Here is a 144,179-nt window from a genome sequence, read left to right on the forward strand (position 1 = left end):
AACTGCTAAAATTCCACAGCAAGCTTTGCACAACGGAATAGGAATTTCCGCCATGTAAACATAGCCTTAAAATATCTATGGATCTATTAATGAAATCTAATGTGAGAGTCAACAGAATAGCTGAACATGATGTGAACGTGCCCGAATTCTGTGAAATATTTACTAGTATTTATTGTTGCATTTGCATTGCGTACATAGCCTCCTAGAGTCCTCATGAAGCAGGGTGCCTCTGGCTGCTGCAAAACTACAGCTCCCAGCATGCAGTTCATCCCTGCATTTACACTTAGCTCCGGTGACCTTTCCTTCCTTCTTCAGTCATGCAGCACTAACCCTTCCTCGCCAGTCGGGAGGCTTATTTCAATAACACGGAATTCCAAGACTCCAATCGGGATCCTTCTTACATCCTTACACCAGGAGGCTTCTTACATGCTGCTTCCTCTGAATCAGAGTAGGATCTCCTAACCATACTGCTCTGAGGTCTGTCTGTCTTGTAGGCTACTGTTTACCCAACCGGCTTCAATGGCTGCACATATTGCATCAAGCTTGGGGAGATGCACACACATCATCACGCGGGCAATTCCGAATTCTTTGTGCCAGGAAGCTTTGAGGACGGACAATGACGGGAAGGTTGACCTCGCCAAGGCTAGGCACCAACACGAGTTGTATATCCAGGTCTTCCGGGACCGATTGGGTTTGAACGTGGTGGAACTTCCTGCAGATGAAAGTCTTCCGGATGCCCCATTTGTGGAAGACACAGCGATTGTGTGCGAAGGAACAGCCCTGATCACTAGACCTGGAGCGCTGAGCAGACGGAAGGAGGTACTGTGTCCCCCAAATCTACACATTGAAAACTTAGGGATAGCAGCTGGCTAACGAGTAACCGCACTAACAGAATGGCGACGAATGGGTGCGTGTTCTCTGTACAGCGTTGTGGACTATGTTGGCGCTATATACGTACCTGTACATAGCACACGTGATGTGTATTTACGTATAAATCAGTCGTCTACAAGTTCTTGTGTCTCCTCTCTTTGAAGGTCCGTTCACGCGGACGGGTTTTCCAAAGCGTATTTGCTGCAGAAAATCCGCGGCGGGTATTGTTTTCATTGACTTCAATGGGTGGGAAAAAAAATATGCAATGGTGAGAGATTTGAAGATTTCCTGCTGATTCATTGCAGTAAATGGTAGCAAAATCTGCAAAGAAATCTGCCCATGTGAACGGATTCTGAAGGTGAGCGACTATTATTATGCAAATGTATTTCTTTCTACGGCTATGTTCACACGTGTCGACATTCTACAAATAGCAGGTGCCAGCAGAACATGCCAGCGCTACGACCGCTCCATAGATATCATTGCTTTTCTGAGCGGATTCTGGCAAAATAATTGACGTATAAATTATTTTGGCGCAGGCCAGAATCAGGACTTTCGCCGCTGAAATTCTGTCATGTGCACGGTGCAGCAGAATACCATTGAATACGATGGGACTCTTAGGGCTGGGCGGTATGACCAAATATGTGTATCACGGTATTTTTTTAACTTACGGCGGTTCCACAGTATATAACGGTATTTTCTCACCCCCCTCCCCAAATCATGTGACCTGCCAGCGCTGTTCTGTCCACCCAACCACCCCCCCCCCGCCCGCCTCAATAATGTGACCAGCACGCGGTGTTCGGCTCCCCCCCCCTCCAAAATCATGTGACCCGCCAGCACTGTTCTGCTCCCCCCAATTAATGATCAGCCCAGCGGGGTACTACTCACATATGTCAAGCACTGCCCTCCTCCTCTTTGTTGGGGGCCGCCGGCGATGGAACTCACTGTACGCTAGTGGTCTCCAACCTGCAGACCTCCAGTTGTTGCAAAACTACAACTCCGGGCATGCTGGGAATTGTAGTTTTGCAACAGCTGGAGGTCCGCAGGTTTGAGACCACTGCTATACGCTGTACACCTATGCCCGGGCTGCAAAAGATACAGAAACTTTTAACTCACCCACCTCGGCCGCACGCAGGGGACTGGAACGTGGACAGCCGTCAGCCTATCACCGGCCGGAGCGATGCCCCGCCCCGGCCAGTGATAGGCTGAGCCCACTGTCATGTAAGAAGCCGGCTTACTCCATGCTGGGAGTTGAAGTTTTGCAACATCTGGAGGTCTGCAGGTTGGAGACCACTGGCGTACATTATAGAGTTCAAGCGCCCGGCGGCCGTCAACAAGGAGGAGGGCGGCAGTGCTTGACATCTGTGAGTAGTACCCCGCTGGGCTGATCCTTAATTGGGGGGGAGCAGAACAGTGCTGGCGGGTAAACATAGGATTAGTTCCCCAATGTGGGGACAGCGCTGCACTGATAATACATTCCCGAGGGGGAGGGGCCCAACCGGTATTAATGTATGGGGGAAAATTCATATCGTGCAGCCCAAAAAATTCGGTATTCGGTATGAACCGGTATACCGCCCAGCCCTAGGGACTCTGATGCAACAGAATTTTTTAGATTCATTTTTCTGCCGGATTCCGCTCGAAAATCCCGTTGTGTGTACATGTATGGGGAGAAAAAAAAGAGACCAGAGAGGGCACCTCGTGTGATAACGTTGGGTGGTTGAGGGAAAAGGAAGGGAAGTAGGTGCGGGGCTTGCAGGCCCCTTAGGTAGTAACTGCTCACCTTAGAGCAAGTATTAAACTTGCATATGAACCCAATGCACGGGTTACAAAATAGCCAGAACCGTTGCTGAGCCTGAGGTAACAGGTGAGGGAAAAAAACGTCTCCTGGAGAGAGTAGGTGATCATAAAAGAGCAAAAATGACCTCGCAAATGGCGCTGCTGGTGCCGTGGAGATGTAACAATAAACCAAAATCCAAGGTGGAATATTGTAAAAGCTTGTGGATTTTATTGCAAATGAATAAAATCAATAAAAGCAATAAAAAAGCAATACAAGTTGAGATTACGCATTTCGGGGGAGCCACCTCCTTCTTCAGATCCAGGGGTGGCTCCGCCGAAACGCGTAATCTCAACTTGTATCGCTTTTTTTTTTCTTTTATTGATTTTATTCATTTGCAATAAAATCCACAAGCTTTTACAATATTCCACCTTGGATTTTGGTTTATTGTTACATCTCCACGGAACCAGCAGCGCCATTTGCGAGGTCATTGTTGTGTGTACATGGCCTCTCTCTTTTTCCAAAACTCCCCTTCATTTCATTGGACTGTGGCGGCACGTACCCAGAGACCTCTGCACAAAAAGCAGTATGTGACAATATTCCGAACTATGGAAGTCCTACCAGTCAGACCACCGATCTATTCTTCACTAAGGGTGGGCTCACCTTGCATTTTTGCTTCCATTTAATGCTTCTTGTACCCTGCTGTTGTGACACGGCAGTGCGATGGACGTCAGGGAACACGGAGAGAATAGAGGGAGAAAAAATACATCATGCAATGTCTTTTTCTCCTGCTACTTCTGTCAAACAACAACGCCGCCGGATGGACCCCATAATAGTAAATGGGATCTGTCGGGACCCATTGTTGCCTGTTGTGCCCTGTCCGGATAACAGACGTTAAAGCGTACCTGTCATATCACCCCAAAAAAAACGAAACTGTTATATGTTGCTCAGTATCTCGTCCTGATCATGTACATTTCGTTTTTATGTGTCTATAACCTATATTTCTCTCAGAATTAGCTTTATTTCTAAATTACCTTAATGTTGTCAACCTGAAGCAGGGGGCGGGTCCCTTTCTTCTCCTCAAGTGATACCCACTCCTCCCCCTCCCTCACTCTCCTCACTGGTCTGGGGAGTGAGCCGTCACGCCCCCTCCCATAGACTTGTATCGAGGGGGCGGGCCATGACATCACGAGGGGCGGAGCCGTGACATCACGCTGCTCCGTCCCCTGTATCGCCCATCATTCTGTGCAGAGCGAACTCGCTCTGTGCAGTAATGATAGCGCGGTTCCGCAGCGGCGATCCCGGGGGTCCCCAGCAGCGGGACTGCGGTGATCTGACATCTTATCCCCTATCCTTTGGCTAGGGGATAAGATGTCTAGGGGCAGAGTACCCCTTTAAGCATTTTATGATTGTCTCGATAAATGTACCATCTAGTATAGCCTGGTGACTTTGGCCACAATATGGGTCATGCGGCCAGAGATTGCCACGTTGCGGATGATGAATGGGGCTGCATTGCTGCCGATGTAATATAATAGGTTAGCATTGCAAACCATCCAGGATTAGCCACTTGTGGGTTCCATCGTGTTGAGGCCAAAGTCCCTGTGTAGCCCTAGCGCTATGGTAAAATAGGGCAAAATGCACAGTTGGCTTGACACCCCTTTCATGGCTCTTTCACACGCGCAAATGAGTGTTCATTGGTACGCTTGTTCCCGACAATTAACTGAGCTTTCCAGTCTGAACATAGTGCTCTCTGCTGACACCTCTGTCTATATCAGGAACTGCCAAGAGCAGGAGAGGTTTTCTATGGGGATTTTCTCCTTCTCTGGACAGTTCCTGACATGGACAGAGGTGTCAGCAGAGAGCACCGTGGTCAGACTGGAAAGAACTACACAACTTCCTCTGGAGCATACAGCAGCTGATAAGTACTGGAAGGATTAAGATTTTTAAAAAGAGATAATTTATAAATCTGCATAACTTTTCTGGCACCAGTTAATTTGAATTTTTTTTTTCCACCGGAGTACCCCTTTAATCTTACTAACTATCACAAATCTATTTTCTATCTGTCCTCGATCTATTATCTATCTCATATCTATTTATCTATCTCATATCTATATCTATCTACACTTCTCACAAAAATAAAGGGAACATTTAAACAACACAATGTAACTCCAAGTCAATCACACTTCTGGGAAATCCCACTGTCCACTCAGGAAGAACACTGATTGACAATCAATTTCATACGCTATTGTGCAAATGGAACAGACAACAGGTGGAAATTATAGGCAATTAGCAAGACACCCCCAATAAAGGAGTGGTTCTGCAGGTGGTGATCACAGACCACTTCTCAATTCCTATGCTTCCTGGCTGATGCTTTGGTCACTTTTGAATGCTGGTGGTGCTTTCACTCAAGTGGTAGCATGAGGCGGAGTCTACAACCCACACAAGTGGCTCAGGTAGTGCAGCTCATCCAGGATGGCACATCAATGCAAGCTGTGGCAAGAAGGTTTGCTGTGTCTGTCAGTGTAGTGTCCAGAGCATGACAGAGTCTGGAGATGCCGTGGAGAATGTTCTGCTGCCTGCAACATCCTCCAGCATGACTGGTTTGGCGGTGGGTCAGTAATGGTGTGGGGTGGCATTTCTTTGGGGGGTTGCACAGCCCTCCATGTACTTGCCAGAGGTAGCCTGACTGCCATTAGGTACCGAGATGAGATCCTCAGACCCCTTGTGAGACCATATGCTGGTGCGGTTGGCCCTGGGTTCCTCCTAATGCAAGACAATGCTAGACCTCATGTGGCGGAGTGTGTCAGCAGTTCCTACAAGAGGAAGGTATTGATGCTATGGACTGGCCGCCCGTTTCCCAGACCTGAATCCGATTGAGCACATCTGGGACATCATGTCTCACTCCATCCACCAACGCCACGTTGCACCACAGACTGTCCAGGAGTTGGCGGATGCTTTAGTCCAGGTCTGGGAGGACATCCCTCAGGAGACCATCCTCCACCTCATCAGGATCATGCCCAGGCATTGTAGGGAGGTCATACGGGCACGTGGAGGCCACACACACAACTGAGCCTCATTGGGACTTTACATAACGTTGGATCAGCCTGTAGTTTGGTTTTCCACTGTGATGTTGAGTGTGACTCCATATCCAGACCTCCATGGGTTGATAAATTTGATTTCCATTGATCATTTTTGTGTGATTTTGTTGTCAGCACATTCAGCTATGTAAAGACGAAAGTATTTCATACGATTCCTTCATTCATTCAGATCTTAGTGTTCCCTTTATTTTTTTGAGCAGTGTATCTTTCTATCTATCTCATATCTTTCTATCTATCTATCTATCTATCTTAATAGAATCCCCACAGATTTCAACACAGAACAGGTGGGATTGTGTCCTGAGATCAGCGCAGCAGACCCATGTAAACACGCCCTTAGATGATCGGCTGCTAGGTGCATACGATTTCCTTATGATGCTGCTGCCAGGGGACCATCCCCACATCACTATGAATGGGAGCAGACGCTCAGCACCAGACAGGGATGCAGCTGACATCCAGGATTGCGCAGCACCCAATCAACTGGCAGAGATAAGTGACCAATTACAAGCAGCATTACATCTTTGTTCTAGGGACCGCTTTACATTCAGGCAGAGGATGTAGCTTTTTCCTCTCAGCAGGGCTTTTCTTTTCTTTTTTTCTTTTCTTTTTTTTTTACACGGTTGGTCATTGAAGTGGGCACAGTTCAGTCTCAGCTGTTATTATCGCCATGTCTGTGCCGGCTATGTCAAGCCTAGGCATATGCACGCACGCCATAGTGCGGAGCATTCCAGACTCCTTCAGCCTGCAGGCTCTCCGGATGAAGGAGAGCGGAGGGGTGGACATAGCCAGGGCAAGGAGGGAGCTGGAGCTCTACACCCGAGTCTTAAAGGACAAGCTTGGGCTGCAAGTCATCGAGTTAGATGCAGATAACACTATACCCGATGCCCCCTTTGTGGAAGACATCGCTGTTGTCCTCGATGAGACCGCCCTGGTGACCAGACCTGGGGCCCCCAGCAGGAGGAAAGAGGTAAATGACCAGCGACCTGTTGTTGTTAATACGTAAAATCAGTGGTCTCTAAACTGTGGACCTCCAGCTGTTGCAGAACTACAACTCCCAGCATGCACAGACAGACAACGGCTATCTCTATCTATCCCATCTCTTTCTACCTCTGCTATTAAAAATCTCTCAATCCCAAATCTATCTTTCCTATCTCATGTGTCAATTATAAATGTATCGGTCTAATCTCTAATCTATCTCATATGTATCTATCTATCTATCTATCACCTATCTATCTCATATCTATCTATCTATCTCATATCTATCTATCTATCTATCACCTATCTATCTCATATCTATCTATCTATCTCATATCTATCTCATATCTATCTATCTCCTATCTATCTATCTATCACCTATCTATCTCATATCTATCTATCTCATATCTATCTATCTATCTATCTATCTCCTATCTATCTATCTCATATCTATCTATCTATCTCATATCTATCTCATATCTATCTATCTCCTATCTATCTATCTATCTATCACCTATCTATCTCATATCTATCTATCTCATATCTATCTATCTCATATCTATCTATCTATCTATCTATCTCCTATCTATCTATCTCCTATCTATCTATCTCATATCTATCTCATATCTATCTATCTCCTATCTATCTATCTATCTATCACCTATCTATCTCATATCTATCTATCTCATATCTATCTATCTCATATCTATCTATCTATCTAATATCTATCTATCTACCTCATATCTATCTCATATCTATCTATCTATCTATCTATCTCATATCTATCTCATATCTATCTATCTCATATCTATCTATTTTGTATCTATTTATCTATCTTATATCTACCTGTTATAAATGTATCGCTCTAATCTATCTATTATGTTTTTATCTCATATATATATATATATATATATATATATATATATCTGTCTAATATTTCCAGCTGTTGCAGAACTACCTCTCCCAGCATACGCTGACAGCCATTGGCTGTCCGGGCATGCTGAGAGATGTAGTTCTGCAACAGCTGGAGATCCACAGTTTGGAGGCCACTACATTCGATACATTACCTATCAGTGCAGTCTATGACTTTTTAGCCATGCTGTATAGGGGATGTACATTGAAGACTATATATATGCATATAAAAATATATAAGTTTATGGATGTAATGAAAATAAATAGCCATTTCCATACAAGGTGTGGCACCTGTAAAATCTGCCAGTCTTCCAGGGCCTGGCTGTGCCCACAGGACCATCTGCTCCGCTGCTGCAAGCTGCAGATTAAGAATTTGAGGCTCTTATCAGCAGATTTAGCAAATGCAATTTACCCGACCGCCAGAAAATGCGATTTTTATTTTATTTCCTTTTTTTTTATTTTTTTTTTTAACTTAATTTCTGTAATTGTAGGAAATAATCGGCGGTGGTATCCGAGCCGTGCCCATGGTAATGCAGGATCACTGGAGGCTCTGGCATGAGAAAGGTGCCTGGGTGTGTGTGTTTATAAATATAATGGAGATATTTCTATAGCGTATGAACCTTAGGCTTGTGGCTAATGTTGGTCATCCGGTATCTTTAGTGCAGCGTTTCCCATCCCGTGAGCCCCCAGCTGTTGCAAGACTAAAACTCCCAGCATGCCAGGATCCTTTTAAATGTCATTGTCAGTACAGTGTAAAATCAATGTATGGGCTGCAGCCAGACGGCCATGTGTAATGGGGGGAAACACAGACTGGAGAATGAGTCCTTATGGAATACACAGAATAGATCATGTGGAGGAGACATGGCAGGTGCAAGGGGAGAAATCACCGCCATATAGTGCTCCAGCCAGCAAGGGTGTGTCCTGGCATCTGAAAGAAATCCACATGTATAATATGGAGAGAGGGAGCAAAGTAATTGTGTAATAATGAATGGAGTGATCATCAATAATATAGAAAAATAACTAGATTAAGTAATGTCCATTATTGGTGTCACTACATATATATAGCTGTACAGTGGTTTCTATCCGATGATCTATCTAAAGTCTATTGCTGTCAATTCATGTCTGTCTTCTATGTATTTATGTACTTGTTTTGTCTATCTATCTATCTCATATCTCATCTATCTATCTATCTATCATCTATTTATCTATCTCATATCTATCTATATATCTATCTATCTCATATCTATCTATCTCATATCTATCTATCTCATATCTATCTATCTCATATCTATCTATCATCTATTCATCTATCTCATATCTATATATCTATCTATCTCATCTATTTATCTATCTCATAACGGTCAATTTATCTATCTCATATCTATATTATATTTATATCTAGCTATCTCGTCTCTTTATCATATATCTAATTATCTCATATGTATCCGTCTATTACCTCTATCTATCTATCTTACATCGATCTATCTTATATCTATTTCATATCGCCAGCTGTTGCAGAACTACATCTCCTAGCATGCCCGGATAGCCATTGGCTGTCCGGGCATGCTGGGAGATGTAGTTCTGCAACAGCTGGCGGTCCACAGTTCCCCATCTCTATCTATCTATCTATCTCATATCTATCTATCTCAAATCTATCTATCTTTCTCATATCTATCTATCTATCCATCTCATATCTTTCTATCTATCCAGCTCATATCTATCTATCTATCTATCTATCTATCATCTATTTATCTATCTATCATCTATCTCATATCTATCTATTTATCTATCTATCTATCTCATATCTATCTATCTATCTCATATCTATCTCATATCTATCTATCTCATATCTATTTATCTCATATCTATCTCATATCTATCTATCTATATATCTATCTATCTCATATCTATCTATCTCATATCTATCTCTCATATCTATCTCGTATCTATCTAATCTATTTTCTGTCTATGTATCTAGATAGATCTTCTTTTTCAATCTCTTCTTCTTTCCCATATCTACTATATCTTTTCATCTATAACAAATCTTTCTAATATCTTTCTTCCTATACCCATCTCTCTTTTGACAATTGAACTCATCCTCTTCCTCATGTGTTGGAGCTTCGAGCCGTCCATTATGTAGTTATTATACACTATTGGTTAGTTAATGTATGGCGGCGCCAATGACAGTGTAGACCAATGAGTTATGTGGACTGTTGTGGCAGTAAATGAGTGTGATGGATGATAGCAGTGGTGTAGTCGCTGCTGTGTATTCGCAGGGCGGCCATGTAGCGGTGGTATGAAGCCTGTCCTGTGCTCTGTCGGCTGGCACCACACCCTTGGTCCATCTTTGTTGCACTGTTCATGGTATGCACAAAGCTTGGAAGGACTGTCTGCTAGATAATGGCCAGCGAAAGGGGCAGCCAGCCGGAAAATGAGTCTCCGAGTGACAGGGAGGGATGTGGAGTTGGAAGCCTTCCTGAGAAAAAGAACAGCAAGAACAATGCCATTCTAATAAATACCAGGGCGACTGCAGGAGATGCCATCTATTTCATAGGAATGTGCAGCACTTTCTATACAAACCTTCTATTTAATGATGTGTTTTTAGTTCAGATCCTGCCCAGGACTTTTAATAGATCATTCTTTGGTAAATGATGGAAAGTTCTGCTGCTAAATAAAAATATTTCATTTTCCCATAATACAAAAATAGAAAACCTGTAGCTTAGTAAATAATAGAATAAAGACTCTTTATAGGATTTCTCCGCCCACAATGGCAGAAACACTTCCTCTATGATGATCACAATAGTCACCGGTCCAATAGCTTTGAGTTGGCGACGTCTTTTGGGTGGAGTTGCTCTTTAATTCTACGAACATATATGTTGGAAAAGATTAGGACTTGAACCCCTGAGAAATGCTTAAAATCAGAAACCTCATCGCTTATGTCCATCGATTAGGTCTGATGCTGCAGCTTACATAGTCCGTGTGATTGGAGCAAACTTTGTATGAATTAATAGTACAAGCAAATATATGAAACTTTGGAATATATCTTATTAGACAAAAATGCTTCTTTCTCCTGTTATCAAGCTTCTTCCCTCTCTCCTGTTAGACTGTGTATTATACTTAAAAAATAAGCTCAGCTTTTTCCTGTGTTTGCAAGACAAGCAATAGAAGTCTATGGGGGGGGGGGGGGGGAGAGGAGCTCCAGATAAGCAATACAAGAGAGGAAGGGAAGGAGGGAGCTCCGCCCACCAGCTCTGGGAGAACTGCAAATTATATATCAAGCTTGCAGAGCACTATTCTGCTGAAAATACCATATACAAGTTATATAATGGCCAGAAATAGTGCTCCTCCTCATGTACACACACATCTTCATGTACACAGGGCTGCTTATCCTGAAGAGTCATTGAAAATGAAAGGTACACTTTGAAAATCAGCTCAGCTTTGTCCTGTCTGCAAGACAAGCAATACAAGTCTATAGGGGGGGGGGCATTGTATCTCGAGATCATAGCCATGGAAAACTGGTAATTAAAACTGAAGCCCCAAAATGTCATCCAAAAATATGAAAACGTGAGGATTAAAGAAACTAATACAGATGAAGCAGGTCCTTATACATAAAAGTCAAAAAGTTCTGCTGGAAGCTGTAAATCACTGTCTATGTAGAGGACAGGATCTTCTTTAGGCTGTGTTCACACCACGGAATGTCCGTGCGGACATTCTGCAGACTGCGGGCTCCGGCACAATATGCTGGTGATAGGACCGCACAAGTATGCGCTGTCTCATAGCCTTTAATGCATTCCGTGCGGAGTGTTCATTCTTTCTGCGGACCCGGAAATCGCAATTTTTTTTGTGCCAGAAAAATCTGACGCGGAGATTCCGCCATGTACAGCGCAGCAGGGTCCCATTGAACATAGCCTCAGGTTCCTATACAGAACACACCTACCAGTGGATGCCCATTCTGATTGGTCAGTTCTTCCAGTCAGCAACGCGTTTCACAGATCAGAACTGTCCGTAGCATTGTATGGTGAGTTTGGTTTCGAGCTACAATAGTCCAGAAAAGACCATTGTATGATGGAAATATTGTAACTGGAGGGATCACTGTAAATAGTATAGAGCCCGTGTGATGGTTTTGTTATGTGAAAAGTTGCTTGAAAAGCCATATAGTCCCATGAATCAATTCTGTAAACATACAGTATACAAGGCATTGTTGTATCATGGACCATTTACTGTACATCTTATACACCTAACATTCCTGACATTGTTGTGTTGAGTTAATGACTATTACAATTTCCGAATTTCAGCGGAATTTCTTTACAATATAATGTTTATCTAGGCCGCACCTTGATTTGAAATGTATTGACTGTAAAGATTGGAATGCATGCGATACAGTTTGTGTCATTTCTGTAGCCAATTCTTGGCCAATGAATATTGATGGAAACTCAATATGAGCCCCAGACTGGATGGGGATAACAACGTCCTAAAATGTTATAATTGCTAGAAGGAAAGGCTACCACATCCAAAGGATAGGGGATAAGATGTCCTGCCGCTGGGGACCCCCGAGATCTCCCTGCTGCACCTGGCATTCGTTTAGAGAATTGGGGGCAGCACCAGAGGCTCGTGATGTCAGCGCCGCCCTGCACTCATGATGTCACCGCCACCCTCCCTCAATGCAAGTCTGGCATGGCCGTGATGTTACGAGCAGTCTGGGGTGTTGCAGCTGAGATCGTGGGGGTCCCCAGCGGCGGGACCACTGTGATCAGACATCTTTTCCCCTATCCTTTGGATAGGGGAAAAGATGTCTAGGGACGGAGTACCCCTTTAATTTTCTTGTAACAGTCACGCTCCATGAAAGTTTTCCAAGAAGTATGCACATAGATGGGATGCTGAGGTGTCCACAGAGTAATGTATTGTACATGTAGATATTAGCAGCCCTACTTATATGAGCTGTTGCCTTTAAAAGGGGATGTCCAGCGAAAAAAAAATCAACTTGTTTATGGTGTCAAAAACGTATAATTAAAGGGGTATTCCAGGAAAAAAAAATATATATATATATATATATATATATATATATATATATATCAATTGGCTCCAGAAAGTTAAACGGATCTTAATCATTTCAGTACTTATGAATTTCTGAAGTTAAGGTTGTTCTTTTCTGTCTAAATCCTCTCTGATGACACGGTGTCTCGGGAAACGCCCAGTTTAGAAGAGGTTTGCTATGGGGATTTGCTTCTAAACTGGGCGTTTCCCGAGACACGTGTCATCAGAGAGGATTTAGACAGAAAAGAACAACCTTAACTTCAGAAGCTCATATGTACTGAACGGATTAAGATTTTTTAATAGAAGTAATTTACAAATCTGTTTAACTTTCTGGAGCCAGTTGACATATAAAAAAAAAAGTTTTTTCCTGCATAACCCCTTTAAGCAATGGAGTAGTATAATGTGATTACCATAGTGCACAGATCCCTCCATATCAGCTGAGCTCTTCTCTTTTTTTTTTTTCTCACTGGACAACCACGTTAAAGGGGTACTCCGCCCCTAGACATCTTATCCCCTATCCAAAGGATAGGGGATAAGATGTCTGATCACGGGGTCCCGCCACTGTGGACCCCCGCCATCTCCGTGCTGCACCCAGTGTTTGTTTAGATCATCGGGTTCAGCGCCTGAGGCTCGTGACCTCACAGTGACGCCCTCTCAATGCAAGTCTATCCCTCCCATAGAAGTCACGCCCCCTCCCATAGACTTGCATTGAGGGGGCATGGCCGTGATGTCACAAGCGTGCCGTGACCGTGACGGCACGAGTCTCCGCCCGGCTTGCCAGTCATCCAGCACAAAGCAAAGTTTACTCCGCTGGGGACCCCCACGATCAGACATCTTATCCCCTATCGTTTGAATAGGGGATAAGATGTTTAGGGGCGGAGTACCCCTTCAAGGTTCATTGTCCGTTAAAAAAAAAGAGTTGGAGAGCCAGCCGTGAGTCAGCCATAGCAATAGATAGGAGTCAGCCATAGCAATAGATAGGAGTCAGCCATAGCAATAGATAGGAGTCAGCCATAGCAATAGATAGGAGTCAGCCATAGCAATAGATAGGAGTCAGCCATAGCAATAGATAGGAGTCAGCCATAGCAATAGATAGGAGTCAGCCATAGAAATAGATAGGAGTCAGCCATAGCAATAGATAGGAGTCAGCCATAGCAATAGATAGGAGTCAGCCATAGAAATAGATAGGAGTCAGCCATAGCAATAGGACTTCAATATATCTCTGCAATGTGGGTGAACAAAAAAAAAAGTCTTTGAGCCCAAGGGTGTCCATCACCGCATTCATCTTCTCATCGCCCACTTCAACCTTATGTATCATCACAAGCAATTTAGCCGATTTGCATAGAAGCACGATGCTCCTTATCCCTTCTTTAGATAATTGCAGACTCCTCCTTTAATTTCGGAAGACAGATAATCGTTCCAGCTGGGAGGGTTAATGCATTCTCTATCAGCTCTCCCACCTGGATGATCCCCTGACCGGAGAGATTCTAGACATTCTTTTGACAGAAAGATGTAGAAGAAAATGAGACATATTTTGTGACCTGGCGCCATATTGTGAAAATAACAGAATATTGTGAAATGGAAGAGGAAGCAATTAAAGTTCACTTTTGGTGAATGCAGTTTGTGAGCGGCGGGCAGGCTGGTAGAGCTGGGATAGGTTTCTTGGCCAATATTTAATCAGTCGTCATTATGCCGAGCTACAGATGCACTTTAATTACTTGGTGTGGGTGCGAGCGCCGTACATGGATCTGGAAGTATCGCTGAGGGGAGACTTTGGGCACATATGTGGTGTCCCGGTACCGTATTTTATACATTACCTTTATAGAGGTCCCCATAGTCAGAGTCCCAAGGACGTCGGGGTCCCTCTTCTGTAGTTATCCCCTTGTCACCCCTCAGTTAGTCAGTGACTGTATGGAAGTTCTAGTAAATATAAGTATATAAATATGTATAGATTTAATTGCCTACCTGTTCGAGCGTAGCAGGACCTGCGGGTCACGTGATTAGGTTAGAACTCTATGGTTTTGCTACAGGACCTTTGGAGGTTCTCATGACGTGTTCACCCACAATGCACTGTAACGGTGAGTGACAGTTGTTACGGACCAATCCAAAACGGCCGTCCCCTGCCCATATAAGGGACCTGCGCCATCTTGATTCCTCTCTTGGGTTGCTGACTCTGGATGAGGTAGGACCTCCGCAGCTTACAAGACGATTTACTAGGCCAAAGCCTTGCGGCCTCGGCCTCTAACATAGCGGATAGACTAAGAAATTCCCCGCTACTCACCGCAAGATCACTGGACCCAAACGCACCCCTAAATCCAGCGGATCTCTGCCATACAATCCTTAAGAAGCTAAATTGAGCTTATCAGATCCCAACCGACTGTCAATCGCTGCTCAGCTATATCTATAGAGACTCTGTTATCTGGACTGTTACTATTGCTGCATGTACAGAAATTCTTCAGTAAAAGTTCCTGCAAGTTTTCAGTTAACAGTGGTTGTGGACAATCCTTTATTTCTGCATCACCTATTGCTCTTGGGAAGGGTGGCAATAGGCCTATCAAGTATACAGCATTTAACCCTCACCCTGGCATCACGAGTGACAAGGGTTAAAGGGGTATTCCAGGCAAAAACTTCTTTTTATATATCAACTGGCTCCGGAAAGTTAAACAGATTTGTAAATTACTTCTATTAAAAAATCTTAATCCTTCCAATAGTTATTAGATTCTGAAGTTGAGTTGCTGTTTTCTGTCTAACTGCTCTCTGATGACTCACGTCCCGGGAGCTGTGCAGCTCCTATGGGGATATTTTACCATCATGCACAGCTCCCGGGACGTGACATCATCATTGAGCAGTTAGACAGAAAACTTCAGAAGCTAATAACTATTGGAAGGATTAAGATTTTTTAATAGAAGTAATTTACAAATCTGTTTAACTTTCCGGAGCCAGTTGATTTATAAAAAAAAAAAAAGTTTTTGCCTGGAATACCCCTTTAACAGCGCTCTTAACTATCCTGAACAGCAACACCCTAACTACCCTACACCCCCACAAGGCTTTATCCCAATTCCGCCACCACACATATACTCAATACAACCTCCGAGCTGTAATGCAGAACCCGTAGACCCTGACTGGTCCCTACTGTACATCCGTAGTCAGATTTGAGATGTGCTCCATCAGATACCATATTATTGGGCTATACTTGGTAATATGGTGCCATATGGAGCATTATATGGTGCCACATATAGTGGGGTATTTATCAATTTATCAAGTTTCTTTTTACCCTTTTTTTTTCACTTTGGTTTTCGTGGACATGCACCAAATTTATTATTTTGTGCAAGTTGTTAGTAATTTTGGTGCAAATGTTGAAATCCGCTGTTCGCAGCGCCTTTTACACAGAACTTACCGCCACAGAGGACGCGTATTTTACCCTGTAGAGCAGCCATTTCGGAGTCCCTCCTGCAGTATATCAGCAAGCGACATGAGTTATTTTCTTTTGTGGGGTTTATATATATATATATATATATATATATATATAATCATGTGAAATGGATTTTATTTTTAACTTGAGTGTTTTTTTTTTTGTTACTTTAGTGCAGTGGTCTTCAAACCGTGGCCCTCCAGATGTTGCAAAACTACAATTCCCAGCATGCCCGGACAGCCGTTGGCTGTCCGGGCATGCTGGGAGTTGTAGTTTTATCAACATCTGGAGGGCCACATGTTGAAGACCGCTGCTTCAGTGCTTACCTTTCCTGAACCTGTATGGCCATGTCCAATGCTGGCTCAACGGAGGGTAAAGGTCCCTCAGAGACAACTATGTCGCAGGATAGTAGTGCGCAGCCCCGGTGGTGTCGATGCTTTCACAAAAAAAATTTTGTAATGTATTTTGACACCTTTTACATTTTCTGACATTCCTATGTGTGTTTTCCATGTACAAAATTTCTTGGCGGTGGATTGCGCCAAAAAAAATAAACCCTAAAGGCGCAAAATTGCGCCAAAGATTGATTGGGGCAAATGATGAATTTACTGACCAAAGTAAAAAATCACACACAGGACCGTGTGATTTTGAGAAAGTTGTAAAAAATGACAGTGGAGAAAATGCGCCAAACTTTGGTGCAAAAAGACACTGCGCCAAAGTATTGCACCAAAGTTACGGGAGAAAAAAGACACTTAAATCCCTTGATAATCACCCCCCATAGGGCCTATATTAGAGCATTGTAGGGACATTTCTCTGTATAGCCTCCTCTACATGGCTCGTGCTTGAAGTCTAAGGCATTAGGAGCTGGAGAACATACCCTTACTGGTCACAAGAGACCTTATTTACCCCTGTTATCGCCATTCTCGTACATTGTGTAAGACTCGTTCAGCAGGTGTCAGCCGCGCTAATTATTTAATGATATTATGTAACCAGAAAATAATGAAGAATGAGCCCTGGGTCTTGTTCTGCTCTGATAATAATTGCCGTCTGTTGTTCCAAACATTAATAATAATTTAATTGCACGCCTGCTAAAATGTATTAAAGGAGTACTGCAGCCAAAGAAAACATATCCCATAGGGGATAAGTGTTTGATCGCGGGGGGTCCGATCACTGGGACCCCCACGATCGCCCTTACAGGGACCTGGCAATGGTGCGGCTTTGCGCAGCTAATGATTGTGTTGTCAACCTCACTAAGAGGTCGACAGACACGCCCCCTCCATTCAGCTTTATGGGAGAGGCAGGGATGCCTCTCCCATAGAGATACATGGAGGGGGCATGTTGACCATGGCGTTATGCTGCGGCTGACGCGCCTCCTGCACCGGGAGAGCTGCAGCAGAGCTGGCGCCCTGTACAGGAGCCGTCCCCCCGTCCCCCCGTCCCCCCCCTGCAGATAGAGGACTGTCTTAGGCTAGAGCTACATATTACTGAAATGTCTAGGGCTAGGGCTATATACTCTAGGGCTGTATTGGGCTAGGGCTACAGATTTAAACACAGTCCTTGAGTATGTAGCACTAGTTATAAACAGTCCTTAAAGGGGTATTCCAGGCAAAAACTTTTTTTTATATATCAACTGGCTCCGGAAAGTTAAACAGATTTGTAAATTACTTCTATTAAAAAATCTTAATCCTTCCAATAGTTATTAGCTTCTGAAGTTTTCTGTCTAACTGCTCAATGATGATGTCACGTCCCGGGAGCTGTGCATGATGGGAGAATATCCCTTGCATGATGGGAGAATATCCCCATAGGAGCTGGACAGCTCTTGGGACGTGAGTCATCAGAAAGCAGTTAGACAGAAAACAGCAACTCAACTTCAGAAACTAATAACTATTGGAAAGATTAAGATTTTTTAATAGAAGTAATTTACAAATCTGTTTAACTTTCCGGAGCCAGTTGATATATAAAAAAAAGTTTTTGCCTGGAATACCCCTTTAAGGACTGTTTATAACTAGTGCTACATACTCAAGGACTGTGTTAGGCTTGGATCTTGGGCTTTGGAGAGATTTAGCAATTTGCCAAATTCATTTAGTCATGAGTCAAAAAAATGGTGCTAAATGCGGCAAATTGATCAAAATTGTGAAGTTGGCATAATACATTTGCCACAACTTACTAGACAAGCTGCATTTCTCAATCGGCATGCAAGAAGTGGCACACGTATTTTATAAAATTGGCACCATTTACCACCACCCCAATTAGGTTATACAGTATATGACTTTTAATGATCAATTTTTGTGGCATGCATCAGGGATTGGTTTACAGCATGAGGAGATAAAGATAAGCAGTCTCAAGTATTATCATTACATCCATAGGTTCCTTGGCCTGTATAAGGGTATGTTCATCTCTGCGGGGTTTGTGGTGCCAGTAACTGGAGCTACATATAATTCAGTGGGGATTCTTGATATTTTATACACCATTGCCCATACTTAGGGGTTAAATGTCAGTGGAGTTGACATGTAATATGGGGAGCAGCAGGTGGTCAGAGGTGCACACAACATATCTGAAAACAAAGACGTCTTGTGTGTGGGACATTGGGGGCATTGTTCTGTCGCTCAGTTTTAGCATTCCATTGTCGGTCCTATAACAAACTGTTAGTTCTGAGATACTGAGTTAAGAACAATTCATCACTTTCTGTCCAACAGCCAACAAAAATGTCTACATTGGGCACGTGCCACAAAAGTAGCAGTAGAGTTAGTTCATTTTGTCCCGATGCTTCTGTCCTGGGCACCTAGTACACTGTACGTCATTGAACGTAGTGCTGTGGGGTGTCTCTCAGTGCCAGATTCAACTGGATGACTTTATTCTCTGTTGACATTTTATCCCTTAGAGACTTTACTGAGCGTTTCAAAAAACGTCTCTTGTATTGGAGGACTGAGCATGCCCATACATTACAACAAAATCGCATTGTTTAAAAACCCTTAAGGAAATTCTATCCAGTAAAAAAAAAACTGTTCTAGAACTGTCTGTTTGGTCAACACAATATTGATCAGTGTACATCCAAAAGATAGGAAATGGCGAAGCACTCACCATGTGTTGTCTTGAAAAAATGTATTAACAACTTATTTAATCTCAGGAACAGTGAAGGAGAGACAGACAGGTGTAGGGGGTGTTCTCAGGCAACGGACCATGACGCGCACAGAGCGCTATGTGCTTGACACGGTCCTTTACCTGAGAACACCCCCTACACCTGTCTGTCTCCCCTTCGCTGTACCTGAGATGAAATCAAGAAGTTGTTTCAAGACAACGCATGGTGAGTGCTCCATCATTTCCTGTCTTCTGGATCTACATCTTAGATTTGCCATATGCCTATAATGTTGTTGAGGCACCCTTAGCATTTATTCATGGATAAGGATTGCATGGAAAGTGTTAACTGGGCTTGATGGTGCCAAGCTTAAGAATCAGTGCCGAGCATTCTCTCTGTGAAGACTGGTAAAATATTGGTCAGTTGTGTCCGAGCACCGTCCTGCTACTTTGTCTCCCCAACAAGTATCTTGTCCTCCAACATAGCTTAACCAACGGCTACAATGGACTTCTGTTGTGCTGGTCCAACCTTCTCACTTCAGTTTCTCTAGATCCTTCCAACCATTATCTGCTTTTATTCCAAACCCTTACATTAAATTGGTCAAATAGGGTTTGGGAAGCATAGCAGCATTTTTTATGTGTTCCTCAGCAATAAGAGTCTTTCAGCCAAGTTTTTCGATATTCTATACATATCTTCTGCCTTGTGCATTGTTAATTAGATAAAATGGACTGTCTGAGACCTCATAGACTATGATGGTTGATAAAGCCCCTGTCATGTACAGACCCCCTAGCTCTATGAACACCATTCTTCCTCCATATGGCATTCTTGGCATGATCTTTACATGGACAATTAGTGTATGGTCAATATGGTTAGAGGAACATAAGAAGCACTTGACTTTTTGTTGATTTCGAAACATATTGGTCTTCTTAGCCATATTCCTATTCACCTCCCAGGGATGGATTTGCCAGTAGTTAAAGTATGTGGCTATTGCAAGAGGCCTGATGCCACCTAGTTATATTGGCTTTATAGCCACTACTTATTGTGCTCACAGCATTGTATATGAAAGCAATGAGGCATCAGGGTTGTCGTACGTGCCGGAATTGGTGTGTGCATAGATGTACTGTATCAGTACCGGGTGGAGTGTTCCTGGAATTTTATTGCATCATTTTGGCAAATATTCTATTGTTTAATGCATACTGTTATGCACTTACTAAACTATAAACCATTAATATACTAATCCCTGAGTCAGCTCGGCTTCTCCTATGTACTTCCATTGATCCTTTGAGTTACTCTACTTTAGTGTTCAAAGTACAAAGTGCTAGAAAAAAACACATTTTAGAAGGCAAAACTCTGCAGCTTTTGGATGAGCACAGGTAGGGAGATGTGCTGACTTAGCATTGTACGCAGGGTCATGTTGCTTGATACGAAATGCAGATGTTCGGAAATGAAGGCTTGCTCTTGGAGCTCTCAGTTCCTGCTATGTCTGGTACAGACTGAATGTCTACTGATTACTCTGATAAAATGGTATCAGCGCCGGAGCTGGATCTCGGTTATGTAACTGTTCTAGGCTGATGAGGTCAGGTAGGTATCAGCAAAAAACCACATCTCGGCACAGCCCAGATGTACGTCAAGACAGCTCTACTATGAAATCTAAATGGAGAGATCGGACTATAGGTTGTACAGTGTTTCAGTGAGATCATCATGAGTCCCTCCATATTGTCCGTGTAATATATAATAAAGATTTTTAGATTTCTTCAAGGAACCTCCATGTCCATTGATTAAAAACTCTAATAAGATGACAACGCTCAATTCATCCTGTACCTGCAACTATGAATGTCCTGGTTATATTAAATGGTCTCCAACAGTAAAGGAATGATCAAGCACCACTCTTGTCCATTGCCTCTCTGGTATTGCACCTCGCCCCCATACCCCAAAGAAAACGAATGAAGCACTGGCCACATGTGTTCACTATAGAGGATAGCTAAGCACTCTTTAAGTCAATAGGGCTGAGTTCAATATGAAACACAGTCCATTGACAAGGTTGGCCTATTCTTGAAGCATGGACAACCCCTTTTATGGGGTTTTTCAATCTCCTAAAGTGGTAGCATATCACTAGGAGATGCCATCATTTTTCTAACCAGTGGGGGTTCGACCGTCAGTGTACTGCTGCATACTTTTCCTCTGCACAGCTGTTCTTGGCCACATGGCTTAGCAGGGAACTTCAACCAGTCCCATTTCCCTGACTAGGACCATACTCCAGTTTCTATTCCAGCAGAGTGGCAAGCATAACCTAGCAACATGCTTCATCACGTTAGGAGATGAATATAACCCATTAGGATAAATTTAGGAACTGCCTATCATCTAAGATGTAACATAGTAACATAGTTCATAAGGTTGAAAAAAGACCAGAGTCCATCAAGTTCAACCTATAATCCTAATGAGTCCCTACTGAGTTGATCCAGAGGAAGGAAAAAACCCTCATACTAGAGGTAAAAATTCCTTCCCGACTCCAAATATGGCATCAGAATAAATCCCTGGATCAACCTTCATTCCCTATAAATCTAGTATACATAACCTGTAATGTTATTATTCTCCAAAAATGCATCCAGACCCCTTTTAAATTCTTTTACAGCGTTCACCATGACCACCTCCTCAGGCAGAGAATTCCACAGTCTCACTGCTCTTACAGTAAAGAATCCCCATCTGTGCTGGTGTAGAAACCTTCTTTCCTCTAGACGTAGAGGATGCCCCCTTGTTATAGATACAGTCCTTGGTTTAAATAGATCATGGAGAGATCTCTGTACTGTCCCCTGATATATTTATACATAGTTATTAGGTCTCCCCTAAGCCTTCTTTTTTTCTAAACTAAATAACCCTAATTCTGATAATCTTTCTGGGTACTGTAGTCCTCCCATTCCCCGTATTACCCTGGTTGCCCGTCTTTGAACCCTCTCCACCTCTACTATATCTTTCTTGTACACCGGTGCCCAGTACTGTACACAGTATTATTATGTGTGGTCTGACCAGTACTGTACACAGTATTCTATATGTGGTCTGACCAGTACTGCACATAGTATTCTATATGTGGTCTGACTAGTGATTTATACAGCGGTAGAATTATTTCCTGGTCGAGGGGCATCTATGCCCCTATTGATGCCCCCCATGATTTTATTTGCCTTGGCAGCAGCTGCCTGACACTGGTCACTACAGCTAAATTTACTATTAACTAAGACTCTTAAGTCCTTTTCCACATCAGTTGTCCCAAGTGTTCTCCCATTTAATACATAATCCCAGCCCGGATTTTTCCTCCCCATGTGCATTATCTTACATTTATCAGTGTTAAACCTCATCTTCCACTTCTCAGCCAAAAACCTCCAACCTCTCCAGATCCATTGGTAACAGTGCACTGTCCCCTACACACATTCTCCCCCAGTCCCATCCTTCTCATTTTATGCACCAACCTTTTATGTGGCACCGTATCAAATACTTTGGAAAATCCAGATATACGACATCCAGCGATTCCCCCTGGTCCAGTCTGGAGCTCACCTCCTCATAGAAGCTGATCAGGTTAGTTTGACAGGACCGATCCCTCATAAATCCATGCTGATATGGGGTCATACATTTATTTTTATCAAGATATTCCAAAATAGCATCTCTTAGAAAACTCTCAAACAATTTACATACAACGGAGGTTAAACTAACAGTTTATAATTCCCGGGTCACGTTTTGACCCCTTTTTAAATATTGGCACCACATTTGTCATGCACCAGTCCTGGGGAACAGTATCGGTTACTATAGAGTCCCTGAATATTAAAAATAGGGGACAGATTACTACATTACTTAATTCCTTTAGAACACGGGGGGTGAATGCCATCTGGACCTGGCAATTTGTCTATTTTGATTTTTTTGTAGGGGGCACTGTACTTCTTCCTGGGTTAGACAGGTGACCTGTACTGGGGAGTTTACCTTATCTTGTTGTATTTCACCTGGTATTTAATTTTCCTCGGTGAATACAGTTTAGTCAGATAGGGGGAGATTTGTCAAAACCTGTGTAGAGGAAGAGGGATGCCATTGCCCATAGCAACCAATCAGATTGTTTCTTTCATTTTTCAGAGGCTTTTTTTTTTTTTAGAAATTAAAGAAGCCATCTGTTTGGTTGCTATGGGCAACTGCACCACTCTTCCTCTGCAAGGGTTTTGATAAATCTTCCCCCATAATCTTCACTAGGCCCAATGGTTCATACAAACTCTGCATGACACACACCCATAACATGCTGCCTGTAGAAATGTGTGGATTGTACATGAAATGTTTATCCCCATAGATTCAGATAGAATTTAAAGAGAAAAAAACATTGCATACCATATTACTGATGTATTTTCTCCTAGATGCACTGATTCCTCCATAATAAGGTGCCATAGCCAGTCACCATAGCCAGTCACCATAGCCAGTCACCATAGCCGTGAGAGGCATGAGCTAAAAAGTACCTCATGGCATATGATGTCAATAAAAGCTCATGGCTGTTGTTGATGTCCTGTGAAGTGAAGATTTAGGTACATGCGGGAACTGTCCCCCATGCCAAAGGGGTCATGGGGGCGATTCATCAAAACTTGCACAGAGGAAAAGTTGCCCATAGCAACCAATCAGAAGCAATTTGATTGGTTGCTATGGGCAACTCAGCAACTTTTCCTCTGCACAAGTTTTGATGAATCTCCCCCATGACCCCTATTCAATATAACGGCTTTCAAGATGGCGGAGGGGAGAGTACTTGTTGAATTTTGTGAAGCTAATTTCATACATGGCGGTTATATTCTACCATGTATTTTCTTGTAAATCCGTAAGGTATCCATGGAAAAACCTGCATGAATTATTTGGAGAATTTGTTGCCCCTTTGCCATGGATTTCCCTCTATGCATTGCAATGGGTAAAATCTATGATGTAAATATGTTACATTATATTTCCATAGATTTTTTTTTATTTTTATTATAATTATTCCACAAGATGGAGTTTTTAAAAACCCATCTACATCTATTGTACAGTAAGTTGTCTGAGATGCAAACCCCCAACAAGTCTAAATGTGGCCTGTTATATAGCTATTTATATATATGGGTGACTTTAAGCTCCAAATCCTGGCCGCAATTTTGCTCTCCCTGGCAGACCCACTACTACTGTATATTGAATTTTGCAGGGGCGTAACTAGCAAAATGAGATGGCCACCTATTGTCAGCAAACTGAAATAGTAACGTAAGGGTGCGTTCCCACGGTCATCTGTCCCCGCTCTTTTCCCCCGTTTAGGTTCCGTTGTTGCTGCTTGTAAACGGATTACAGACGGTTGTAAAATAATCCCATGGGATTTTTTTTTACAATCCTTTCACATCCGTTTGCACCCGTCTGCGCTCATTTCCGTTTTTTGTTTTTGTTTTTTTTTTACAGGAGAAAAGACGGTGCATGCAGTATTTTTTCTCCTGTCGAAAAAACGGATACTGTAAATTTAACATTGAAGTCTATGGAAAACGGATGAGCCTTCAATGTTATCCATTTGCATCCGTTTTTTAATCAGTTTTTTGATCCGTTTTTACTCCTGAACAATAATGGATCCAAAGGGATAACATTTATTTGCATCCGTTATTGTCTGTTTTTTTTTTTTAACCCCTTAAGGACGCAGCCCTTTTTCACCTTAAGGACTGAGCCCTTTTTCGCAATTCTGACCACCGTCACTTTACAAATTAATAACGCGAAAACGCTTTTACCGAATATTCTGATTCTGAAATTGTTTTTTCGTGACATATTCTACTTTATTTTGGTGGTAAATTTTCGGCGTTAATTGCATCCTTTTTTGTTTTTTTCTAACTTTGAAGCTCTCTAATTGTAAGGAAAATGGATATTCCAAATAAATTTTATTTTTCTTCACAAACACAATGAGGGACATTTATCAATGTTTGCTTATGTATTCTTTTTTTTAGTAATTTTTCCCTTACTTTTTTTTTGCTTATGTGCGACGTATTTATCAACTGGATTCAGCCTGTTGATAATTTTCTTTCACGTAACCAATTTTTCCTTTTTTACTTTGGTAGTAGCTTTTTCTGCTCCATGTTTGAGCTGGAGTAAATTTAGTCAATTTTTAACGCTGTTGCGACTTTTTTTTGCGCAGTTGCGACTGTCGCAGTTAATAAATACCTGACTACCCGTAGTCCATTTTAAAATTATTACTACATAGTAAATTTTAGGAAAACTTGCTTTTCTCGCTTTCCAGTCAAAATGTCGCACGAAAAATCGAGTAGTCGCAGTTGCGACAATTATAGTAAAGAAAACCTGACTAAACCCGTTGATAAATGTCCATAAATATGTCCACTTTATGTTGGCATCATAAAATGGACATATTTTTGCTTTTTGAAAAAATTAGAGGGCTTCAAAGTAGAGCAGCAATTTTCAAAAATTCATGAAAATTGCTAAACCTGAAGGGACAGATGGCACAGAACTACAACTCCCAGCATGCCTGGGCAGTCGAGGCATGCTGAGAGTTGTAGTTTGGCAACATCTGGAGGGCTACTGTTTGGGCACCACTGTAACAGTGGTCTCCAAACTGTGACCCTCCAGATGTTGCAAAACTACAACTCCCAGCATGCCCAGACAGCCTTTGGCTCTCTGGGCATGCTGGGAGTTGCAGTTTGGCCCCCCTAGTGGTTGCCACAGTAAAGATCGATTTACTTTCACTTTCAATTCCCCCCCCCCCCACTGTCGATTCCCTACCTGATCAGAATCCTGCAGGCTCAAGCAAAGATCCCAGGTCCCCAGGCATCTGGAGGGGCAAGCTGTGCATAACTAGCTTGCCCCCTGACTGGTGAGCAGTAAGGGGTTAAGAAATATACAGGCAATGTTTTAGCCCCCTCCCCCACCTGTAAAACTTGCCAGTGGCTATAGTGGTATGTCCCATGGGTGGGGGGAAGGAGTGCACCAATCAGGGGTTCAATAGTTTCCCGGGCTTTCAGGGGCCCTCCCCTGGGTATTTATAGCTGTGGTGCCTCCCTTCCCCCCTCAATCTGCCCAGGACCCGGAGTTTTGTCTGCTGGTTGGTATGTTACTGCCCCTTATTTATGGCCCGGATGGAGCAGGTGGGTGAGGGACGGCATGCTCGCTTGTGGCTGAGCTGGCCTCCCCTCCTGTTGCGCCGGTGTTGGGTTCGGGAGGCTGGCGGACCTCTCCTCAGTCCCGCTCTCCTTTCCCCTGTAGTCCCTGTGCGGCCTGTCCCACCCGCTCCTTTTGCCCTCTTCCCTGCCCCGAGCCCTCTCCCCTGCCTGGACCTTCATCCCTCTCCCCAGGCATGCTCCTTATGAGCATGCTCTGGTTTCCTTCTTGTCCCCCCCCTGTTGTCCCCCTCCCCTGTTGTCCCCTCCGTCTCTGGAGGTGGCGGCCCCTGGGTGACTGCTGCTGGCTTAACCCCCCTTTTTCCTGCGCAAATGGACGTTTATTAACGTCCATTTGCGCGTCCCCAGCTGTAATGCGCGCTCCTAAGGCGAGCGCGCATCATAGCTGTGAGTCCCGGTTGCTATTAGCAACCAGGACTCATGCTATGCCGGACATCACCGATCGGGCAGATGTCCGGCATTGCGTCTTTAGACGTGGCGATCAAGGTTGATCGCCGCGTCTGAAAGTGACATTGCATGCATCCCGGCTGCTCAGTCGGGCTGATCGGGACCATCGCGATAAAATCGCGATGTCCCGATCAGCTGGGACGCAGCAGGAGGGTCACTCACCTGCCTCCTGCGCGTCCGCTCATGATTGATTGCTACAAGCCTGTAATTCAGGCTTGAGCAATCGATCGTTGTTAGCACTGATCGTTGCCATGTTAATACATGGCAAGTGATCAGTGTCAGGTTCAGTGAGTGCAGTGTTATAGCCCCCTGTGGGAGCTATGTCAGTGCAAAAAAAAAAAAAAAAAAATAGAAAAAAAATAAATAAAAAGATTTCAACAGTTAAGTTTAACCCTTTCAATAAAAGTTTGTATGTATATATGTGTATATATGTATGTATATTTGTGCAAGTATATATATATATATATATATATATATATGTGTGTGTGTGCGCACATAAATTAAGTACTGTATATTGTAACAAACACACACATATGTGGTATCGCCACGTGCGTACATGTCCGAAATATAACAATATATCATCAATTGAAGCGCTCCGTCTATGGCGTATGTGCAAAAAAAAAAATAAATAAATAAAAATAAAGTTAAAAAAATATATAAATAAAAAAATAAATAAAAAAAAAAAAAGATAATTCAATACATAAAAAAAAATAATAATAAATAAAAAAAATAAAATAAAATAAAATAAATAAAAAAATTATTAAATAAATACAATACATAAATAGCTACAAATATAAATAATTGAATAAATATTTCACAGTCCTAATTAGCGTGTTTTTTATCGCTTTTTGTACTGTAAATATGTATAAACAGTGATCTCATCATCTGATCAAAATGACGCTGGTATCACGTACGACTTCAGATCACGGCGCAAACTGTATGAGCCCTCATATCGTCCCCACTAATTTACCCAGCTCCTTACCCCCGCCACACTAGCGCCCCCCCCCCCCCTTATCTCCCCCTGCTTTTCTGGTGCTCCCCATATCCTTGCAGCCACGGCCCCCCCCCCCCCCCGCCTCCCCATCACCTCCCCGTCCCAAGTTCCCAACCCCCCCTTCCCCTTCCCCCCTGCTGCCGCTGCTGTCCTTCTTCCTCCTGCCTCTCCAGTGCCCCCCGTGGAGGGGTAGGGAGTGCTCCCCTGATTTCATGTTGCTCTTCCCCCTCTGGGGCCGGATGGGAGCATAGACTTATTCGTCGCCGCTCTCGCTCTGGCCCTGGGAGGCGGCGTTTTTATTTATTTATTTATTTTGGACCTTCTGCTCACCTGCAGGGAGTAGGTGTTTCGGTTCTTCCCGCAGTGGTTCTCCCTCATCCTCCTCTGCCTCATACAGTGCCTCGGAGTCCTCTACTGTTGGTTTCCCGGCATGGTTTCCAGCACCGTTTCGGGCGGCGGCCAAGTGCCTGCTACCCGGCGGTCTCCAGCGTGCCTTGTCCCATGCCTGCGGCAGTGGTGTAGTGGTCCCTCCAGCTGTTGTGCTTCTCCATCTTCTGGAATTGGTGAGTGTTCTGCTGTGGGGCTTGGCCCCTTCCCCGGTTTGTGTGCTTATGGCTACGTTCTGTTTAGTGTTCGTCCTTTTGTTCCCGTGTGTTTGTTGTGTTTGGGTCTCGGATATGGATGTATGTCTGTTTTGATCTCTGGTAGGGTTGCCACCTTTCCCTCAGAAAAATACCGGTCATGGGTGTGGCTATGTGGGGGTGGAGCTACAAAAGGGGAGGGGCCAGATTGCACAGGGGCTGAGGGATCAGGGGTTTAAGAAATGGCATGGGGGATGGGAGGGGTGTTTAAGAAATGGCATGGGGGATGGGAGGGGGGTTTAAGAAATGGCATGGGGGATGGGATGGATACAATATATATGCGGGGGGAGTTTTCCTATATCGCACAAAAAAATTTACATTTAGAGAATACCTACCAAAACCCTATTTATGCCGGCGGCGGCGGTAGTGGTGGTGCGCGACAGCAACGCTGGCTCTCTCTGATGACGAGTGACGTCCCCCTGCGCAACGTCAGATAAACAGGCTAATCAGACAGTATCACACATGACCGATTTAGATGCACAGGCTCAGCAGACAGTATCACACATAACAGGATTAGATACACAGGCTCAGCAGACAGTATCACACAGGACAGATTTAGATGCACAGGCTCAGCAGACAGTATCGCACATGACAGATTTGGATATACAGGCTCAGCTCACAGTATCACACATGACAGGATTAGATACAGAGCGCAGCAGACAGTATCGCACATGACAGGATTAGATACAGAGCGCAGCAGATAGTTTCACACATTAAATCAGTGTTTCCCAACCAGGGTGCCTCCAGCTATTGCAAAACTACAACTCCCAGCATGCCCGGACAGCCAAAGGCTGTCTGGGCATGCTGGGAGTAATAGTTTTGCAACAGCTGGAGGCACCCTGGTTGGGAAACACTGCATTAAATACACAATTTTGCAGAGAGGTCTCACCAGTCTCTTGTCTTCACTTTCTCCTTTCCCCGGGCGGCTCCAGGTTAAGGAATGTCCAGGGGTTGAGGAGGAATGGGGTGGGCAATTATTTATCCCATGGGGCCACATGAGAAACTAAAAATATTGTGGAGGGTCGGGTAGTTTTTCCCCAGATTAGGCAGCATAGTTGTCCCCCAGATTAGACAGCATAGTTGTCCCCCAGATCAGGCAGCATAGTTGTCCCCCAGATTAGGAGCATAGTTGTCCCCCAGATTAGGAGCATAGTTGTCCCCCAGATCAGGCAGCATAGTTGTCCCCCAGATTAGGAGCATAGTTGTCCCCCAGATTAGGAGCATAGTTGTACCCCAGTTGTCCCCCAGATTAGGAGCATAGTTGTACCCCAGTTGTCCCCCAGATTAGGAGCATAGTTGTACCCCAGTTGTACCCCAGATTAGGAGCATAGTTGTACCCCAGTTGTCCCCCAGATTAGGAGCATAGTTGTACCCCAGTTGTCCCCCAGATTAGGAGCATAGTTGTACCCCAGTTGTCCCCCAGATAAGGAGCATAGTTGTACCCCAGTTGTCCCCCAGATTAGGAGCATAGTTGTACCCCAGTTGTCCCCCAGATTAGGAGCATAGTTGTACCCCAGATTAGGCAGCATAGTTGTCCCCCAGATTAGGCAGCATAGTTGTCCCCCAGATTAGGCAGCATAGTTGTCCCCCAGATTAGGCAGCATAGTTGTCCCCCAGATTAGGCAGCATAGTTGTCCCCCAGATTAGGAGCATAGTTGTCCCCCAGATTAGGAGCATAGTTGTTCCCCAGATTAGGAGCATAGTTGTCCCCCAGATTAGGCAGCATAGTTGTCCCCCAGATTAGGCAGCATAGTTGTCCCCCAGATTAGGCAGCATAGTTGTCCCCCAGATTAGGCAGCATAGTTGTCCCCCAGATCAGGCAGCATAGTTGTCCCCCAGATTAGGCAGCATAGTTGTCCCCCAGATTAGGCAGTTTACCCCCCCCCCCCCCTACACACACACACACACACACACACACACACACACACACATATATACACAGACACATAGAGACACAGACACATATAAACACAGACACATATATACACACAGACACATATATACACACAGACACACACACAGACACATATATACACACAGACACACACACAGACACATATATACACACAGACACATACACAGACACATATATACACACACACACATATATACACAGACACATATATACACACAGACACACACACAGACACATATATACACACAGACACATATATACACACAGACACACACACAGACACATATATACACACAGACACACACACAGACACATATATACAGACACATATATACACAGACACATATATACACACAGACACATATATACACACAGACACATACACACACACATATATACAGACACATATATACACACACACACATATATACACACAGACACTCACCCGCCCTGCGCAGCAGATGGAGACAGAATACACGGCCTCTCCCCTCCCTGCTCTGCCTATGGAGGGTTGTAAGACTGCACGGGGCAGAGAGAAGGAGGGGGAGGGGGAGACAGGAGACAGGAGGTCACGCCCCCTCCCCAGCACTGTACAATCTCTTCCTGTCATTGCACGGAGCTCTCCCTGTCACAGGCTGCTGGTGTCAGACCTGGGCATTGTACGGTCGGTCATGAAAGAAGTGCTCTTCTGGGGATGCTGCTCCGTCCGCCCCTGTCAGTGAATGAAAAATACCGGCCATTGCATGGCCGGTATTTTTCATCCAAACTTACCGGCACAGCCCGGAATGTAGATGAAAATACCGGCTGTGCCGGTAAAATACCGGCAGGGTGGCAACCCTAGTCTCTGGTGGTGAGTTGGGTAAGTCTCTTCTTGACGGGGTGCTTTGGTAGGGTTTCATCTTGCGCGGTGTGCACTTGGGTGAGTGGTCTTTTGGCCTTAGACTCTGGGTGGCCGGGGTTTGGCGGACTTCGCTCCCGAGGCTTGTTCCTTCTCCTGGATCAATGGTTGCCACCGAGTTACGGTTTTGTTTCTTTTGGTTTTCTCCCCCTTTGTTTGGTTTATCTCTCCATCTTGGTTGTAGTCTCTCTCCGCTGCGACTCCTGTATGATGTGCTGGGTGCTTTAGCTGATGTGGCGGTGGGTAGATTTTGCTTGAGTCTTCAGTGGGTAGGTTTCGCTTGAGTAGCCGTTTGTCCACCCTTGTGAGTTCTTTTCGTGGTGGTGTTCCGGAGGGTGATTCTCCAGTGCTCTACGCTTGTTGGGGTGTGGTTTATTGCTGCAAGGCTGACATGCAACTTTGTGAAGTGTTCCATATTTTGTGCTCGCTTCGGCAGCACGTATGTTATAATTGGAACGATACAGTAAAGATTGGCCTGGCTTCCGCATGCTGCATTGGTGTTGGTCTGCTGCTTTCCTGTGGTTAGGGAGTGATTGCGTTCAAAAGTTTAAAAAATAAATAAATTAATAAATAAAAAAAATAAAAAAATAAAAAAATTCTCTGTTTTTGGTTTCCTCTGGACTTGTAGGTGCCCTGGTTCCGGTCCTTGCTAATTTACTGAATGTTACACGGGGACTATGGTTCTGGGCGGAGTTTTTTCCTGCAGGTTGTCTCTGGCTGCCGAGGGTGTGTGGTGTCTGTGCCCCTGCATATGTGCCCCGGGTGCGCTAAGGGCTGACGTTTCAGTTGCTTGGGGTTTTTCGTGAGTTGTGCAGTGGACAGGCCTGCTTTCAGTCCCCGGTTGCGGCTCACGGGGAGCTCGCTCTGTTCTCAGATGTGGCTGGTTTGGTTGGTTGTTGGTGTGGTGTTTGGTTTTCCCAGTGGTGCTGCGGGGTGGTTTACCCCTGGGTCTTAGTAGTCGGGGGGTTTCTGCCATGCTTGGGTTTTGTATGCGCTTTTCCCTTGGTATTGGTTGTGGGACTTTGGGTGCTTGCTTCGGCAGCTCATGTTCTAGAATTGTAACGGTACTGTGTGGGTTGGCGTGGCCCCTAAAACATGGCCGAGCGGTCTAAGGCGCCAGACTCATGTGGACTCTTTTGCGCTTGGTTGCGCTCTAATTTGGTGATACTTTTCTTCTTTTCTAGGGTGTGATTTGAGTGATCGTGGTGTGTTGTCGGTCTGACATTCGGGGCGTTGTCTCTGCTATTATCTCTTTTTCGGCTTTCTTCCTGTGCTCGGTTTGTTGCACCCAGTTCTTCGCTGTTTGGAGTTACGAGTTATTTTGGGGCTATGCTCCTTGGGGTCGGTACTGGATGTTGATGCTTTGTCCCGTTTTCTCTGGCAGTGGTTCCGGAGGTTGCTCCCTTGGGTGGAGTTGGAAGGTTTGCTTGTGTGGCTGGCCCATGTGTCATTGTGCAGAGTGGTGTATTTCTTGGTCCGCTTTGGTGGGTCCTGCGACTCACGGTAAGGCGCTTGCGAGTGGTTGGTGTTGGTGTGGAGGCCGGGATGTCTACAGCCGAGGAGGGTCCCGGAGGTTCCAAATGGTCTGTGGATAGGGGATTTGTTTTTCATACCTGGAATGCCCCTTGTGGTAACCTTACGAGGCTCTGATGTTTGATTTCCTATTTCGTTTTAATAGGTTGTGTTAACGGACGTTAACTGCTGTGTCACCTCTCTAAGGAGGTTCGAGATTTGGACTGTGTTCTCCGTGAATCCAAATAACATTCTTAGTATGTGACGCTGGGTATCTTCTCCTGTTCATGTGAATCACCTGCTAATTAAAAAAAAAAAAAAAAAAAAAAAAAATTATAATTGGGTGGCTTTCCCGCTGTGCTGCGATCCAGTGGGGTGCGGTTGCCGCATGGCACATGGCAGGGGGTGTTTTCTTTTCTGCTTTGCGGTTGGTGTATACCTAGGGGCTGGGCCCGTGAATGGGTGGCCTTGCTGTCGGCGACCGGTTTTTCCTATCAGTTTTTGGGTCGCTTGGCGGCGGCTGCGGGTTGGGTTTTTTGGTTGTCGCTTTTTGCGTCGTTTTCTCTGATCCGAGGTTTTGCGCTAGCTTTTTTCGGGGCTATGTGGATGGGGCACTTCCTTTCTCCTCGTCCCCTTCCATGGGACTTGGGTGTCTGTGTTTTTGGGTGCTTATCTTGTGGTTTCACGGAAAAAGTAAAAAAAAATAAAAAATAAAAAATAAAAAAATATATAAATAAATAAATACAAAATAAAATAAAAAAAAAAGGCCCGTCGGTCCGAGACTGCTTAGGCGATTGGGGTCACGCAGCTTGTGCTGCATGAGGGTCCGCGGATGACTGTTTTTTCCATTGTCCTCCTATTGTTGACTGGGCGGTGGTGGGGCCCCTCGCCTTTTTTCTTTTGCTCCCCGCCCCCGATTATTCAGTTCCAGGTTTTTTGTCTATTTTGGGTTTTGGCTTTTCTTTGATAGGATGGGGTTTTTGTGAGTTCGGGATTTGCTCTCTTTTTGTATCGGGGCCGGCGGAGGTGGCTGGGTTTCCGGAGAGGGTAGCGCTGTGCATGGGGCGCGGGAGATCTGCATGTTGTGTTGCTATTTTTGCCCAGTTTGATGTTTCCCATATGTGTTTTTGTTTTGAGAGCGGCTTTCCACAAGGTGGTACGAGCTGTGTGGGCGAGTCTGAGAGTGGAGTTCACACGAGTTATTTAATTTAAAAAAAAAAAAAATGGTCCTGGCGGCAGGTACCTCTGATTTCCTGGAGAGGAAAAGTGTTGGGCGGATTTCCTGGAGAGGAAATGTGTTGGGCGGATTTCCTGGAGAGGAAATGTTTTGGGTGTGTCCGGGGGGCTGAGGTGGCCCCAGGTGTTGGCTATCCAGTATCTCTTGGGTGGGGGTCGGAGCCCAGTGTAGGGCTAACTGGTCTCCTCCGTGGCGGTAAGAAGACGGTGAAAGCGGGGTCAACCCGGGGTAGACCTCCACACAGGACGGTGTGGCAGCACCTCTCGGGTTGGTAAGAAGCCAATCGGTGTCTTTGTTACAGTTAAATTGTTATTTATATAAGTAATTTTTATAAATAAAGCTGTGGCCGATCCCCACCCACGGAAAAGTTAAATTGTTGTTGTGTCAGTTATTATTTAATTAATTATTGTAGTAAGGGGGAGGGGTAGTTATAGCCTGCTAGGAGCTAATTGGGTCTCAACAGTCTGGAGGGGCAAGCTGTGCATAACTAGCTTGCCCCCTGACTGGTGAGCAGTAAGGGGTTAAGAAATATACAGGCAATGTTTTAGCCCCCTCCCCCACCTGTAAAACTTGCCAGTGGCTATAGTGGTATGTCCCATGGGTGGGGGGAAGGAGTGCACCAATCAGGGGTTCAATAGTTTCCCGGGCTTTCAGGGGCCCTCCCCTGGGTATTTATAGCTGTGGTGCCTCCCTTCCCCCCTCAATCTGCCCAGGACCCGGAGTTTTGCCCTCCCTCCCTCCCTTTTTTGTATCTCTGTTTATTGTAAGTCACAGCTTGGCGGTAAGAAGACGGTGAAAGCGGGGTCAACCCGGGGTAGACCTCCACACAGGACGGTGTGGCAGCACCTCTCGGGTTGGTAAGAAGCCAATCGGTGTCTTTGTTACAGTTAAATTGTTATTTATATAAGTAATTTTATAAATAAAGCTGTGGCCGATCCCCACCCACGGAAAAGTTAAATTGTTGTTGTGTCAGTTATTATTTAATTAATTATTGTAGTAAGGGGGAGGGGTAGTTATAGCCTGCTAGGAGCTAATTGGGTCTCAACAGTCTTCTCCTGCAGGTACGGCCTCCATCTTCTTCCCAGAGCCCCTCGACATCCAGGGGCGGGTAGAACGGGGGGTTGCCATGACAACCCCCTGTCCTGCGCTGCCATTGGTCAGAACTCCGTTCTGAGTAATGGCAGGGGATAGGAGTAGATTGCAGCTTTGCGATCTCACTCCAATCCTTTTGGCTGATCGGGGCTGTTGCTGACAACTCCGATCAGCCCTATTTTCCGGGTGATCGGGTCACCAGAGACCCGATCAGCCCGGAATTGGAGAAAATCGCATGTCTGAATTGACATGCGATTTTCTCCGATCGCCGACATGGGGGGGTCTCAGGACCCCCCTGGGCGATGTGCCAGGGTGCCTGCTGAATGATTTCAGCAGGCATCCGGCTCCGGTCCCCAACCGGCTAGCGGTGGGAACTGGATTTCACAAGGGCGTATGGATACGCCCTCGGTCCTTAAGGTCTCGGAATGCAGGGCGTATCCATACGCCCTGTGTCCTGAAGAGGTTAAAGTCTATTTTTATTTTTGATGGGAGAAGAACGGGACGGGTCTGGACGGCCGTGTGAATGCAGCCTAAGTAGGGATGGATAATAGCGCCATCATTTTATAGGACCTACATCCAAACTGTTACGCCGAGCGCTCCGGGTCCCCGCTCCTCCCCGGAGCGCTCGCTTCTCTCTCGCTACCGCAGCGCTCCGGGCAGCTCCACTGACCCGGTGCGCTGCGATACCGTCTCCAGCCGGGATGCGATTCGCGATGCGGGTAGCGCCCGCTCGCGATGCGCATCCCGGCTCCCGTACCTGACTCGCTCTCCGTCTGTCCTGTCCCGGCGCGCGCGGCCCCGCTCCCTAGGGCGCGCGCGCGCCGGGTCTCTGCGATTTAGAGGGCCACTGCGCCGCTGATTGGCGCAGTGGTTCCAATTAGTGTGTTCACCTGTGCACTCCTTATTTATACCTCGCTTCCCCTTCACTCCCTCGCCGGATCTTGTTGCCATTGTGCCAGTGAAAGCGTTTCCTTGTGTGTTCCTAGCCTGTGTTCCAGACCTCCTGCCGTTGCCCCCGACTACGATCCTTGCTGCCTGCCCCGACCTTCTGCTACGTCCGACCTTGCTTCTGTCTACTCCCTTGTACCGCGCCTATCTTCAGCAGTCAGAGAGGTTGAGCCGTTGCTAGTGGATACGACCTGGTCACTACCGCCGCAGCAAGACCATCCCGCTTTGCGGCGGGCTCTGGTGAAAACCAGTAGTGACTTAGAACCGATCCACTAGCACGGTCCACGCCAATCCCTCTCTGGCACAGAGGATCCACTACCTGCCAGCCGGCATCGTGACACAAACAGTATGTCTCCAGCTGTTGCAAAACTACAACTCCCAGCATGCTGGGAGTTGTAGTTTTGCAATAGCAGGAGAAACAATTTTGGGAAAACCCTGACCTACATAGTAGTGCTAGAAAACAAAAAGCCACCAATTACAATAAGATGCAATGTTTTTGCATTTGAGTGCACCCTCAATCTTTGCACAACCATAACAGCTGCTATGGCTATACAGACGTGGATAAATAGTCTTGGTTCCCTTTTGCCAAAGGAGAACTGTGGTAGAACATTTTTCATTTCCCCTGTGCCCGGGCTGCAAAAACTAAAAAAAATAAAACTTTAACTCACCTTCCTTCGTTCCCCCATTGCGCCGATACCGGCATCCCGATTCTCCAGTGCTGTTCTTCTTCCTGCTTTCTGGGCTCGGTGACTCATACTGCGCTCTGCGTATAGACGGCTGCAGGGGTGCCCCGCCTGGGCCGGTGATAGGCTGAGCGCACTGTCATGTAAGGAGCCTGGGCCCCACCTTCTCCCTGCTGCCTGGGCTCCTTACATGACAGTGCTCTCAACCTATCACCGGCCGAGGTGGGACATCGCTGTGGCGGGCGATACGCTGAGCGCAGTATGGGTCACCAAGCCCAGGAAGAAGACCAGCAACGGAGGACCGGGATGCCGATATCGGCGCAATGAGGGAAGGTAAGTTAAAGTTGTTTTCTTTATTTTTTGCAGCCCGGGCACAGGGGAAATGAAAATTGTTTCACCACAGTTCTCCTTTAAAAAAAAAATACAGAAAATCACAAATTGGACATTGCTTCTGAATTATGGATTAACAGAATAATAAGATTAAAAAAAAACTAAATACTGAAACTGGCCTGGACAAAAATGATTGTAGCCTAATAAGTAGTCACTGTGCTGTTTGGTATCATGTTGTGTTCCACATTGGACATGGACCATGGAAAGCTGAGGAGAGAGTTGTCTCAGGAGACAAGGTGAAGGCTATAACACCTCTTCAAGAATGTTCCTGTGACTACAGTGTCACATATTATTGAGAAGTTTAAGGTCCACGGGACTGTAGTCAACCTCTCTGGATGTGGCCGCAAGAGTAAAATTGATGACAAATTCAAAGAGACAGATAATATGAATGGAAACCAAAGTGCCCAGAACATTTTCTAAAGACATTAAAGGTGAACTCCAAGGTCAAGGCACATCAGTGTCAGATCGCACCATCCGTTGCTAGTTGAGCCAAAGTTGACTTAATGGAAGACGCCACTGTTGAACGCAAATGATAAAAAGGCGAGACAGAAATTTGCCAAAAGGCATTTGACAAGCCAAAAGGCTTCTGGGAGAACATCCTTTGGACAGATGAGACAGAACTAGAGCTTTTTGGAAAGTCTCATCAGCTCTATATTCACAAATACAAAAAAGAAACATACAAAGAAAAGAACCCTGTACCTACTGTGAAGCATGAAGGAGGCTCGGTTATGTTTTGGGGCTTCTTTGCTGCATCTGGCACAGGGTGTCTTCAATGTGTACAGGGTGCAATGAAATCTCAAGATACTGGAGGAAAATGTGATGCCCAGTGTCAGGAAGTTGGTCTCAGTCGCAGGTCATGGGTGCACCAACAGGATAATGCCCTAAAACACAGCTAAGAACACTCAAGATTGGCCTAGAGCTAAAATTTGGACTATTGCGAAGTTGTTTCTATGAGCCCTGATCTGTATCCTATTGAACATCTGTGGAAGGAGCTGAATCCTGCAGTCTGGAGAAGACATCTTCACACCTGAGACAGCTGGTGCAGGATCTTATGAGGAGTGGGCCAAGATACCTGTAGTCTAGAGAAGACATCTTCACACCGGAGACAGCTGGAACAGGATCTTATGAGGGGTGGGCCAAGATACCTGTAGTCTAGAGAAGACATCTTCACACCTGAGACAGCTGGAACAGGATCTTATGAGGGGTGGGCCAAGATACCTGTAGTCTAGAGAAGACATCTTCACACCTGAGACAGCTGGAACAGGATCTTATGAGGGGTGGGCCAAGATACCTGTAGTCTAGAGAAGACATCTTCACACCTGAGACAGCTGGTGCAGGATCTTATGAGGGGTGGGCCAAGATACCTGCAGCCTGGAGAAGACACCTTTACACCTGAGACAGCTGGAACAGGATCTTATGAGGGGTGGGCCAAGATACCTGCAGCCTGGAGTAAACACCTTCACACCCGAGACCTCTGGAGTAGGATCTTATGAGGAATGGGCCAAGATACCTGTAGTCTGGAGAAGACACCTTTACACCTGAGACAGCTGGAGCAGGATCTTATGAGGAGTGGGCCAAGATACCTGCAGTTTAGAGAAGGCACCTTTACACCTGAGACAGCTGGCAGAAGTCTTACTGAGAGTTACAGAAATTGCTGGATTGCAGTGACTGCCCCCAAAAAGGTTGTGCAACTAAATATTAACTTCAGGGACCATCATTTTGTCCAGGACAGTTTCATTACTTTTGGTATTTTTTTATGATTCTGTTGAACCACAATTCAGAAGCAATGTCTGATTTTCATCAGGTAATTTTCTGTAAATTTTTATTCATTTTTATCAGTTTCAAGTTATTTCAGGGAGCATTGTGGGGTTTTTCTGTCTTTAACAGAAGGGCACCATCAATTTTGTCCACGCCTGTGGTTGCTTCCATGATTTTTGGGATATTTTATAATTTGTTACGCATTTCTCTACTTGCTGTATATTGTGCATATAAGAAACAGGACGGAGGATTTTCTTTTTTCCAAAACACATTCCTTCTCCGTGACTCTCTAAACCCCCTTCCCTGTCACCACCTAGTGTACGCTCTAGAAACTGCACTTAGAATGCAGCTACATGAAGCTGTTATGTCATTTCTAGGTACTCCAGGAAGGTTAGAGGCATTAAAGTCCATCAAAGAAACGTTCTCAGGGTTTCATCGGGATTACAGCGTCCGCTCCACGTAACTTGCCATTGTCCCTGTCATGCTAATCTCTGTATAATCGCTTTGAGTGGCTGAACATCGCCTGCCAACCATTCTACATTCATGTTCTTTGTGGCTTGGTATGTGGCATTTCAGGTTCCCCAGAGTAATCCTGTGACTTTAGGCAGTGGCAGCATGTGAATTTTTTATGTTGCAAACAAGAATTTAGTGTTATCTATAAACATACTATAAAGGTTTGCAAAAACCTGAGTGCTTTTCTGAAGAAACAGCGCCACACATGTCTATAGGTGGTGTCTGGAATTGCAATTCAGCTGCCTTTTTAAAGGAGTAGTCCAGTGGTGAACCCAGTGGTGAACAACTTATCCCCTATCCTAAGAATAGGGGATAAGTTTGAGATCGCGGGGGGTCCGACCGCTGGGGCCCCCCACCATCTCCTGTACGGAGCCCCGACACCCCGGGGAAGGGGGTGTATTGACCTCCGCACGAAGCGGCGGCCGACACGCCCCCTCAATACAACTCTATGGCAGAGCCGAAGCGCTGCCTTCGGCAATCTCCGGCTCTGCCATAGAGATGTATTGAGGGGGCGTGTCGGCCGCCGCTTCGTGCGGGGGTCGACACCCGCTATCTGGCCGGAGAGCCTGGCTCCCGTACAGAGAGATCGCAGGGGGCCCCAGCGGTCGGACCCCCCGCGATCTCAAACTTATCCCCTAACCTTAGGATAGGGGATAAGTTTTTCACCACTGGACTACCCCTTTAAGTAAATACTGATGAGCTGCAATACCACGGACGAACTGTGGACAGGGATGGTGCTGTTTTTGGGAGGAAACCACCTTTTAAGCAATTTATTTAGTCTTTTTTTCCCCATAATGTCATATTTAAAGCAATCCAGGTAATAGGCAGGATCGGTGATATGGAAGTTCCTTGATCTAGCCTTTCATATATCGAATACAAGCTATGAAGGAAAAGGAACGGTTATGTGATCCAATATCCATAGAGTCCGCGCCAACAAATCTGACTAGTTATGCTGGTGTTTCCCTACCAGGGTGCTTCCAGCTGTTGCAAAACTACAAATCCCAGCATGCCCGGGCCAAAGGCTGTGGTCACACTACGTAATTCCTGTCCCATTGCTGTCAATGGGGTTCCACTGCAAGGGTGCAAACTATGGAAATCCATCCGCCGAAAGAATGATCTGTGATTCTTTCAGCTGAATATGCGCGGGATACATTGCCGTCCATGGGGATGGCAATGTTTGCACGGCCCTGGCATTAACTAATTAATTCAGTACTGGCCGCCCTCTGAATTTACGGCAGGAGATTCCATAGTCCGAATATACTCTGAGTACATTCACATGGAGCAGAATACTGCAGATTTTCCGCAGCAGAAAATCTGCAGATTATTCACAAATAAATCTTCAGTGGCAAATCTGCTCTAAATCGTTTAGATATTGGTGCATGTCAAGTGTCAGTCAGAAGGCGGAGCCAAATTGCTCAGGTGCCACAGTCTGGCACACCGCCTTACTTGCTTTCACTTCCCAGCCCGCCCCTCCTTTATTGTAAGCCAAGCCCTGTACATCCGTCAAGGAAGGACTGGGAGGTAAGGGAGAGCGAAGAGGCATGCCAGTCTAAGGCACTTGAGCAGCTCTGCTCCGCCTTCTTGACACTTTGCTGAGAACTCCAGGAAAAGTAGAATGTCCACTTATATCCTAACACAGTGTTTCCCAACCAGGGTGCCTCCTGCGGTTGCAAAACTACAACTTCCAGCATGCCCTGACAGCCTTCGGCTGTCCGGGCATGCTGGGAGTTGTAGTTTTGCAAAAGCTGGAGGCTCCAGGATTGGGAAACACTGACCTAATACAGCAAATCCATCTAACAAATTCCCTTTATAAATCTCAATCAAAGGGGAATAGATGCAAACCATTGCAGAAAATCTGCAGCATATCTGTCCAACGTGATAGCACCCTAAAAATGTTTGACGCTTCTCATTGGGAATCACTAATTTCATAAACTTGTTACATAAGTAACATCCTGCAAGTAAAAGTACAGTAACATACACATGAACTCTGTACACAGTTATTCCGGTACTACGAGTCCAAGTCACTCGGTGGAGATGCTTGGAATACCACAGGTCATCTAACCCTGACTATGTTGTATGTTTAAGAATTTTTATTTATTTATTTTCTCCTTAATTCCGGTCCAAAACGAACGTCTCTTGAAAGGGCTCCAAAATCAGCCGACCAAGGTATTTTTGGCCTTTTCCGCTTACTGGAAGCGCATTCCTGCAGCGGCACAACCTATACTGTGAGGCTGCACTTGTCCGCTAATAAGCAATGGAGGACAAGCAATGGTCTTTCAACCCCCCCACGGTCTTCGCTTTTCAAGGCTCAGTCACACAGTTTAAATCCAAAATAAATATTGGGAAGACAAATTACCATTCATTCGCCCTCCTACACCCTCCCTTTCATCCACTCCCCTTCTTCTCAAGCCAAAATCCCTTCTATTACTGGGTCTGAGTGTGCGGGTTGTTCTCAGGCCCTCACGAGTAGTCAAGTTGGTGTTTTATAAGCTGAATTCCTTGGCCGGGGATGAGGACAGCGCACTGTTTGTGCGTACGTGTAGGCTTCCGTGCTCCCAGGTAGGCCGGAGCTCTGGTATGTAGTCCGGTCGTCCTCATCTATAGCCCTTTCATGGCCTCATGTTTGTAAATCGCCGACGGATGATTGAGCACAACGTGTGGGCTGGAGATAGCAATCCTTACAGGTGGGATCGGGATGGTGTTTCAGGGGGGACTCGATTTACAATGTGCCCTTTTGTGTAGGTGAATTCTTTTCATAGTAACACATAGCCCATTTGTTCAGGTAACACTAGATTCCGTCCATGCCATGTTACATAAAGTGGCGCTTTTGTTGAAGTGTGTAGATATCCCGTAGACCTATTTTGCTTAATATAAGTCTATTAAATGCTGGACCTCCAAGCTCCGTGACCCCCGAATACTTTCCCTTCCATTTACCCTCTTAGGAGCCTGAACTTATGTTGCACGGCCCAGTGAGCATGGGGCCTGTTCATATTAAAGGGGTTATATGGGATTACAAAAACATGGCTGCTTTCTTTCAGAAACCGAGCAACACCTGTCCATTGGTTGTGTTTCATTGAAGTGAATGGAGATGAACTGCAATATCACACACCAACTGTGGATAGGATTGAAATAGTTTTTTGCAAGAAGGCAGCCATGTTTTTCTAATTTTATTTATCATTATACTAACAGAGTAACCTGCGTTGCCTGGACTTCCTACTTAAACCTCGTCTTCCTAGTGCGATCTCATATCCTGACCTCCTATCCCATCCTCATACCCCGTATATCCCAACCTCATATGTCGTCCTCATATGCCGACCTCATATCCCGTCCATACATACCTATATACATACATATATATATATATATATATATATATATAGATAGATAGATAGAGATATTATATATATATATATATATATATATATATATATATATACACACACGCACTCACACTCAGGCCTTTCCCACGTTGCAATGCGGCCCGAGACAATGCATCACTAGTCAAGTGTTGAAAGGGAACGTGTCTGTGCTTCAGAGGGTGAAGCGACCACTGGGTGGGAGGGAGATCATTCTCTACAGGGCTGCAGGGAATTGTAGTTTCAAGCACAGCACAGTATGGAAGGGAGCTCATGTGTGCCGCAATGGGTGGGGTGGCTGATGTGTGGGAGTAAGATAAGTCGCCTCCAACCTAGAAACAAGGGATCCTGGGCATTGTAGTTGGATGGAGGACACAGAAACAGGAAATAGCCAGTTCACTCAACCAAGCCAGCAGCGTGATGGGGAACACAGGACATGGCCATTTACCACCAACACAAGCCTGGATTCTTGGTTTGCATGTCCATTACTGGTGGACAGGTAATTAGTAAAGTAACATTTATGTTGGATAACCCCTTTAGAAGGCTGTCCGTGGCGAGTGTGCCCTATGTCCCCCACCACCCACGTAAGATGTTGGGATAACATAGGTCTAATATGTTGAATATTTTTCCTGTCTGATTCTTGCATTTCCTAAGGAAATGTGACTCCAGAAGTATCTGGCAGCCGCCTGTCCTTCTGCACTATTGAAATAGCCTACACATGTGTGACCCATTTACAATCTTGCATCCAAAATTAGATGTTGGATTCAGTATTGGACTGGCTCTTAAGGTGTCCACATGGCAGTGTTTCCAAACCAAGGTGCCTCCAGCTGTTGCAATACTACCAGAGTTGTAGCTGGTTTGCAAACTCTGCCAGAGGATCATCTAGTTGGCCACCAAAAAAAGAAATTCAGTTCAGAACTTGTCCAGAAAAAAATACTTTCTGCTTAGGTCCACCACATTTTGAGCAGTTAATTTAGCACTCACCTAGTAATCCTCCAATATTGATGATAAATGAGGACATTTACCTTTTGTATATCTAACTTAGTTTGGCCCCAGTTGGATAACTTTTGGGGTTAATGTTTTTTATGACATCTGGCAGACACCTTAGAGGAGGTTAAATGGCCGCAAATGTAATAGAATTTTACACTATAAATCTATAGTGGATTTGAATACAAGAAAATGAATAATATATCTTACAAGAGAATAAGAGTATTTCTTACCTTCTGGTAGTCAGTAATTACCAGTTACTTGTCTGTAGACTTTCTAGAAATGTCCAGAAATCTCAGTCACCATAAATCAATCTAGAGCAGTATAGGAAATTGTGGGGCATGGTGGCTTATTTCAGCAGGGTTCCCTGACTGCGGAGCCCCAGTTCCACCCCCTCTAAAATGCTCTACACTTCTTACCACTAGGGGTCTCTTCACTGTCTAGAACGCTGTCTTGTCTAGCAGCTTTTGCCTGTGTGTCTCTGCACCAAGACAAAATACAGAACGTGTGGGAAGGACAAGCAGGGCTCTGTGCAGGCTCCCAGCAGGGCTTGTCAATCAGCCTGCTGTGCGAGCCGGGGGCATGTCATAGAGTCTATGGGTAAAGAGAAGCAAGTTGTCAGCTCAAGAGTGAGGGAGGAAGGAAGGCAAGCAAGGAATGCCCCCTCCTCCTTAGTGAACTGCATGCAGTGTGAGCAACATAAACAAGAAAATTAGGAGACATAAATGGATAAAAACCTGGGTTTAAGAGTAAGGCTGGAGCATTTTTTATTATCTTATGACAAGTGCACTTTACTGTGTTGATTTCGTCAGGACTGAATGATGTAATGGGGGCTTCCGACTCTCCCCTGGTTGCAGCAGATGTCAGGGTAGATAAGGATCGGGCATGTTGGATTTCAACATGCCGATCCTTGTGTTCTAATGGGAGAGAAGTCACCATCAGAGGAGTCTGGCAGTGTCTTTCTCCCTAATTCAGACTACATGAACACTTGGCACGGGGATTTTGGGAGAGATAGCTGTCGTCCGAGAGCTCAATTTAACATGTATTGCCAGCCTTAGCCCTGCCACCCGCAGACATGGCACACGAGCCCTCGTAGCAATCGCGAGCGCTATTACTTCCGAATTCTCCCTGCCTGCTCTTATTTATTCTGTTCCGTTGTCTCTCTTATTTGCAGAAAATATTTGCAGAATATCTGGAACATTCTGTTCCCTGACAGTTTGCAGCTCAAATTAAAGTTTATGATTTAACCGTACCGCAGCCGAAGTATTTAAGCACCAGGAATGTACCGCACTGCCCAGATAGCATAGGAAGGAGCCTTTCTTTGCAATGAATTCTATAAAATAAAATACACATCTAGCCCACAGCATTCTTCTTGTATGATTAATCTAAACAGAATTATCTCGACCCCCGGAGGAGACTATCTATATAAACCAAACATTTGCACGATTCCGAGATAGCGTCGGGGGGGGGGGCTGGGGTTGACGGGTGTGGTTCGCTTTGGTGATAGAAGCAGAAGAGTTTCTTAAAACCACCCACCATTTTCCCATTTGTGTCCGCCTTGTGAACATATACAGAGATAACATGTATATAGGGTTGAGGTTTTTTTGTGTGTTTTAATAGGTCAAAGCTGTAGGAAGAGTTTCGTCTCCATTCGGGCCATCATGACCTTCTCTTATCATGACCTTCTCTTATCACCTCCGCCGGTCCAGGAGACAATACCCCCGACCATGAATTGTATTGATGGTTGCCTTAGAAACAGTCCTTTTTATAATTTTAGAAAAATGTATTTACACAAATAATTTCAATCTAATCTTACGCAAGATATGAATGAAAAGCATATGGAGTTCCAGCCAAAGAAAAGAAAAAAAAATGTAAATTTTTATTTCTTTTCTTTTTTTTTTTTCAATTTTTGTATTATTATTTTTTTTTCATATAAAGGTCACGAAAACTTCATCAAGTAGGCCAAGGGGAAATTTTTTATTTCAGTGTGGTCGGAGATAAGGTTTCTGGGAAAGTGACATTATGTAATGCTTTTCCGTGTATCTGCCAAGTTAGCTAAATATACTTTGTTTTGCAGCCGCACAAGGCATTTCTCTACCAAGGAGCTGGTGAATTCTGTTTCTGCTGATAAGTCACTTAAAATTTAGTTTTTATTTATTTATTTATTTATTTATTTTATTAGTTTTTCTTTTTTTGTCATAGAACAACGAGTTCTTGCTGAACCTCCTCCTGACTGATCACTTGGCTGAGCTACGACTTCTTCTTGCCAGTTTATACAGTTGTGTGATTTTCAATATAAAATACAAACATTTTTTTTTATTTTTTTATTTTTTTTTATTTGCAGAATGTAACAAGTTATGGGATGGGACACATGAAGGCAAAAAATAAAATAAAATAAATACTCTACTCTTCTTATCGTCTTTTCTGACAGATAACCAATTTTGACAATAGCAGTACTATGGAAATCTCTTCTCCTTGGTCACAAGACAGTGTTTCCCAACCAGGGTACCTTTCGCTGTTGCGAAACTACAACTCCCAGCATGCCCGGACAGCCAAAGGCTGTCCGGGCATGCTAGGAGTTGTAGTTTTGCAACAGCTGGAGGAACCCTGGTTAGGAAACAGTGCCTTAGCCAATTGTCTGCAGTGACGCCCCTCATGGCTGCTCAAAAAAAATCACCCCACTTTCGCCGCTCCTGCGCTCGTAGTTATGCATAAAATATTCAATTTATACCGGTAATTTTTTATTATCGCTTGCATATCTTTTTTTATTTTTTATTATGAGTGTCAGTGAGGGCCTCATGCTTGAGTTTCGCCTATAGCCTCACAAAATCTAAAGCCACCTCTGTATCCAGCATTTATTTGTTTGGCTAGAGCAGTGTTTCCCAACCAGGTTGGCGCCAGCTGTTGCCAAACTACAACTCCCAGCATGCCTGGACAGCCATAGGCTATTGGGAAACACTGTGTGAAGATATGGCCTGTGTATGTTATGTATCATTGGAACAGTAGTGTAAACCAATGGCTCTTAATGTTTTTAAACCTAGTTCCTGTCTACTCAAATTATACTGAAATACCTCTAAGCTTGTGGTCATACCCTGTGCTGCCTACCATAGCACAATATGGGGAAAGCCCAAATAACCCCTCCATACAAGTTCAAGTTACCCCTCAGTACAAATACCCTCCATTGAGAACCTGGGGTCTACTCAAGCCTTACTATAGCTCCACTTGGAATTGGATCAGTTACACAATTCTGGGCCTACTTTGGAACCTTCCCCTTGGATTTTGCCCAAAGTGTTTATGGACCATAGTGAGAAGGATTTGTTACGTAAATATCTATTGGTGTCCCCTCATCTCTGTGTGTCACAGTCATTAGTGTCCCCTCATCTCTCCCTGTGTCATAGTCATTAGTGACCCCTCATCTCCTCCTGCGTGTCACAGTTGTGGTGAGACATGGGGTGTGAAGGGTGTCGGTGGATGGGGCAGATGGTATTAACCCAAGGGGCAAGATGCTATTAACCCCTAATGTTCGTGACGCCAGAGTGGTTTTTGGGGATCGGTAACCACCCAAACAGTATCTCCGTTATCCCAAGGGTAGGCAGGGCAAGAAGAGTCCATGACCAGGTTATGGTTAACGGAGGCTTTACTGAGGTCAGACAGTTGTTAAAGTCTTTACAGCTAGGCCAGAATCCCAGAGAGTCGACCAGTAACACGGAAAGGGCCTTGCAGCTTGCTGGGACTTGCAGTACTTTTGGGTCAGACTTCAATACAGCCACTCTGACTATAATTGACTTGACTAGTGATTTGACTTTGGTAGAGACAGCAGACATGGATGAGTTGACTTACTGACAATGTGGCTGGTGTGCAGGCTTTATGGCCTCTAGGTTTACTGGACACAGGATCTATGATGTCTGTGCTTTGCTGTTCCTCAGCAGGAGTGATGGTGTAAGAGAGAGATTGTAATAGCTGCCCCTCTTATAAAGGGGCTGAGCCAGAAGCCCATAGGTCAAGCTGCAGTTCAGGTGGTCAACTGGTGCTCTCTGGGTAGCATAACCACCACCGCCGCAACACCAGTGCCCACAGGGGGAATGACCCACTGGCAGAGCAGCGCCAATGCCATTCGAACCAGTCTCTGGGACGTGCCTCCCCACAGACTCAGTGCCGTGTCTGTGGGGAGGTGCGGCCCAGGGACCGGGGTTGCTCTGCCAGTGGGCCATTCCCCCTGTGAGCACTAGTGTTGTGGCGGTGGTGGTCGCCGCTCAGTGCTGTGCCATTTTATGCTAGGGACCCGCAACATACAGGTGGCCGTGACGTGGCTAATGGGCTTGCACTTCATGATCATAAAGTACACTAATGACCTGTTAGTTTAATAAATGTGCTGAGAAACATTAGATCAAGGTGCATGTTGTAGATGTGCGACCATGTCTGTTTTTTTTCTCTACTTGAACCCTTCAAGTAGGCCCCATCGCTGTAGTTCCAAGCCAATGAGGTAGGGGTAATGTTCTAGGAATGTACCTATGATATAAGAATAATGTGTATGTTCTTCGTGACCATTGGGGGTAAGATTATGAAGGCATCCAGTTTGTTTCCCTCATTCCACCCACACTGTTGTCTCACTTAGTTCTGAGGAAAAGACAAATTTTCTGTTCTACTTTATAAAAGAATAAGGATCGGTGTTCTCCCCAGGCTCTCCATCGCCTATGCATATTTTATTTCCAGATGTTGAACTGTTGTTTTTTCGGAAGCCTTGTTGGACTGCCAACAGAGTAGATTATTGAAGGATTTTCCAAACCCAGCTGATTATCACAACACACAGGAATCTGAAATTTCAAAGCCACTTTCTGGCGGCAGATCATCGGAACAGCTGCACGAAATCTGTGCAGAGAAGCCTTTTCCGATGAGTATTTCCTTATAAGGTAAAATAATGAGCGCATTCTTCTCACCCTTGTGTCATTGAGACACTCAAGTCATCTAGCCTCACACGTACAAAGGCCGCTGTATCATTGGTGGCTCTGCAAGCCAAATATGTGGGCTTTTGTGCACTTAAATGGGTTGTTTTTTGGGTTTCCCTGGATGTTACTGTTAATTTCCAAAACTTTTAAGGAAACGAATGATAACTACATCATCCCTCCACCCACACACAGCATCATAACCATTGGGTGGTGTTCTTAAAACCACATGGACTCCTTAAACAAGTGCATTTGTGGTGAGAAGATTACATAATACCTCTAGGTGCCTGAACGCATTCTGATGAAGTTATTACAGTCATAGACTTGTTATATTAGGAGTTTCTCATATTTAGTGGTTTATGAAGAATCTTCATTTCTAGTAAACTTTTCCAAAGGCGATACAGTCATAATTTAAATATCATGCTATGGGAATCCCATCACGTAGGGTAGAGAACAGTGCAGCCCTGTGTACATCAATGTAAGAATCCGAGTCCAGAGAGAAAACCGGAAGTCAGAATCAAGTCAGAATCCAAACAGTACAAGAAACAAGATGGGTCATAACAGGAGTCAAGGTCAAAATCTAAGGGCAAAAGTTTGGGAGCATGCAGAGGTCACCATAGATCCAGGCATCAAACAATAATACACAGAGTGCTAGTGATGGCTCAGACTCCAGTCATGGACGGTTGTGGCCAGCAGCCACCCATTTAAATATGGCGCCATCAGAAAAAGTGGGACGCCGGCACTGTGCCTAATTGGCCTGGCATCACCGCTCTCTGATTGGCTGAACAACCCTGCTGTCATCAGGGCTGGTCACCAGAAAAAGCTCCCATCTGCAGCACACAAAGGACAGACCCACCACTCAATGTTGTATTGCAACTTATTTTTAAGGCAATTCTCCATGGAAAAATAATATGTAAATTAGCTCTCCTCCAGAAAGAAGAGAGTTATCTAATTCTTGATAAAGCAAAGTCTCTTACAGGAGGAAGAGTCACCCATCTGTAGACAGTAGTGTTGCTCGCGAATATTCGCAATTCGAATTTTATTCGTGAATATCGCATATTTGCGAATTCGCGAATATTCGCGAATATAGCGCTATATATTCGTAATTACGAATATTCGTATTTTTTTTTTCACAGTACACATCACAGTGATCATCCCTCTCTGCTTCCAGCTTATATGGTGTAAGAAGGCTCTAATACTACTGTGTGAGACCGGTGTGCGAATTTTCGCACATGCGAAAATAAAACGAGACTATTACGAACATGCGAATATTCGCGAATATGACGAATATTCGTACATATATTCGCGAATTCGAATATGGCCTATGCCGCTCAACACTAGTAGACAGCTGTTTGTGGTTTTTGCCCTTCTTCATTACAGAGCAGGGAACTGGTTGGTTACAGAGATTACCTAGATGAAGTTAATTGAGGAGACCAATTGGTATATGCAGATGTATTTTCAGGCAATGCTCCATGGGGAAAAAAAAAAAAAAGTATGCAAATTAGCTCTTCCAGAGGGGGGGAAAAAAATCTCATCCTAGCTAAACCACAGACTCCTGCAAAGGGAAAAGTCACCTATGTGTAGACAGCTGTTTAAGGGTTCTTGCCCCACAGCTGATCCACTTTGTTCCAGCCTCGACTTTGTTCCACAATCTTTTATCAGATGATGTTACGTCCAGCTATAGATTTTCTATTATGGGAATCACTGACCGGATCCAGCCACGTAGTTGTTGTTACTCTACATGTCTTCATCTGTTTGAGGGTGCATTCACACCAAGATAGTCAGATAGGGACTACGGTCAGCTCCTTTTTGCCCCATATCCCATTTTGTGACCGGACTGAAAACCGTAGTATACCACAGTTTTCAGTCTGGACACAAAACCGGATACGGGGCAAAGATGAGCTGACCGGAGTCACTATCTGACTCTGGCCGGCTCATTCAGATGAACGAGATGCGGGAGTGCCCGGTTTTCCCATCCCCCAGCTGGATCCGGTCACCGTATTGAACAATCTTGGTGTGAATGCACCCTTATGTGTGAAACTCCTTTTATGATGGCAATATACCCTGATAGAACAATCTCTCCAGGAAGAAATACAATATCACTTTAAAGGGTTTGTCTAGGGATAAAAGAAATAAAAGAAAAACAATGTCCACAGCTGCTGCTTCCTTGTTCCGTAAAGGAACTTTCCCACTCACTGGAAGAGGTGGGACATTGCTGCTACCAGTGATTGGCTGAGTGGGGAAGATTATATAAGGACGAAGTGTCACAAGATCAAAAAAGTGGCAGTGACAGAAGGGGACCGGAAGACATCCAAGCGGTAGCTGTGGCGGATCTGGGAAGGTAAGTATTTTTTATTTATTTTTTTCATAGTGCCCCTCCCAGCCATAAACATTTTCTTATCCCTTGTAAATGGGAACAATATAACATGAATATATATACACAAAGCCTGAATAAAAGTTATAAGGTTGCAGGATCATGCAGCTGGGGAAGTTACAATGTAGAAGGAGGTACTTGGGGTCATCAAGACTTGGTGGAGTCAGCGGTGGCGGCCATGTCTATGGTAGATATTCCTCCTATGTGGAATCTGGTGGCGTTACTGAGGTTCTAAGCACAAGGTAACACATAAGACATTGGCATATATAGTGGTGCAGTGTTGTTCCTGTACTGGACCTTGTTCTGCTGGTCATTGTTGCATTTACTACCCAGTCCTAGAATTTGTCAAGCTTTGCTATTGGGAATCTTGGCCAGACACTGATCACAAGCAGCACGTGTGTGGTCATCTATACCAACTTGTCCTGTGAAACCATAATGACCTAAGCCTGAATTTCATCTGGATTGTCTATGACCACAGGCTCATGTTGACGATGTTGTTGTCTACGGCTTTGTCTGCTATTACAATTTAGCCTGGCCATCTGGTTTGAACCTTGGATTTCTGCATTCCTCATCTTCAAATATTTCCATTCTCTCAGTCCTGTGGCCTCAGTGGTCCCAGTCCTTGTGAGGCCTTATAGCGGAGAGCTATTTATGTTGCGGGATGAGGTACGTACCCTTCTCCGTAGTTTTTTCTCAAAAGACTAGACATCTTTACTGCATAGCAAGCAGAGGACATGGTTTAGGCATTACAGAATGGAAAAGCGATTAGAAAGAAGGGGACGACTCAACATGGAAGATCGTGATAGCATCGTGTAACGTTTTCTGCATTCCCCAGTGAGTCTGGTAATGTTCTCATGCCTTCTGTCTGGTTTTCCTATCAACCTCATATTATTTGAACCAATGCAAAGAAATATGTTTGAGACAAATTCAGCCAGGTGGACCTTTTTTTTTTTCCTGGAAAGTCACTGGAAAGGAATGATGAGGAAATGTTTGTATGTAACACTGATGACCTCTGGGGATATAGACATGCGTGGAAAGACCATCTATAGCAGTGGTCTCATACTGTGGCCTTCCAGATATGGCAAAACTTCAACTCCCAGCATGCCCGGACAGCCTTTGGCTGATCTATAGGCTTCTCACCATTATGAAAAACAATATACAGAACTGTAGACCTTAAAAGGGTACTCCCCTGGAAAACTTTTTATTTATTTATTTTTTGTGTGGGTGCTCAGAGACGAACAACCGTCAGTTTTCGCGCAAACTAGCGCTTCTTCCGGTCTAACGGGACACCGGACTGCAGAGATGTGGGCGCTCAGAGGCGAACAACCAGCAGTTTTTGCGCAAATTAGCGGTTCTTCCGGCCTAAAGGGACACCGGACTGCAGAAATGTGGGCGCTCAGAGGCAAACAACCGGCAGTTTTCGCGCAAACTAGCGCTTCCGGCCTAAAGGGACACCAGACTGCAGAATGTGGGTACTCAGAGACGAACAACCAGCAGTTTTTGCGCAAACTAGCGGTTCTTCCGGCCTAAAGGGACACCGGACTGCAGAAATGTGGGCGCTCAGAGGCAAACAACCGGCAGTTTTCGCGCAAAGTAGCGCTTCCGGCCTAAAGGGACACCAGACTGCAGAAATGTGGGCACTCAGAGGCGAACGACCGGCAGTTTTTGCTTCTTCCGACCTAAAGGGACACTGGACTGCAGAAATGTGGGCACTCAATGTGGGCACCCTGAAGGCCGGAAGAAGCGCTAGATTGCGCGAAAACTGCCGGTTGTTCGCCTCTGAGCTCCCACATTTCTGCAGTCCAGTGTCCCCGGTGTCTCCCGTTGGAGGAGCTTCGAGTTGTGAACTGAGTGGTGAGTGCAGGAGTTTTCTATATTCTTGTGTCTGGAATATATATATATATATATATATATATATATATAATATATATATATATATATATATATATATATATATATATATTAGACTTATTTAGTTTTCTTCTGGAACTCTCCCAACTTTGAGATCCCAACAACTTGACATTGCAGGATTGCAGTAATTCTCCTTCATATGATAACAAATTGATGAAATGTACCATGTAGACCTTATAACAAAAACCTTTATGTTGCATTTCATAGAATCCCTTAATTAGAATAGAGGAATTCTAGATGAATGCACAAATTGCACGAATCTGTCGTGACTAGTATTTCAGTTCGGGTCGCGTCCCAATATAGCAGAACTGGTTAAAGCTGGAATTTGCTCAGCCATGAAAGTTCCTCCTTGATCATTCGGGAGGCTGCGTTCTATTATACGTTGTTATTGCATAAGGACATCTGGACTAATAGCTTATAATTTTCCAGTATAACCCTATAATACACATTAGATGGAGCGGTGAAGCCTAAGTGTCCATCCATCTAAATCCAGCCATTTACATATAATACTGGGTTGTCCTGAAAAAGCACGGACGAGCTGTCCGAATTAGCCTTCTGCTGCAGGACTTTTCATTTCAGACACAAATGATCGTCGTCAGATGTTAACCTGGAAGGAGCTCGCACCATGGCGTAATGAACGGAGATTGTTAGGAAGTCTCATTATGTTGGCAGGTGAAGCGAGACAGGTCCAGACGGGAGAATATGTGGAATCGCAGTGGTGGTGAGGACAGTGGGTTGGGATTAATCTCCATGATTCCTGTTATGTTTCACAGTAATATGGGAAGTAATCCACAATGACTAAGGGTTCATCAGGCTGCCAAGTCTGTTTTCTAGCAAAGTGTTTTCATAACTGTGCGGTAACTCTACCAAATCTCTAGGCAAGACCAAGTTCAGCTGTATGTCTACGCCAAAGCCTGCAATTCGAGGGCAAAGGCAAGTCTGCACCTAATAATATTGAGAGTAATCATCCATATCTGGACAACCCCATTATAGTCCCTGTGGGTGAGTACATAACATATAGGCAGAACATGCAACATGCTATCTCCTTAGCTACTAGGTAAGAATAAGTGAGAAATTGACCCGAAGGGCATGGAAGGCAAGCCAGCCAGCCAGACCATTTTCAATTTGAAAACCGTACGGAACCGTATTGAAAAATGTATGCATTCACTCTCATTTAAATGGGCACTGTCACCAACTTTATTTTTTGATATGTTGTAGTACTTATGTACTACAACATATCTGTAATATATTTTCATTATTTATTTTTTCTTTATCAGGGTGATTTTTACGTTTGATAACCGGCCACTAGGGGTCTCCCTCCTAGTGGCCGACTGCAGCACGGCGTGTCGTCACGCCTGAATTCGGACCGATTGCAGCCGGGCAATCGGTCCTAATTCATTTACACTGCGCTCGCTGTGTGCATTGGCTCCCTGGCCACTGGCTGAGAGGCCACTCCTCCCACACGTTGAGCGCATTGGCTCCCCGGCCACTGGCTGGGAGGCCACTCCTCGCACATGTCGTCGCTGCCGCTGCCCCTGCGGTGTAACGGAGGGAATGGGGTAGCACCGCATGGCACTAACTTATAGTTCATCTACACAGGGTGCCTCCAGCCATTTCACTACTACAACTCCCAGCATGCCCTGACAGCCAATAGATGTCAGGGCAAGCTGGGAGTTGTAGTGGTGAAACAGCTGGAGGCACCCTGTGTAGATGAACTAAGGGCGGAAGTCGGCCCCAGCAGGCATCAGTGATGTGGTGCCTGCTGGCGAAGTCTGCCTGGTAGTGAGCACACTGCCAGGCAGACAAAAAGTTATTTTTAATATAGTTAAAAAAAATTCAAGCAGGGAGGGGGTTAGGGATAGATGTGCAATAGGCAGGGACAGAAAAAAAATATAGGATGGTGGGAGCTACCCTTTAAAAAACGTATCCCAAATGATGCATCCGGTTGTGTACGTTTTGTGTCCTATACAGTTTTATCTGGTTTTTTTTTTCTGTACCCAAAACCGTAGCCTACCATGGTTTTTGGTTCCGGTTAAAAACCATATTTAAACCGTGTACGATTATTTTAACATGGTAGTCAGTGGGAACCGTATAGAACCGTATGTGCGTACGGTCCCAACCGGTTTGCGCAATACGGTTTTTGTCTTTTTCTTAAATATGGATGCAACAGGACATCAGTTTTCATTCTGTATACGTTTTTTTGTACACACGTTCTGATGCGGTTTATATTGATATATATATATATATATATATATATATATATTATTATTATTTTTTTTATTTTTTGGTACGTTCCTCCTTGAAGTAAACTGTACTCTTTTTCTGTACAATCTTTTAGCGGCCAACATAAACATCTTGTCAGTCTTTTGTGAAGAGGCCTGTTTGTGGAAGGAATCTCCTAATTGATAAATAATCACGGCTGACTCGAAGGCACGCAGGAACGGCGCTATCCAAATAACGAACCTGCCGAATAAATCCGACATTATTCTTTATTAAACAGACCCCGCATTATCCCGGGAAGAGTTGTGTCGCTTAGTCTGCTGTAGTTTATGGAAACTTGTGCATCTTTTTTCCCCCCCTTTTCAGAATTGTCATTTTGCCAATTCTTTCGCAAAACAGCTGGAGGAACACTGAATGTTTTGTTTGCGAGGACACGATCCTGCCAAGATTTCCACTCCACAGGAGAAATGTTAAACTTCATTCAGAGAGTGCTGGGCTTTTCTTCCTCTGCAGGGTCCTCGGATCAGACCTCATCACTCTTCTGAGAACACCATTCTTTCCACTACATTATTCTAGGATTTGGTCATCCAGGAAATTGAGGCCTTGTCCATGTTTGGCCCTTATATCCTGTTGCTCAGCCTCCCCCCCCCCCCAACTCCCTTGTTGCCATGTAAAGGCATCTAAAGAAAATTTGCGTAAGTCATCTCGTTCTGCACGAAAGAGGCCTGGGGAGTAAGATCAAATAAGGGTCTGCTGAGATCATGCATGTTTTATGAGTCAGTGACTTTTCAATGTTACAAAAAACATGTGTGCGAGAGAATAGATGTCCATTATGACATGCAGATTCTTTCCATTTCGAGCTAAAGAAAGAATTCTGAATTCGCGGACCAAGGGTGCATTCACTAAGCTGTATTTTTGGTCCTGGTATGGTCCGTAAATTTCTTTCCTAAAACAGTAGTATTTGGTCAGGGAAGGCTGAGAGAGGTCTAGGCTACCCAACGATATGGGTCATGGTTAGGGTCGCCACCTGGTCGGTATTTTACTGGCACAGCCGGTATTTTGGCCACCCTGACGGTATTTTTATATTAAAAATACCGGCAGTGCAATGGACGGTATTTATCCAACCAATCTTCAAACTCCCGGAATGTTGCACCATATACTATACCAGTGTTTTCCCAACCAGAGTGCCTCCAGCTGTTACAAAACTACAACTCCCAGCATGCCCGGACAGCCAACGGCTGTCCGGGCATGCGGGGAGTTGTAGTTTTGAAACAGCTGGAGGCACTCTGGTTGGGAAACACTGACCTATACTATATACTACTATATAGTCCAACATGCTGGGAGTTGTAGTTTTGCATCAGCTGGAGACACACCTGGTTGGGAAAGACTGACCTATACTATATACTACTATATAGTCCAACATGCTGGGAGTTGTAGTTTTGGTTTGGGGCAGCTGCTGAGCCACAGGCTGTATCAGAGCATGCTGGGAGTTGTAGTTCTACATCAGCTGGAGGCACCGCCGGTTGGGAAACACTGATCAATATTATATACTACTATATAGTCCAACATGCTGGGAGTTGTAGTTCTGCAACAGTTGGAGGCACCCCGGTTGGGAAACGCTGACCTATCCTATATACTACTATATAGTCCAACATGCTGGGAGTTGTAGTCCTGCATCAGCTGGAGGCAACGCTGGTTGGGAAACACTGACCAATACTATATACTACTATATAGAACAACATGCTAGGAGTTGTAGTTCTGCAACAGCTGGAGGCACTCCTGGTTGGGAAAGACTGACCCATACTATATACTACTATATAGTCCAATATGCTGGGAGTTGTAGTTCTGCATCAGCTGGAGGCATCCTTGGTTGGGAAAGACTGACCAATACTATATACTACTATACAGTCCAACATGCTGGGAGTTGTAGTTTTTGTTTGGGGCAGCTGCTGAGCCACAGGCTGTATCAGGGCATTCTGAGAGTTGTAGTTAGTAACTAACTGCAACTCCCGAATTTAATAAAAAAAAAAAAAAAAAAAAAGTGATCAAAAAGTCACATCAAAACAAAAATGGAACCGTTAAAAACTACAGATCGGGACGCAAAAAAATAAGCCCTCATACAGGCCCCGTATAAGGAGGAATAAAAAAGTTATAGGGGTCAAAATAGGACAAAATTTCCTCTGCATATGTGTATCCTGTGATGTCACGCATATATAAATTATGCAAATTAGCATTTCCGGTATGTTTTGGGCAAGAAAGGTTGTGACCTAGGTCATGGTACCCCTTTCACTAGTCGGAGACATGATACAGCTGGGGTCAAGTGATGAAGAGTAGGTAGGTGTCAAATTTCTTTCCAAAAATAGTACTTTCTGGTTGAGAAAGACTGGGAGAAGTCTAGACCCATGGATGGTCTGGATCATGGAACCCTTATCACTTGACTGAGACATAATACACCTGGTGTCCAATTGTGAGGGGTAAGTAGGTATCACCTGCCCAGTGACACATCATTTCTAACACATACAATTTCATACATTTTGGTTTCAAAACTGGTAGTATCTAGTTAAGGGAGGGTGAGACAGATCTAGCTCCCTGAACGATATGTGTCATGGTACCCTTTCTACTTGATATAATACGCCTGGTGTCCAATGGTGAGGGCTAGGTATGTGTCATTTGTCCACTAACGCATTGTTTATAACTTGTAATGTATCTGGTCAAGGTAGAGTAGTAGAGGTCTAGTTTCCTGGATGATATAGGTCACGGTACCCTTCGTAATTGTCTAAGACATAATGCACCATTGTACCGTTCCCACGTGTCTAATTTTCGGGCAGCCTGGTCTAGTGATGAGAAATAAGTAGGTGTCACACGTCCCATCTTTCTAATGTTCTTGCTGGATCTGTACTTGCACACGTTTTAGTCTTGGGATCACTCTAGCTACACCTTGTGACTAAATAGGCCATGCCTTCAAAACGTCCATTGTTATCACATAAATATATACGTTAATATATTATCAAGGAAAAAAATAACACCACTTTACAGTTCTCAAATATTGCCATATAGTGACAATATAATACTGCCATACAGTACCAACATGAGTAAAACCAATACCATGAGTATACACATACATACAACATATACTGAACAAAACTCCCTTCGCCAATGTCCCTGAGGTCGCCATCCCTGAGGGTGGGTGGTTACTCTACTGTCTGGGTGATGGGGCACTCCTGGTCTGATGTCTGGAGGGGAGGGGTGGGGAAGTGTCTTGGATGTAGAACATTCTTTATCTTTCTTCCCACAGTTTCCATATTTGATGACGTTTTACAACTCAATGGTGGAGCACCAAAGCGATGGTGTCATGTAAAGAATGTTGAGCAGCCGGCCAGACTTGCTACTTAGTCGCTTCACTGCCAACTATAGAGGGAGGCCCACAGCTTATGAATTTCCCTGGCTACTTCTATAAGTCCCCAAATGGACAGTCTGCCTCTGCCTATACACCAAGTGCACTTTTCCTAGTTGAGCATCGACCCACAAACATAAGCTTGGCACCTTGCTCCTGTTGAATGCAGTTTATAAATGTAGTGCAACCATGCCCAAGCCACATAGGTTGAAGAAGATGAAGACACTTGGGGGAAGCCACAATGACCCAGTAAATTGCTTATGTAGCATATTAGATATCTAGATGTCCATCCCCCTTCCTTGAAGATTCTTGGTACCAGATAAATCCCCTTTTACCCTGTTTGCCAATTGGCTTACATTTTTCACACTTATCTCTGAAATTTATAAGACCTTCTTTATACAATCCCGGCCATCCAAGGTCATGGTTTCTTGGCCTCTCCATGAATCCGACCTTGGTCGTCACCCTATTCTTCCCAGTTGCTAAAATTCTGGTATTGTCCCTCAGACGTTGCTATGGTTTTTCGGGCATTGTACCAAGTGTACCATGGGTCTTTACCATTGTTTAAAAACAAAGCCCGTCTTCAGTTCTGCCGTAGGTTGTTTTTTGTTTCTTAATTCTTTCAATTTATTTCAAGCGTGACATTTTACTTTATTTATTTTTTTACTTTACAACTTTTAAATGGTGGCGTCTAATTTAACTTTACCTCTTTCACAGGCTTTTTTTTTTAGGCTTCTTCTTTTTTTTTCTTCTTAACACAAACAACGCAGCTGGAAGAGAGCCCCGGTGGTGAAACCTAGCCCAGGAATTCCTGGTGATTGATACCGACTTTATCTCCAAGTGGCTTTATTTGCAATTTAATGACATATCTCGTATTCAGGAGTAATAATGGCCTAGGTTGAAGCTTCTATTTTCCCCCCACTTTCCCATACACTGTGGAATGAGGAGAATGTGACAGCCGAGCTTTCAACGAGACTCATGAATTTTAAATACTTTTCAGCTAGAAAATAGGACACATGGCGTGTGGTCAGGGGTGGACGGGGAGCTTGGCAGGTGCTCGGGGGTAGTTTGGGATACAGTTGGTGCCTAAAAAAGATAATGAATTCTTGGCATGGCCAGGCGCATACTTTGCCCAACGAGCATGTCCAGACAGAGCGGAGAATGTTTCTTTTGCCCAATATTTAACAATTGATCATTTTGTAGAAGGTAGAGGGGAAAGTATTCAGCGAGGCACTTTCTCAGCATGCTTGTACAGATCCCCATTTCATGTCCTTGTCCTTATCAGACAGAATCTGCACTGGTATTTCTAAGCCGGGTTCTCGGTGCCAGTAAAACGGTTATATAACTTTATTTTTTATCCTTTTTTTTTTTTTTTTAACCAACCTGAATAACTTCTTGTGTTTTTCATAACAAAATCAGCTCAACCACAGTTGTATTGACTCATCGGCAGCTTTGAGGGTGATGAAATCCATGCATTTTTGCATAAAAAAATATACAAAATATGTAATAAGATCTATTGATTGAAATTTGGTTGAGGTTCGTGCTAAGGTGTCACGTGAAGCTGTATCGGGTCCACCCTATCTGCCAGGTGCCATTTCTAATATGAGCCCCCTCAGACTCCAGGATGAGGGTGCACTGCTACATCTTTATCCTCTATTACAGTGATCTTCAATGATGTTACAAAACTACAACTCGCAGGCGGCCGGCGCCAAGGGAATCGGTTGGCACTAGGACAACACGGACCTTGTTGGTCCCTATAGACAGCAATGTATTCCGCCGAAAGAATAAAGACTGGTTTCACACCTCGGAATTACACTTTGAAATTACGCTTGGAAATTCCAGAGTCTCATTGCTGTCAATTGGATTCCGGTGCACATGGCACATTATGGAATTCCAGCAGCAGAGCGTTCCGCCACTTAAATTTCTTCTGCCAAAAGAATATACATGTTAATTTTCTGGTGGAATACACTGGAGACCGGCAATGTCCACGCGGACCAGCCGCCCTTGGAATTTCTGCCTAAAAATATCTCCGGCAGAGATTCCGTAGTGGGAACCCAAGCGAACAAGTTCATTCCTGTGGCGGAGAGCTCTGCTGCTAAAATTCCGTCGTGTGTACTGTGCAGCGGATTCTTATTGACAACAATGGGACTCTGCTTCAAAGTAGAATTCTGTGTGGAAATTACATAGTGTAAACCCAGCCCAAGAATAAAGTTGGGTGTCCCCATGTAGCCATGACAGGCACTCACAGTATAAATCTCACACAGTGTACAATGGAAGAAAAAACTGCAGTGAAATAGATATAAAAAGTGTGTCAGTGTGTTTTTATTTTTTTTATTCTTTATTTATTTATTTAATAACTTGTTAATAATAACCTAGTTATTAAAAACTATTGAAAAGCAGCTGTCAATGCACACATTGTATTTAAAAATAAATAAATAACTGAAATCACAGCATGTTTTTTTATGCAATGTGTGGATGGACAAATACCCACTATTTCCCCACCAGGACAGCCTGGACAGCTTTTGACAACAGCTGGAGGCACCCTGGATGGAAAACACTGCCCTAGCCTAGCAAGTAAAGGGGTACTCCAGTGGAAAACAATTTTTTTCAAATCCACTGGTGCCAGAAAGTTAAACAGATTTGTAAATTACTTCTATTAAAAAATATCCATCCTTCCAGTACTTATTAGCTGCTGTATGCTCCGCAGGAAGTTGAGTTGTTTTTTTCTATCTGACCACAGTGCTCTCTGCTGACACCTCTGTCCATGTCAGGAACTGTCCAGAGTAGGAGAGGTTTGCTATGGGGATTTGCTCCTACTCTGGACAGTTCCTGACATGGACAGAGGTGTCAGCAGAGAGCACTGTGGTCAGACAGAAAAACAACAACTCAACTTCCTGTGGAGCATACAGCAGCTGATAAATACTGAAAGAATTAAGATTTTTTTATTGAAGTAATTTACAAATCTGTTTAACTTTTTGGTACCAGTTGTTGATTTGAAAAAAAATGTTTTACACCGGAGTACCCCTTTAAATGTTGGCTATTATAGAAGGAACACACAGGGCATCTCATCTTGCTGTGTAGTAGGAGTAGCCATAGACCAGTCAGTGCACAGCAAGACACTTGCCCACCATGGAAAGGGCCTACAATCTGTACATGGGAATCAAAACTGAGGTATGGAATAATGGATGATGGCGGCCTAGGCTGATGAATTATTTTCTATTAATGTTCTTTTTTTTTTTTTTTTAAACATGTGAATGGTTGAGTGTGTGTGAGTCCCTAACCTGGGGAACAGATTGCACCAGGATCCACTAAAGAACATGGGGGAAATTTATCAAAACTTGTGTAGAGGAAGAGCGGTGCAGTTACCCATGGCAACCAATCAGATTGCTTCTTTTATTTTTCACAGGTCTCTTCAAAAATGAAAGAAGCAATCTGATTGGTTGCCATGGGCAACTGCACCGCTCTTCCTCTGCACAGGTTTTGATAAATCTCCCCCCATGTTTTTAGATGCTGCTTTTTACCTATTTTACTACAGTCCTTGTGTTTTCCTTTTACATTGTGCGGACTCAGCCTTATACATACAATGCAACACGATTACCCAGAAAATGACTCCGGTTCACCTCACAGGCTGCATTTCTAGTATTTGCAGCTCAGCAAGAGCTACATATCCATCATCAGACGTCCCTTATTATGGGTAATTATCTTCCGAAAGATCCATGTAATTGAAAGAATTTGCAAAATGCTAAAATCGGTACATTCTGAAGGAAGTGTACTCCTGTAATAATAATCTTTATGATCGGAGTACAAGAATGCTGTATGCATATGTTGATCTAATGATGAAATCGCACATTAGTTATATGCATTTCCCGACTGCTCCTCTTCCAAATGCAAATGTGAACTGCATTGGACCTTGATTCTTGCTAGCAAATTTACCTGGTTATTTGGCAGCACTGGAGCAAGGGGCATATTACTTTGGTATTATCCTGTTAAGAAAAAAGGGCACTGTCATTAGGAAATACCTTTGCCCTAAAGGAGGAGGGGCTTAGTCTGTACAATGTTTGGGTCAGTGGTGAGTATTAAAGTAACATCCACATAATGCCTGGGCCTAAGGTTTCCAGTAGAACATTGGCCATCACATTTCCTTGGCCAGCTTGTCTTATTCCCCATAGTGGATCCTGGTTTCCGTCTCTTCCCCAGGTAAGTGACTCACACACAGTAATTCATCCAACTAGGCCACATCTTCTATTGTTCCATACTCCAGTTTTGATACATAAGTGCCCATTGTAGGCCCTTTCCATGGTGGACAAGGGTCAGCCTGGGTGATCAGACTGGTCTGTGGCTACTCAAAAGCCCAATACATAGCATGCTGAGATTGCCAGCCAGAGGCGGCTCTCTAATAAGGCTAGTTAGGTAGCCACCTTGGGCCTCGCTCTTACCCCTTAAATAACATCGCCTATAAGTGGTTTTAATGCTATGGTTGATCGATGTATGTTTTTTTTCCCCGGGGATGCTTCTCCCTTTCGTGCAATGCCCAGGGACAGTCATAACAGATGTATTTCTAGTCCTAAGGGTCAGTGGTTAGGACTAAACAATCAGGGACATATACTTTTAGGAACGGTACATTGTGATCTATGTATGGCACTAAACAATGGGGTGTTTGAGTTAGACGCATGCATTATAGCCGAGCGTCGCGCTGAGTGACAGCTCCTGTTTTCGTTTCGACCAAGGTTATGTCTACAGCATGGAAACTATTCGCCTGGGGGTTAGAGCTTCTGATGTCAAAAATGTAAAGCCCTGTTGACTGATGCTTCATAATTGTAACAGTTGTACGGGCGCAGTTTACTCATGTGGATGGTCCAACCCTGAGCGCGCTGTCCTCCGCTCACCCCTTGAGTTTAGACAAGCGGCAGACCGTGCGTGCAGTCCTCTCGCCTAATGACAGGATCATGCCAGCGGGATAGAGGCTCCGGCCCGAGCTGTCATCAGGTCACCGTCCTCTCTGCATAATCAACCGTGAGGGGAACAGGACGACAGATCTGCGAATGTAATCTCCAATATCAATCCCTCAAGTGCCGGCCAGGCTGATCTGACACTCATCTCATGGCTTAGGAAGTATTATTATTGAGCATTTCAACATAACTTTTTTATTACATTTTTTACTGAAATCTTATCCTTTCATTCCTGTCTTCATCTCATTTTTTGCTGACGCAGTCTTTTTTGGATCTCCATAAATAATAGGTTAAAGAGTAAAATTAATTTTCTTTTTTTACCAGTACCATTTAGTTAAAGGGGTTATCCGGCCACAGACATCTTAGGATAGGGGATAAGATGTCTGATCGTGGGGGGGGCCTCCGCTGTGCACCCCCCCCCCCCCCCCCCAATCTCTGTGTAGCACATGCATCTACGGGGCTGCGTCTCCAATCTAGGAAAGCTCTTTGTTTTCGGGACTGGGGACGTGACGTACGTCACGTCCCCAGTCCCGGAAACAAAGAGCTTTCCGAGACTGGAGATGCAGCCTCGCATAGAATTCGGGTGCTGCTCTTTGACTGGATTACCCCTTTAAAGCGGTACTCCGGTGGAAACCTTTTTTTATTGTATTTTTTTTAATCAACTGGTGACAGAAAGTTTAACAGATTTGTAAATTACTTCTATAAAAAAAAATCTTAATCCTTCCAGTACTTATTAGCTGCTGAATACTACAGAGGAAATTCTTTTCTTTTTGGAACACAGAGCTCTTTGCTGACATCTTGAGCACAGTGCTCTCTGCTGAGACCTCTGTCCATTTTAAGAACTGTCCAAAGTAGGAGAAAAATCCCCATAGCAAATATATGCTGCTCTGAACAGTTCCTAAAATGGACAGAGATGTCAGCAGAGAGCACTGTGCTAGTGAGGGCAGCAGATAGCGCTGTGTTCCAAAAAGAAAAGAATTTCCACTGTAGTATTCAGCAGCTAATAAGTACTGGAAGGATTAAGATTTTTTTTATAGAGGTAATTTACAAATCTGTTTAAAGTAGTAGTCCAGTGGTGAACCCAGTGGTGAACAACTTATCCCCTATCCTAAGGAAAGGGGATAAGTTTGAGATCGCGGGGGGTCTGATCGCTGGGGCCCCCTGCGATCTTCTGTACGGAGCCCCGACAGCCCGCGGGAAGGGGGCGTGTTGACCTCCAAACGAAGCGGTGGCCGACACGCCCCCTCAATACAACTCTATGGCAGAGCCGAAGCGCTGCCTTCGGCAATCTCCGGCTCTGCCATAGAGATGTATTGAGGGGGCGTATCGGCCACCGCTTCGTGCGGTGGTCTACACCCGTTATCTGGCCGGAGAGCCTGGCCCCCGTACAGAGAGATTGCAGGGGGCCCCAGTGGTCGGACCCCCCGCAAATCCTTAGGATAGGGGATAAGTTTTTCACCACTGGACTACCCCTTTAACTTTCTGGCACCAGTTGATTTGAAAAAATATATATATAGTTTTCCACTGGAGAACCCCTTTAAGTAAGTAATTAATGAGAAAGCTGTCTCTCTAGTGCAGTGTTTCCCAATCAGGGCGCCGCCAGCTGTTGCAAAAGGCTGTCCGGTCATGCTGGGAGTTGTAGTTTTGCAACAGCTGGTGGCACCCTGGTTGGGGTTTCATGACGCCCACGGTTTTGGCAGCATAAAACCGGAGACAGATTCCATTTTAAAAGCCTCTCTATAAAGAGGTGTATGGAGACTTACAGGGTCGTTACCTACAGGAGGCAGTAGAGGAACAGTTTACTTTTGGAGAACTAATTTGTTTACTCCTTTTCTACCGAAACCCTAACCAGTAGTCAAGCCAAGTCCATATTTACAGCTTGTGCGGCCCCAAGCAGCAGGTACACCAAAAGTATCATGTTATGTACTCACTGAAGTGCTGCCCCCCTCAACACTGCCGCCCTAGGCAAAGGCCTATGGGTGCCTAAAGGCCAACACAGCCCCAGTCAGAGTCCCATTTTTTTCTTTGTACTAGTTTTTTTTTATAAGTAAGTGTTGGTATTGGCAAGGTGACACCAATAATAGGCCATGTGCCATTCCTGTATCACTTTCCCCCATCCTGATGGATATCTCAGCTTTGTTTTCAAACAGCACATGAAGGAGTAGTCTCCGGTCTGGTGGCCTGACCCGCTGGATACATGTGTAATGTCACGTGTTTCATGTGCGACAGACTGGATTTTTACTGTGGAGTTGGACAACAGGAAATTCTTAGAAATGTCATTAACGCACATTTATTGCTTATTTCCCAGAAATAGAGGAGCACTGGCAGATCCTCCGTGCCTCTCATCTACCTTCATAGACATTTTATAACTCAGGAATGTGTCTGCTTCGAAACTTCACAATGTTTCTATATTACTCATATTAGTTTTTGGCGCCGTAAAGTGAAATAAGCCTCAAACCCGTCCAGATTAATCAGAATAAAGCCGCCGCTTGTCCCGTATGTAAGAATATACGCCGTACTCATATTTTGGAGACTGGGCACCGGGAAGTAATAGCATAACCAAGTTGTCTGATTTTTCACAGGAGACAACATAGCCTTAACAAAATTCCTGTATACTGTAAGATGCATACTTCTAAGGCAGTGCTTCCCAACCAATGTGCCTCCAGCTGTTGCAAAACTGCAACTTTCAGCATGTCTGGACAGTCAAAAACCTCCAGATGTTGCAAAACTACCATTTGCAACATGCATGGACAGCCAACAGCTGTCTTAGTGATCTCCAAATTGTGAACCTCTAGATGTTCCAAAACTACAACTCCCAGCTGTAGCGTGCATGCCTTCTCGCTCCCCCACCCCTCCCTCCACCACATAATTCATATACAAAGCTCATTGATGGAAGCCTAACCCTTAACTGCAGAGGTCTCTAAACTGTGGACCTCCAGATATGGCAAAACTACATTTCCAGATGTAGCATGCATGCCCTTTCCCTCCCCACCCCTCTCTGCCTTGCATAATTGATATAGAAAGTTTAGTGCTGGAAGCCTAATTCTGTTGACTTCCAAATGTTGCAAAACTACAACTCTCAGCATGCTTAGACAGCCAACTGGATAGCCATTATATAACTCAATGGCTATTCTTGGGGATTTGGACCTCCTGTATCAGTAAGATGAAGCTCAGACTTGACAGAGAGATGCTACATAGCAGAGACTGGTTGTCTGGCCCCTTCATTTCGGAGGTATGCCAAAAATGATAGACATGCAGTCTTCAGGTAAACCCCATAAAGCCTCGCACCTTGACCGTTCTCAGTGAAGGTCACCTGTCAAATATTCTTTTCAGAACTTGGATTTCCTTACCTGATGCCTGGTTTTTTTTTTTTTTTTGCATTCTGTGAAACCTTCAGGGCTCAGATTATACCGGGTGACATAACATTCATCCATTGTTGAGTTCACTTTTAGCCAAGATTCTTTTAGCAGGTTTTTCTCAGAAGTCCCACCAGGTCTCCCTCAAATGTCACCCTCGTCTTCGATGTCAACCTTGAGGGACGTTACGGGAGATATATGGCCGTGTTTACAGCGCTGCATATTTCGTTGTCCTGTTTTGACATATGCCACGGACAGCCCGGGGCGCTCGGAGCAGACATTACAGAGAAGATTCATCTTTTCTTTTCTAGAAGACTTGGATGGCTGCTGCAATAATTGTCAGCATAAATAAACAAGCACTTACGTCATTCAGTAGCTTCTTACCGGTATTAATTGTAAAGGTATGAGGAACTGAACCACTGCCGGCTCCGGGTTCCAGAGTTCAGATGCATTGTGTAATGACAATTAAGAGTCCTCAAACATTTTGCTATTAATCCTATTAAGTACAAACTATTCCATCATGTGAGTGAACATTCCATCTAGGTAAATACCTTCTCTAAATATTGCATCAGGAAAAACACATGCAACTTAAATGCCTAGAATCATCTGCCTAGAATTACATCATCTATCTCAGTGGTTTCCAAACTGAGGACCTCCAGATGTTGCAAAACTACAACTCCCAGCATGCTCGGACAGCCAACGGCTTGGAGTTGTAGTTCTGCAACATATGGAGGACCACAGTTTGGAGACCACTGCTATACAAGGTTCAGCTTCCAACACTGACCTTTGTATGTCAATCATGCAAGACAGGGAGGGATGGGGGAGGGAGGAGGCAAGCATTTAACAGCTGGGAATTGTAGTTTTGCAAGATCTGAAGCTCTACAGTTTGGAGACCACTGCTGTGCAGGGTTAGGCTCCCCGCACTGAGCTTTGTATATCAATCATGCAGGGTAGGAAGGGGTGGGGGAGGGAGAAGGCATGCATGCTACAGCTGGGAATTGTAGTCTTGCAACATCTTGAGGTCCCCAGTTTGGAGACCACTTCTGAACAGGGTTAGGCTTCCAGCACTTAGCTTTGTATATCAATCATGCAGGGCAGGGAGCAGTGGGCGGGTGGAGGAGTCATGCATATTACAGCTGGTAGAAGAGCTGTATGCCACAGCTGGGAATTGTAGTTTTGCTACATCTGGAGGTCCATGGTTTGGAGACCACTGCTGTACAGGGAGCAGACTTCCAGCAGCGAGCTCTTTATATCAATCATTCAAGGAGGGGTGGGGGAGGGAGGAGGCATGCATGCTACTTCTGGGAATAGTAGTTTTGCAACATCTGGAGGTCCACAGTTTGAAGACCTTTGATCTATCTTCTAAATGCGTAATGAATCCCACCAAACTGGCATGGAAAAAGAAACTATGTAGTAGTTCTCCTCCAGCACGAAGAGCTTTGTACTCTTCCTTTTGGAGAAGATTCTGCTGTGGTTGATCCTTTCTTGTCATTTCTAAAGACTCTTTACAGAATGGAGCATTGACTTACAGGGAAGTTACCACTAGAGGTCAAACTCTTGTGCCAGAGGAGTGCTTCTTTGCATATTTTCTATCTATTTTCTATTGCTATGCGGCCCTGGGCAAATAATCACTAGAAGGATTTTCTTGCTTACTAAATGCTGTAATATTTTTTAGGTAAGGCTAAGTGCACACATTGGTAAAACAAAAACAAAAATACTGCAGTGTTTTTTTGTTCTTTTTGTTTATCTTCTTTTTGTATTCTATAAATGTCTATGGCGGCGTTTCCTAACTGGGATGCCTCCAGCTGTTGCAAAACTACAACTCCCAGCATGCCCGGACAGCCTTTGGCTGTCCGGGCATGCTGGGAGTTGTAGTTTTGCAACAGCTGGAGGCACCCAGGTTGAGAAATCGTGGTCTATGGAAAAGTGTCCATCAGTGCACACATTGCATAAAAAGAACTGCAGTAATTTCAACAAGTTCTTTAAAACAATGGTCCTTATTTACTAAGAGTGTTGTGTAGGTTTCTTTGTGGGTTTTAATTCCCTACAATTTATTTTCCACGGTATTTACTAAGGTTTCCCTACATTTTCCCCTTTCCCTGCACTTTGCTTTTTTTTTTACACATGTTCTGATCTGTGGGGTTTTTCTCAGCTCAAATCCATCACATTTTATGTGGAAACCTTAGTAAATATGTTGGGTTTTTGTGAAAATGTCGGGAACACGCCCCTTTTTGGAGAACACGCCCCCTTTTCCCATCGGCCTAGCCCCTTTTTCGGGTTTTCTAAGCAAAATGGAGAGTTAGTCCGGGTTTTTTCAATTCAAATTTTGGCGCATTGCGACAGAATCTGGCGCACAACCCAACAAAACATGTCGGGTTTGCAATAGTAAATGAGGGCCAATGTGTGTACTAATGTCCACTTTTTTTTTTATAAGGACTTTAATGGAACCCACCAGTTCCAGACTCACCAGTAGCATTTAAAGGGAATGTGACAGCTCTTTATTAGGCCGGGCACAATGCCCCATAATTTCAACGCTCCAGTTATTCAGGGATTGAAAACCCTCAGGTTGTGTGTTTGCTCTATTTACTTCAATGGACTTAAAGGGGTATTCCAGGAATATTTTTATGTGACTATGCTACAGGGGCTGTAAAGTTAGTGTAATTCATAATATAGTGTCTGTACCTGTGTGTGACGGTTTTCTCACAATTCTTATGTGATTTTCAACCTCACTACTTATTTTTATCAGCATACAAAATGACTGTTGTCTCGGATTTTTCCCAGCTTGCAATGTGGCCAAGACCTGACATCACTAGTCACCTGATGACAGGGAGCCTGTCTGCTTCAATGGGTGGAGGGATCAATCTTCAACTAATGCAACAGCTGTAGGCACCCTGATTGAAAACCACAGGTCTTTTGTTTCAATGGGTGGGGTGGCTGTGTGGGAGGGAGGAAAATGGAATTTTGGGATTTGTAGTCAAAAAAAGAAAAGTCAAACAGGAAATACCAGTTCACAAAAAGCTAGCCACAGTGTTATGGTAATCTCACAACATAGTCATTCAGCCCCAAGACAAGCCCAGATCCTTCCTAAGCATGTCCATTACTGTCTGCCACGTACGTACTAAAATCACCTTATGCTGGAGAACCCCTTTATGTTGCAGTACCCCACACAACCTGAGAGGAGGTGGTGGCGCTGTTTCAGAAAAAAAAAATATTTCTGTTTTCTTTTTTTTTCTAAGTCTGGGTATCCCCTTTTAAATAACATGTAGTAGCGAGAATGATGACAAAAAGCTAAGGCCTCCACAGCAGTAGATCGCACATTTGTATCACACATTAGTAATCCTAATAAGAAAAATGGTGTTGTGTTTTGCAGGTGGAGGCTGTGAAGAAGGCTCTGCAGGATTTGCAGATGAACGTGGTTGAGATGACTGATGAAAGCGCCACTTTAGACGGCGGAGACGTGCTGTTTACAGGTAATAGATCCGGATACATTTTTTCATTCAGGGGGTGTCTAGTGTGGACAATGCCTTCCCTTTCACTAGGTCGTCCAAAATCGTGCTGATTGGTGGAAAGAACCTGATGCTAGATGCAGTACTTCCAGTACTTATCAGCTGCTGTATGATCCACAGGAATTTCCTTTCTGTCTGACCACAGTGCTCTCTGCTGACACTTCTTTCCATTTAAGGAACTGTCCAGAGTAGGAGAAAATCCCCATATAAAACCTATCCTGCTGTGGACAGTTCCTGACTAGTGTTGCTCGCGAATATTCGCAATTCGAATTTTATTTGCGAATATCGCATATTCGCGAATATTCGCGAATATAGCGCTATATATTCGTAATTACGAATATTCGTTTTTTTTTTTTGTTTTTTTTTTTCACAGTACACATCACAGTGATCATCCCTCTCTGCTTCCAGCTTATGTGGTGTAAGAAGGCTCTAATACTACTGTGTGAGACCAGTGTGCGAATGTTCGCATATGCGAAACTTTGAATACGTATATTTTCGCATATACGAATTTTAGTTAATACTAATTTTCGCGCACACGAATATTCGCATATACGAAAATAAAACGGGAATATTGCGAATATGACGAATTCGTCCATATATTCGCGAATATTCGCGAATTCGAATATGGCCTATGCCGCTCAATGCTTTTCCTGACTAGTGTTGAGCGGCATAGGCCATATTTGAATTCGCGATATTTTGCGAATATATGGACGAATATTTGACATATATTCGCTAAATTCGCATATACGTAATATTCGTGGTTTATTTTCGCATATACACAAATTCGCATATGCGAAGATTTGCATAAACCATAAGTAACATAGACAAAACTTCGCATATACGAAACATTGCAAATTCGGAAATCAACATACACCAATGTTTGCATATGCAAAAATTAGCAATTACGAAAATTACAGAAACAAACATTCGTATATGCGAAAATAAACATAAACTTTAACATAAGCATATAAATCGCATATACGAAAATTTAAACGAAATTCGCATATACGAAAAATCTGCATGGTCCGTAATTGTCATAAACAAACATTCGCATATACGAAAATTAGCAAACACGAAAATCAGTATAAACTAAAATTCGCATATGCGAATGTTTGTAAGTGCGAAAATTAACATAAACCAAAATCAGCAAATTCGAAAATCAACATACACCAATATTCGCATATGCGGAAATTAGCAAATGCGAAAATTACAGAAATATAGCACTATTTATTCATAATTACGAATATTATTTATTCCATATTTTCGCATATGCGAAAATTCGCACGCCAGTCTCACACAGTAGTATTAGAGCCTTCTTACACCACACAAGCTGGAAGCAGAGAGGGATGATCACTGTGATGTGTACTGTGAAAAAAAATAACGAATATTCGTAATTACAAATATATATCGCTGTATTCGCGAATTCGCGAATATATAGCGCTGTATTCGCGAATATGCGATATTCGCGAATAAAATTCGAATTGCGAATGTTTGCGAGCAACACTAGTAGTCACTGGTATGTCACGTGACTAAGTGGTGTTACCCAAATTTCCTTTGATAAAGCTGTGTTCCCTTACACAAAGCCCAGGAATGAGATCTCTGTAGCCAGAGCATTGGTGAACAACTTTATAGTGTTGAGCGGCATAGGCCATCGTCATCATATATTCTCAAATATTGGCATATTCTTAATATTCGCGTTTATTTTCGCATATGTGAAAATTCGCCTATACGAAAATTAACATATGCGTAAATTATTACATAAAAATCCGCATATGCGAAGATTCACATATACGAAAAATTTATATATGCTAATTTTAGTATATGCGAAAATTCGCACGACAGTCTCACACAGTAGTATTACAGCCTTCTTTACACCACACAAGCTGGAAGCAGAGAGGGATGATCACTGTGATGTGTACTGTGAAAAAAATAAAAAATAAAAAAATTAAAAAAAAGAATATTCGTAATTACGAATATATAGTGCTATATTCGCGAATATGCGATATTCGCGAATAAAATTCGCATTGCGAATATTCGCGAGCAACACTACAACTGTAGACCTTACCTTCTCCTGATGCAGATCATCACAATGCATATACTTGAATGTTGCTTGAATTGGTAAAGTTTAAAGGGGTACTCTGCCCCTAGACATTTTATCCCCTATCCAAAGGACCGGAATCCCCCCCCCCCCCCAGCCCCCTCCATTCAGGTCTATGGGAGGGGGCTTGACGGCTAGTGTACAGCCTCTTCCCATAGACATAAATGGAGGGGGCGTGGCAGCTGTGGGTTCACTCTGTGCACCGGATGACTGGGGTGGTGCGGCTAAGATTGCAGGGGTCCCCACATCTGGAACCCTGCGATCAGACATGTTATCCCTTATCGATAGGGGATAACATGTCTAGTGGTGGAGTACCGCTTCATGGGGTTTAGATTTGCAACTAGAGGTATAACCTGATAGTTATCATTTGTTTAATCTCCCTGTCTCTTAGCTGATGGCTGTTGGAAAAGTTATAAAATCCAGTTTTCCTTCCAAGCTTAAAGGGGTTATTCAGGAAAAAAAAACTTTTTTTTAGATATCAACTGGCTCCAGAAAGTTAAACAGATTTGTAAATTACTTATATTAAAAATTTTTTAATCCTTTCAGTACTTATGAGCTTCTGAAGTTAAGGTTGTTCTTTTCTGTCTAAGTGCTCTCTGATGACACGTGTCTCGGGAAACGCCCAGTTTAGAAGAGGTTTGCTATGGGGATTTACTTCTAAACTGGGCGATGACAGGGGTCATCAGAGAGCACTTAGACAGAAAAGAACAACCTTAACTTCAGAAGCTCATAAGTACTGAAAGGATTAAAAAAAATTTAATATAAGTAATTTACAAATCTGTTTAACTTTCTGGAGCCAGTTTATATATATATTATATATAATATTATATATTTCCTGGATAACCCATTTAAAGGTCTTAGTGGCCAGATTTAGCTGCAGCATGCATGCCTCCTTGCTCCCCCACCCTTCCCTGCTCTGCATGATTAATATACAGGGTTTGGCTTCCAGCATAACCTGAAGCTTTTGGGTCCAAATGTAACATCTGTAACTCGTCCTTACTAACAGGTACCATTTTTAATACTGGCGTCACCGTATGTGGATATGTATCCGAAAAACCAAAACTGAAGCATCGGTGGTAGATTGATTCTGCCTAGTACAGTAGTCTCCAAACTGTGGACCTCGTGCTGTTGCAAAACTACAACTCCCAGCATGCCCGGACAGCCGTTGGCTGTCCGGGCATGCTGAGAGTTCTAGTTTTGCAACAGCTGGGGACCCAAAATTTTTTAGACCTTGGGTCTACAAAAAGAAGTCCTGCTTAGTTTTGACTGGCGGCCGCCAAAAGTCACCACATCAAGTAAAAGTTGTCCTTTTAGGTTTTTTGGTTTTTTTTGTCGGTGGATTTAAATCATTCTTTTATTATTTATTTTATATTAAATACATAATGTTTATGATGAACACAGCAAAGAAAAAAAAAACGAATTTCTGAGCCGCAAACCCCAGAACGTACACTAGGTGGCAGTGCTGAGTAATGAGCCATTTCCTATATGCTTCATATGCTTCAATGCACAAAATTGTTCTTTTCTCTTTCCAGGACGAGAATTCTTTGTGGGTTTATCCAAAAGAACCAACCAACGAGGAGCAGAAATCCTGGCCGACACGTTTAAGGTAGGAATATGATTGTGTGCGCACCTCACGATTTATTGTCTTCATATACGTTATAGAAGGAAAGAATTTGGTTTTATATGGAGGTGCATATAACTAGACATTGTATACTTAAAGGGGTACTCCGGTGAAAAACTTTTTTTTTTTTTTTAAATCAACTGGTGCCAGAAAGTTAAACAGATTTGTAAATTACTTCTATTAAAAAAATCGTAATCCTTCCTGTACTTATTAGCTGCTGAATACTACAGCAGAAATTCCTTTCTTTTTGAAACACAGAGCTCTCTGCTGACATCATGAGCACAGTATTCTCTGCTGACATCTCTGTCCATTTTAGGAACTGTCCAGAGCAGCATTTGTTTGCTATGGGGATTTTCTCCTATTCTAGACAGTTCCTAAAATGGACAAAGATGTCAACAGAGAGCACTGTGCTCATGATGTCAGCAGAGAGCTCTGTGTTTTAAACGGAAAAGAATTTCCACTGTAGTATTCAGCAGCTAATAAGTATAGGAAGGATTAAGATTTTTTAATCGAAATAATTTACAAATCTGTTTAACTTTCTGGCACCAGTTGATTTAAAAAAAAAAAAAAAACGTTTTTCACCGGAGTACCCCTTTAAGGGAAAACACTTGAGCCATAACTACTGATAAAAGAGTAATTTTTATTTAATATATTTTAAAATCACAACTGTGACTAATGAATATATATATTGCATAGAAACCAAAATCAATGAATGTAAACAGATGAACGTACATTGGGCGCGGTGGTGGCAGGACTCCATTATGGGTAAGTGAGAGGCAACATTGTTAGATATCTTATCCCCTATCATTTGGATAGGGGATAAGATGTCTAGTAGCCAAGTACCCCTTTAAAGGGGTACTCCGGCGCTAAGACAACTTGTCCCCTATCGAAAGGATAGAGGATAAGATATGCACCTGCGGTGTCTATCCCAGCGATCCATGGTGGGTAGCTGGATACTATCGTAGTAGAGGTTACACACCCTTACCTTGTTGGTCGTAGTGACATTATTGCTAGACACCCACTATTGCTGCTGCAGCTCTCATTTATTATATTTTTTTTATATATTATGCACTAGCATTGTCCTATAACTTGCACCTGTTCCACCATCTTTTTTTCGGATTTGTTCATCTCTTTACATTCATTGATTTTGGTTTCTATGCAATATATATATTCATTAGTCACAGTTGTGATTTTAAAATAGATTAATAAAAATGACTCTTTTATCAGTAGTTTTGGCTCAAGTGTTTTCCCTTAAGTATACAATGTCTATTTATAGAGCTATACTGTAGTATTAGTCTATAGACCCGCAGCACCATTTAGATAGGGTTAAGATGTCAGTTATCCCCATGAAAGTAAGATTACAGTGCTGCTATTTTTTGTTGTAAATATAACTAGACATGTATCAGAGGTAAAGGATGGGCCCTTAGTAAGTGACAAAGACAACATTTATGTCGGTGTATGGTGTATGTCAGTGTATGGTATGTCGGTGTATGGTGTATGTCGGTGTATGGTGTATGTCGGTGTATGGTACATCGGTGTATGGTGTATGTCGGTGTATGGTATGTCGGTGTATGGTGTATGTCGGTGTATGGTACATCGGTGTATGGTGTATGTCGGTGTATGGTATGTCGGTGTATGGTATGTCGGTGTATGGTACGTCGGTGTATGGTACGTCGGTGTATGCTACATCGGTGTATGGTACGTCGGTGTATGGTACGTCGGTGTATGGTACGTCGGTGTATGGTACGTCGGTGTATGGTACGTCGGTGTACGGTGTATGTCGGTGTATGGTATGTCGGTGTATGGTACATAAGTGTATGGTATGTCGGTGTATGGTACATCGGTGTATGGTGTATGTCGGTGTATGGTATGTCGGTGTATGGTACATCAGTGTATGGTATGTGGGTGTATGGTACATCGGTGTAAGGTGTATGTCGATGTATGGTACATCGGTGTATGGTGTATGTCGGTGTATGGTACATCGGTGTATGGTGTATGTCGGTGTATGGTACATCGGTGTATGGTGTATGTCGGTGCATGGTATGTCGGTGTATGGTATGTCAGTGTATGGTACATCGGTGTATGGTGTATGTCAGTGTATGGTATGTCGGTGTAAGGTATGTTGGTGTATGGTACATCGGTGTATGGTGTATGTCAGTGTATGGTATGTCGGTGTAGGGTACATGTCGGTGTATGGTATGTCGGTGTATGGTGTATGTCGGTGTATAGAATGGCAGTGTATGGTATGTTGATGTATGGTGTATGTCGGTGTATGGTGTATGTCGGTGTATGGTACATGCCGGTGTATGGTACATGTCGGTGTATGGTACATGTCGGTGTATGGTGTATGTCGGTGTATGGTATGTCGGTGTATGGTATGTCGGTGTATGGTGTATGTCGGTGTATGGAATGTCTGTGTATGGTGTATAGAATGGCAGTGTATGGTATGTCGATGTATGGTATGTCGGTGTATGGTATGTCGGTGTATGGTATGTCGGTGTATGGTATGTCGGTGTATGGTACATCGGTGTATGGTGTATGTCGGTGTATGGAATGTCAGTGTATGGTGTATAGAATGGCAGTGTATGGTATGTCGATGTTTGGTATGTCGGTGTATAGTATGTCGGTGTATGGTGTGTCAATGTATGTAGATGTGTGGTGTGTGACAGGGAGGAGAATGTGACAGGGGAGGAGAGTGTGACAAGGGGAGATGTGAAATAGGCGGTGGCCATAAAATGGGTAGGTAGATGTGAAATGGTGGCGATTGAACATGAAATGGGGGTATTTCACAATTTTTTAAATTATATCGCATCACATATCGAAATCACAATATTTAGGCCCAAAACATTTTCCCCATATCGTGTAGCCCTAGTGTATGGTATGTCGGTGTACGGTGTGTCGGTGTATGGTGTGTCGGTGTATGGTGTGTCCGTATAAGGAGAGACCTGTCCCATTGTGCTGGCAGGACAGAGAGCCCCAATGACATTTTACCTATAAGTCCTGGTGGCTTTTTTAAACTATGGTTTCCCTGAAGAAACGCCTGTTTCGGATTGCGCTCCCTGCACCTGACAGCATTAGGGTACGTTCACATGTACACAGATTTGATGCACAGGATTTTCTACTGCAAATTGCAATGTAAACTAAATGAGTGAGCACAACTTCTACAAATCCTGCGCATCAAATCTGTGCAGGATCCTGTACGTGTTGGCTGTCCGGGCATGCTGACAGTTGTAGTTTTGCAATATCTGGAGGGCTGCAGTTTGGAGACCACTGCTTTCTATCATTAGGACAGTACAGCCCACTGTATATATTGACCTGCACTTCCATATAATGATACCAGTAATAATCCGAATCTCCTATTCCTGCAGGATTACGCAGTGTCCACGGTCCCCGTGTGCGATTACTTACATCTGAAGAGTTTTTGCAGCATGGCCGGACCCAACCTCATTGTCATCGGCTCCAGCGAGGCTGCTCAGAAAGCACTAAAGGTATTCAATAGTGTTGAGCGGCATAGGCCATATTCAAATTTGCGTATTTCGCGAATATATTGGGCGAATATTCGCCATATATTCGCATATGCGTAATATACGCGTACATTTTCGCATATGCGCAAATTACCACTAGCGAAAATGCGCATACAAAATATTCGTGTATGTGGAAATGCGTATATACGAAAAAAATTCACCAGACAATTCGCATATAAGAAAATTATTATATGTGATAATGCGCATACACGAAAAATTTTATGTCTGCAAATTCGCATATAGGAAAATAAAAATGCGTAAATTTGCCATTGTGCATTTTCGCATATGAGAATTTTTCTTTTGGACGAATTTTTTTGTGGCATTTTTCGTATATGCGCATTTTGTCCATATACTAACTTTCTTATATGCGAATATTCTGATTACTATTTTTCGTATATGCATATTTTCACATATGCTAATTCATAGGAGAAAATTCGCGTGTAAGAACATTAGTGCATGGTCAAATTCGCATATGCATAACATAGAACATTCGCATATAAGAAAATGAGCATATGCTAACATTTGCATAAGCGACAAAAAAAACGAATATTCGTAATTGCGAATATATAGTGCTATATTCGCGAATATTTGCGAATGTGCGATATTCGCAAATAAAGTTCTAATTGCGAATATTAGCGAGCAACACTAGTATTCAATGAGTTTATTAAGATGTTTGAAAGTCTCCGGGGACACAATGTAGTGGATTTATACTGTATCTATTTCCCAATTCTACATCTACAGCCAATTCTTGGGCTGAGCAGATACTTTTCTATTAATTCTTTATTAATATTAACTAAAGAGCCACAATATACTTTACTGACTTCAAGTTCCCATATGGCTGCATTAAAGGGGTACTCCGGTGGAAAAGCTATTTTATTTTTTTTTTGTTATTTTTTTTATCAACTGGTGCCAAAAAGTGAAACAGATGTGTAAATTGTTATTTTTTTAATTAATTTAATTTAAAAAAATCTATTAGAATTTTTTAATTATTTGTTTTTTAAAATCTTAATCCTTCCAGTACTTATCAGCTGCTGTATGCTCCAGAGGAAGTTGTGTAGTTATTTCCAGTCTGACCACAGTGCTCTCTACTGACACCTCTGTCCATGTCCGGAACTGTCCAGAGCAGGAGAGGTTTGCTATGGGGATTGACAGAGGTGTCAGCAGAGAGCACTGTGGTCAGACTGAAAAGAACTACACAACTTCCTCTGGAGCATACAGCAGCTGATAAGTAATGGAAGGATTGATATTTTTAAATAGAAGTAATTTACTAATCTGTTAACCTTTTTGGCACTAGTTGATTTAAAAAAAAAAAATATTCTACCAGAGTATCCCTTTAAAGGGGTACCCCAGCGTTCTGGACATTTTGTGCAGAATGCTCGGAGGTAGTGATCGTGACGTCACAGCCACGCCCCTCATGATGTCACGTCATGCCCCGTCCATTCAGGTCTATGGTAGGGGGTGTGTCGACCGACATGCCCCTCCCATAGACATGAATGGAGGGGGTGTGGCGTGACACCATGAGGAGGCGTGGCCGTGTCCCCACGACCACTGCCGCAGGAACCCGGCATTTATTTAGAACGCCAGGTGCTGCAGGAGATCAGGGGGGCCCCAGCGGCGGGATCCCCGCGATCAGATATCTTATCCCCTATCATTTCGATAGGGGATAAGATGTCTAGCAGCCAAGTACCCCTTTAAAGGGGTACTCCGGCGCTAAGACAACTTATCCCCTATCGAAAGGACCACGCTATCATCAGCCTCTGGAGCGAACATCGCTCCGGGTCTGATGACTCACGATCATGGGGCCGGAGTATCATGACGTCACGGCTCCGCCCTCATGTGACGTCACGCTCCGCCCCCTCAAAGCAAGCCTATGGGAGGAGGCATGGTGGGATAAGATGTGTTAGTGCCTGAGTACGCCTTTAAGTTTTTTTCTCCCATTGCAGTAGTTCCGGTTAAAGCTAATCTGTCAGCTCCGCAAGTAAACAGAGAGGCGGTGCTGTGCAGCAAGAGCATGCTGAATTCAGCAGTGGGATTAACTAGAACACTTACTATACTGTATATTACTGCAGCATCTGTATGTTTTCTCTGCCTCCGCCTCCCCTCTCCATAGACTTCTATGGTCATCTGTATCCTGATCTTGAGATGAATTTGAGCAGCTCTTTCAGATTGAGAGATGAGTTAGGGGGAGGTGGGCTAGCAGGAATGTAGGACAGAGACAGTTTTACCACAAAGTTTTTTATATTCATGTGTATGATTAAGTTATACAAATGGTTGTAAGTGTAATTACTATTAAACCCCTTAAGGACATTTAAAGTGTACCTGTTGTTACAAAAACTTTTGATATAATACAGAAATACAGGAAGTGGGGGCAGGACAAGCAGGGCTCTGTGCAGGCTCCTTGCTTGTCAATCACCCTGCTGTGTGAGCCGGAAGCATGTCATAGAGCCTCAGTGTACAGAGCCCTGCTTGTCCTCAGTGAACAGAGCCCTGCTTGTCCTCAGTGTACAGATCCCTGCTTGTCCTCAGTGTACAGATCCCTGCTTGTCCTCAGTGTACAGAGCCCTGCTTGTCCTCAGTTTACAGAGCCCTGCTTATCCTCAGTGTAGTACAGAGCCCTGCTTGTCCTCAGTGTACAGATCCCTGCTTGTCCTCAGTGTACAGATCCCTGCTTGTCCTCAGTGTACAGGGCCCCGCTTGTCCTCAGTGTACAGATCCCTGCTTGTCCTCAGTGTACAGAGCCCTGCTTGTCCTCAGTGTACAGAGCCCTGCTTGTCCTCAGTGTACAGAGCCTTGCTTGTCCTCAGTGTACAGATCCCTGCTGGTCCTCAGTGTACAGATCCCTGCTGGTCCTCAGTGTACAGAGCCCTGCTTGTCCTCAGTGTACAGAGCCCTGCTTGTCCTCAGTGTACAGAGCCCTGCTTGTCCTCAGTGTACAGAGCCCTGCTTGTCCTCAGTGTACAGAGCCCTGCTTGTCCTCAGTGTACAGAGCCCTGCTTGTCCTCAGTGTACAGAGCCCTGCTTGTTCACCCTCAATACCTGTATTTGGACTCCTCATAGAGACACACAGACAATAGCTGTAGAGACAAAAAATATACACATTTTTAACCAATGTATATTACAAATATACATATAATGGTGTTATCTACATTATATAAAAATATTTTGTTAACAGGTACACTTTAAGGACACAGAAACACCAACATAGACATACCCAACCCTGACCCCATTGACAAGAATAGGAGCGGTTTCAAGGCATTCTCTGTGACCTGTTCAGAGATGATTCTATGGGAGGGAGAGGCTAAACTGTGAACTAAAGCTACTGTGAATGTAATCTTATCTATAGACTGGTGTACTCCTTTCTATGATGATAAGGAGGAGACTGCTGGGAAGTGATCTTTACAGAACAAGAAGTCTCACCTTAAGAGTAGGCAGAGTGGCCATAGTGAAAGCTCCAAGATTGTAGGATTGCGGGGATTCAGGAGAGGCCCGCCATTTCTCATATAGTGACATAAAGCATAAGTGGGGTCCTATTATATTTAAAGTATATGCTAACCAACATTTCTTTATGTTGTGCTTGTTCATGAGACCTCTGTACTGTACATTGTTTGCAACTTCAGCCAACAAAGCCACCCCCCCCCCCTTATTACATCACCATACATAAAAATGGGCGCTAGCACTACAAATTCACAATGCATCACTGAAGGAACATATCTGGAAATATCTGAATACCGTAATTGTAGTCTTTGTTGTGAGGTTTTCCACTTCTTATGCCAGACCTCTAATGACTATGTTGGTCTATGGTTTGTACACAAATACCTAGATGGGTCCACAGCATAATGCAGAGGCCAAACCATGAAATAAAACATATGGCGTCATTGTATTCCTATGAAGCCAAAGTAAGTATTATCTCACAGTTTAGGTTCCTGCGACTCCCAATTGTGGGTGTGATGAAAAATAGAACTGAACCAGTTTAACAAGTACAATATAAAGAATGGAGGTGAACAAAGACATTCAGAAGTAATCCATTTTTTCAGAATTTCTCCCAAATTTTTGATTTTGGCAAATCCAAAACATTTGTCATTCAATTTAGTGATCAGAAGAATGGTCAGGTTAGGGCTACACTATCCTTAAAGTGTACCTGTTGTTAAAAAAAACTTTTTATATAATATTGATAATACCATTATATGTATATTTGTAATATACATTGATTAAACTATTTGTATATTTTTGGGTGAAAAAATATTGTCCCTGCCGCTATTGCCTGTGTGTCTCTATGAGGAGTCCAAATACAGGAAGTGAGGGCGGGACAAGCAGGGCTCTTTGCAGGCTCCTGGCTTGTCAATCATCCTGACGTATGAGCTGGAAGCATGTCACAGAGCCTCAGTGTACAGAACCCTGCTTGTCCTCAGTGCACAAAACCCTGCTTGTCCTCAGTGCACAGAGCCCTGCTTGTCCTCAGTGTACAGAGCCCTGCTTGTCCTCAGTGTACAGAGCCCTGCTTGTCCTCAGTGCAAAGAGCCCTGCTTGTCCTCAGTGCACAGAGCCCCGCTTGTCCTCAGTGCACAGAGCCGCGCTTGTCCTCAGTGTACAGAGCCCTGCTTGTCCTCAGTGTACAGAGCCCTGCTTGTCCTCACTGCAAAGAGCCCTGCTTGTCCTCAGTGCACAGAGCCCTGCTTGTCCTCAGTGTACAGAGCCCTGCTTGTCCTCAGTGTACAGAGCCCCGCTTGTCCTCAGTGTACAGAGCCCTGCTTGTCCTCATTGTACAGAGCCCTGCTTGTCCTCAATGTACAGAGCCCTGCTTGTCCTCAGTGTACAGAGCCCTGTTTGTACTTGTTTAATGAATCAACCATTACAACATCATATGGCAGAGAGCTCCATAGTCTCACTGCCCTTACAGTAAAGAATCCCCATCTGTGATGATGGTAAACCATCTTTCCTATAAATGTAGAGCAGTGGTTTCAAACTGTGGCCCTCCAGATGTAGCAAAACCTCAACTCCCTGGGAGTTGAGGTTTTGCCACATCTGGAGGGCCACAGTTTGAGACCACTAATGTAGAGGATGCCTCCTTGTCATGGTTACAGATCTAGGTACAGAACATTGTCATGCCAAAAGGGAAATGGTTTTCCTAGAACCCAATATTCGTCATGTTGCCAGATGGTGCAGGATCATCAATCATTCCAGAAGACATGTTGCTAGTGCTCCAGACGCCAGTGGTGGCTTTATATATCTTCAACCAATGCTTGGTATTGTGCATGGTGGTCACAGGCTTGTGTCTTCCAGGAACATCGTAGATACGTTAAAGGGGTACTTCAGCTAAAAACATCTTATCCCCAATCCAAAGACGCGGCACCCCGGTCATGCGCGCAGAGTGAACTCTGCTCCGTGCCAAATCACTGGCGACTACAGCTTCAGCCTGCCCAGAGATTGCAGGGGTCCCCAGCGGTGGGACCCCCGTGATCAGACATCTTATCCCCTATTCTTTGGAAAGGTGGATAAGATGTTTTCACCAGAGTACCCCTTTAAAGGGGTACTCCAGTGGCAAACTTTTTTTTTTTTAATCAACTGGTGCCAGAAAGTTAAACAGATTTGTAAATTACTTCTATTAAAAAATATTAATCCTTCCAGTACTTATTAGCTGCTGAATACTACAGAGGAAATGATTTTCTTTTTGGAACACAGAGCTCTCTGCTGACATCATGAGCACAGTGCTCTCTGCTGACATCTCTGTCCAGAGTAGGAGAAAATCCCCATAGCAAATATAGGCTGCTCTGGACAGTTCCTAAAATGGACAGAGATGGCAGCAGAGAGCACTGTGCTCGTGATGTCAGCAGAGAGCACGGTGTTCCAAAAGGAAAATAATTTAATAGACATAATTTACAAATCTGTTTAACTTTCTGGCACCAGTTGATTTAAAAGAAAAACGTTTTCCACCGGAGTACCCCTATAAGTTCCCAATGAACAGATCTAATGCCAACAATGCTCTTGATCAGTTTGGAACTCTCCATTGTATGTTGCGCATGTTGTTTACTTCACGATCTTGTTCTGTGAGCTGGTCTGGCTGAACCCATGGAGATACTGTGTGTGGTAGCCCTTGGGGGGTATAGTGTAGTTGGGGTGTTGCTGTGTTGGAATATGAGGGGTTAATTTAACCCTTGTCACTCGTGACGCCAGGGTGAGGGTTAATACGCTGAATTAGTTGCAAGGCCTATCGCCACCCTTCCCAGAAATGATAGGTGCGTGCAGAAATAAACGATTGTCCACGGCAGTGCTGAACTTGAACTTGCAGGAACTTTGCTGATGAATTGCGGTACATTCAGTAATGGTAACAGTCTTAGCAACAGAGTCTATTATCAGCTCGGCAGTGACTGACAGTTGCTTAGGACCGATAAGTTATCCTGAGATAAGTAGAATTAGGTTTTGCAGAGATCCGCTGGATTTAGGGATCTGTTTAGGGGTCCGTTGCCGCAAGGCTTTCGCCTAGTGGTTGCCGATGACAGCTGCGCAGATCCGTCCTCATCAGCAGCCCACGAGGAAAGAGAGAGATTAATGGCCGCCGCTCCCTTAGGAGGGGCAGGGCCGTTTTGGATTGGTCCATGTCAGCTGTCAATCACCGTTACAAAGCATGGTGGGTGATCACCTGACTACCTCCAAAGGTCCTTGAGTAAAAACCATAGAGTCCTGGAACGCATCACATGACCCGCAGGTCCTGCGACACTACAACAAGGTAAGTACACTTTATATACATATAGACAATATGAATTTGAATAATTTTAATTCTTAAAGTGGTGACTAGGGGCTAACTATAGATGAGGATCCCACTGGTACCTAGAAACTCTGACTTTGGGGACCTCACCACAAGGTAACGGATGCAATCCGGTACCGGGACACCACACTGTGGCTGAAACATGGATAAAAATGTTGATGTTTGAAATTGGAGAGTCCAATGAAATAAAAATAAAATACTGCCATATATTAATAATTCCAATTTATTATGATTTATGGAGTGACTTTTCTGAGCTCTTTCATGGGGAAAACAACTTAATTTCTCAATTTCCAGACCTGTTGACGCATCAGACGACCTATTGGTTCGCTGCAGGTCTGCACAGTGTTCACTATATGACGGTAACATTTTACAGGTGATGGAAATTCATCGTCTGCACTTCCCTTAACCAGAGGGAGTGCGATGAACCAGTCAGATCTCTTTAATATTCAGAACCAGACATGGAAAATATTAAGCAGAAAGATTTATCTCTACTGGGACAGTGTAGAAATGAAAGAAGGTCAAAGGGAACCAATGATGACCAGTACGTGCTCCGCCAAATGATATTCATATAGAGCAGGGCTCTCCAACATGTGGCTCTCCTGCCGTTGCACAACTGGCAAGCTGAGAGTTGTGGTTTTTGTAACTGCATTAGGTTGGCACCACGTTTTTGCAATACAGTTCCCGTATCAGGTTTTTGATTAAAAAAAACTGATTCCTCAAAACCTGACTAAACTGTATCAAAACGTGTGTACAAATTTTAATCTGTATATGGTTTGAAAAATGATGTCCGGTTCATCTGTATACGTTTTTAACTTTTCATTCCATTATGAATAAAGTTTCACTTGTTTGATTGAAATTCCAAGAAAAAAACTGTGCAAAGTAAAAAACCGTATGGTGAAAACCGGATGGAACCATACACGCATATGGTTCTGTACAGTTCCCATTGACTTCCACGTAAAAAAAAAAAACATATACGTTTTAATACGGTTTTTCACCCGGACCAAAAACCGTGGTAGGCTACGGTTTTGGGTACAAAAACTGACAAAACCGTACAGGATGCAAAACTGACTCAGCCTGATGCATCCTTTTGGCATACGGTTTTCAATGGAGAGTCAATGCATACGGTTTTCAATACGGTTCCGTAGGGTTTTCAAGCCTAAGAGACAATGTATAGGGTTTAAGTTGATCCATACTCATGTGTATTCTGATGGCCATTGACTTACATCTGATGTATGACCCAAAACTCATGTGAACAGAACCTAAGAATTGTGTCTGCAATAGAGACATATCATGAAGTATTTGCTATTTTGTAGACCATGCAGCAGATGAGTGATCACCGCTATGACAAGCTGACGGTACCGGATGATGCGGCTGCCAACTGCGTCTATTTAAGCATCCCAGGGAAAGGTCACGTTCTCCTGCACCGAGCACCTGAGGAATTCCCTGAGAGTGGCAAAGTAAGTTATAGTCATCTGGAATATTTATTTTATTATAAAAATTATTATAATTTTTTTATTATTATTTTTTATGCACATAACAGTAAAAATATATCCACAAAAAGGAAATGTGATGTCCTAGTACGGGATCTGCATCTCACAGTCCTATCAGCTTCAGTCCCTGCACGTCCCCAGGGCTCACCTGCATTGTACCCCTATAATCTGTATACTTGTATATTATGTGTAAATGACCTTTGATATGGTCACATGGTTGTTGATCACATGATTATAGTTGTCACATGTTAAAGTCACATGTTTTGTTACCCAGAGAGCACCAGGTAACCAGATGACCCACAGCTAGCCTATGGGCTGCTTGCTCAACCCCCCCTTTATAAGGAAGGGAGGAGCTACAATCTCTCTCTTTTGATCTCACTTTCTGCTGAGATCAAGTCAAGTCCAGATGTCTCAGAACCAGTGTCCAGCACATCTGGAGGCCTCAAGCCTAAATTACAGCCACAAGTCAGTAAGTCATCTCTGTCTGCTGTCACTATCTTCAGTAGTGTTGAGCGGCATAGGCCATATTCGAATTCGCGAATATTCGCGAATATATGGACGAATATTCGTCATATATTCGCGAATATTCGCATATTCGTTATATCCTCGTTTTATTTTCGCGTATGCGAAAATACGCGCATGCGAAAATTAACATATGTGGAAATTCGCATATGCGAAAATTAACATATGCTAATTTTCGTATATGCGAATTTTCGCACGCCAGTCTCACACAGTAGTATTACAGCCTTCTTTACACCACACAAGCTGGAAGCAGAGAGGGATGATCACTGTGATGTGTACTGTGAAGAAAAGAAAAAAAAAAAAAAAAAAAAACGAATATTCGTAATTACGAATATATAGCGCTATATTCGCGAAATTCGCGAATTCGCGAATATGCGATATTCGCGAATAATATTCGAATTGCGAATATTCGCGAGCAACACTAATCTTCAGTCAAGTCAAGTCTATTACAGTCAGCGTGGCTGTCCTAAAGTCTGTCAAAGTCACTGCAAGCCCCAGCAAGCTGCGAGGTCCCCTGTGTTACTGGTCACCTCTCTGGGATGCTGGCCCAGTTGTAAAGACTGTGCCATCTGTCTACCTCAGTAAGGCTACCGTTAACCCTAACCTGGCCTTGGACTCTTATTTGCCCTGCCTAACTAGGACTAGCGGTGCTACCGTTCGGCTGGTTCCCGGTAAAACCACGCCCTGGCGTCACAAACATTTAGAAGTTTACAAAATCTGCCCCCATACACCTCACATCGCACCCCCGTGGCTCACCACATAAACATACAAGACCGCACAATACAACACATCAAAACAACCCCCCCTTCCCCAGAGAAAAAATATAGTTGTCATTATTAGGGCCCATGTAAACAACAAAGCTGCTGGCACATCCACAAGGGGCTCTGCTGGCACTTCCATAAGGGGCTCTGCTGGCACATCCATAAGGGGCTCTGCTGGCACATCCATAAGGGGCTCTGCTGGCACATCCACAAGGGGCTCTTCTGGCACATCCATAAGGGGCTCTGCTGGCACATCCATAAGGGGCTCTGCTGGCACATCCATAAGGGGCTCTGCTGGCACATCCATAAGGGGCTCTGCTGGCACATCCACAAGGGGCTCTGCTGGCACATCCATAAGGGGCTCTGCTGGCACATCCACAAGGGGCTCTGCTGGCACATCCACAAGGGGCTCTGCTGGCACATCCATAAGGGGCTCTGCTGGCACATCCATAAGGGGCTCTGCTGGCACATCCATAAGGGGCTCTGCTGGCACATCCATAAGGGGCTCTGCTGGCACATCCATAAGGGGCTCTGCTGGCACATCCATAAGGGGCTCTGCTGGCACATCCACAAGGGGCTCTGCTGGCACTTCCATAAGGGGCTCTGCTGGCACATCCATAAGGGGCTCTGCTGGCACATCCACAAGGGGCTCTGCTGGCACATCCACAAGGGGCTCTGCTGGCACATCCACAAGGGGCTCTGCTGGCACATCCACAAGGGGCTCTGCTGGCACTTCCATAAGGGGCTCTGCTGGCACTTCCATAAGGGGCTCTGCTGGCACTTCCATAAGGGGCTCTGCTGACACTTCCATAAGGGACTCTGCTGGCACATCCATAAGGGGCTCTGCTGGCACTTCTATAAGGGGCTCTGCTGGCACTTCCATAAGGGGCTCTGCTGGCACATCCATAAGGGGCTCTGCTGACACATCCATAAGGGGCTCTGCTGGCACTTCTATAAAGGGCTCTGCTGGCTCATCCATAAGGGGCTCTGCTGGCACATCCACAAGGGGCTCTGCTGGCACATCCATAAGGGGCTCTGCTGGCACTTCTATAAGGGGCTCTGCTGGCTCATCCATAAGGGGCTCTGCTGGCACATCCATAAGGGGCTCTGCAGACTTTGATCCATTGTGTGACCATAGCCCATTGGTTTTCAGCTACAAAGTCTAAAATAGAAAGCATAGATTTTAAGAAACGGAGAATTTGATACATTATAGTGAACGATACAAAGTATCTGATGTGATCCTTATACAAGGATTAAGCTGTATTTATATCTATGGACTGAAAAACTATGGACTGAAAAAGAATAATATATGCATGAACTTTGACCTTTTTTTTTTTCTAGGTGTTCGAGAAGCTGAAGGACCACATGCTGATTCCTGTGGCCAATTCTGAGTTGTCCAAAGTGGACGGATGCCTGACCTGCTGTTCACTACTGATAAACAAGTCCCCAAGCCTCTGAGAACATGGACTCGGCCCTGTGTCCTCAGCAATGAGCGCACACTGCGGTCACTTCTCTCCAATGTTCGTTATCCTGACAATCCGACACTGAGCTAATACTACGTGAAATCCACTTCTAAAATTGAGGGCTAAAGTTACTCACCAAAAGTCAAATCATCACGTTAAACCATATGAGTCATCCAAGAAAAGCCTTAAATTCTCACACACAGCCTGATCTATCACACCAAATCCCATTTATGAATATTCCACAAAATCATGTGAATTTGCTAAGATTTTTACACTGAGGGTCCATTTACATAATGAGGTGAGATCGACCTACATAATTGTTACCACCTAATGTCTCTAGAGTGAGGGGCATTACTTTCTACTTGGCCAATGAGAGACCAAAACTGTTCAGTTGCAATTCAGTAGCATCTTCAATATTCTCCAGTAGTCATGAGGCTTGGTGGGGTCTATGGCACGTGCAAATTTCTACTGGGTACCTAAAGGTGGTCCTCCAGTCATGGCTGACTCCCCCAAAATGGGCGTTGTGTATAAACCGCTTAAACTCCACCTTAAAGGGGTACTCTGATGGAAAACTTATTTTTTTTATATGAACTGGTGCCAGAAATTTAAACAGATTTGTAACTATCTTGTATTAAAAAAATCTTTATCCTTCCAGTACTTATTAGCAGCTGTATACAGAGGAAATTCTTTGCTTTTTTAATGTCTTTTTTGTGTTGTCCACAGTGCTCTCTGCTGACACCTCTGTCCATGTCAGGAACTGTCCAGAGTAGCATAGGTTTGCTATGAGGAATTTCTCCTGCTCTGGACAGTTTCTGATACGGGCATCAGGTGTCAGCAGAGAGCACTGTGGACAAGACAAAAAATAAATTCAAAAAGAAAAGAATTTCCTCTGTAGCATACAGCTGCTAAAAAGTACCGGAAGGATAAATATTTTTTAATAGAAGTCATTTACAAATCTGTTTAACTTTCTGGCACCAGTTGGCTTAAAAAAAAAAATAATGTTTTCCACCGGAGTACCCCTTTAATAACTACAGTGACCAATCAGAGTCCCTCTTTCCATGGTTTAGACTAAGCTTAAAGGGTCTATCCATGATTAGTTAAGAGGGTCCAATTGTCCATAGGCTGTACCTGGTATTACATCTTATGGTTTTCGGCCAACATCACGTATATGGGGGCCTGCCAATTCTTCCTCGACTTAAAGGGGTATTCCAGGAAAAAACTTTTTTATATATATCAACTGGTTCCAGATTTGTAAATTACTTCTATTAAAAAATCTTAATCCTTTCAGTACTTATGAGCTTCAGAAGTTAAGGTTGTTCTTTTCTGTCTAAGCAATCTCTGATGACGTGTCTCGGGAACCGCCCAGTTTAGAAGCAAATTCCCATAGCAAACCTCTTCTAAACTGGGCGGTTCCCGAGACACGTGTCATCAGAAAAGAACAACCTAAACTTCAGAAGCTCAGAAGTACTGAAAGGATTAAGATTTTTTTATAGAAGTAATTTACAAATCTGTTTAACTTTCTGGAGCCAGTTGATATATAAAAAAAAAAGTTTTTTCCTGGATAACCCCTTTAATCTGGCAGAGGAGATTGAATTTTAACTACCCAAAACTTTTTTTTTTTTTTTTTTTGTTCAGGAGTCTGGCAGCGCTTTACCCAATTCAGAATACATGAACGCTCTCCCAGGCAGAGCATTCATGTGTATGGTGTCATCGGGACAGATAGCTGGCGGCTAAATACCGGTAAGCGTTCTGCCAACCTGACTAATGTGTATGGCTATAGACTAAACTGTAATACTAGACTCAGCCAATTGATAAAAAAAAATTGTACATTTCGGGAAAAAGCTTTTTTATGATTGGTTACCGCGGGTGATAATTCAATTTTTGGTAGTATGTAAGTACAGGGGGTTTAGCCACAGGCAACCCTAACACCATACTTGCCAATAGTTAGAAAGCAAGAATCTGTACATTTATGCCCTGCCTTGGGAGCACCCCCCCCCCCAAACATCACAGGAACACCCCTAAAACTTTCAGAACACCCACTCCTTATGCAAACCCCACCATTACCCTGCCAAAATCGGGACTATTGGTATCTAACACAGTGGGGGCAACAAATCCAGAGCCCAGACAAACATCACTATAGGGGGGATTTATCAATGCTTGACACCAGAAAACTACTGTGAAAATGTTGCAAATTTTTTACGCAATGATCAAAATTTTTGGCCAAAACATAGAAAAAGTCAGTATTAAACAATTGCACAAAAATTTTCAACTAAATCCTCCCCTAAAACCATTGATAATCTCCCCCCCCCTCCCCCTATATCCCTATAGTATAGGATGCCAAATGAATCAATGGTCTACATTTAGATGAATTTTGGTACAGCCCAAAAATGGCCACCTCCACTGTGCCTAAGTGTTTGGTGACTTCAACTTGTATCATAAATGTTTTAGAATATTTTTTTTCTCCTTTTAGTCTTATGAAATACACGTTGACATTCTATCAAACTAGGATTTTAGAAAATTGTAGATTACTGTTTTAGGAAATATTTGTGGTGCACATGTTAAAATCTTACACGATGTTATCAAAAAAATAAATTAAATAAAAAATTACCAGAAGGGTCTTGCTACAGAATTTCTGAAATGGCACTTTTTTTGTTGTAAAGCAAGCAGTATGGGAATAAAAATGATCTGCCCGCCCTGCTGACTTGGCTGATAATATTTGCTTTCCATGTTTTGTACCTTTTCTAAGGACTCTCTTTCTTTCTGTGCCTCTGTTATTCCTCTGGGAAACATATGAATAGAAATAATAGTTGGGGTTTTTAGAGAGGAGGGTTATATTAACCCCCTCCGCTCCACTGAATGTCATGAATGTTACTTTTCAAAGAGCAGGTATAGCAGGTGTCATGGGTCCAGCAGCAAAGGTGGCCCCATGTCTACTAAGGCTTACCATTTACCAGTGTTTGCCAATCAGGGTGCCTCCAGCTGTTGCAAAACCACAACTCCCAGCATGCCTTCGGCTGGCCGGGCATGCTGGGAGTTGTAGTTTTGCAACAGCTGGAGGCACCCTGGTTGTAAAACACTGCCATACACAATAGCTGTCAACTAAACGTTTGTTCAGCTCACAGCTGTACCTCCTGATTCTCACCACACACTTGCACTCTCGGCTTGGCTGAGCATGCAGTTGTTATAAATGGGGAATGTACAAAGGTAGAAACATGGGAGGAATGACACTGTGTACTGAGCGAGACTTGTACGAAGAGTTGTAATTTGCAACAGCTGGAGGCACCCTGGTTATAAAACACTGCCATACATATTAGCTGTCAACTAAACGTTATACCTCCTGCTTCTATCCCCACACATGCACTCTCGGCTTGGCTGAGCATGCATGCATTCTAAATGGGGAGAGATGTTCTTATTACTTCCACTTTCTGTTTGTCACATGACCCCCACCATTCCTTTTCTGTAGAAACATGGGAGGAATGGCACAGTGTACTGAGAAGAGACTTGTACAAAGCGGTGTTGGCATCTTACATGGTACGCCAATGTTACTTCTGCGCGAGTCTCCATTACGGCGAGGAAAAGCTATCTGCCTTACTATCGCTCACTCCATTGTACAATTTGCGCATTTATACCGTCATAGCAATTCATTGTCATTATGTCAAGTACTCCTCCATTCTGAATGAACTTGAGATAATATTCCACCTGAAATGGTTAGTTGAAAACTGGCTGCCACTTAAAGTGAAACACAACCTTTTTTCATATCAACTCGCTCCAGAGAGATAAACAGATTTGTAAATTACTTCTATTAAAAAAAAAAAAAGCGTAATCCTACCAGTACTTATCAGCTGCTGAAGTTGAGTTGTTCTTTTCAGTCTGACCACAGTGCTCTCTGCTGACACCTCTGTCTGTCTCAGGGACTGTCCAGAGTAGAAGCAAATCCCCATAGCAAACCTCTCCTGCTCTGGACAGTTCCTGAGACAGGCAGAGGTGTCAGCAGAGAGCACTGTGGTCAGACTGAAAAGAACAACTCAACTTCAGCATCTGATAAGTACTGGAAGGATTAAGATTTTTTTTTAATAGAAGTAATTTGCAAATCTGTTTCTGGAGCGAGTTGATATGAAAAAATATAGTTCTTCACTGGAATACCCCTTTTAAATAGAAACTGTCATTTGAACAAACTTTGCATAGATCAATAGTGCAAGTGAATATAAGAAACTTTGTAATATATCTCATTAGAAAGAAAGAAAAATACTCCTTTCTCTGGTTATTAGCTTCTTCCTCCCCCCCCCCCCACCCCACCCCCCTTGAGACTGTATTCCACTCTGAAAATCAGCTCAGCTTTGTCCTGTGTCTGCAAGACAAGCTATACAAGTCTATGGAGGGGGGAGGAGGGAGCTCAAGACAAGCAATACAAGTCTATGGAGGGGGGAGGAGGGAGCTCAAGACAAGCCATACAAGTCTATGGAGGGGGGGGGAGGGGGGAGCTCAAGACAAGCTATACAAGTCTATGGGGGGGGGGAGCTCAAGACAAGCTATACAAGTCTATGGAGGGGGGAGGAGGGAGCTCAAGACAAGCTATACAAGTCTATGGAGGGGGGGGAGGAGGGAGCTCAAGACAAGCTATACAAGTCTATGGAGGGGGGGGGGAGGAGGGAGCTCAAGACAAGCTATACAAGTCTATGGAGGGGGGGGGGGGAGGAGGGAGCTCAAGACAAGCTATAAAAGTCTATGGGGCGGGGGGGAGGATGGAGCTGTGCCCACCAGCTCTGGGAGAACTGCAAAATATAGATCAAGCCTGAAGAGCAGAAATCTGCTGAAAAATGGTCAGAAATAGTACTGCTTCTCATGTGCATACATAGGGCGGCTTATCCTAAAAAGTCACCTGTAATGACAGGTACCCTTTAAAGGGTAATGCTAATACTCTAGCATTTGCCAATATACCCCCACAGAATAAGGAATAAGTGTTTTCTTGCAGAGGGGGGGGAGAGGGGGGGGTTGACATGTGCCCTCTATGCATTCTCTATAGGAGCACAGGAGATTCAAGGGTTGCGCTGGAGATGCCTGGGACCCCCAACCGAGCATGGGCAGACACTTATCCCTTATCCTGTCGATAGGGGTTCACCATTCTCGACATCGTGGAGGCCCTAGCTTTCCGACTTCCCCATACGATCAGACAGTTGTCCCCAATTCCAGTTTTTTCCAACCAGGGTGTCTCCAGCTGTTGCAAAACTACAACTCCCAGCATGCCCGGACAGCCGTAGGCTGTCCGGGCATGCTGGAAGTTGTAGTTTTGCAACAGCTGGAGGCACCCTGGATGGAAAACACGGTTCTGTCCCGTGGATAACTCTGCAAGTTGGATAAACTCCTTTAAGAGATTAAAAGGAATAACTATAATAAAATCCTGTTCTTTAATAAAATTTTAATGATCCTTACAGAAAAGCTAATGAATATTTTATCCGTAAGTAACTGTGTTGCTTAGTAACCTCCTCTCAGAGAATTCCAGCCGTATGTTGACGGGTATTTTGCAAGTGATTCAGGGCAAAAAAAAAAAAAGTTAATTTTATTATTTACTGTAGCTGCTATTCTAATGCATTGCCGCTCAGATACCCTTTTGTACACACTACAACCAGTAAGGACCAAGGCAAGATGCGAGCACTGTAAAGGGGTTGTCCAACAGGAAACCTTATTTTTTGAAAGCCGCTGCTGCTTGTTAGCAACTCCCCATTGAGAAAAGGAGTTGTCGAAATATTGCTAATGTATGAATTATCTTATAGGGTGTTGTGACCTTATATCTGTATATTGTATTTAATTGACATTTTTCCTCATTTACGGTACTTGTAGGTGTGTAATGTATGGCCTGTTAAAATCTTTATACTGTGAATAATGTATACTCAGGAAGTAAAACAAAAAACTGTAGCTAGATTCAATAGGCATCTAATAGACCATAATAAAGGGGTACTCCCCTGGAAAACATTTTTTTTAACCCCTTAAGGTCTCGGGGTTTTTCCGTTTTTCCTCCTTACCTTTTAAAAATCATAACCCTTTCAATTTTGCACTTAAAATTCCATATTATGGCTTATTTTTTGTGCCACCAATTCTACTTTGCAGTGACATTTGTCATTTTACCAAAAAATCTACGGCAAAACGGAAAGAAAAAATTAACTGTGCAACAAAATTTAACTTTTGGGGGCTTCCATTTCGACGCAGTGCGTTTTTTTGTTAAAATATCTTTATTCTGTAGGTCCATACGATTAAAATGATCCCCTACTTATATAGGTTTGATTTTGTCGGACTTCTGGAAAAAATCATAATACATGCACAAAAATGAATATGTTTAAAATTGTCATCTTTTGACCCCCTATATCTTTTTTATTTTTTTGCGTAAAGGGCGGTATGGCCCTAATTTTTGCCATTGACTGTGTGGTTTAATTAACGATATATTTTTATAGTTGAGACATTTCCGCATGCGGTGATGTTTATTTTTATTTTAAAAGATTTTTTTTAAATGGGAAAAGGGGGTGATTCTTACTTTTATTAGGGAAGGGGTTAAATGATTTTATAAAAAAAAAATTCACACTTTTTGTTTTTGTTTTGCAGTTTTATAGCCCCCTCTAGTGGCTATAGCACTGCACACACTGATCTGTTACACAGATCATTGCCGTGCGTTAACACGGCAATGATCAGTGTTATCGGTGGTCGATTGCTCAAACCTGGATTTCAGGCTTGGAGTCATCAATCCCGATCAGCTAGGAGGCAGGTAAGGCACCCTTTTGCTGCATCCTAGCTGATCGGGACATCGTGATTTCACCGCAATGGTCCCGATCAGCCCGACTGAGCTGCCGGGAGTGTATTTTTGTTACTTTAGATAAGTTGATCAACTTTGAATGATCGGTGCCGCACGCTATTAGCCCAGGTTCCCTGCTTTCATTAGCCGCCGGGACCGACCCGCTATGAAGCGGAGTCATGGCGTGACCCTGCGCTATAGACCGGGCGCATGGCGTACAGGTACGCCCTGCATCCTTAAGAGGTTAAATCAACTGGTGCCAGCTGATAAGTACTGGAAGGATTAAGATTTGTATATAGAAGTAATTTACAAATCTGTTTAACTTTCTGGCACCAGTTGATTTTAAAAAAATGTTTTCCAGTGGAATACGGAGGATTGACAGCACAACAACTATGTGACAATGACTGTATCGGCAGTACCCCCACCACCCCCACCCTCAAAATTTGTGCATTACCTAGACAGCCCATGATTAGATCAAGAGCTGTGCAATGCTTTATTTCACCTGTGCTGGCGCTGCAGGGAAATCGAACACTTGCTGCCAGATTCCCACACATCCACTCATTGTGGAGCCAAGCAGTGGAACACCTTGTGATCTTCTGATCGTCCTGGAGTTCTGTAGTAAAAGATAACTCATCCCCTATATAAAAGTTGGGGACCCCTTGCGATCTCCTGAATGGGCCCTGGTAGTCTGCTGGAATGGGGTGTGCCGACCCCGCACAGAGCGGTGGCTGACATGCCCCCTCCATGCAGGGCTGCAATCAGAAATTACGTAACTTGGTGTCGGTGTCTTCAATGCCCCGGTGCCTAGCCCAGGACCAGCGGTATTACCTTCGGGTGTTTGAGGCTAAACCACGCCCTGGCATCACAACAAGAAGGGTTTAATAATATCTGCCCCTTGGGTTATAACATCTACCCTGCTCCTCACACCCCGACGCCACAACTTTTTGGCGTCACTAGCAGGATACAGGTGTGTGCCATATACCACAAGCCACAAGTCCTCCCCCCTAGTCTGAACTGTGTCCAACACAGTTTACAAAATTTGCATGCCAATGCGATAGAAGTTAGAAGGCGACTGTAGAGCAGATCTTTGAAGGACTGTACCAGGTATTTGAGTCACATTCTCTGTCAGAGGTACATCTCCGGCTGTATGAAAGGCGACAGAAGCCAGGTGAGACCTTAAGAGCTTATGCCGTAGCCCTACAGAATGCCCTAGAGACTGTCCAAAAACTCCCGAGCAGGGAAACAAGGTGTTAAGGAACAGAATTATCGATGGGGCTCCTAATAAGTGTGGCAAAGCCCACTTGAGAATTTTAGCAGTCCAAAACCCTAATTTGTCCTTCCCCGCTTTTAAGAGACTGGCCGTTCAAGTGATTGAGTCCAGGACTGAGTTAGAGGAAGTTTGTACCCCTGTCCAAGAGCCACTAAGGGTGGTAGTTAGGCCCATACCACCACCATCACTGGCCCCCGCCCCAGTATCATCTGCTTTGCCAGTCACCACAGCCTCTGACCTACAAAGTGTTAAGCAGGACCTTGAACAGTTGACTAAGGCGGTGAAGGAGCTTTCCACCAGGGTCGCTACACCTGACTATGAACAGACCCCATAAAGAAAACCTGTCCCTGTTCCTGCAATTATAACCCCTGCAATCCTCCTTACTGCAATATGTCAGGACATTGGAAGATGCAGTGTAGGGATTTAAACAGATTTCCCCTGAGGTCGCGGACTCAGGAAAACAGTCACCAGGTGAAAACCTCGAACGACCTAAGTCAGGACTCTCACTTTATGTCGCTTCCTGCCCTTATGTAAATATTGTTGTTGAAGGTGTATAGTTGGAGGTGCTGATAGATATAGGGTCATAAGTGTCTATTATACCTAAACATGTTTTCTATAAGTATTGGGATGCCAGGCTATTGTGTGAGCCTGATGATGTTGATTTCAGAGTAGTTGCGGGTAATGGGCAACCAATACCCAGACATGGATATTGGGAGCCAACCGTTCAGTTGGGAGAGCATGTACTTAGAGGGCAGGGAGTGGTTGTAACTAATGTGTCAGATAATGGATCTGCTGAGTTTATATAGGGGATGAACGTCATGAAAAACTGTTTCACTGAAGTGTTAGATGCCTTGCATGCCTCTCTCCCCTACATGTCGTCTCCTTCAGGCCAGCAGGCTGCACAGCACCACTTGAAAGTTCTCCAGGCGGAGCAGAAGTTTGCCAACAAGCAAGGTGAAATCTGCAGAGTGCGAGTACAAGACATCAGGTCGGTGACCTTACAACCAGACACGGAGACCATCATTTGGTGCCGTTCATGTCCTGGAGTAAGGAACAAGGACTATCAAGCCCTGCTGGAGCCAATGCAACTGGAAGATCATCCCCTTGTCCGAGCTGCGAGAAGCCTTGTCACAGTTACCAACGGGAGAGTCCCAGTCCAGTTAGTCAATCTGTCTGATGCTTCTACTGTGTCACCTAAATACACCCCAGTCGCCGAGAGTCAAGGGACATCCTAACAGAACACAAGGTGGCCCTACAGCGTGTGGCCCAAGTGGCTGAAGGATCCAGTGCAAGTACTCCTGAGCCCTGGTGGGCGCAACTCCAAGTAGGAGACGAGGATTTTAGTAAACATCCCACAGACTTTGGACATACTTCTATGATCCAACACCAGTGACAGTCCACCTATTAAAGAAAGACACCGTCCGGTTGCGCCAGGCATGTATCAGACTGTCAAGAAGATGCTGGCTGACATGAAAGAGTCAGACGTCATTCAAGAAAGTCAGAGTCCCTGTGTGGCGTCCCTTGTTCTGGTCAAGAAAAAGGATGGAACTATCCGCTTTTGTGTTGACTACAGGAAGCTGAACAATGTCACACAAAAGTCTGCGTATGAGCCACAAGTTGTTCACCGAAACCGAAACAAGTTGTGTCTGCTCCCAGCACCACCTCCTCCAGCTGTCAGACCTGTGAGAGAATATGTCCCAGGCGAGGGAATCCACCCATCCATGGATTTCCCCATGTTTTCTCCAAGTCAGCCTGCGATCTTCTGTGTCTCACCAACCCCGGGGCCGGTTCAACAAACACTACTTTCCACACCAGTCCCAGTCTTGTCACCAATGGCTCCAGCCTATTTGCCAGTCTCTAGAGTACCTGTGCCTAGCCCAGGATCCAGCGGTATACCTTTGGGTAGTTTTCGGCTAAATCACACCCTGGCGTCACGAATGCAAGGGGTTAATGCCATCTGCTCCTAGGGTAACAACATCTGCCCTGCACCACACAGACAGGCCTCCTACCTCCATGTACCTGCTCCCGCTGCAGTTCCCTATGCTGCCTGTAGGGTGCAAGCTCGGTTTCATCATGTTAAAGGGGTTATCCACCATAAGATGATTTTAGTACTTACCTGCCAGTACTGGGTATCCTGCAGCTCCGTGCTTGAAAGTTTGAGATCACTTTCCTTCCTCCCACACATCAGCCACCACACCCATTGAAACACAGTTTTTTCTAAACAGGGGGCCTACAGCTGTTGCTAAATTGAAGCAGGACAGGCTCCCTCTGATGACCTGACTAGTGATGTCAGGTCTCCAACCAGGGAAATCCAGAGACATGAGTCATTTTGTATGCTGTTAAAAATAAATATTGGGACAATAATCACAGAAGAATTGTGAGAAAACCATCACACACAGGTAAAGACACTATATTATGAACTATGAAAGGACTTGGCCATTGTTTTGCAACAGCTGGAGGCTCCGTTTTGGAAACCGTGGCGTACAAGACGTTTTTCATTTTTATTGGTGAGGGGGGCTGTGTAGGGGTATGTGTATATGTAGTGTTTTTTACTTTTTATTTTATTTTGTGTTAATGTAGTGTAGTGTTTTTAGGGTACGGTCACACAGGGGGGGGGGGGGTTCACAGTAGTTTCTCGCTGGCAGTTTGAGCTGCGGCAGAAAATTTGCCGCAGCTCAAACTTGCAGCCGGATACTTACTTTAAACCTCCGCCCATGTGAGTGTACCCTGTACATTCACATTGGGGGGGGACATCCAGCTGTTGCAAAACTACAACTCCCAGCATGCGCTGACAGACTGTACATGCTGAGAGTTTTAGTTTTGCAACAGCTGTAGGCACACTGGTTATGTATCACTGAGTTTGTGACCTAACTCAGTGTTTCACAACCAGTGTGCCTCCAGCTGTTGCAAAACTACAGCTCCAAGCATGTACGGTCTATCAGTGTATGCTGGGAGTTGTAGTTTTGCAATAGCTGGAGGTTGTGAAACCCTGAGTTAGGTAAAAAAAAAAACTGAGTTTCACAACCAGTGTGCCTTCAGCTGTTGCAAAACTACAACTCTCAGCAGTCACCAACAGCCAGGGCCGTTTGAAGGAATTTGGGGGCCCCAAGCAAAATAGACATGGAGCCCCCCCCCCCCCCCCCACAATCCAATATACAGTGGTCCCTCAAGTTACAATATTAATTGGTTCCAGGACGATCATTGTATGTTGAAACCATTGTATGTTGGGACCAGAACTCTATGGAAACCTGGTAATTGGTTCTGAAGCCCCAAAATGTCATCCAAAAATAGGAAAAAGTGAGGATTAAAGAAAAATAAGTAGATAACTAATACAGATAAAGCAAATCCTTACATATAAAAGTAAGAAAGATCTGCTGGGAGCTGTAAATCATTGTCTGTCAGTTATTTCCCATCCAGAGTGCCTCCAGCTGTTGCAAACCTACAACTCCCAGCATGACTGGACAGCCAAAGGCTGTCCAGGCATGCTGGGAGTTGTAGGTTTGCAACAGCTGGAGGGACCCTGGTTTGGACAGACTGGTCTATATAGAGGACAGGAGTTTCTTCAGGGTCCTGTACAGTACACACGAAATGTAGTCGCCCTCACCTGGTGTCCAAAAGGAGCAGCTAACCCTGGCACAGGTAGAGTGCAGAACATGTAATACCTCCCTGTACTGTAGGGGGCGCTACCAGACACCAGTCAGTGCATACACTTCAGTAATACAGGTAAAGCGTACAGAACATGTAATACCTCCCTGTACTGTAGGGGGCGCTACCAGACACCAGTCAGTGCATACACTTCAGTAATACAGGTAAAGCGTACAGAACATGTAATACCTCCCTGTACTGTAGGGGGCGCTACCAGACACCAGTCAGTGCATGCACTTCAGTAATACAGGTGAAGAGTACAGAACATGTAATACCTCCCTGTACTGTAGAGGGCACTACCAGACACCAGTCAGTGCATACACTTCAGTAATACAGCTGAAGAGTACAGAGCATGTAATATCTCCCTGTACTGTAGGGGGCGCTACCAGACACCAGTCAGTGCCTGCACTTCAGTAATACAGGTAATGAGTACAGAACATGCAATACCTCCCTGTACTGTAGGGTGCGCAACTAGACACCAGTCAGTGCATACACTTCAGTAATACAGGTAAAGAGTAGTGCAGAACATGTAATACCTCCATGTACTGTAGGGGGCGCTACCAGACACCAGTCAGTGTATACACTTCAGTAATACAGGTTAAGAGTACAGAGCATGTAATACCTCCCTGTACTGTAGGGGGTGCTACCAGACACCAGTCAGTGCACACACTTTAGTAATACAGGTAAAGAGTACAGAACATGTAATACCTCCCTTTACTGTAGGAGGCGCTACCAGACACCAGTCAGTGCATACACTTCAGTAATACAGGTAAAGCGTACAGAACATGTAATACCTCCCTGTACTGTAAGGGGCGCTACCAGACACCAGTCAGTGCATACACTTCAGTAATACAGGTGAAGAGTACAGAGCATGTAATATCTCCCTGTACTGTAGGGGGTGCTACCAGACACCAGTCAGTGCATGCACTTCAGTAATACAGGTAATGAGTACAGAACATGTAATACCTCCCTGTACTGTAGGGTGCGCAACTAGACACCAGTCAGTGCATACACTTCAGTAATACAGGTAAAGAGTAGTGCAGAACATGTAATACCTCCATGTACTGTAGGGGGCGCTACCAGACACCAGTCAGTGTATACACTTCAGTAATACAGGTTAAGAGTACAGAACATGTAATACCTCCCTGTACTGTAGGGGGTGCTACCAGACACCAGTCAGTGCACACGCTTCAGTCATACAGGTAAAGAGTACAGAACATGTAATACCTCCCTTTACTGTAGGAGGCGCTACCAGACACCAGTCAGTGCATACACTTCAGTAATACAGGTAAAGAGTACAGAGCATGTAATACCTCCCTGTATTGTAGGGAGCGCTACCAGACAGCCAGTCAGTGCATACGGTATGGGGGGCACTACCTGCCTACTGGGGGGGGGGGGGGTAATCTGGGGGTAGTACATGCCTGCTGGGGGAGGGGGTTAATCTGGGGGTACTATCTTCCTACTGGGGGTGAGGGGGTTAATCTGGGGGTGCTACCTGCCCCCCAGTAGGAAGGTTGTACCCCCAGATTACCCCCCCCCCCCCTTGTAGACAGGCAGTACCCCCAGATTAACCCCCCCCTCCCTTGTAGGAAGGTAGTACCCCCCAGATTAACCCCCCCTCGCTTGTAGGAAGGTAGTACCCCCCAAGATTAACCCCTCCCCCCCTGTAGGAAGGTAGTACCCCCCCAGATTACCCCCCCTCCCTTGTAGGAAGGTAGTACCCCGCAGATTAACCCCCCTCCCTTGTAGGAAGGTAGTACCCCCCAGATTAACCCCCCCCCATCCCTTGTAGGAAGGTAGTACCTCCCAGATTAACCCCCCTCCCTTGTAGGAAGGTAGTACCCCCAGATTACCCCCCCTCCCTTATAGGAAGGTAGTACCCCAATATTAAACCCCCCCCCCTCCCTTGTAGGAAGGCAGTACCCCCCAGATTACCCCCCCCCCTTGTAGGAAGGTAGTACCCCCCAGATTACCCCCCCCCCTTGTGGGAAGGTAGTACCCCCCAGATTACCCCCCCCCCCCATTGTGGGAAGGTAGTATCCCAAGAATAACCCCCCTCCCTTGTAGGAAGGCAGTACCCCCCAGATTAATCCCCCTCTCCCTTGTAGGAAGGTAGTACCCCCCCAGATTAACCCCCCTCCCTTGTAGGAAGGTAGTACCCCCCAGATTACCCCCCCCCCCCTTTGTGGGAAGGTAGTACCCCCCAGATTACCCCCCCCCCATTGTGGGAAGGTAGTACCCCCAAAATTAACCCCCCCCCTTGTAGGAAGCTAGTACCCCCCCAGATTAATCCCCCCCCATCCCTTGTGGGAAGGTAGTACCCCCCAGATTAACCCCCCCCCCCCTTGTGGGAAGGTAGTACTTCCCAAGATAAACCCCCCTCCCTTGTAGGAAGGTAGTACCCCCCAGATTAACCCCCCTCCCTCCCTTGTAGGACGGTAGTACCCCCCAGATTACCCCCCCCCCCTTGTGGGAAGGTAGTACCCCCCAGATTACCCCCCCCCCCTTGTGGGAAGGTAGTACCCCCCAAAATTAACCCCCCCCCCTTGTAGGAAGGTAGTACCCCCCAGATTAATCCCCCCCATCCCTTGTGGGAAGGTAGTACCCCCCAGATTAACCCCCCCCCCCTTGTGGGAAGGTAGTACTCCCCAAGATAAACCCCCCTCCCTTGTAGGAAGGTAGTACCCCCCAGATTAACCCCCCCCCCTCCCTTGTAGGAAGGTAGTACCCCCCAGATTAACTCCCCTCCCTTGTAGGAAGGTAGTACCCCCCAGATTACCCCCCCCCCCCCTTGTAGGAAGGTAGTACCCCCCAGATTAACCCCCCCCCCCCTCCCCTCCGCTGGTGAATGCCGCTCTATGCTGTCTTTACATGTGTCTGTAATTCGCCGCTACAAGCAGATGCACTGCAGTATACTCGCACATCGCGGGAGCTCAGCGCAGGGTGAGCGGCTGCCATGTGCGAGTACGCCACTACGAGCAGGCACATGTAAAGACAGCATAGAGCGGCCTTCACCAGCGGATCTGCAGCGTAAAATACTCTGTAAATCCTCTTGTGTGAACCTACCCTAAGGGGGAAATTTATCATTGGTGGTAGAAGCTTTTTCTTTTCTAGATGTAGTGCAAATTTTTTGCGCAGTGAGTTATTTTGCATCTTTTTTGTGTGTCTTTTTTGAGCATTAAGCAAGCACTTGATTTTTTTTTTTGTGTGTGTATTGTGGAATGCATTTTGCAGTGGATACTAATTTATCATGTGCATTTTTTGTTTTGACGCATTTTTTTGTTTTCCCAAATAAGTTTTTTTTTATACTGCAAAAATACACCATCAAAAAGGACACGTAGAAAAGTGTCGTACTCTTGGAACAGTTAGGGCTACTACTCCCATCATGGACAGACTGCCCATAATGGGAGTTAGAGTACAGGGGCCGATCGCAGCAGGTAATTCTCCAGAGACACGCTGCGATCCGCATTTATTAACTGTCCAAGCTGACGGCACATGCGGCTCCACTGCGCTCCCCACCGGCTCCTGTATACGCTGTCCACCAATCAGAGCTCCCATCTCCTGGTGGCAGGGATTATTAATTATGACACTGTATACAGGAGCTGGCGGGGAGCGCAGTGGAGCCACATGTACCAGTGGTTTGTACAGTTAATAAATACGGATCGCAGTGGCTCTCTGGAGAATGACCTGCTGCGATCGGCCCCTGGACTCTAACTCCCATTATGGGCAGTCTGTCCATGATGGGAGTAGTAGTCCTAACTGTCCAAAAAGTGGTCCCGCACATGTGCAAGTGCCATCCCTCAGCGGTGCGGTACTACTCCCATCTGTCCCATGATGGGAATAGTAGTCCAAGGGCAGAGGGACAGATCGAAAAGGGGGTCTCACACCCGGAGACCCCCTGCGACCTTTACTGCCCCGCCCCCCTATTGATGACATCATTAGAGGGCGGAGCTACACAGTCCAGGCCTGACTGTTCACATTATGAGTTTTGCGTAATGGGAACAGAGCCTTTCTGGCAGTTTGTTCCCAAACAGGGAGACTCCAGCTGTTGCTTAACTACAGCCCCCCATGATTTGAATTGTAGATTAGCAACAATTGGAGGCTCCCTGTTTAGGCACACGCTGCATTATGTGCGCACTCTCCAGGGGAGAGCGCAAAAAATGTACTAACCTCTATTTCTTGTTTTCCATTTCAGATACGTGAATGCGGAGGACTGCGACTATGACCCACGTTTTTTTTCCAATAAAATGTTTAACAAGGGCTGTGGGGTAGTGTTTTAAAAAAAGAAAATTTCTTACAATGTGTCGTGTTTTTACTAACTGAATTTTTGGGCTTAGTAGTGGAAGCTGTCTTGTAGACAGAATCCATTACTCAGAGTTAGCCCAAAAATCAGCTAGCGCTAACATCCAATTATTACCCCAGTACCCACCGCCACAGGGGTACCGGGAAGAACCGGTACGAACATAAAAAAAATGGCGCTCCAGGGCCAGTAACAATGGTCCTCGCCCACCCTGGTAACATCTGTTGTTGCTTGGTAGGTATCTGGCTGATACTGAAAGTATGGGGAACCCTATGCGTTTTTTTGTTTTTTTTATAAAAAAAAGTTTGTGATTTCCCCTTATTTTCAGTATCAGGCAGATACCAACCAAGCAGCAACAGATGTTACCAGGGTGGGTGAGTACCATTGTTACTGGTCCTCCCCAGCCTAAATAACGCCAACCTGTTACCACCTAGGTCCAGGAGCACCATTTTTTGATGCTCTGGGCCTGTTGGTATCTGTTCTTCCCAGCACCCCTGTGGCGGTGGGTACTGGGGTAACAATTGGGGGTTAGCACTGAGCCCCGGCTTAGTAATGTATTCTGTCTACCAGACGGCTGCCACTAATAAGCCTGAAAATTCAATTATAAAAAACACGCACAGTGAAAAAAAAATACTCTCCCACAGCCCTTGTTAGCCCCTTTTATTGACATTTTAAAAAAAATAAAAAGCGCTGTTCATGGTCGCAATCCACTGAATCTGAAATGATAGATAAAATTTTCCGCCACAGCTCAAACTTCAAGCAGGAAACTCGTTGTGAACCCGACCGTGTGACCGTACCCTAAAAACACTACACTACACCAACGACCCCCCCCCCCCCCCCCCCAATAAAAATGAAAAATGTCTTGTATGGCACTGTTTCCAAAACATATTAACATAGTTCATAACGTTGAAAAAAAAAAGACCAGAGTCCATTAAGTTCAATCTATAACCCTAATGAGTCCCTACTGAGCTGCTCTTTGCCCGTAATCAAGACTAGAACCTTGAGATGGAGACTATGGATACAAGAAGTCTAAACAATGGGCTTTGTGGAAGGATGGAAAAATCTCAAGCTAGAGGGCTTGCAACATAAATTACTTATGCTACGCCACGCTCAAATGACCAATCAGCATACAGAACGATGCATAGTTTTACCCTTCCCCTTTTTGTCAGATTGTAAAAACTAATGTGATTTCCGGATAATAAACAGAACTCCCTGGAGTCAAGACTGAGGAGGGAATTTATACCAACCTGGTCCTGTGTGAATTTGCTTATGTCGACAATCGGCAAAATAGTACAGCGGTAGTCACTCACAGTTTAAGGCCGCACATTAACCCATCCTTAACAGAGGCAAGCGCTATGCATGCATCCGGGTCCACCCTTATGAAAATTAATTTATGCCTTAAAGGGTACCTCTCATCAAATAAACTTTTGATATATTTTAGATTAATGAATGTTGAATAACTTTCCAATAGCATGTTAATGAAAAATATGCTTCTTTCTATTGTATTTTTCCCGATCAGTCCTGTCAGCAAGCATTTCTGACTCATGCTGGAGTCCTAAACACTCAGAGCTGCCAGCCTGCTTTGTTCACAGCCAAACAGGCTGTGAACAAAGCAGGCTGGCAGCGCTGAGTGTTCTCCTTTGTGAACAAAGCAGACTGGCAGCTCGTAGTTGTTACGCCGAGCGCTCCGGGTCCCCGCTCCTCCCCGGAGCGCTCGCTTCTCTCTCGCTACCGCAGCGCTCCGGGCAGCTCCACTGACCCGGTGCGCTGCGATACCGTCTCCAGCCGGGATGCGATTCGCGATGCGGGTAGCGCCCGCTCGCGATGCGCATCCCGGCTCCCGTACCTGACTCGCTCTCCGTCTGTCCTGTCCCGGCGCGCGCGGCCCCGCTCCCTAGGGCGCGCGCGCGCCGGGTCTCTGCGATTTAAAGGGCCACTGCGCCGCTGATTGGCGCAGTGGTTCCAATTAGTGTGTTCACCTGTGCACTCCCTATTTATACCTCACTTCCCCTTCACTCCCTCGCCGGATCTTGTTGCCATTGTGCCAGTGAAAGCGTTTCCTTGTGTGTTCCTAGCCTGTGTTCCAGACCTCCTGCCGTTGCCCCCGACTACGATCCTTGCTGCCTGCCCCGACCTTCTGCTACGTCCGACCTTGCTTCTGTCTACTCCCTTGTACCGCGCCTATCTTCAGCAGTCAGAGAGGTTGAGCCGTTGCTAGTGGATACGACCTGGTCACTACCGCCGCAGCAAGACCATCCCGCTTTGCGGCGGGCTCTGGTGAAAACCAGTAGTGACTTAGAACCGATCCACTAGCACGGTCCACGCCAATCCCTCTCTGGCACAGAGGATCCACTACCTGCCAGCCGGCATCGTGACAGTAGATCCGGCCATGGATCCCGCTGAAGTTCCTCTGCCAGTTGTCGCCGACCTCACCACGGTGGTCGCCCAGCAGTCACAACAGATAGCGCAACAAGGCCAACAGCTGTCTCAACTGACCGTGATGCTACAGCAGCTACTACCACAGCTTCAGCAATCATCTCCTCCGCCAGCTCCTGCACCTCCTCCGCAGCGAGTGGCCGCTTCTGGTCTACGACTATCCTTGCCGGATAAATTTGATGGGGACTCTAAATTCTGCCGTGGCTTTCTTTCCCAATGTTCCCTGCACTTGGAGATGATGTCGGACCAGTTTCCTACTGAAAGGTCTAAGGTGGCTTTCGTAGTCAGCCTTCTGTCTGGAAAAGCTCTGTCATGGGCCACACCGCTCTGGGACCGCAATGACCCCGTCACTGCCTCTATACACTCCTTCTTCTCGGAAATTCGAAGTGTCTTTGAGGAACCTGCCCGAGCCTCTTCTGCTGAGACTGCCCTGTTGAACCTGGTCCAGGGTAATTCTTCCGTTGGCGAGTACGCCGTACAATTCCGTACTCTTGCTTCAGAATTATCCTGGAATAATGAGGCCCTCTGCGCGACCTTTAAAAAAGGCCTATCCAGCAACATTAAAGATGTTCTGGCCGCACAAGAAATCCCTGCTAACCTACATGAACTCATCCATCTTGCCACTCGCATTGACATGCGTTTTTCCGAAAGGCGTCAGGAGCTCCGCCAGGATATGGACTTTGTTCGCACAAGGCGTTTTTTCTCCCCGGCTCCTCTCTCCTCTGGTCCCCTGCAATCCGTTCCTGTGCCTCCCGCCGTGGAGGCTATGCAGGTCGACCGGTCTCGCCTGACACCTCAAGAGAGGACACGACGCCGCATGGAGAATCTCTGCCTGTACTGTGCCAGTACCGAACACTTCCTGAAGGATTGTCCTATCCGTCCTCCCCGCCTGGAAAGACGTACGCTGACTCCGCACAAAGGTGAGACAGTCCTTGATGTCTACTCTGCTTCTCCACGTCTTACTGTGCCTGTGCGGATATCTGCCTCTGCCTTCTCCTTCTCTACTATGGCCTTCTTGGATTCCGGATCTGCAGGAAATTTTATTTTGGCCTCTCTCGTCAACAGGTTCAACATCCCAGTGACCAGTCTCGCCAGACCCCTCTACATCAATTGTGTAAACAATGAAAGATTGGACTGTACCATACGTTTCCGCACGGAGCCCCTTCTAATGTGCATCGGACCTCATCACGAGAAGATTGAATTTTTGGTCCTCCCCAATTGCACTTCCGAAATCCTCCTTGGACTACCCTGGCTTCAACTCCATTCCCCAACCCTGGATTGGTCCACTGGGGAGATCAAGAGTTGGGGGCCCTCTTGTTTCAAGGACTGCCTAAAACCGGTTCCCAGTACCCCTTGCCGTGACTCTGTGGTTCCCCCTGTAACCGGTCTCCCTAAGGCCTATATGGACTTTGCGGATGTTTTTTGCAAAAAACAAGCTGAGACTCTACCTCCTCACAGGCCTTATGATTGTCCTATTGACCTCCTCCCGGGCACTACTCCACCCCGGGGCAGAATCTATCCTCTGTCCGCCCCAGAGACTCTTGCTATGTCGGAGTACATCCAGGAAAATTAAAAAAAAGGCTTTATCCGTAAATCCTCCTCTCCTGCCGGAGCCGGATTTTTCTTTGTGTCCAAAAAAGATGGCTCTCTACGTCCTTGCATTGACTACCGCGGTCTTAATAAAATCACGGTAAAGAACCGCTACCCCCTACCCCTCATCTCTGAACTCTTTGATCGCCTCCAAGGTGCCCACATCTTTACCAAACTGGACTTAAGAGGTGCTTATAATCTCATCCGCATCAGAGAGGGGGATGAATGGAAAACGGCATTTAACACTAGAGATGGACACTTTGAGTATCTGGTCATGCCCTTTGGCCTGTGCAACGCCCCTGCCGTCTTCCAAGACTTTGTTAATGAAATTTTTTGTGATCTCTTATACTCCTGTGTTGTTGTATATCTGGACGATATCCTGATTTTTTCTGCCAATCTAGAAGAACACCGCCAGCATGTCCGTATGGTTCTTCAGAGACTTCGTGACAATCAACTTTATGCCAAGATAGAGAAATGTCTGTTTGAATGCCAATCTCTTCCTTTCCTAGGATACTTGGTCTCTGGCCAGGGACTACAAATGGATCCAGACAAACTCTCTGCCGTCTTAGATTGGCCACGCCCCTCCGGACTCCGTGCTATCCAACGTTTTTTGGGGTTCGCCAATTATTACAGGCAATTTATTCCACATTTTTCTACCGTTGTGGCCCCTATCGTGGCTTTAACCAAAAAAAATGCCAATCCCAAGTCTTGGCCTCCTCAAGCGGAAGACGCCTTTAAACGGCTCAAGTCTGCCTTTTCTTCTGCTCCCGTGCTCTCCAGACCTGACCCATCTAAACCCTTCCTATTGGAGGTTGATGCCTCCTCTGTAGGAGCTGGAGCGGTCCTTCTACAAAAAAATTCTTCCGGGCATGCTGTTACTTGTGGTTTTTTTTCTAGGACCTTCTCTCCGGCGGAGAGGAACTACTCCATCGGGGATCGAGAGCTTCTAGCCATTAAATTAGCACTTGAGGAATGGAGGCATCTGCTGGAGGGATCAAGATTTCCAGTTATTATTTACACCGATCACAAGAACCTCTCCTATCTCCAGTCTGCCCAACGGCTGAATCCTCGCCAGGCCAGGTGGTCTCTGTTCTTTGCCCGATTTAATTTTGAAATTCACTTTCGGCCTGCCGATAAGAACATTAGGGCCGATGCTCTCTCTCGTTCCTCGGATGCCTCGGAAGTTGAACTCTCTCCGCAACACATCATTCCTCCTGACTGCCTGATTTCCACTTCTCCAGCCTCCATCAGGCAAACTCCTCCAGGAAAGACCTTCGTCTCTCCACGCCAGCGCCTCGGAATCCTCAAATGGGGTCACTCCTCCCATCTCGCAGGTCATGCAGGCATCAAGAAATCTGTGCAACTCATCTCTCGCTTCTATTGGTGGCCGACTCTGGAGACGGATGTCGTGGACTTTGTGCGAGCCTGCACTGTCTGTGCCCGGGATAAGACTCCTCGCCAGAAGCCCGCTGGTTTTCTTCATCCTCTGCCTGTCCCCGAACAGCCTTGGTCTCTGATTGGTATGGATTTTATTACAGACCTACCCCCATCCCGTGGCAACACTGTTGTTTGGGTGGTCGTTGATCGATTCTCCAAGATGGCACATTTCATCCCTCTTCCTGGTCTTCCTTCAGCGCCTCAGTTGGCTAAACAATTTTTTGTACACATTTTTCGTCTTCACGGGTTGCCCACACAGATAGTCTCGGATAGAGGCGTCCAATTCGTGTCAAAATTCTGGAGGGCTCTCTGTAAACAACTCAAGATTAAATTAAACTTTTCTTCTGCATATCATCCTCAATCCAATGGACAAGTAGAAAGAATTAACCAGGTCTTGGGTGATTATTTACGACATTTTGTTTCCTCCCGCCAGGATGATTGGGCAGATCTTCTACCATGGGCCGAATTCTCGTATAACTTTAGAGTCTCTGAATCTTCCTCCAAATCCCCATTTTTCGTGGTGTAAGGCCGTCACCCTCTTCCCCCCCTCCCTACTCCCTTGCCCTCTGGTTTGCCCGCTGTAGATGAAGTGACTCGTGATCTTTCCACCATATGGAAAGAGACCCAAGATTCTCTTTTACAGGCTTCATCTCGCATGAAAAAGTTTGCCGATAAGAAAAGAAGAGCTCCCCCCATTTTTGCTCCCGGAGACAAGGTATGGCTCTCCGCTAAATATGTCCGCTTTCGTGTCCCCAGTTACAAACTGGGTCCACGCTATCTTGGTCCTTTCAAAGTCTTGTGCCAAATTAATCCTGTCTCTTACAAACTTCTTCTTCCTCCTTCTCTCCGTATTCCTAATGCCTTTCATGTCTCTCTTCTTAAACCACTCATCATCAACCGTTTCTCTCCCAAGTTAGTTTCTCCCACTCCTGTCTCCGGTTCTTCTGACGTCTTCTCAGTGAAAGAGATACTGGCCTCCAAGACGGTCAGAGGAAAAAGGTTCTTTTTGGTGGATTGGGAGGGCTGTGGACCTGAAGAGAGATCCTGGGAACCTGAGGACAACATCCTAGACAAAAGTCTGCTCCTCAGGTTCTCAGGCTCTAAGAAGAGGGGGAGACCCAAGGGGGGGGGTACTGTTACGCCGAGCGCTCCGGGTCCCCGCTCCTCCCCGGAGCGCTCGCTTCTCTCTCGCTACCGCAGCGCTCCGGGCAGCTCCACTGACCCGGTGCGCTGCGATACCGTCTCCAGCCGGGATGCGATTCGCGATGCGGGTAGCGCCCGCTCGCGATGCGCATCCCGGCTCCCGTACCTGACTCGCTCTCCGTCTGTCCTGTCCCGGCGCGCGCGGCCCCGCTCCCTAGGGCGCGCGCGCGCCGGGTCTCTGCGATTTAAAGGGCCACTGCGCCGCTGATTGGCGCAGTGGTTCCAATTAGTGTGTTCACCTGTGCACTCCCTATTTATACCTCACTTCCCCTTCACTCCCTCGCCGGATCTTGTTGCCATTGTGCCAGTGAAAGCGTTTCCTTGTGTGTTCCTAGCCTGTGTTCCAGACCTCCTGCCGTTGCCCCCGACTACGATCCTTGCTGCCTGCCCCGACCTTCTGCTACGTCCGACCTTGCTTCTGTCTACTCCCTTGTACCGCGCCTATCTTCAGCAGTCAGAGAGGTTGAGCCGTTGCTAGTGGATACGACCTGGTCACTACCGCCGCAGCAAGACCATCCCGCTTTGCGGCGGGCTCTGGTGAAAACCAGTAGTGACTTAGAACCGATCCACTAGCACGGTCCACGCCAATCCCTCTCTGGCACAGAGGATCCACTACCTGCCAGCCGGCATCGTGACAGTAGTGTTTAGGACTCCAGCATGAGTCTGAAATGCTTGCTGCCAGGACTGGTAGGGAGACCCCAAGTGGTCATTTCTTCAAAGTGGAAAATTAAATACAAAGAAGCATATTTTTTTAATAACATGCAATTGTAAAGTTATTCTGCATACATTAATCTATAATATATCAAAAGATTTTTTGATGAGAGGTACCCTTTAAATGCGCATGACGCTCTTTCACTCTGGAGCCCTGACGTATTTCGAGGCAACAGTTTAGGGCCTCATATGGGGTATTTCCGTACTCAGGAGAAAATGTGTTACAAATTTTGGGGGGCTTTTTCTCCTTTTACCCCTTATGGAAAGATAAAGTTGGGGTCTACTCCAGCATGTTTGTAACACAATTTCTTCTGAGGACAGAAATACCCCATATGTGGACGTATAGTGCTCTGTGGGTGCACAACAAGGCTCAGGAGTGAGAGCGCACTATGTACATTTCAGGCCTAAACTGGTGATTTGCACAGGGGTGGCTGATTTTACAGCAGTTCTGACATAAATGATAAAAAATAAAAAATAAACACCCACATGTGACCCCATTTTAAAAACCACACCCCACAGGTGTTTGACAAATATTTGTTAAAGTTGGACATGAAAATGAAAAATTAGATTTATTTCAGTAAAATGCTGGTGTTACCCCAAAGTTTTCATTTTTTACTTTTTACATTTTTAAGGGGTAATAGGAAAAAGCCCCCCAAAATGTGTAGAAATACCCCATATGTGGATGTAAAGTGCTCTGCTGGCGAGCTACAATGCTCAGAAGAGAAGGAGCGCCATTGGGCATTTGGAGAGATAATGTGTCTGGAATTGAAGGTCACGTGTGTTTACAAAGCCCCCATAGTGCCAGAACAGTGGACCCCCACACACACACATACACAAGTAACCCCATTTTGGAAACTACACCCCTCACGGAATGGGGTAAAGTGAGTATTTACACCCCACAGATGTCTGACAGGTTTTTGGAACAGTGGTCTGTGAAAATGAAAAATGTCCTCTTGGGGTTTACAGGTACTGTACTACAACACGAGATTAAAAGTTAAAGGGGTTCTCCACCATAAGGTGATTTTAGTACGTACCTGGCAGACAGTAATGGACATGATTAGGAAGGATCTGCGCTTGTCTTGGGGCTAAATGACTATGTTGTGAGATTACCTCTAACACTGTGGCTAGTTTTTTGTGAATTGGTATTTCCTGTTTTCTTGTTTGCCTACAAATTCCCTGATTCCATTTTCCTCCCTTCCACACATTAGCCACTCCACCCATTGAAACATAAATGAGCTGCATCCATTCAAAAGACCTGTGGTTTTCAATCAGGGTGCCTACAGCTGTTGCATTAGTTGAAGATTGATCCCTCCACCTATTGAAGCAGACAGGCTCCCTGTCATCAGCTGACTAGTGAGTCAGGTCTCGGCCGCATTGAAGCTGGGAAAAATCCGAGACAGCAGTAATTTTGTATGCTGGTAAAAATAAATATTGGGGTGAACATCACATAAGAATTGTGAGAAAACCATCACACACAGGTACAGACACTATATTATGAACTACACTAACTTTACAGCCCCTGTAGCATAGTCAAATAAAAAAATTCCTTGAATATCCCTTTAACATCTAGGGATGAGCGAATCGACTTCGGATATTTCATCGGAAGTGGATTTGTATAAAACTTTGTTGTAATATTGTAAAGAGCAGGAGCATAAGCTATATCCTAGACATCAGATGGAACGGGTCCTTTATCCTATAGTATCAGCCTTTTTATATATTATAAGCTATTTCCTAATCATCAGATGGACCAGGTCCTTTATCCTATAGTATCAGCCTTTTTATGTATTATAAGCTATTTCCTAATCATCAGATGGACCAGGTCCTTTATCCTATAGTATCAGCCTTTTTATGTAGTATAAGCTATTTCCTAGACATCAGATGGACCGGGTCCTTTATCCTATAGTATCCAGCCTTTTTATGTAGTATAAGCTATTTCCTAATTATCAGATGGACGAGGTCCTTTATCCTATAGTATCCAGCCTTTTTATGTAGTATAAGCTATTTCCTAATCATCAGATGGACCGGGTCCTTTATCCTATAGTATCAGCCTTTTTATATATTATAAGCTATTTCCTAATCATCAGATGGACCAGGTCCTTTATCCTATAGTATCAGCCTTTTTATGCAGTATAAGCTATTTCCTAATCATCAGATGGACCAGGTCCTTTATCCTATAGTATCAGCCTTTTTATGTAGTATAAGCTATTTCCTAATCATCAGATGGACCAGGTCCTTTATCCTATAGTATCAGCCTTTTTATGTAGTATAAGCTATTTCCTAATCATCAGAGGGACTGGGTCCTTTATCCTATAGTATCAGCCTTTTTATATATTATAAGCTATTTCCTAATCATCAGATGGACCAGGTCCTTTATCCTATAGTATCAGCCTTTTTATGTAGTATAAGCTATTTCCTAATTATCAGATGGACCAGGTCCTTTATCCTATAGTATCCAGCATTTTTATGTAGTATAAGCTATTTCCTAATCATCAGATGGACCAGGTCCTTTATCCTATAGTATCCAGCCTTTTTATGTAGTATAAGCTATTTCCTAATCATCAGATGGACCAGGTCCTTTATCCTATAGTATCCAGCCTTTTTATGTAGTATAAGCTATTTCCTAATCATCAGATGGACCAGGTCCTTTATTTCCCAGTCATCAGATGGAGCAGGTTCTTTAGCTGGCTAGGATTTAGCAATCTCACATAGAAGAGGCTATTTCCTAGGCAGCAGAGGGACCAGGTCCTTTATATTAGAGTATCCAGCCTTTTTATGTAGCATAAGCTATTTCCTAATCATAAGATGGACCGGGTCCTTTATCCTATAGTATCCAGCTTTTTTATATATTATTAGCTATTTCCTAATCATTAGATGGACCAGGTCCTTTATCCTATAGTATCAGCCTTTTTATATATTATAAGCTATTTCCTAATCATTAGATGGACCGGGTCCTTTATCCTATAGTATCAGCCTTTTTATATATTATAAGCTATTTCCTAATCATCAGATGGACTGGGTCCTTTATCCTATAGTATCAGCCTTTTTATGTATTATAAGCTATTTCCTAATCAGATGGACCAGGTCCTTTATCCTATAGTATCAGCCTTTTTATGTAGCATAAGCTATTTCCTAATCATCAGATGGACCGGGTCCTTTATCCTATAGTATCAGCCTTTTTATGTATTATAAGCTATTTCCTAATCAGATGGACCAGGTCCTTTACCCTATAGTAGCCAGCCTTATTATGTAGTATAAGCTATTTCCTAGTCATCAAATGGACCGGGTCCTTTATCCTATAGTATCAGCCTTTTTATGTAGCATAAGCTATTTCCTAATTATCAGATGGACGAGGTCCTTTATCCTATAGTATCAGCCTTTTTATGTACCGTATATGCCGGCGTATAAGAAGACTTGGCGTATAAGACGACCCCCAACTTTTACAGTTAAAATATAGAGTTTGAGATATACTCGCCATATAAGACTACCCCTCCTACTGCGATGTACGGTACCTTGTATTTCCCCCCCACATTAGGTAGGCATCATGTTCCCCCATATTAGGTAGGCAGTATAGTTCCCCCCACATTAGGTAGGCAGTATAGTTCCCCCACATTAAGTTGGCAGTTCCCCCACATTAGGTTGCCAATTCCCCCACATTAGATTGGGAGTTACCCCACATTAGGTCAGCAGTTACCCCACATTAGTAGGCAGCTCCCCCACATTAGTAGCAGTTCCCCCACAATAGTAGGCAGCTCCCCCAACATTTGTAGGCAGCTCCCCCCCACATTTGTAGGAAGCTCCCCCCACATTAGGTCAGCAGTCCCCCCACATTAGATTGGCAGCTCCCCCCAACAGACATACAGCTTCCAGCCATATACAGTGTATGGCTGCAGGCTGTATGTCTGTACTGGTCTGCCCCCACAGTGTTCCGTTCACCGCTCCTCCGGCCCGGGTCACCATCTACTGCTATGGCCTATGGACCATAACAGTAGGTGCCGGGACCGGGGAGCGGTGACCGGATCACTTAAGATAGCACGGCCGGTCACTCACCAGGCCCCGGTTGGCGCGCGTCCTCCTGGTCCTGCGCTCCTCTGCCTCTATGGTTGTAGGCACGTGACGTCACAGACGTCCCGTGTGTACAACCATAGAGACGGAGGACCAGACCGAAGGAGGACGCCGGGGAATGGTAAGTGACCGGCGGACATCCTTATGTCCCGAAAACATTTTTCGGGACACAGGGCTGTCAGGCATAGGAATACCTATGATTATCTGCCCGGGCCAGCTCCCGTGTGTGGCTGCAGGTGGGGGCCGGCCAGAGCAGGTAAAAACTAATACTGTATACTAAAAACCAGAGGGCCTCCAGCTGTTGTAAAACTACAACTCCCAGCATGCCCGGACAGCCTTTGCCGTGCTGGGAGTTGTAGTTTCACAACAGCCGGAGGCACCCTTCTTTTTAGTATACAGTATTAGTTTTTACTTTCTCTGGCTGGCCCCCGCCTGCAGCCACACACAGGAGCCGGCCTGGGGAGATAATCAGAAGTTTTCCTATCCCGGACCTCAATACCCGGCGTATAAGACGACCCCCGACTTTTCAGAAGAAAATTCGGGGTTAAAAAGTAATCTTATACGCCGGGATATACGGTATTATAAGCTATTTCCTAATCATCAGAGGGACCGGGTCCTTTATCCTCTAGTATCAGCCTTTTTATGTAGCATAAGCTATTTCCTAGACATCAGATGGACCAGGTCCTTTATTTCCTAGACATCAGATGGACCAGGTCCCTTTGCTGGCTAGGATTTTGCAATCTCACATAGAAGAGGCAATTTCCTAGTCATCAGATGGACCAGGTCCTTTATTTCCGAGTCATCAGATGGACCAGGTCCTTTTATTTCCTAGACATCAGATGGACCAGGTCCTTTTATTTCGTAGACATCAGATGGACCAGGTCTTTTATTTCCTAATCATCAGATGGACCAGGTCCTTCATTTTCGAGTCATCAGATGGACCAGGTCCTTTTTTTCCTAGTCATCAGATGGACCAGGTCCTTTATTTAGTCATCAGATGGACCAGGTCCTTTATTTAGTCATCAGATGGACCAGGTCCTTTAGCTGGCTAGGATTTAGCAATCTCACATAGAACAGGCTGTTTCCTAGTCATCAGATGGACCAGGTCTTTTATTTCCTAGTCATCAGATGGACCAGGTCCTTTATTTAGTCATCAGATGGACCAGGTCCCTTTGCTGGCTAGGATTTGGCAATCTCACATAGAAGAGGCCATTTCCTAGTCATCAGATGGACCAGGTCCTTTATTTCCCAGTGATCAGATGGACCAGGTCCTTTATTTCCTAGTCATCAGATGGACCAGGTCCTTTATTTCCTAGTCATCAGATGGACCAGGTCCTTTATTTCCTAGTCATCAGATGGACCAGGTCCTTTATTTCCTAGTCATCAGATGGACCAGGTCCTTTATTTCCTAGTCATCAGATGGACCAGGTCCTTTATTTCCTAGTCATCAGATGGACCAGGTCTTTTATTTCCTAGTCATCAGATGGACCAGGTCCTTTATTTCCTAGTCATCAGATGGACCAGGTCCTTTATTTCCCAGTCATCAGATGGACCAGGTCCTTTATTTCCTAGTCATTAGATGGACCAGGTCTTTTATTTCCCAGTCATCAGATGGACCAGGTCCTTTATTTCCTAGTCATCAGATGGACCAGGTCCTTTATTTCCTGGACATCAGATGGACCAGGTCCTTTATTTCCTAGTCATCAGATGGACCAGGTCCTTTATTTCCTAGTCATCAGATGGACCAGGTCCTTTATTTCCTAGTCATCAGATGGACCAGGTCCTTTATTTCCTAGTCATCAGATGGACCAGGTCCTTTATTTCCTAGTCATCAGATGGACCAGGTCTTTTATTTCCTAGTCATCAGATGGACCAGGTCCTTTATTTCCTAGTCATCAGATGGACCAGGTCCTTTATTTCCCAGTCATCAGATGGACCAGGTCCTTTATTTCCTAGTCATCAGATGGACCAGGTCTTTTATTTCCCAGTCATCAGATGGACCAGGTCCTTTATTTCCTAGTCATCAGATGGACCAGGTCCTTTATTTCCTAGACATCAGATGGACCAGGTCCTTTTTTTCCTAGTCATCAGATGGACCAGGTCCTTTATTTAGTCATCAGATGGACCAGGTCCTTTAGCTGGCTAGGATTTAGCAATCTCACATAGAACAGGCTATTTCCTAGTCATCAGATGGACCAGGTCTTTTATTTCCTAGTCATCAGATGGACCAGGTCCTTTATTTAGTCATCAGATGGACCAGGTCCCTTTGCTGGCTAGGATTTGGCAATCTCACATAGAAGAGGCCATTTCCTAGTCATCAGATGGACCAGGTCCTTTATTTCCCAGTGATCAGATGGACCAGGTCCTTTATTTCCTAGTCATCAGATGGACCAGGTCCTTTATTTCCTAGTCATCAGATGGACCAGGTCCTTTATTTCCTAGTCATCAGATGGACCAGGTCCTTTATTTCCTAGTCATCAGATGGACCAGGTCCTTTATTTCCTAGTCATCAGATGGACCAGGTCTTTTATTTCCTAGTCATCAGATGGACCAGGTCCTTTATTTCCTAGTCATCAGATGGAGCAGGTCCTTTATTTCCTAGTCATCAGATGGAGCAGGTCCTTTACCTGGCTAGGATTTAGCAATCTAACATAGAGCAGGCTATTTCCTAGTAATCAGGTGGACCAGGTCCTTTATTTGTTCATCAGATGGACCAGGTCCTTTAGCTGGCTAGGATTTAACCCCCTCCCCTCCTCCCCCCAGACCCAGTGGGCACGTAGTTTAGAACTTTAAATAACATTGCATTTACTCACTGTCACTATCGCAGCACTAAACGCCGCGCGCAGTAATCCTGTGACGAGGCTGTGAGTTCGCGCACCATCACGTGACACATCACGTCGTGCTCTAGGGCTGGCGTAGGGACGCCGGCCCTTGAATTATGGGACTCAGCGCGGTGACGTCATTACGGTGACGCGCGAAATTACGCATACTGGACTGATTGGGTGAAGGTGAGCCGGAGCGGGGCACAAAAAGGAGCCGGAGGTAGGGACAGTATATGCTTCCCGCTCCAGGCAGGGTCTCGCACTGCTGGCCCGTCAGGCCGACAGGGCGAGCTGCCTGCAGAACAGTATAGCGCAGGAGGACAGGCAGAGAGCAGCTCTGCTCGGGGGGCCCGGGCCAGCTCGGGGCCCCAAGCAATTGCTTGGTTTGCCTGTCCTCTTGCGACGGGCCTGCCAACAGCCAACGGGCATGCTGGGAGTTGTAGTTATGCAACCAGCAGATGCACCACTACAACTCCCAGCATGCACTTTGGCTGTTTGTGCAAGCTGGAGTAGTTATACAACAGCTGAAGGTACACTTTTCCATAGAAAAAATGGGCCTCCAGCTGTTGCAAAACTATAAGTCCCAGCATGCCCATAAGGGAATGCTGGGAGTTGTGGTGGTCTACCTGCTGCTGTTGTATAACTACAGCTCCCAGCATGCCCGTTTTGCATGCTGGGAGCTGTTGCTAAGACTGCTGAGACCCAATTAGCTCCTAGCAGGCTATAACTACCCCTCCCCCTTACTACAATAAATACTTAAATAATAACTGACACAACAACAATTTAACTTTTCCGTGGGTGGGGATCGGCCACAGCTTTATTTATAAAATTACTTATATAAATAACAATTTAACTGTAACAAAGACACCGATTGGCTTCTTACCAACCCGAGAGGTGCTGCCACACTGTCCTGTGTGGAGGTCTACCCCGGGTTGACCCCGCTTTCACCGTCTTCTTACCGCCAAGCTGTGACTTACAATAAACAAAGATACAAAAAGGGAGGGAGGGCAAAACTCCGGGTCCTGGGCAGATTGAGGGGGGAAGGGAGGCACCACAGCTATAAATACCCAGGGGAGGGCCCCTGAAAGCCCGGGAAACTATTACACCACTGATTGGTGCACTCCTTCCCCCCCCACCCATGGGACATACCACTGTAGCCATTTGCAAGTTTTACAGGCGGGGGAGGGGGCTAAAAACCTTGCCTGTATATTTCTTAACCTCTTACTGCTCACCAGTCAGGGGGCAAGCTAGTTATGCACAGCTTGCCCCTCCAGACTGCTGAGACACAATTAGCTCCTAGCAGGCTATAACTACCCCTCCCCCTTACTACAATAAATACTTAAATAATAACTGACACAACAACAATTTAACTTTTCCGTGGGTGGGGATCGGCCACAGCTTTATTTATAAAATTACTTATATAAATAACAATTTAACTGTAACAAAGACACCGATTGGCTTCTTACCAACCCGAGAGGTGCTGCCACACCGTCCTGTGTGGAGGTCTACCCCGGGTTGACCCCGCTTTCACCGTCTTCTTACCGCCACGGAGGAGACCAGTTAGCCCTACACTGGGCTCCGACCCCCACCCAAGAGATAGTGGATAGCCAACACCTGGGGCCACCTCCAGCCCCCCAGCACACCCAACACATTTCCTCTCCAGGAAATCCGCTCAGCGCTTTTCCTCTCCAGGAAATCCGCTCAACACTTTTCCTCTCCAGGAAATCCGCTCAACACTTTTCCTCTCCAGGAAATCCGCTCAACACTTTTCCTCTCCAGGAAATACGGGTACCTGCCACCAGGACCAATTTTTTAAATTTATTTATTTAATTTTTTTTTTTTTTTTTTTTTTTTTATAACCCGTGTGAACTCATCTCTCAGACTCGCCCATACACCGAAGGGTGCTGCAGCACTCGCACCACCTCGAAAGCCGCTCTCAAAACAAAAACACACCTGGGAAACATCAAACTGGGCGAATATAGCAACACAACATGCAGATCGCCCGCGGCCGTCGTGCAGCGCTACCCTCTCCGGAAACCCAGCCACCTCCGCCGGCCCCGATACAAAAAGAGAGCAAATCCAGAACTCACAAAACAGTAATTCGCGGACCCTCATGGAGCACGAGCTGCGTGTCCCGGATCGCCTAAACAGTCTCGGACCGACGGGCCTTTATTAGTTTTATTTTTTATTTTATATTTTTAAACTTTTACCATGAAACGCACAAAATAGGCACCCAAAAACACAGACACCCAAGTCCCATGGAAGGAGACGAGGAGAAAGAAAAAGTGCCCCATCCACATAGCCCTGAAAAAAGCTAGCGCAAAAACTCGGATCAGAAAAACAACGCAAAAGCGACAACCAAAAAACCTGCAGCCGCCACTAAGCGACCCAAAAACAGATAGGAAAAACCGGTCGCCGACAGCAAGGCCACCCACTCGCGGGGCCAGCCCCTATGTATACACCACCCGCAAAGCAGAAAGAAAATCACCCCCTGCCATGTGCCGTGCAGCACAGCGGGAAAGCCACCCAACTTTTTATTTATTTATTTATTTAGATTATTTATTATTTTTATTTTATTTTTATTTTTAGCTGATTCACATGAACAGGTGAAGATCCCACATCACATACTCAGAATGTTATTTGGATACACTGAGAACACTGCCCAAATCTCGAACCTCCTTGGAGAGGTGACACAGCAGATCACTTCCGATATCACATCCTATTAAAACGAAACAGGAAATCAAACATTAGCCTCGTAAGGTCACTGCAAAGGGCATTCCAGGTACCGAAACCAATATTTATTTATTACTTTTTTTTTATTTTTTTTTTTATGTTTTTATCCCCTGTCCACAGACCCTTTAGAACCTCCGGGACCCCCCACGACTGTAGATAGACATCCCGGCCTCCACACCAACACCAACCACTCGCAAGTACCGTACCGTGAGTGCGACCAAGTCGCAGGAGCCACAAAAGCGGACAACAAATTACACCACTCTCCCCGATGACCCACGGGCCGGCCACACAAGCAACCCTCCGGAACTACAGCCAGAGAAAACAGGACAAAGCGTCAACACCCAATACCGACCCAGGGAGCATAGCCCTGAAAGAAATTGTAACTCCAAACAGCGAAGCACTAGATGCAACAGACAGAGCACAGGAAGAAAAACACGCCCCGTGATCACTCAAATCACACACTAGAAAAGAAGAAAAGCATCACAAAATTAGCGCGCAACCAAGCGCAGGGGACTTGCAACCCACACAGTAACGTTACAAGCCTAGAACATGAGCTGCCGAAGCAAGCACCCAAAGTCCCACAACCAACACCAAGGGAGAAGCACAAACAAAACCCCAAGCATGGCAGAAACCCACTGACTACCAAGACCCAGGGGTAAACCACCCCACCGCACCACTGGAAAACCAAACACCACACCAACAACCGACCAAACCAGCCACATCCGAGAACAAAGCGAGCTCCCCGTGCAGGGAACTGAAAGCAGGCCAGGCCACCGCATGACCCTTGAAAAAACCCCAACCAACCGAAATGTCAGCCCAAAGCGTACCAGGGGCACATATGCGGGGGGCCCAAATACCAGACACCCTCGGCGGCCAAAGACAACCTGCAGGAAAAAACTCCGCCCAGAACCATATTCCATGCGGAACTTACAGTAAACCAGCAAGGACCGGAACAGGGGCACCTAGCGAGCCCCGAGGAAACCAAAGCAGAGAAAACGCAACCACTCCCCGTCCACAGGAAAACTGCAGACCAACGCCAACGCGGCATGCGGAAGACCGCAACAAACCACACCCCAACAAGCGTAGAGCACAGGAGTATCCCCCTCCGGAAAACCACCACAAACAAAAGAAACCACGAGGAAAGACAAACTGAGACTCAAAGCGAAACCTACCCACCGCCACATCAGCTAAAGCACCCAGCACGACATACAGGAGTCCCATGCCTACCAAAGATCGGGAGCAAAACAGGAGAAAACATCAGACAATACACTAGGACAAACAGAGCAGCGGAGAGGGACTACAACTAGTGACGGAGAGAAACACCAAACAAAGGGGGAGAAAACCAAAAGAAACAAAACCGTAACTGGGTGCCACCGATTCAAAATAAAGAACAAGCCTCAGGAGCTAAATCCACAAAACCCGGTCATCCAGAGCGTAAGGCCAAAAGACCACTCACCTAAGCGTGCACCGCAGAATTGATACCACACCAAAGCACCCCGTCAAGAAAAGACGTACCCAACTCACAACCAGAGACCAACATAGACATACACCAATATCCGAGACCCAAAACCAACAAACCCACAGGAACAAAAGGTGGAAACTACCAGAACAGCCATAAGCACACTAACCGGGGAAGGAGAGGGAACCAACCCAGCTAGCCAGTTGAAGACAACTGGCCCGCCAAAGCCCCAAGGGCAGGCACGAAAATAGAGCCCCCCCTGCCCCCCCGCAACAGCACACTCACTAAGTCCAGAAGATGGAGAAGGCACAAAAGCAGGACGAACCACTTTACCACCGCAGGCGTTGAACAAGGCACGCTGGAGACCACCTGGTTGCGGGTACTCTGCCGCCGCCCGGAATGGCGCCGAGAAACCAGCAGCAGAGAACTCAGGAAGAGGGACAGCAGCGGAGAGGGTTTGGGGTGCAGTGGCTGCCTGAACCATGCGCCGTGATCCGAAGTTTACAGCGATACAATTATCGCGTCAAACAGAGTTGCGATATAAATTTTTATAGGTATGAAAAGCGACCAAAATACGCTATATGGGACTAGTAAAATTTATATATTTAATTTTCAATTCGCGCTTACACGCGGATCAAATGAGGATATATAACTTGATAGCGCGGACATTGACGCACGTGGCAATACCACATGTGCCTGTGTATTGAAATCTACACAGTTTGTACTTTTTTTTTTTTTTTTTGTTTTATTGTAATTTTTCTTTTATTTTTTTCTTTTTTTATTTTAATTTTTTTGTATTTATTTTATTTATTTATTTTTTTTTTACTTTTATCAATTAATTATTTATTTTTTAAATTAATTAATTAAGTAAATTTTTATTAATTTTTTTTTTTTTTTTGCGCATACGCCATTGAAGGAATGCTGCAATCGAAGACATATTTAGATAGTACGGACATGTACGCACGCAGCGATACCATATACATGCTTGATGTAATACAGTTTTTATTTTATTTATTTATTTAATTAATATCAGTTATGTATTTATATTTTAATTCACGTTTTTATGTATGGGGGAAAAAGGGGGGGGGGAGGAGTGATCTAAACATTTATCATGGCAAGGGTTAAAATTTTATTTTTTTTTTTTTTTTTTTTTGTGCGCAATGCTATAGCTCCATAGGGAGCCATAACACTGCACACACAGATCACTTGCCATGTATTAACATGGCAATGATCTGGGTTGTCAGTGATTGATTGCTCAAGCCTGAATTTCAGGCTTGGAGCAATCAATCCACGAGCGGACGCGCAGGAGGCAGGTGAGTGACCCTCCTGCTGCGTTCCAGCTGATCGGGACATCGCGATTTAATCGCAATGGTCCCGATCAGCCCGACTGAGCAGCCGGGACGCCTATACATACATTCAGATGCGGCGATCAACTTTGATCGCCGCATCCGAAAAGATAATGCCGGACATCTGCCCGATCGGCGATGTCCGGCATTAGCACGGGTCCTGGTTGCTAATAGCAACTGGGACCCAACGGCTATGATGCGCGCTCGCCTTGTGAGCGCGCATCATAGCTGGGAACACGCAAATGGACGTTAATAAACGTCCATTTGCGCAAGGCTACACAAAACAGCCGCAGCAACCCAGGGGCCGCCACCGCAGACGGAGGGGACAGCAACGGGGAGGAGGCAAAGCGCGCACATAAGAAGCACGCATGGGAAGGGGGCTCGGGCCAGGGGCAGAGAAGTGAATTGGAGGAACGGGCAAGGAAAAGGATTAAAGGTACGGGAAGGGGATTAAAGGAACGGGGCAGGGAAGAGGAGTAAAGGAACGGGCAGGACAGGCGGACGGGGGGGGGGGGGGGGGGGGTGTTAAAGGAGAGCGGGACTGTGAGAGGGCGAGAGGTCCACCAGCCTCCCGAACCTAACGCCAGGGTGCAACAGGAGGGGAGGCCAGCTCAGCCACAAGCGAGCATGCCAACCCTCACCCTCCTGCTCCATCCGGACCATAATATAAGGGGCAGATACATACCAACCGGCAGACAAAACTCCGGGTCCTGGGCAGATTGAGGGGGGAAGGGAGGCACCACAGCTATAAATACCCAGGGGAGGGCCTCTGAAAGCCCGGGAAACTATTAAACCCCTGATTGGTGCACTCCTTCCCCCCCCACCCATGGGACATACCACTGTAGCCATTTGCAAGTTTTACAGGCGGGGGAGGGGGCTAAAAACCTTGCCTGTATATTTCTTAACCTCTTACTGCTCACCAGTCAGGGGGCAAGCTAGTTATGCACAGCTTGCCCCTCCAGCAACAGTAGGAGGCTGTCCCTCACCTCCAACTGCTGCTCCTGCACATGTCAGTCCCTCGTCGCCGCCGCTCCTTGGGCCCCGATCCCAACAGGGATGCCGGGGATCGGGGTCCCCAGCTGCCGGGGTCCACTTCCCGCACCGGCTCACGTCCTCCGGAAGAGGGCCGGAGCGGGTTGCGGGAGTGACACCCGCAGCAGGTGCCCTGATTGGTCGGCCGACGAATCAGGGCGATCGTGGGGTGGCACCAGTGCCACCTCACCCCTGCTGGCTATGGCTGCTGTTTGGGGCTGTCAGAGACGGCCCCGAACAGCCTGTAATTCCGATTTCAGCAGGCATCCAACTCCGGTCCTTAAGGACTCAGGATGCAGGGCGTATCCATACGCTTGTGCACAGAACTTGTTGGGTGTTCTATGGTTGCCTCGGCGACTATACCACCCAGTATCAGCTGCCTCTCTCTGCTCCGAACTGCAGATCTTCCAGGACAGAAGCTTCAGACACTTTAATAAAAAAAACCTCATGTGATCCACATTTTGTTAACACAATTTTTCTGACAAAAATAAAATAAATGAGTCGAACAAGTCAAAGAACGGTTCAAAAAGGGGAACTTTATTATTTATTAAAATGTTTGTGTAGGGGATTTTATGTAACCTCCCATCACTCACAAAGAGCGGACAGTAACACCTCAGGACAGGAAAAACCTCCAGAGGGGAGGAAACCTGTAGGGAATCCATGGCTACTGTACTACCCTTCCTCTGGGCATACTAAAGGAGGTTACCTCTAGAATTTGGGCAAAGTGTCTGTGTATGTGCGTGATTCCAGGGGTTATGTCTTCATCCAACTTCTTGCTGTAGGTCCGGAAATGCGACTCCACATCCTGGAAATACTGCATCTAAGAGAGAAAAACAAAAGAAAAGAAAGATAATTTCCATGTTTATTATAGAAATGTACATGGAACGACACTAACCAAACCTGTGTATGAATCTGCATTCCCGGGTCCCTACATTGTCCAGCATTGGCCCCTCACTGATGAACAATGAGCAGGAGCCGTGTTATTTCTGCTCAGTGCTGCTCTCTGGTGGACAGTGGTTATGACATCACATGTGTGACACGCTGCTCCTCCTGGGAGTTCTATGTGGGCAGTGCTGCTCTCTGATTGGCTGAAATCCAAATATGTAAAATATTCTGCATGACTGTTACCTAAGGGATTTTTCTGTAAAGTTAATTAAAATGGCGCTACTCTCTATGGGGTGTGTTATATTTGTTTCTCCTAACTGGACACTCAGTGGGGGAGATTTATCATAATCTGTGCAGAAGAAAAGTTGACCAGTTGCCCATAGCAACCAGATTGTTTCTTTCATTTTTAAAAAGGCCTCTGAACTATGAAAGGAGCGATTTGATTGGTTGCTATGGGCAACTGCACCACTTTTCTCTACAAAGGTTTTGATAAATCTGTCCCAGTATATTTAATGTCATTTTGTAATAATTTCAGCCTGGGCCCGTAGGTTTCTTACATAGATCCACAGGGATGTGCACAGACATTTTGGGGGCAGGGGCTCAGGTGAAAAGGCACTTTTCCAGTAACAATAAATTATGGGACCTCCCTGCGAGACCTATCGAGGGGGCCCCTATAAGCTCCTCCCCCACAAGGTATATAACACCCATACCAATATACCCACCCATACCAAATTGCTCTAACTGTACTAATATGACCTGCCCACTGCCATGTTCTATGCCCATACTCTCACTGTCACCTTCTACACACACTGCCCCCTCAGTCCCCCCTAGCTGATGGCCTCCGGTCTGCCCAGTATGGAAGCCTGTGAGGTCCAGCCATAATAATTCCCCATCCCCCCTCCCCCCCTCACATGCTTGGTGTATGTATCAGTGTTTCCCAACTATTGTGCCTTCAGCTGTTGCAAAAGTAAAACTCCCAGGCCAAAAGACTGTCCGGGCATGCTGGGAGTTGTAGTTTTTGCAACAGCTCGAGGCGCCCTGGTCGGGAAACGGATAAGATCCAAAAAGAGGGATATCCCAGACGGCGCTTCTCCTCCCAGGAAAGATGCAATGCAGCAATCCACAGAAAATATAGGTTTATTGCAACATAAGTTTCGAGCCTGACGAAGAGCCCAGCACGGGCTCGAAACTTATGTTGCAATAAACCTACAGTGATCCCTCAACTTACAATGGTCTCAACATACAATGGTTTCAACATACAATGGTCTTTTCTGGACCATCGTAAGTTGAAGCCAGACTCAACATACAATGTACAGACAGTCCAGATCTGTGATACCTGTCAATGGCTGGAAGAACCAACCAATCAAAATGGGCATTCACTGGTAAAAACCCCTGTATTACTGAAGCGTATGCACTGACTGGTGTCTGGTAGCGCCCCCTACAGTACAGGGAGGTATTACATGTTCTGTACACTTTACCTGTACCAGGGTTAGTTGCTCCTTTGGACACCAGGTGGGGGCGACTCCATTACTTTTTAGGACATTGTGTGTACTGTATAGGACCCTGAAGAAGCTCCTGTCCTCTACATAGACCAGTGTTTCCCAAGCAGGGTGGCCTCAGCTGTTTCAAAACTACAACTCCCAGCATGCCCGGACAGCCGTTGGCTGTCCGGGCATGCTGGGAGTTGTAGTTTTGCAACAGCTGGAGGCTCTCTGCTTGGGAAACACTGACATAGACAGTGAATTACAGCTCCCAGCAGATATTTCTTACTTTTATATGTAAGGATTTGCTTTATCTATATTAGTTATCTACTTATTTTTCTTTAATCTTCACTCTTTCCTATTTTTGGATGACATTTTGGTGCCTTTAGAACCAATTACCAGGTTTCCATAGAGTTCTGGTCTCAACATACAATGGTTTCAACATACAATGGTCGTCCTGGAACCAAGTAATATTGTAACTTGAGGGACCACGGTATATTTTCTGTGGATTGCTGCATTGCATCTTTCCTGGGAGGAGAAGCGCCGTCTGGGATATCCTTCTTTTTGGATCTTATCCACATCACATACATGCAGGGCCGTGATTAAAGGAGAACTATCACGCAGTCTCCTGCACGGAACCCCGGCTCTCCGCAGGAACAGGGCGTGTGGACCCCCGCACTAAGCGGCAGCTGACACACCTCCTCTATGTATCCCGCCCCATGATCTTATCCCCTATACTTTGCATAGGGGATACATTTTTCTGCACGATACTTCTCCCATAAGCACTTAAATTCAGTCTTCAAGGACCGGCTGCCTCACTCCCCCCACATGACCTCCCAAACGGACAGTGCACACAGGAGAGCAGAGGTCCCCAGTGTGCGGCATCTGCTAAGAAATTGATTTTTCTTAAAGGGCCAGATTTTTTTTAATCCTAAAAAAAAATAATAATCACAGATGCGGAGCCCAGGCGAGGAGGAGACGGCCCAGCTACTTAATGCAGGTTGTCTCCTCTCTTCACGGAACAGGAACGCCGGCAGCAGCAGACTGGGAGCCAAGGAGAGGATCTGGATGATCCCTGCTTCTGCACCCATCCCCCATTATTTAATATGGGATCCTGTGCTCTGGCGCTCCTGTATTATGCAGTGAAATTTAGGATCGCTGGAGGACAGGACTCAGCAGCCGCTCAGTCAAATCCCCCCTGCACCCCGAATGGGACCTGGCCATGTTATGGCCCTGCACACATAATATTTTACTGAAACACCACAGTGCCCACATAATAAACCAAAAAAAGGCACCTGAGAGAGGGGCATGGAAAGGGCAGGGGCTCAAGTCCCCTTTCTAGTCTATGTGTGCACGTCCCTGGCCGCCATTACCTTTCAGAGGTATAGCGCTACAGATTGGTAAGCAATAATTTAGGGTAATGGCACAGATTATTAGGGGCATGGTCACACATATCTTTAGGGCATGGTGGCACATGTCATAAGGGCCACAGATCATTAGGGGACAGTGGTACAGATCTTTAGGGCACAATGGCACAAATCATTTGGGATCTGTGGCACAGTTCATTAGGGCATGGTGGCACAGATCACTACAGGACAGTGGTACAAATCATTAGGGCAGTGGGACCCCTGCAATCTCCTCTACAGGGCCAGGCTACATGCCCGTCCTTGGCGCACTCCAGCCCCCACCTTCGGAGACGAGTGGGAGTGATGGCCCAATCACCAACTGGGACGGGACCCCCGCTTGGCTTGGAAGGAGGGTATCGAAGTGCGCCCCTTTGTGGAGATCATGGGAGGTCCCATCGGTCGGACCTCCCCATGATCAGACACTTATCCTGTACATAAGGAATAAGTTCCGTTTCCCACGGACTTTCCCTTTAACCCCTTAAGGACGCAGCCCTTTTTCACCTTAAAGGAGTAGTCCAGTGGTGACTCAGTGGTGAGCAACTTATCCCCTATCCTAAGGATAGGGGATAAGTTGCAGATCGCGGGGGGTCCGACCACTGGGGCCCCCTGCTATCTCCTGTACGGAGCCCCGACAGCCCGCGGGAAGGGGGCGTGTCGACCTCCGCACGAGGCGGCGGCCGACACTCCCCCTCAATACAACTCTGGCAGAGCCGAAGCGCTGCCTTCGGCAATCTCCGGCTCTGCCATTGAGATGTATTGAGGGGGCGTGTCGACAGCCGCCTCGTGCGGGGGTCGACACCCGCTATCTGGGCGGAGAGCCGGGGCCCCGTACAGAGAGATCGCAGGGGGCCCCAGCGGTCGGACCCCCCGCGATCTCAAACTTATCCCCTATCCTTAGGATAGGGGATAAGTTTTTCACCATTGGACTACCCCTTTAAGGACTGAGCCCTTTTTCGCAATTCTGACCACCGTCACTTTACGAATTAATAACGCAAAAACGCTTTTACTGAATATTCTTATTCTGAGATTGTTTTTTCGTGACATATTCTACTTTATTTTGGTGGTAAATTTTCGGCGTTAATTGCATCCTTTTTTGGTGAAAAATCACAAAATTTCATGAAAATTTAGCATTTTTCTAACTTTGAAGCTCTCTACTTGTAAGGAAAATGGATATTCACAATACATTTTATTTTTCTTCACAAACACAATATGTCCACTTTATGTTGGCATCATAAAATGGACATATTTTTGCTTTTTGAAAAAATTAGAGGGCTTCAAAGTAGAGCAGCAATTTTCAAAAATGTCATGAAAATTGCTAAATCTGAAGGGACAGATGTTACAGAACTACAACTCCCAGCATGCCTGGGCAGTCGAGGCCTGCTGAGAGTTGTAGTTTGGCAACATCTGGAGGGCTACTGTTTGGGCACCACTGTGACCCTCCAGATGTTGCAAAACTACAACTCCCAGCATGCCCAGACAGCCTTTGGCTGTCTGGGCATGCTGGGAGTTGCAGTTTGGCCCCCCTAGTCGTTGCCACAGTAAAGATCTAATTGTCTATGATAATCTGACTAATGCCAGGGGATAGGAGTAGATCGCAGCTTTGCGACCTCACTCCTATCCTTTAGGCTGATCGGGGCTGTTGCTGACAGCTTCGATCAGCCCCATTTTCCGGGTGATCGGGTCACCAGAGACCCGATCAGCCCGGTATTGGAGAAAATCGCATGTCTGAATTGACATGCGATTTTCTCCGATCGCCGACATGGGGGGGTGTCAGGACCCCCCTGGGCGATGTGCCAGGGTGCCTGCTGAATGATTTCAGCAGGCATCTGGCTCCGGTCCCCAACCGGCTAGCAGTGGGGACCGGATTTCCCACAGGCGTACGGATACGCCCTCGGTCCTTAAGGACTCGGAATGCAGGGCGTATCCATACGCCCTGTGTCCTGAAGAGGTTAAAGTATTTGACCTTTTTGTTAAAAAAAAAAGCTGCTAATGAGTAGCAATATCCACTACAGAAAAACTTGCCAAAGGTGCTAATATAAGAAAGTCTAAAAAAAAACTACTAATCCATTTAACTTTCTAGGACCAGTTGACTTGAAAAAAAATTGCTTTCCACCGGAGTACCCCTTTAAGGAGTTTTACAGGCAACTTTTTATAAAGCTTTTTAGCTTTCTGTTTAACAAAAAGTTGTAGGAATGTTTCGCGATTGTTCTGTCTTTTCATGGGTCTTTACTTGGCCCTTGAGTTTTTTAACAGGGACGGCGGTGACACCTGTTGTTCACACCTCAGCAAAGCAACTGGTCGGTTAAGTTCCCCCAGGAATTTAGGAAATGAGAGTGAGCGCGTCACAACAGAGCAATGAGGAAGGACCGGGTAAAAATGGTGTCATCGACCTCGCTAGCAGGAAGCGCACAGCAACTTGCTAGCTGAAACTCGTACCCCTGTAACAGGAAACACTGCTAGATAAGAGTCTGCAAATGAAACCAAGCCAGTCTGTGCACGGAAAAAAAAAAAAAGTGTGCGTGCACTAGTGATCTCACCTTAGTGCTCGCACCGTACTACGATCTGTAGGCACGTCACAGGCTGGGGGTGGTGGCCTTCAGGTGCACCCAAGATGACTCCCCAACTGAATGAAGATGTAATGGCAGATATTAAGAAAGAAGTAAGTACCGGGAGGCAGGGGATTCACTGGTGGTGGTGAATGGATCCACGACCAACAGGGATCTGATACGTAATGGGTTAATTCTCTCTTATATCAGACATGGCTGAGGAGACGGGTCAATCTGAGGAAGCAGGAAGCTGTAGAAATCTCAGTCACATCTTGTTTTGCTCGTTTATTTTGGCGAAGATCTAAGTGGTCTCAAACTGTGACCCTCCAGATGTTGCCAAACTTCAACTCCCAGCATGCCCGGACAGCCGTTGGCTGTCCGGGCATGCTGGGAGTTGAAGTTTGGCAACATCTGGAGGGCCACAGTTTGAGACCACTGATCTTAGTAATAGAAAGGGTTTTTTACTATTGTCTCATTGGGTCCTCTCAGGATTATGGCAGATCTGATCCAGGTTGGGAATTCACCCACCCCCCCAGGTCTGATGATCTGGATAAGGATCCATATACAGGGGCAGGAACCAGGATAGGGGATAAGTTTCAGATTGCGAGGGGTCCGACCGCTGGGGCCCCGGCTCGCTGACCAGATAGCGAGTGTCGACCACCGCACGAAGCGGCGGCCGACACGCCCCCAATACATCGCTCTGGCAGAGCCGGAGATTGACGGCAGTGCTCCGACTCTACCATAGAGTTGTATTGAGGGGGTGCGTCAGCCGTGGTCAACACGCCCACTTCCCGCGGGCTGCCGGGGCCCCATACAGAAGATCACGCGGGGGGGGGGGGGGGGGGCGCAGCAGTCGGAAACTTATCCCCTATCCTTTGGATAGGGGATAAGTTTTTCAGGTCTGGACTACTCCTTTAATATTTCCTGTCATGATGATCGTGTTGATCTCCATGGGGGAGATTTATCAAAAACTGAGGTTTATAGAAAAATAAAAAGAGTTGCCCATAGCAACCAATCAGATCGCTTCTTTCATTTTTCAGAGGCCTTTTCAAAAATGAAAGTAGTAATCTGGTTGCTATGGCAACTCAGGACAGGTTTTGATAAATCCACCCCCCCATGTGATCAACATGATCATCACAAAATAAAGTAGGATCATTGGGGGAGATTTATCAAAACCTGTGCAGAGGTAAAGCAGATTCCTTCTTTCATTTTGCATAGGCCTTGTTAAAAATGAAAGAAGCGATCTGATTGGTTGCTATGGGCAACTGGGCAACTTTTCCTCTGCACAGGTTTTGATAAATATCCCCCATTGCCACTACTTATGGGGTCAGAGCAAGCGTGTAGGTACCATAGTGGGAACTAATGGGTCATGGAAAGCAAAGGGAACTGAACACCGGACCCTTCAGTCTTGAGGGGCAAAATCAGACACCATAATAGGAGGCCCATTTCGATAATTGCTATGGGGCCACCTCTCGTCTATGCCATTGTGTCTGGGGGTGGGCATAAATGGGCACTGTCAGAAATAAAAACTTTTTAATATGTTGTACATCTTGGCAAAATAATAGTTTTTCTAATATACTTCTTTAAAACATTTTCACATTTTATTAAAGAAAACTGCCTCCGAAAATCCTACCACTAGGGGTCCCCATACCTTCTGGGACACGGAGTACCACAGCAGCATGAGGGTGTCCAAGGGTCATGGACACAAGATGGCTGATTGACAAGGCTGCGGGAGGAACACAGCCTGCAGCAACACTGCTGTAACACAGAGTTTTACCAAATATGTGCCTCCAGCTGTTGCACAACTACAACTCCAAGCATGCCTGGACAGTCAAAGGATGTCTGGGCATGCTGGGAGTTGTAGTTTTGCAAAAACAGTAGGCACACAGCTAAAGGCAATGTTGCTGTAAAAAGACACTGTACCTTCAACTATTTCAAAACTACAAGTCCCAGCATTACAGGACTGCCCAAGGATGACACACGTGAATGACAGGAAGATGTAAGTTATACACTCACCATATTGTCTTTGTTGGCAGAGTACAGGCAATCTCCAATAATAATTGTGTGTGTGTGTGTACAGCATAAATCCAGAGAGGAAAGGGTTATAGAGCAGGGCTGCCAGGCACCCAAGAGCAGTGAGTCAGCAGAGTGAGGGAGGGGGAGGGGGTCATCACAGTGCAGGCAGAGAGGGACATGCTCCCTCCCTTTGACAAGATCGAAAAGACATTGAGCAGCTGTAATATGCTATTTTTAAGTGAAAGATGGGCGATAGACACATAAAAAGGGTAGTTTCTGTTCTTATCAATTTGATTTCTGATACGTCCCCTATCTGGGGACCATATGTGGTGTCGTCGGGGGGTGATGTGAGGTGTAAGGGGCAGATGGTGTTGCCCTGGGTAGATGGTATTAACCCCTTCATGTTCGTGACGCCAGGGTGTGGTTTGGCTATGAAACTACCCGAAGGTAGTACCGCGAGTCCTAGGTTAGGCAGGGGCAAAAAGTAGTCCAAGGCCAGGTTAAGGTTAACAGTAGCTTTTACTGAGGTTAGGGTGCATGCACACTACGTTTCTTAAGATACGGGACCGTATACGGCTGGGGAGAGGGGGGCGGAGAGTCAGGGGCGGGGCAACCGCATGCTGTCGTATGCAGTCCTGTATCTAATGTATCTCAATGAGCGACCGGAGTGAAACGCTGCCTCCGGTAGACTCCGTTTTGGCCCGTATTCGGTTTCCCAACCGGACCTACAAACGTAGTCAACAGCGTTTTTAGGTCCGGTCGGGAAACTGTATACGGGGCAAAAGGGAGCCGACCGGTGGCAGCGTTTCTCTCTGGTCGCTCATTGAAATACATTAGATACGGGACCACATACAGCAGCGTGCGGTTGCCCCGCCCCCGACTCTCCGCTCCCCTCTCCCCAGCCGTATACGGTCCCGTATCTTAAGAAACGTAGTGTGCATGCAGACTTATACAGATGGTACAGTCTATACTTCTCGGACAGGATCCCAGAGAGGTGACCAGTAACACAGGGGACCTCGCAGCTTGCTGGGACTTGCAGTGACTTGAGAGACTATAGGTGCAGGCCACGCTGACTATAATAGACATGACTGAAGATGATGACAGCAGATAAAAATGACTTGACAATTACTGACTTGTGGCTGCAATTTAGGTTGAGGCCTCCAGAAGTGCTGGACACTGACCCTGAGACGTCTGGACTGGACTGGACCTCAGGATCTAATAGAGAGTTAGTAGTAACTCCCCCTCTTATAAAGGGGGGCTGAGCAAGGAGCCCATAGGCTAGCTGCAGGTCACCTGGTGCTCTCTGGGTAACAAACATAGGACTTAAACATGTGACAAACATTATCATGTGACTAACAATCATGTGACCAAATTCAAAGGTCCTGTGCACTTAATATACAACCTATTCACATTATGGGGGAACACTGCAGGAGAGCCCTGAGGATGTACAGGGACTCAACCTGGCAGGACTGTAGGAACATATCCAGTACTGGGACATCACACATATATTAAATGGATTTTTTGAGAACAGGGGGCGATTTTGAAGCTTGCTTCTGTCACCCTATGCATTGACCCAATATGGCAGTATCTTCAGGTACAGTGCACAAAAAAAACAGCAGTACAGGTCAGGTCCTCAGGAGCGAAAGACGCTCTTTACAACCGTGTGCAGGGAAATTACTAAATTTGCGTTGCTATAGACTTTAATGGGGGTTGCACTAACGGCATAGACTTGTGAACTGCGCTGTTTACAAAACTTCGGGAGTTATTTAAACAGCATAGCATGCCGAGCTATACCATTTGGCCAACCCCCATTAAAGGGGTACTCCACTGGAAAACTTTTTTTTTTAATCAACTGGTGCCAGAAAATTAAACAGATTTGTAAATTGCTTCTATTAAAAAAATCTTAATCCTTTCAGTACTTATTAGATGCTGTATGATCCACAGGAAGTTGTTATCTTTGCAGATGCATTTTACGCTGTGTGAACACGCCTAAAAGTCCTGGCACGTCTGCCATCATTCCCTCCTAGTGAGATACTGATGGACTAGAAGTCATCAGTTGAACACAATAAAGAACCCATTCACACTACGTTTTTTTCGGAACGAAATTCCGCTCAGAAATAATGGTGCAGCAGCCGCCTATTGCTGTACCATTCATTACAGAATTTCTGCCGCGGAATTTCCGGATCCCAGACTCAACCAAAATGAATGAACATGTTCATTCTTCCGGCGCAGTCTCCACCTAGATTCTGTAGTGTGAATGGGCATTTAAAGGGGTACTCCGGTGGAAAACTTTTTTCTTTTTTAAATGAACTGGTGCCAGAAAGTTAAACAGATTTGTAAATTACTTCTATTAAAAAATCTTAATCCTTTTGGTACTTTTTAGCAGCTGTATGCTACAGAGGAAATTCTTTACATTTTGAATTTTTTTTGTGTTGTCCACGGTGCTCTCTGCTGACACCTCTGTCCGTGTCCGGAACTGTCCAGAGCAGCATAGGTTTGCTATGGGGATTTTCTCCTGCTCTGGACAGTTCCTGATACGGGCATCAGGTGTCAGCAGAGAGCACTCTGGACAACAGAAAAAAGAAATTCAAAAAATAAAGATTTTCCTCTGTAGCATACAGCTGCTAAAAAGTACTGAAAGGATTAAGAATTATTAATAGAAGTCATTTTCAAATCTGTTTAACTTTCTGGCACCAGTTCATTAAAAAAAAAAAAAAAAGTTTTCCAAAGTTTACCGGAGTACCCCTTTAAAGAATATAGAACAGTGTTTCCCAACCAGGGTGCCTCCAGCTGTTGCAAAACTACAACTCCCAGCATGCCCGGACAGCCGAAGGCTGTCCGGGCATGCTGGGAGTTGTAGTTTTGCAACAGCTGGAGGCACCCTGGTTGGGAAACACTGATATAAAAGTTCTACCGTATACAAGTTTTTGCAGTATTGCGCCCTTTTGTAACTTTATCGTCCACCTCTTGACAGGCTGTAGAACGGTTACGACCGTATTTATGTGAAAAGCTAATCGCCGAAAGACACTTTGACTACCTGCGCTCCAAAATGATTCTGATCAAAGATGATACCGAGGAAATTTTATGCCAAACAACAAGTCGGAAAAGAGCTGGAGAAATGCTGGATCGACTGGCCAAACATCCAAAGGGGCTCGATGCCTTGATTGAATCCATAAGACAACAAAGAACACAAGACTTTCTTATAGAAAAAATCACCGACGAGGTCCTACGAGTAAAAAACTCACGGCTGGAATCCTTCAAAGGTAACTCTGTCCAGTTCAGCATTTTAGAATCTCATTGTTTCAGATATTCCATTTCATGAATATAGCATTACTTGCAATTAGATCTTCACAGGGCTCAAGTCCTGCAGGAACGCATGGGAACTGAGTTCCTGTACTTTTTCCACCGCAGCAACACTGTTCCCATTAGCAGGAATCCTGAGTGGAAGTCTTGGGTGAGTTCCCACACTTTTTCTTCCCAGAACTTGACCCCTGGATCTTCACTGTGGTTCCCAGGGCTGCAAAACCTAAACCCACTTGCTTTCCACACCCATTCATGGATAACTAGGGATCTTCTAGCCCTAGCGAAACCCTGCGCATGCGCCATGCATCAGGATCATTGTGCATGTGTGGTGTCCCATAGTGTTGCTCGCGAATATTCTAAATTCGAATTTTATTCGCGAATATCGCATATTTGCGAATATTCGCGAATATAGCGCTATATATTCGGAATTACGAATATTCGTTGTTTTTTTTTTTTTTTTTTTTTTTTTTACAGTACACATCACAGTGATCATCCCTCTCTACTTCCAGCTTATGTGGTGTAAGAAGGCTCTAATACTACTGTGTGAGACTGGTGCGCGAATTTTCGCATATGCGTATATTTGCATATGCTAATTTTCGCATGTGCTAATTTTCGCTTATGTTAATTTTTGTATATGCAAATTTTCGCATATGTTAATTTTCGCGCACACGAATATTCGCATATGCGAAAATAAAGCGAGAATATTACGAATATGCGAATATTCGCGAATATGACGAATATTCGTCCATATATTCGCGAATATTCGCGAATTCGAATATGGCCTATGCCGCTCAACACTAGTGTCCCAGCACCAAAGGCTGTCCGGTGGGCCGCGGATTGCCTCAGGTTTGCCTGTTACACTTGTGTTGGACCCACTACTTTATTGTTTACTGTGATATTGTGATTCACTGTATTATGGTATTATATGTGTACTGTACCCTTAAGGAGGGAGATGCAGAGTACCCATGTGACCCTGATTGCACAATGGGAACCCCCCAAATTGCCCTGTATATAGTGTAGGAGTTGCCCGAGTTTAGTGCTCACTTTGAGTGAGCCTAATCACTGCTGTGTGCAGAGCTGCAGTGTGGAAAGGAGGTGGAAGAAGTGTGAGGTGATTCTGAAGGAATAAAATCACAAAAGAAGAGTATGGAGCACTGACTGGTTTAGATGCAGCAGGATTCTTTTTTTTTTTTTCACAGGAACATCTTGTGCGGGGGAGCGGACTGCTGGGCAGTTGTTCGAAGGTCTGCCCAGCAGTCCGCTCCCCCGCACAAGATGTTCCTGTGAAAGAAAATAAAGAATCCTGGTGCATCTAAACCGGTCAGTGCGCCAAATCTAAAACTCATGTAACATATTAATATTTTTAAATCAAACATTTTTTAGAAGGCTTTTCACCCCCTTACTCATAAAACGGCGCTGTGTGGTGGCTGCGGCAGCCTGGAACCCTGCCACACTGCTCTCTGGTGGGGCTCATGATGTCACTGGTGTCTTCTTCCCTGGTAAGAGACGTGCCTGCGCGCAGCACGCACTTGTTACCAGCAGGCCCTGCGATGTTAAAGGTCCTTGCACAATGCATGGAGTGGACAAGCAAGTAACTGGGGAGTGGGGGGTGTTTACCGACCTACCCAATCACCAGATCTATTGCTGTATCTCTCTGCCACTGGCAAACAGCAGCCCAGCAGTGGCGCCTCCCATGCCGCATAAAAAATGTGCTGAAAAACTCGGCTTCTACACGAGTAAATACGGTAGCTGATCGTGGGGGGTCCGATTTCTGGTGCGGGACGAGACTTTGGCTCTCTCAGTAAGGAGCGTGTGTCATCTAGCGGTAGACAGCTAGCGCTCCATTCATTTCCATGGGAGCGCTGATGGTGCCCGAGAGCTGTTTTCAGGTTTTTTTTTAGCGCTTCCATAGTAATAAATGGAGCTCCTCACTGAGCGCTGGGTCCCTTTCAGGTGATTGAACCCCCTGCGATCCGCTACTTATCCCCATCCTGTGAATAGGAGGATCTTCTTTAATGGGTTAAAGGGGTACTCCAGTGGAAAACATTCTTTTAAATCAACTGGTGCCAGAAAGTTAAACAGATTTGTAAATGACTTCTATAAAAAAAAAAAATCTTTACCCTTCCAGTACTTTTTAGCAGCTGTATGCTACAGAGGAAATTCTTTTCTTTTTGAACTTTTTTTTTGTCTTGTCCACAGTGCTCTCTGCTGACACCTCTGTACGTGTCAGGAACTGTCCAGAGCAGCATAGGTTTGCAATAAGGATTTTCTCCTGCCTGCTCTGGACAGTTCTTGACACGGGCATCAGGTGTCAGCAGAGAGCACTGTGGACAAGACAAAAAGAAAAGAATTTCCTCTGTGGCATACAGCTGCTAAAAAGTACTGGAAGGGTAAAGATTTTTTAATAGAAGTCATTTACAAATCTGTTTAACTTTCTGGCACCAGTTGATTAAAAAAAAAAAAAAACACCGGAGTACCCCTTTAATACCAGTTCCAGTCTGTAAGGAAATTTGTGTCCCCAGCACTATATACACTACAAACATCTTTTTTCTCTTGTAGATTGCTGTCTGAACACGTCCCTGACAACTTCCAATGGATTAAGTTCTCCAGATGAAATACTGGTGTCCCCCCAAACGGAATCCACAGTTCTCTTTCACCCTGAAGGAGAGCCCAGCCTCCCAAATTATTTTAGCAACTCTCTAACTCTGAGAAGTCCCATTTCTGCAGAGATCAAGGCAAAGAACAGCAAACAAAGTTCTAACTTCTCCCTCAAGTTCCCCAAACCCGGAGAACTCGGAGCGCCGCCGCTTCCCATCATTCCTACGGTGGATCCTGAGGAATCCTGCGCGTGCTCCACCATCGATAACCAGTTCCTTCCTCTGAGATCCACTTCTCCTTTCAATCCGTGATATCTTAAATAAATACTCTGCCCTTATCTGATCAGGTAGCGTTGGATTTGTGTTCTTCAGAACTCTGGTCACAGAATGGTGGATCCATTTAAAATTTATAGAAAAAGAATCAAGGACATCTATTTTTTTGGGGACTGGATGGCTGGAAGATGGTACAAAAATGTTCCTTGTTAATTCTGAATGTATGAGTTTGGAGCAGAGGTCCCCAAACCCGTCCTCAAGGCCCCCAATAGTCCAGGATTTAAAGGCGTACTCCACTGGGGGGAAAAAAAATAATTAAATCAACTGGTGCCAGAAAGTTAAACAGATTTGTAAATTACTTTTATTTAAAAATCTTAATCCTTCCAGTACTTATTGGCTGCTGTATGTTCCAGAGGAAGTTCTTTTCTATTTGAATTTCCTTTCTGTCTGACCACAGTGCTCTCTGCTGACACCTCTGTCCGTATCAGGAACTGTCCGGAGTAGAAGCAAATCCCCTTAGTAAACCTCTCCTGCTCCGGACAGTTATTAAAATGGACAGAGGTGTCAGCAGAGAGCACTGTGGTCAGACAGAAAGGAAATTCGAAAAGAAAAGAACTTCCTTTGGAACATACAGCAGCTGATAAGTACTGGAAGGATTAAGATTTTTAAATAGAAGTAATTTACAAATCTGTTTAACTTTCTGGCACCAGTTGATTAAAAAAAAAAAAAAATGTTTTCCAGGGGAGTACCCCTTTAAATTTTAATCTTTTATCGCTGTTTTTTTCCACTGTAGTAAGCGTCTATTTACAAGGCGGAATTTCTCCTAGCGAAATTCCGCCTCAAATTAAAGGGGTATTCCAGGAAAAAACTTTTTTATATATATCAACTGGCTCTAGAAAGCTAAACAGATTTGTAAATTACTTCTATTAAAAAATCTTAATCCTTTCAGCACTTATGAGCTTCTGAAGTTAAGGTTGTTCTTTTCTGTCTAAGTGCTCTCTGATGACACGTGTCTCGGGAAACGCCCAGTTTAGAGGAGGTTTGCTATGGGGATTTGCTTCTAAACTGGGTGGTTCCCAAGACACGTGTCATCAGAGAGCACTTAGACAGAAAAGAACAACCTTAACTTCAGAAGCTCATAAGTACTGAAAGGATTAAGATTTTTTTTATAGAAGTAATTTACAAATCTGTTTAACTTTCTGGAGCCAGTTGATATATATATAAAAAGTTTTTTCCTGGATAACCCCTTTAAAGCCCATAGATTTCTATGGGATTCCGCACTCCCATTCAACCTTCTAAAATTCCGCAAGCGGAATTTTAGAAGGTTGAATGGGAGTGCAGAATCCCATAGAAGTCTATGGGCTTTAATTTGAGGCGGAAATCCCGCCATGTGAATAGACCCAAACTGAAAAAAACCGAGAATATTGGTGGGCCTTGAGGACTGGGTTGGGGACCACTGGACTATAGAGGGATGCTTTTATTTATCTACTTCTTATACTGTTAACAGCAAGAAGCTATTAATGGTACTATAGGGAAATTTGGGAGGGTACGTCTGGTGCCGTTTACAACCCAGCCCAAAATATACTTGGTTTACTTTAGACGCCAACTATCATAAATTTGGGTCCAACCTGAGGCATGTCCAATTCAAACGGGACCGTAAAAGTTTAGATCAGTGGTCTCCAAACTGTGACCCCCCAGCTGTTACAAAAGCACAAGTCGCAGTATGCCTGGACAGCCATGCTGGGAGTTATGGTTTTGTAGCTGCGCTAAAAAACCATAAGATTTGAATCGGCCATAATGGAACCATGGAAGGAAAGACCCCACCAGCAATATGATAGACTGAAACTGGTCAGGAGGAACAGTTAGGGTATGATCATAGTGAGTAATGTGAAGGGAATCTCCGGAGATCCCGTCACGCCCCCTCCCATAGGCTTGCATTGAGGGGGCGGAGCGTGATGTCACACGGGGGCGGAGCCGTGACTTCACAATACTCCGGTCCCGTGATCGGCAGTCATCAGACCGAAGCGAACATGCTCCGGGGGCTGATGGTATCTGGGGTGCTGCGTGAAAGATCACGGGGGTCCTCAGCGGATGGGTTCCTCCAGGATAAATTCCTATAAGATGTATGGGGGGGGGGGGGGCTAGTAAGAAAAACTACAACTCCCAGCATGTTGGCTGTCTGGGCATGCTTGGAGTTGTAGTTATGTAATAGCTGGAAGTCCACAGTTTAAGGACTTAGGTATATCACTCATATACCTACTAGGTCAGTGATTTCCAACCAAGGCATGGTTGTCTGGGCATGCTGGAAGTTGTAGTTTTGCAACAGCTGGAGCCACACTGGTTGGAAAACACTGTTCTAGGTCTTCAATAATGTGGACCTCTAGCTGTTGCATACCTACAACTCCAAGCATGCCCGGACAGCCAACATGCTGGGAGGTGTAGTTTTGCAACAGAATGCTGGGAGTGGGTGTGTGGGATAGTAAGAACTCTCTAGCTCACACTTATTATGGGGGCACTCTCTGACTGGCACTATATATGGGGGCACTCTCTAGCTCGCACTTATTATGGGGCACTGCGGCTGGCACTATATATGGGGGCACTCTCTAGCTCACACTTATTATGGGGCACTGCGGCTGGAGCTTTATATGGGGCACTCTCTAGCTCGCACTTATTATGGGGCACTGCGGCTGGCACTATATATGGGGCACTCTCTAGCTCGCACTTATTATGGGGCACTGCGCTGGCACTATATATGGGGCACTCTCTGACTGGCACTATATATGGGGGCACTCTTTAGCTCGCACTTATTATGAGGGTGCTCTCTGACTAGCACTATATATGGGGGCACGCTCTAGCTCGCACTTATTATAGGGCACTGCACTGGCACTATATATGGGGGCACTCTCTAGCTTGAACTTATTATGGGGCACTCTCTGACTGGCACTATATATGGGGGAACTCTCTAGCTCGCACTTATTATGAGGGGGCTCTCTGGCTAGCACTATATATGGGGGCACTCTCTAGCTCGCACTTATTATGGGGCACTGCACTGGCACTATATATGGGGGCACTCTCTAGCTTGAACTTATTATGGGGCACTCTCTGACTGGCACTATATATGGGGGCACTCTCTAGCTTGCACTTATTATGAGGGTGCTCTCTGGCTAGCACTATATATGGGGGCACTCTCTAGCTCGCACTTATTATGAGGGTACTCTCTGACTGGCACTATATATGGGGCACTCTCCAGCTCACACTTACTATGAGGCACTGCGGCTGGCACTATATATGGGGGCACTCTCTAGCTCACACTTATTATGGGGCACTGCGGCTGGCACTATATATGGGGGCACTCTCTAGCTCGCACTTATTATGGGGCACTGCGGCTGGCACTATATATGGGGCACTCTCTAGCTCACACTTATGGGGCACTGCGGATGGCACTATATATGGGGCACTCTCTAGCTCGCACTTATTATGGGGCACTGCGCTGGCACTATATATGGGGGCACTCTCTAGCTTCAACTTATTATGGGGCACTCTCTGACTGGCACTATATATGGGGGCACTCTTTAGCTCGCACTTATTATGAGGGTGCTCTCTGACTAGCACTATATATGGGGGCACTCTCTAGCTCACACTTATTATGGGGCACTCTCTAGCTCGCACTTATTATAGGGCACTGCACTGGCACTATATATGGGGGCACTCTCTAGCTTGAACTTATTATGGGGCACTCTCTGCCTGGCACTATATATGGGGGCACTCTCTAGCTCGCACTTATTATGAGGGGGCTCTCTGGCTAGCACTATATATGGGGGCACTCTCTAGCTCGCACTTATTATAGGGCACTGCACTGGCACTATATATGGGGGCACTCTCTAGCTTGAACTTATTATGGGGCACTCTCTGCCTGGCACTATATATGGGGGCACTCTCTAGCTCGCACTTATTATGAGGGGGCTCTCTGGCTAGCACTATATATTGGGGGCACTCTCTAGCTCGCACTTATTATGGGGCACTGCACTGGCACTATATATGGGGGCACTCTCTAGCTTGAACTTATTATGGGGCACTCTCTGACTGGCACTATATATGGGGGCACTCTCTAGCTTGCACTTATTATGAGGGGGCTCTCTGGCTAGCACTATATATGGGGGCACTCTCTAGCTCGCACTTATTATGGGGCACTGCACTGGCACTATATATGGGGGCACTCTCTAGCTTGAACTTATTATGGGGCACTCTCTGACTGGCACTATATATGGGGGCACTCTCTAGCTCACACTTATTATGGG

At 45.2% G+C, this 144,179-nt stretch overlaps 2 protein-coding genes across 6 annotated transcripts; both read left to right on the forward strand.

Moving 5' to 3' along the window:
- The first annotated feature begins 317 nt into the window (after positions 1–317).
- Positions 318–91,154, forward strand: DDAH1 (dimethylarginine dimethylaminohydrolase 1). 3 transcript variants are annotated; one of them, XM_056532507.1, is made up of 6 exons: positions 318–819; positions 70,170–70,269; positions 73,936–74,009; positions 77,393–77,512; positions 85,625–85,768; positions 88,426–91,154. In XM_056532507.1, the coding sequence occupies exons 1-6, from the start codon at positions 520–522 to the stop codon at positions 88,540–88,542; spliced, it is 855 nt and encodes a 284-aa protein (XP_056388482.1). In that variant the 5' UTR covers positions 318–519; the 3' UTR covers positions 88,543–91,154. The 3 variants fall into 3 exon arrangements, with proteins under 3 accessions (XP_056388482.1, XP_056388481.1, XP_056388483.1); XM_056532506.1 differs by lacking the exon at positions 318–819 and adding an exon at positions 6,160–6,703; XM_056532508.1 differs by lacking the exon at positions 318–819 and adding an exon at positions 8,119–8,195.
- Positions 91,155–131,339: 40,185 nt separating this feature from the next.
- On the forward strand, positions 131,340–140,044 carry BCL10 (BCL10 immune signaling adaptor). Of its 3 annotated transcripts, none has more exons than XM_056532509.1 (3): positions 131,340–131,805; positions 136,683–136,971; positions 139,571–140,036. In XM_056532509.1, the coding sequence occupies exons 1-3, from the start codon at positions 131,758–131,760 to the stop codon at positions 139,918–139,920; spliced, it is 687 nt and encodes a 228-aa protein (XP_056388484.1). In that variant the 5' UTR covers positions 131,340–131,757; the 3' UTR covers positions 139,921–140,036. The 3 variants fall into 3 exon arrangements, with proteins under 3 accessions (XP_056388484.1, XP_056388486.1, XP_056388485.1); XM_056532511.1 differs by lacking the exon at positions 131,340–131,805 and adding an exon at positions 133,671–133,691 and having other exon boundaries at positions 139,571–140,044; XM_056532510.1 differs by lacking the exon at positions 131,340–131,805 and adding an exon at positions 135,114–135,302 and having other exon boundaries at positions 139,571–140,043.
- Positions 140,045–144,179: the final 4,135 nt, after the last annotated feature.

The sequence above is a fragment of the Hyla sarda genome, chromosome 7 (genome assembly GCF_029499605.1).
Source record: "Hyla sarda isolate aHylSar1 chromosome 7, aHylSar1.hap1, whole genome shotgun sequence".
NCBI classification, from domain to species: domain Eukaryota; kingdom Metazoa; phylum Chordata; class Amphibia; order Anura; family Hylidae; genus Hyla; species Hyla sarda.

What these genes read in the sequence shown, in the direction of transcription:
- DDAH1 (XM_056532507.1), top strand. Translation starts at nt 520, where the DNA reads ATGGCTGCACATATTGCATCAAGCTTGGGGAGATGCACACACATCATC. An exon ending in CGGAGACGTGCTGTTTACAG is followed by an intron (nt 70,270 to 73,935) that starts GTAATAGATCCG and finishes TTCTCTTTCCAG; the next exon opens with GACGAGAATTCTTTGTGGGT. An exon ending in CTGCTCAGAAAGCACTAAAG is followed by an intron (nt 77,513 to 85,624) that starts GTATTCAATAGT and finishes GCTATTTTGTAG; the next exon opens with ACCATGCAGCAGATGAGTGA.
- BCL10 (XM_056532509.1), top strand. Translation starts at nt 131,758, where the DNA reads ATGACTCCCCAACTGAATGAAGATGTAATGGCAGATATTAAGAAAGAA. An exon ending in TGGCAGATATTAAGAAAGAA is followed by an intron (nt 131,806 to 136,682) that starts GTAAGTACCGGG and finishes ACCTCTTGACAG; the next exon opens with GCTGTAGAACGGTTACGACC. An exon ending in ACGGCTGGAATCCTTCAAAG is followed by an intron (nt 136,972 to 139,570) that starts GTAACTCTGTCC and finishes TTTCTCTTGTAG; the next exon opens with ATTGCTGTCTGAACACGTCC.